Source organism: Podarcis vaucheri, assembly GCF_965113315.1.
Source record: "Podarcis vaucheri genome assembly, chromosome: 1".
In the NCBI taxonomy this organism is placed as follows: Eukaryota; Metazoa; Chordata; class Lepidosauria; order Squamata; family Lacertidae; genus Podarcis; species Podarcis vaucheri.
The window spans coordinates 15,936,030-16,063,596 of NC_138759.1; the positions used below are offsets into that span (position 1 = coordinate 15,936,030).

Genomic DNA, 127,567 nt, shown 5'->3' on the forward strand with positions numbered 1-127,567 from the left:
ATTGTTCCCCCTGGAAATCACTACTGTAAATACCAAGCCGCCACTGTGCGCCTCCTCTAAAAAATTAAAATGCATTGTCTCTTTCTCCCAAGAGACTTGCATAGATGAGGCTAGCCACACCTGGAATTACGGTAATTTGCCTCTAAGGCTGGGCTAGTCGTGGAGGCTAGGGCAGCAATTGTTGAATCGACTGAGGCATAAGCTATCCAGCCTGTCACTAGAGGGCACTCAAAGGTTTCTATTCCATCTTCCTCCATTCATTCTTAAATTAACTACGATGCTATATACGTGCATTATTTGGAGTCGCAAGGAAGGTTCTTTCAGAACTGTTCTATTTGGAACAGAGAAGTGGTGACAAAGGCAATACGTGTGTGCAATACAGAGGAACTTGAATGGAAGGAAATCGGTGTACAAACCACAGTTTTGGTCTCGCCAGGATCAGCTCTTTACGAAAGACGCTGCCCAAAAATGGGAACATTGCGTCAGGAGAGGCTATGAAGGTGTTGCACTGGGGTTTGGAAGCCATGATGGGCTGGAGGAGGGCCAATGAATTGAGACCGGATCTGGATAAGATGAAAGTGCTGTGGGCAGCTGGTTCCTGAATTATGTGTATGACCTGCACATTTCCTGAAGGAACAGGTTCGTTGGGGGTACTCTTGGGTCCTATCTTGCCACTGGAGTCTCAGTGCTTTTTAATTATTATTATTTCATCCCATGTGAAGGTGCTTGTTAGCGTCAGTGCTATGTGCTCTGTTGACTTCATGCCTGGACTACTGTAGTGCATTCTTCATGGGGCTGCCCTTGAAGACAGTCTGGAGGATTTGTTTAGTGCAGAATGCGGGCGCCAGGATAGCAAGTGAAGCAGCCTGAAGGGACCATGCATTGCTGGCTCTAGAAAAGCACCGCACTGAGCTACCAGGCCCAATTTAGAGAGGCAGTGTGGTGTAATGGTTAGAGTGTTGGAATAGGACCTGGGAGACCAAGGTTTGAATCCCCCTACTCAGTCATGAATCTCCCTGCTTATTTAACTTATATGCAGAATTCATCATGTGAAAGGCTGAGCTGGTTGAATCCCAAGACGGAATTAAGATTGCCAGAAGAAATATCAACAACCTCAGATATGCAGATGACACAACCTTGATGGCAGAAAGTGAGGAGGAATTAAAGAACCTTTTAGTGAGGGTGAAAGAGGAGAGCGCAAAATATGGTTTGAAGCTCACCATCAAAAAAGCGAAGATCATGGCCACTGGTCCCATCACCTCCTGGCAAATAGAAGGGGAAGAAATGGAGGCAGTGAGAGATTTTACTTTGTGGGTTCCATGATCACTGCAGATGGTGACAGCAGCCACGAAATTAAAAGACGCCTGCTCTTGGGAGAAAAGCAATGACAAACCTAGACAGCATCTTAAAAAGCTGAGACATCACCTTGCCAACAAAGGTCCGTTTAGTAAACGCTATGGTTTTCCCAGTAGTGATGTATGGAAGTGAGAGCTGGACCATAAAGAAGGCTGATCGCCAGAGAATTGATGCTTTGAATTATGGTGCTGGAGGAGACTCTTGAGAGTCCCATGGACTGCAAGAAGATCAAATCAGCCCCGAGTGCTCACTGGAAGGACAGATCCTGAAGCTGAGGCTCCAATACTTTGGCCACCTCATGAGAAGGGAAGACTCCCTGGAAAAGACCCTGATGCTGGGAAAGATTGAGGGCACTAGGAGAAGGGGATGACAGAGGACAAGATGGTTGGACAGTGTTCTCGAAGCTACCAGCATGAGTTTGACCAAACTGCAGGAGGCAGTGGAAGACAGGAGTGCCTTGCATGCTCTGGTCGATGGGGTCATGGAGAGTCGGACACGACTAAACAACTAAACAACAACAAATGCCAGACCGTGGTTTAATAGAATTACAGTGGTACCTCAGGTTAAGAACTTAATTCATTCTGGAGGTCTCTTCTTAACCTGAAACTGTTCTTAACCTGAGGCTAATGGGGCCTCCTGCTCCCGCCACGCCGCCGTTTCTGTTTTCATCCTGAAGCAAAGTTCTTAACCCAAGGTACTATTTCTGTAACCTGAAGCGTCTGTAACCCAAGGTACCACTGTATAGAATTTAGAGTTGGAAGGGATCCCAAGGGTCATCTAATCCAATCCCCTGCAGTGCAGGAATAATAGCTGAGTATTGCCTACTCTGTCTGGGGTTTCAGACAGGGGACATTCCCAGCGAGACCTGGAGATGCCAGAAATTGAACTCAGGACCTTCCAATGTAAAAAAGATGTCCTACCACTTAAGGCAGCTCCACACAAAGTGCAATGGTGGTGAGTACAAAGGGCCTGAATGACTCTGGCAAGATCTGATTTTGTCAGGAAAGGTCATGGCTGGTGAACTATGGATTTACAAGGGGTTGGACAAATTCATGGAGGGCGAGGCTATCGATGGCAAGTAGCCACCATGGCCATGCTCTGCCTCCATGTTCGGAGGCAGTGATGCTTCGGAGTGCTGGTTGATGGAAACCACAGAGAATGCTCCTGCGCCTGGGTCCTGCTGGAGGGTTTCCTGCAGACATCTGGGTGGCCACTGTGGGAACGGGATGCTGGATAAAGTGGGTTATTGGCCTGATCCAGCACCCTTTCTTATGTTCTAACCAGCCAAAGTTGGAAAAAGGCACCCATCCCCACTGATTCCAAGAATGCTAGATGAAGAAGTACCCTCACACTGGAACTGTGCATTGCTATTCCAGTGTCATGAACAAACAAGTTTTCCTTCCAAGAATGTTTGGATCTCTCTGGTAGCTGGTTGAGTTATTTGGAATTACAGTGGTACCTCAGGTTAAGTGCTTAATTCGTTCCAGAAGTCCGTACTTAACCTGAAACTGTTCTTAACCTGAAGCACCACTTTAGCTAATGGGGCCTCCTGCTGCCGCCGTGCTGTCAGAGCCCGATTTCTGTTCTCATTCTGAAGCAAAGTTCTTAACCTGAAGCACTATTTCTGGGTTAGCGGAGTCTGTAACCTGAAGCGTATGTAACCCGAGGTACCACTGTATCTTATAGGTTTAACTAGACTTTTGCTTCTTCTGCTGGTTTTGTGAATCCCTTTCTACACACACACACACACACTGCTGTTGTTTTTATATTTTATCTTGCAACAAGTTGTAAGCGTTTCAGGGACCAAAAGGTGAGTCATCTAATTGATCTGTTTTTGCCACCTGAAAGCCCCGGCCAGAGTCCCCATTGTGCTAGGTACTGTACATGAATAGCGCTGAGGTCACTTCCCGAAAAGCCTTGTGGCCGCTGCAGAGAGACAACAGATGGACAGAACAAAGAGCCCGGAGGACCACAAGGTAGTAGCAAGGCAATTATGATTAGCTTAGTAAGCCTCTCTCCCCACACGCCAGCTGCCCGGCCATTGTCACTAATTGGTACTGGTATTTATCGAATTAGCTCCTTCAATGTCATCATGAAACGTTAACGAGCACCTTCAGAGGGGATGAAATAATAATAATTAAAATATCCTGATTATTTCCCTTAGATCGCATCAGATTGCATTATTTACAATTGTCCCGCTGGCTTAAGTCTGCATACTAGCAGGCATCACCCTACTGCAAAATGGTACATCTCCGACCTCTCTCTTTTCACACCCTTCAACTCCGCCCCCCTACGAATTAGCCTTATAATATGCACTCAGCGAAAGATGCCTGAAGTGCTCCGGAAACTAGCTGGCACTTGAAAGAGCATATAAAAGATGTTCTCCCTTCTCTGTCTAGGGAATGTATGCTCCTTCTCACCATGATCTCCCTCCCTCCACTCACAAAACAATATTTGGGAATTGCCTTTTGCCTCTTCTTTGCTGGTTGCTTACAGAGCTGGACCAAAATTCTGAGCATCACAAATCTGTGTTAGGAAGGGCTCCCATCTCTCTCCATTCAATCCATTTAGCATTCGCATCGTGAAAGAGAGCAGCTCATGTCTCATATCCAGAGGAGGGACATGGGAACAGGCTTGGAAACTTGTGAAATTCTCCAGTCTTTTCTGAATTGTTGCCAATAACCAGTAATATAACCAGAGATACAAAGGTGACACCCTTTTGTCTGGAAAATTATGGATGGCGAAACTATTTCCAGCACTGTTTGGGGTTAAAAATGAGTAGGGTAAAGACTTGTTGCTAATTTGTGGGTGGGATTCAATCGCACACTGGCAAATTCACCTCCTGCAGTTGGGGATTGGGTGCTGCCATGCAATGAACCTGCAATTAGACTGTTGTTGTTGTTGTTTAGTCGTTTAGCCGTGTCCGACTCTTCGTGACCCCATGGACCAGAGCACGCCAGGCACTCCTGTCTTCCACTGCCTCCCACAGTTTGGTCAAACTTATGTTGGTAGCTTCGAGAACCCCGTCCAACCATCTCATCCTCTGTCGTCCCCTTCTCCTTGTGCCCTCCATCTTTCCCAACATCAGGGTCTTTTCAGGGAGTCTTCTTTTCTCATGAGGTGCTCAGCTTCAGGATCTGTCCTTCCAGTGAGCACTCAGGGCTGATTTCCTTCAGAATGGATAGGTTTGATCTTCTTGCAGTCCAAGAGTCTCCTAGACTGTTAGCTGTAAGGAAAGTGATGGGGAGGCACTCAAAAGCAAAGCCCCCGCTGGCACCCCTCTCCTCTGCCACCAGTGGCAAAGTGGAGTTGGCATCAGTGCTGGTTTTGGGCAATATCTCATTGCAAATCTGCGAGATCATACCAGAAATTGGCAGTGATGCTGGAGCCACTTCTCTGCCAGTGGGGAGGTGACTGGGCGGGTGGCATAGACAGCAGAGGCATGGCAGGGCACACTTCCCACTTTGCCTCAAACAGCAAAATGGGATGTGACTGCCCTGGTAGCTGGGGTTATAACACTAGACAGACGTAGCAATTATTCAACAGGAAAGGAATAATAACACTACAAATGTAATAGTGGCACTGGACATTGGTAGGTTTTTTCTGTGCAATACCTTTAGAAGCCATCCAACTTGCTTTGCGGCTGCTCTGGTGTGAGCAAGCAGAAGGCAACTCTCTTATGGGAGCCTTGAACACACAGATGGTCCTTGGGAGGGAAGGCTTTGTTGCTGCCTTCTCTCCTTTCTTCCAGAGATTTATGGTTGCTCTTTCTTCTGTTTTCTTTCTTTCTTTCTTTCTTTCTTTCTTTCTTTCTTTCTTTCTTTCTTTCTTTCTCCTTAATCAGAAATAAAAGTCATCCAGCCGAAAAAAAGACACATCTTCATCTCAACCCAAATGGAAACCACAAGGCCAAGAAACTGCTAAGACTTACTGTTTAGATTTCATGTCTTTAAAGACATAAGACTGTTTTGCATGGAGACAGACACACGGGCCTAATTCAGACGTCACAATCAAACCATGACTAGGCAACTGGGAGCAGCCTGCAGACTCGTGTGGTACCCCTGACCTGCTCACACACAAATTTGCTCCTCCCTTTTCTCGTTTGCCTAAATATAAAAACAGTTCAGTTCGGTTCAATTCAGAAAGTTGTGATAGCCAAAGGACATGGCCAAACCATACAATGCAGGCAGTATAAAATATAAACCAGAACCTCTACTTGAACCAACAGAACCATGTACAATGGTACCTCAGGTTAAGTACTTAATTCGTTCTGGAGGTCCATACTTAACCTGAAACTGTTCTTAACCTGAAGCACCACTTTAGCTAATGGGGCCTCCTGCTGCTGCCGCGCCGCCAGAGCACGATTTCTGTTCTCATCCTGAAGCAAAGTTCTTAACCCGAGGTAATATTTCTGGGTTAGTGGAGCCTGTAACCTGAAGCGTATGTAACCCGAGGTACCACTGTATTGCAAATGAGACTGTAGATGGGGAGCCTCTACAACTACGCAGAGCACATTTCAATTTAGACCTCTGAATCTCCCTTAATATTTTGTCCAATTCCTTCTTCCTAACCTTTCTTGCCAACAGCGCAAAATGGGCCTCTTTAAGAGTCACAAAGGTGTTGCAAAGCATGCAATACTACATTCGTAGTCCTTGGACCTGCTCCCTTTCAATGCGAGGCACTGCCGCTTAGATGTTGTCAGAGTCTAGAAAAAGAAAGAAAAGAAAAAGGGGATTATTCCATGAAGCATATGGAGTGGCATGATACGTAATTAAAACACACTGATTTCATGAATTTTGGTGAACTGTCGGAACACAGTCCTACAGATATATACAGATATACATTATGGCTGTATATCTGTAGAAAAAAAATGAGACTTCTGAAACTTTCCGTCATTTAGCTCAGACACTGAGGTCCAGCTCCAAGGGTCAGATGCTTGCGCCCAAATCCTTCGCTTTCAAGACTCGCCTCCCTCGCAAAGATTGTTGTGAGGAAAAAATGGGGATTGGGGCCAGGGAGGCTGCCTTAGTTCCTTGGAAGAAAGGTGGGATACAGATCTGAGGAAGTAAATCAATGAGTTTGGCAGGCCTGTTCGAACGGACATGTCAAAACTGAGCTCATTTTCTTCCGGTGTGGGACAAACAATGCTATCCATTTACTCTTACATAACGCCATGAGTAAACACATCAAAGTCAGGCACATCTCGGTGCCTGTTACATTTCTGAGTATTTCCTTTAAATCCATAATGTGTTTTATGTGCCTTCAGCAACAATGGATGGGCTTATGCCAGTTCACAACAGGCAGCCAATTGAACAAGCAATTGAGGTTTTCATACAGTGTGTCCCACTGTGTGTGTGTGTGTGTGAGAGAGAGAGAGAGAGAGAGAGTTGGCCAAAGTGCAACGATTTATTTCCCACCACCTCCGACTCAGATGGGAGAACAACACCACAAAAAGCAGCCTTCTAAGTATGTTAGAACCTTTTTCCTGAGTCAAGCTTATCATTCGTATTAAAAGCTTATCTAGGATTGCTCTGTTACAATGACAAGCTTCAAGAGTGGAATGGAATATCGTACAGAGTGTGTCTTAATTTCATCAGCATGTTGACAGAACTTTCCAAAGGTGACATTATGTGCCTAGAGGCAGGGGAGTAGGAAGGGGGGTGGTGGAGGCAGACTGACCCAGGTGCCCTCACTGAGGGGGGTGACATTCGGCGCGCCGCCCGCCCACAACTACCAAGCCTACCCCGAGCCGTCGGGATGGGGGGGGGATCTGTGCCGCTTTGCCGGTGGCATTTCCCCCCTTCCCCCTTTGTTTTGACAGCTTGGGGGAGGCTTGGGAGTTGCGGGCAGGCGGCGTGCCAAATGTCCGCCATGGCCAGCTCCCTCCACCCCCATGGATGGCTCACTACACCCCCAGCTGCGGGGCGCACACACCGCTCCGGCAACTCGAGCGGCTATACCATGCCTGAGAGGGCACCCTCCGTGCCATGCCCCCCCTCAGGAGGGTGCCCACTCTGGGCACCGTGGGCATATGCTCTAGCGCTGCCTAGAGGTGAACATTCCCAAGAGAGCAGTCATAGGTAGAATGTCCACACATTGTTCTATGGCGTCTCTTCCATAATATCTTGCATCCCTCGCAGGTCCTGGAAGGATCCTTTTAAAAAGGACCCATACGCTCAGAGACTTTGTGCCTGTTCATTGGGGGAGATAGGAAGCCCAGAGAACTTGTTCTTTAGATGTCCCTTTTATGAAGAGGCACATAGTGAGACCATTGATCCCCTGCTGGTGAGGCTCACTGACCTCCCGGAAAAGCAAAAATATGACCTTTTCCTGTTAGCCAAAGATCATAAGATGACCCGGATGGTTGCCAGATTCTGTGTACAGATCTGTAGGCGCAGACCATCTCCCTACCCAAACTAGTTTGTTAAGAAAATCCCCATACTCGGTTCCATGGGTGACTCTGGGTCATCTCTCTGCAGTAGCTCATTTTAACGTTTTAAGTGTCTATACACTTATCGCATTTATAAATTTTAAATTTATTGATGTACATTGTTTTAAATAAAAAAATTCCTTCCAGACCAACTAAGTTAGTTCAAAGCTCATACCAAGAACTAACTTAGTTGGTCTTTAAGGTGCTACTGGAAGGAATTTTTTTATTTTGACTATGGCAGACCAACACGGCTACCTATCTGTAATTGTTTTAAATGTTTGTTTTCCTTCTGTGTTTGTACCCCCAAGTGTGTTTTATAAGCTGGTCTCTGACTGTAATAAATTATCTATCTATCTATCTATCTATCTATCTATATCTTGCATCCAAACATTTTGGACTTGTGGAAACTGGTGTCAGAATTTTGCTGTCAGAAGAAATGCACTTTGTTTATTCCAGTGCTATTTTTCTGGAAAAAGAGGTGCCAGAGCTAACCATGAACACCTCCTTCATTCTGTTAGAACAGGCCTCCAGATGTTTTGGGACTACAGTTCCCATCATCCCTGACCGGTGGTCCTGTTAGCTAGGGATGATGGGAGTTGTAGTCCCAAAACTTCTGGAGGGCCTAGTTTGGGGATGCTTGTCTTAGAATGACAATGGCGCCCACCTGAGAGGTGCAGTGAGGAGGAATTCCAGTGAGCTCTGGCTGGAAAAAAAATATTATTGGCTTATTTATTTGGAAGGTTTCCAACCATACCTTCAACATAAGGTCCCAGGGTGAGTTAAAAAAACATGAGCATAGTTATCAACACAATGGCCAAATTGTCCCAATAAAAAGAGAACAGTACAGATTCAACAAAAGAAGTGGGTCCCCACAAAACAAAATACCTTGGCTGTCAAAGAAGTGCACCCCAGTGAGTCAATGTGGCATAGTGGTTAGACCATGGGTAGTCAAACTAAGGCCCGGGGGCTGGATCCAGCCCAATCGCCTTCTAAATCCGGCCTGCGGACAGTCCAGGAATCAGCGTGTTTTTACATGAGTAGAATGTGTCCTTTTACAGTGGTACTTCGGGTTAAGTACTTAATTCGTTCTGGAGGTCTGTACTTAACCTGAAACTGTTCTTAACCTGAAGCAGCACTTTAGCTAATGGGGCCTCCTGCTGCCTCTGCGCTGCCGGAGCACAATTTCTGTTCTCATCCTGGAGCAAAGTTCTTAACCTGAAGCACTATTTCTGGGTTAGCAGAGTCTGTAACCTGAAGAGTATGTAACCTGAAGCGTATGTAAGCTGAGGTACCACTGTATTTAAAATGCATCTCTGGGTTATTTGTGGGGCAAAGGAATTCGTTCCTCCCTCCCAAAAAAAAATATAGTCTGGCCCCCCACAAGGTCTGAGGGACAGTGGACCGGCCCTCTGCTGAAAAAGTTTGCTGACCCCTGGTTAGACTGTCAGACCAGCACCTAGGAGACCAGAGCAATGAAGCTCACTGCGGCCAGTCGCTGCCCTGTACACCACCTTGAATCGAGAGACAGAGGCAGTATAAGTGCTCCTGCCATCCTTCTTCAGACTCTTGTCCCGGTCTCACCTTTCTAGACAGAACAAAACGCCCCTTTAAAAACCTGCATTTAATTGAACTTCTAGTCCAAGGGCTGATTAGAGTCTTGGTGCCTACGCCACAGCTGCCAAGTCGGGCAGGGCCATTCCAGAGAGGTGACAGCATGAGGTTTGTGATAAGGGGAGAAATGTTTAACATCTGTCGGGGAAGGGCTCAGTGGCAGAGCTCCTGCAGGAGGTCTCAGGTTCAATCTCCAGGTATAGCGGGAAAAGACCCCCTGCTTGAAGCCCTGGAAAGCTACTGAGCTAGATAAAGTTCTGACTCGGTGTAAGACAGCTTCCTAAAGGTGGTCAGGGTGGAGGTGTAGAACACATGTGGCCTTGGCTGAGTGCCTGAGTTAAAAACAAGGGCTGCTATTTCACCCTGGCAGGGGTGTCTTCCAGCCCTAATAGGAGAAGGAGGTGCTGAAGATTGAACATGGAACCTTCTGTCTGTAAATATGCTCTACCACTGAACCTCTCCCCATAAGACAGCTGTTGTAAGACAACTAGGTTCGTGACTGGGACTGGGCATATGGGACATATCTTGCAAGGACCAAAAGAACAGAAACCTGCCCTGTCTGTTTCTGGGCCCCATCTGAGGTGCTGGTGTTGACCAGGATACTTCAAGGATTGCCTCTGTTCACACAGTTGCCCAGGTATTAAGATTCTCCCAGTAGCTCCGTTAAGTTGCGAGTGAACGTATCAGACAACACAGCGATTCTCCAAACAGCTCTTGTTTATTCACAGGCCAGAACAGAACTGAACTGAAGGGTTCAGCCAACCTGCTTATATAGAGCTCCACTACAGAGCAACAGTAACAGCTTTCTGTAACTATCCAATCACTGAACATCACTTTCAATTTGCATATGTGGACCTGAGTGAAAACTATCTACAGTATCCCCCCTGCTGGCCCTGGTACATAACAAGCTCCTTGCATACCCTCCAACATTTCTCCAGTGAAAATAGGGACATCCTAAGGAACAGCGGGACATTCCAGGATCAAATCAAAAACTGGGATGGCTTCTGTAAATCCAGGACTGTCCATGGAAAGTAGGGACACAGGAAGGATATGTCTTGTGTTTTCCAAGGCAAGGTGTATGTATGTGTGATTTGGCACAAGACCTTTTATGTTGTGGCACCCAACATACGTCTGTGGAAGCTGTTGACTTTTATGGGCAAAGGAGATGGTGGATTTTATTTGTACACTGCTCCACCAGTCATGGTCACTCTTGGTCTTCTGGGCTGTGTGCCAGGGGGACACAAACCAGGGGGAGACAGGAAAGCTTGCAAGACTTGGAAGTCCTACTTGAGAGACACAGACTTATCTGGGATTACATCTATATGATTTACATGCTATATTGTGTTTTAAATATTCGGTTGGAAGCCGCCTAGAGTGGCTGGGGAAACCCAGCCAGATGGGCAGGGTATAAATTATTATTATTATTATTATTATTATTATTATTATTAAACAGGTATGAACAATTTCCCTCTTAGCATGAAGCAGTACTTACTTCAGGACCAAAATGCGGGAGAAATGTATGAGTCGTTCAATCTTATCAACTCACATGTTTCTTAATCAGTATTTTCTGGCTTTTGTGCTGTTACATGGCCTTCTCTTCAGTCTGGCAAATTACTGACACAGGAGTCATTTTTAGATAGGGGTGCTCTCAAACCGTTCATTCATATAGCACCATCAATGGGCACAACACTCGACGGAGTAGAAATGTGCAGGCCTCTGCCTCAAAGAGCTTACAATCTAACATTTGACCCAGCAGAAGAACGTTTGATAAGTTAATTTATGCCCACTTAGGTTTCGCTACAGTGTGGCATGAGAACTGTGTGTGCCAAAAGCTTCATGGAGAAGATGGGTCTTGAGGTGGGATTTGAGTGAAATGCACTTCGAAGGAAAACTTGGGATGGTACAGTCTCTCTGTGAGGAACTGACCATCTCCTTATTCAGAGCTGTACCCCCATTGTGTTAGTGAAACTTCGTCACTCCCACATTCAAAGCCATTCCACCAGGCTGCTGAGCAGAGGAAGAGAAGGTAAGCTCTGTTGAGAAACTAGCTTCTTTTAGCCCTCTCAGTTGTTCCCTACCTCCTAAGGCCGAACTGTTTCCACCCCAACTTGGGAGATCTGGGTGCTTGAGCTCGCTTTCACTTTTCCTTCTTTTAGATTGTCAGGCTAAGGGCAGGGACTCTCTTGCTTTTTATTGATCTATAAGGCACTCAGGAGAGCTCTTCTCGTCAAAATGCTTTCAATGAATGAATGAATGAACGAATGAATGATTTAAAGCCCTTCACTTAACCTACTGTGTAGAATGAGTATGTGCAAGGGGCTGCATCGACATGTTTCAGGGGTTAGGGAGTACAGTAGATCTGTATGCCTGCTCAGGCTGCTGCCCAGTTGCCCGCTGTTGGGGGGGGGGGGGCAATTCAAAATCCTTCCTGCTCTCCCTGTCATCTCCTTGGAAAGGACAGCTCTCCAAATAGAGTATGACTTCAAACGGAGGGCTTTCTTTTGCAGAGTAGGGATCTACAGCCACTCTAAGAATGCCTCTTTTAAGGCAATGCCAGTCAACCATAGTTTTCGAAAGTCTTGTATTGACAGCTTGGGACTAGATTACCTGAAGGATCACTGCCTTCCACATAGACCTACCTGGACCCTGAAATCATCTTTAGGAGTCCTTCTCTGGGTGTCCCCACTGAGATGCCTTTTGAGCTGGGGCACCCGAGTTATGCAGAGACTGATCTGGCACCTTCCTCATTCTCTTTCTGGCATCAGGCCACACTTCTGATATCCGTGCAATTTTACTGTACATAATTTTAGTGATGCGGTGCATCTTAATTTGCTACAACTGATCCTTTTATTATTCTTTTCATTGTTTTTTTTTTCATATCACATATAAAAAGAGCACACACCCTGTTTTTATATCGGTTCATTGATTTTCAAATTGATTGTGGGTGGTTACAGTGTTTTAGTGTTCTACTGTTGTAGTCCATTCAGAGAACACTGTTATTGGGGGATCACAAGTGAATGAATAAATAAAAACAAACATCAATTCTTAAAGAGGTCTGCTGCTGCTGCCTTGAATCACCTTTCTGCTGGCTGAAAGGTTTTTAATTGACTCATCAAACCGCTTGAAGTGGCCCTGGGTCTCCCCATGGCAGGTTTTATTCAGGAGGAGCTCCAGAGAATGACAAGTTTGGGCATTTGCCAAGGCCCCCTTAATAATGCTCCTGTTCCTATTCTGCACAGAGAACCCAAGCTCCGACCTAAGAGAGAATTATTGGTTTGCATGCCCTCTCTCTTTCAGATTAAGGGGGCTCCCTGAGAGTGCCAAAGACTGCCCTCCAATCCTGGAACCAACATTACAGGTATTTCTGAGTTCCAGGAATGATTGTCTTGAATTCACCCCAGCCTCTCCACAGCATGAGCTATCCCAACATTTTGAGAATCGGTACTCTTCTATCTCCTTATTGGTTACTTCACATTTGTTGGTCCAAAACCCCTGATCTCTGGGTGGATTTTCCTGAAGCAGTGACACAGCCATTTCCTCTTGCCATCAAAATCTAACACAGGATATTCCTCTTGTGCTATCTACTCCATTTCTAGGAACAATGCCAAGAAACCTGGGCAAACATCTTGGCTTAGACTATCCCTCCAGTTTTACTTCACATAAATGTTTCATATTAAGGGCCATTTCAGGAAAAACACTGTAGGAGTCTCTTCATTTTCACTGGTTCAACAAAAGCAACAACTGAACATAATTTCATAGGACTGGAGCGAGGAAGAGAGGTCTGTATTTTTCCACCGAGACATCAGGCAGGAAAAAGGAACTGTTAAGGCATGTTTTCTTTCCTTCTAGTCAAGTCACTTTTATTTTTAGCATGTCCCTCAAGACAGACAACACCTACCCCAGGCCAGTACAACTTGTGACCCACCAGGTTGAATGCAGGCTGCAGAGAATCTCTTTATTTTCATCAGTCCCAGGCTAGTTGCAAAAGCAAAATAATATTATTGGGCTGCCCTATATGGTTGGTGACCTGTATTTGGCTTGGTGGGTAACACTATAGAGGCATGCCCTACCTAAAAAACTGGGTTGTTGTTGTTGTTGTCCCCATGGACCAGAGCACACCAGGCACTCCTGTCTTCCACTGCCTCCCACAGTTTGGTCAAGCTCATGCTGGTAGCTTCGAGAAAACTGGGTATCATTTTAAATTGTGCAGATTGTATGGGATGGAAACCCCAATACAGTAAAAACACTTAGGGGTCAGATTATGTGTCTGTGCTGCACCAGTAATAAAAGGTAGGGTGTATTATGTCACAACTGGGAACTTGTGGTCCTCCAGATGTTGGTGTACTCCCAACTCTCATCAGCTCCAGTCAGCATGTCCAAGGGTCATGATGGGAGCTGGTAGTCCACTAACCTCTGCATTACATTTTAGCATGCAGCCTATATGTAGCTCCAAGACAGTGATTTATTGATCTTACAGTAAGTGAAATAAATATTTTATGTGGAACACAGATACTATATTACTTTCAAGTAGCAAAGGACAAATATGCAATTTACCGGTATTATTTTGTTGGAACCACAGAAGTGTGTTGCGCTGGTGATGTGCGAAAGAAGAACTGTTGCTCTAGCTTTGTAAATCTAGAGTTGATAGTCACATTTTAAAACTGTATTTAAATATTTATTATTTGTTATGGCCTTTTGCCTTCGTTAAACTGTGTTCACAGCAGGAGCAGAGAAGTATTGGCCTTCCAAATGTTACTGAACTGCAGCTCTCATCAACCAGGACAAGCATGGCCAATGGCTAGGAATGATGGGAGTTCTGGCAACATCTGGAGGGCTCAAGGTTCCCCACAGCTGCTCTAGAGCTCAGAGAATCTGCTACAGGGACAATCCGTATTCTACTTTGGCCATTATAGCAACAATAGGGAATGCAGAAAATAGATTTGCTCCTGCTTTTCCTATGTAACCTTAATCTGGGTCCCAGGAAGCACGGGGCTCCTGTGGAGAATTCCAGATTACGATAATTCTGGCACCAATCTTTTCCCCACATACATTTATTCAAATTCAAACTACAGCCATAGGCGCCGACTCCATGGGGCCCGAGGGGGCTCGAGCCCCCTCAAAAAATTTTTTGGGGGGGCTCAGCCCCCCCAATAATCTCGGGCGCCCTTCCAGCAGAGCGCCGCCGCCGTCCCCCGCCTCCTCCCCACCTGCTCCCTCGCCAGCCAGCCAGCCAGCCGCGCGCCCTAGCCAGAGAGCCCCGGCCGTCCCCCGCGAGATTAGGGAATCCCCGGGGGTGGGGGCTCCTGCCTCGCTGCTTCGCAGCACCACCGCCACTGCCAAGGCACTGCCGGGGGGAATTTCCTTCCTCCTGGTGGTTTCAGCCCCCGCGAGAACAGGGTAATCCCGACTGGCCACACCTCCCAGCCAGCCAATCGGCCGGCTGGGGGGCGTGGCTTGCCCTATTTAGGGCCGGAGCCACTTTATTTGCATATTCATGAGCTTATTTATTATTCACGGGCCCCCCCAATATTTTTTATAAGTCCGCGTCCCTGACTACAGCAGTACCTCAGAAGTCGAATGGAATCTGTTACAGAAGTCTGTTCGACTTCCAAAATGTTCAGAAACCAACGCAGAGCTTCCGATTGGCTGCAGAAAGCTCCTGCAGTCAATTGGAAGCTGCAGAAGCCCCGTTGAATATTCGGGTTCCAAAGAACATTCGCAAACCGGAACACTCACTTCCGGGTTTGCAGCATTTGGGAGCCAAAACATTCAAGTCGCAGGGCATTCGGGATCCAAGGTAGCTGTATACCTTATTCCCTGGGAATTGGGGGGGGCATGCTCAAATAGTTCAAGGCGTACTCTTTTCACTAAGGAAAGTCACAATGAATGATCAACGTAGTGCTTGTGAGCTTTGGATTGCCACTGTGAGAATAGGACTAGCTGGGCCACTGGCCTGATGCAGAAGAGCTATTATGTCCTTATGGGTGGTATTTCATAGAATCATAGAATTGTGGACTCGGGACCCTGAGGGTCAACTAGTCTAACCCCTTGCAATGCAGGAATTTCACTCTCAAGACTTTTTAGGACCCCACACCCCCGCAAGAGCTACAAACGTCCCCCTGCCCCCGGAATCCTTTTTGGGAAACAATGGATGCTACAGTGGTATCTAGAGTGCTCTAAATGTGCAGTGGGACACGGGTGGAGCTGTGGGTTAAACCAAAGAGCCTAGGACTTGCCGATCAGAAGGTCGGTGGTTCGAATCCCCACGATGGGGTGAGCTCCCATTGCTCGGTCCCTGCTCTTGCCAACCTAGCAGTTTGCAAGCACGTCAAAGTGCAAGTAGATAAATAGGTACCGCTCCGGCAGGAAGGTAAACGGTATTTCCGTGCGCTGCTCTGGTTCACCAGAAGCGGCTTAGTCATGCTGGCCACATGACCCAGAAGCTATACAACAGCTCCCTTGGCCAATAAAGCGAGATGAGAGCCGCAACCCTAGAGTCGGTCACGACTGGACCTAATGGTCAGGGGTCCCTTTACCTTTAAATGTGCAGTGTGGATATGAATGACATTTAAACCAGGTAGAAAAATTCTACACATGCTTGCTCTGATGTTAATCTCCCTGTGTGGATCTGGGTTTGCAGCCCGAGTCTCTGAGCGTACTGCAAGATCCCATCCTACCCTACAAAGGCAGAGTTCACCCCAAGTTGAGGAAAGAAAAGAAAACAGCTCACCACACACAACTGTGTGACAGACAGATATTCAGCAGGGGGAAAGTGATCTGTCTGTGCTGGGAGAGGCTGCTGCTCCCACCCCGTCAAAATTTCCACCATTGATGTAGCTGTTCCAAGTCACAGGGAGTGGGAGAAAGGTGAAAAACAACAACCTTAAACCACTGTATTGTTTCCATAAAATAGCAGCCTCTTTCCCCTGATACAAATCGGCATAACCCTGCCTATCAATACCAAGCAGATGCCTTCTCTGCACTGTTTTCAGCGCTTGCTAAAAACATCCTTGTTCAAACAAGCCAACCTAGATGCTTAGGAAACCGAGGAGATTTTAATCTTAGTATTTCCAAGCAGGGCTCTAAACTTCTTTTGATTTTTAATGTTTTATCTTTCCGTAAACTGCTGTGCGATGGTTTGTATTTTTTAACAAATCAAACAGCGTATGAATTTCACAAAACAGATAAATAACGCCCTTGAAGCGCTTAAAACCCTTGAACGGTCCTTCAGACTAATTTTCATACTGCATTTTATGTCAGAGGCGTAGCTTGTTTTTAACGAAACTTAATACTGTATTTTTATATGGTTGAAGCCCGCTCTGGGACTTTGCAGTGAAGGGCAGGTAAGAAATAATAAGCAGCAGCAGCAGCAGCAGCAGCAGCTATGACCAGTGGCGTAGCGTGGGTTGTCAGCACCCGGGGCAAGGCAAGCAATTTGCGCCCCCTAATCCGTGGATTTGCGCCCCCTAACCCCCAGATGTTGCGCCCAGTGCAGCCCGCCCCCCTGCACCCCCCCCCACGCTACGCCACTGGCTATGACTCGGCGGCTCCCTTCTCCCCGGGCAACGGCTTCCAACGGTTGCGCAAGCGGCCAACCTGAGGGAAGCTTCCTCGGGACGACACAGCCCCGCCCCCCGCCCGGCCACGCCCCTCGCCCTCCTTTCCCGTTGCCCGGATGGCCACAGCCAACGCATCGCCATCCCAGGCGCGCGTGCGCACGGGCGCGCCAGGGAGGGGTGTGTGAATGTGTGTGTGTGTGAGAGAGAGGCTGCCGGCGTTAGTGGCAGCTCCCTCAGACCGTTGGGAAGGGACCACTGGTTCGGCGGCGGCCTGTGTGGCGACGACCGCAATCCCCCCCCTCCCCGCCCGGCTTCTTCTCCACACATCCACACACGCACCGCCTCCTCCTCCTCCTCCTCTTCCTCGGTTGCCAGGCGAAGCGAGAGGGCGGGTCCGAAGGGGGAGGGACCGGCCCATGGACCAGCCGGGCCTGGAGCCGAGCCCGGAGGAGCTGCCGCCGCCGCCGCCGAGGAAGGCCTGTGGAAATGCGGGCGTAGCGCGGAGGCGCAGCGGCCGTCGCCAGCGCTTCAGCCGGGCCCGGGGCGCCGGGTCTCTCGCCGGAGAGCGCTGAGGGAGGAACTAGCCGGATGCTGCCGCCGCCGCCGCCGCTGCCCAGAGCCTGAGGCGGCGCCTCTTCTTTCCTTTCCTCCCTCTTCCTCGGTCGCCCTCCTCTCTCTCGTCTTTCTCCCCCTGCCTCGCTCCTCTCTCGCTCCCTCAGCCTCGCGGCCTCTCCCTCCTTCCCGCCTGGTGGGCTCGGCCAGCCGCTCCGCTCAGCAGCAGCGGCCGCCGCCGCCACCATGTCGGCCAAGGTGCGGCTGAAGAAGCTGGAGCAGCTGCTGCTGGACGGGCCGCGGCGCAACGAGAGCGTCCTGAGCGTCGAGGCGCTGCTGGACCTCCTGGTCGGCCTCTACACCGAGTGCAGCCGGGACTCGCCGCTCCGCAGGGACAGGCTCGTCTCCGACTTCCTCGAGTGGGGTGAGAGCCGGGGACGCGAGGGGGAACGAGGGGTGGGGGCGCTGTCTTGGGGAGGGATCGCCAGGGCTTGCTCTCGAGGAGCCACGGCGAGGCTCGGGCCCTCAATCTGCTGTTAGGAGCGAAGAAATACGAGGAAATCTCTGGTGGGGGGCGCAGGGGGGGTTGCGGTGGGGGCTGGGTGGCCCGCCGCACATTTGCTTACGGGAGCTTTCGGCGGAGGGGCAGGTAGCCCCAGACCCACGCAGATGACTTTGTGCAGACCTGTCAGCTGAGGGTTGGGCCCAGGTCTGTTTGGAGAGGACGGGATAGTTTCGGGGCGGGGGGAGGGTAAGGAAGAGAGCAAAGTTTTAAGGAGAGGCGAGTTTTGATCATACCTGGTTGGGAGTTGGAGAATGCTTCCGGGTGCTCGGGGGTGGTTTTTCTTAGGGAGCGGATTGGGAGAGGGATCTGACAGCGATGTGAAGGGACAATGGGCATGGTGCAACAACAGGGCCTGCATGGTGGTTGCATGAAGGAAGTGTTGGCCGGGATTGAGCAGGGAGAGCTGCTGCTGCTCTTGCAGGGCCTAGCCTAGCCCCAGACACAGGTATTGGTGTGGAGGGCGGCATCATAGCCTGTTGATGATTGTTCCATTAGGAGACTCTGGGAATGGTGACAACAATGAGGGTGAGGGAATGAGTGTTTAGTGGCGCTTGGCAAGCAGAGGACACATCAAATTATAAAGCATGGCATACATAAAGGAAGCGAAAGCTGAGGTGGTATCCAGATTTGGAGTATGTGTGGGGATACTTCCAGATTATTCAGCATAAAATCTTACACATGGGGCTAGGAGCAGCTAAGGGATAAATGGCACCTCTTGGGCTTGCAGTGGGAAATGGGATACAATATTATTAAGGAGATGATGAGTAGCACAAACATAGGTTAGAGTGAGCCTTGAAATAAGAGGGATCAGTCAGTGAGCTGTCTGGCAATGGGTTTTGTCAGCCTATGAATTTGCTGGTGATGGGGTGAGGAAGTTGGGTGGGGTAGGAAGAGCATTGACTCATGAATAGAAGTAGCAAGGATATGGAAGAAAGATAATGATGCAGATGCAAGATCAGGAACAGGAACTTTGCTGGGGTGTGGAGGGCTGGAGTTGTATAGCGGAATTTTTCGAGATATTGAACAATAATGCGTGCTCCAGGTAGAAGCAAGGACTGGCCAAGATCATGGTCAAGGAGGGTCTTTTGAGGAGAATGTTACGTGGTTTGTGAAAATGCATGCTGGTGGCAGTTTGGATAAATATTGTATTGGAAATAATTGATGCTATTACTTAGCAGAAGCAGCTCCCAGCAAGGAAGTACTACTGTTCTGTAGGAGTACAGAAATACAGGCAGAAATATATATATATATATATATATATATATATATATATATATGTGGTTCTAAGAAGAAGATTTTCACCTACTGGCCGATAAAGTGGTAGAGTGAGGGAACCTGATTCTATCATAGCAGAGTTGGATGCCATATTGGGAGAGTAAATTCAGGATTAGTCTTCATACTGGTAATCTAGATGAATGATTATCTCCCTTTCCCCAGTTTGGGGGGGAAAAGCCCTCTTGACTGTTGGTTACAGTAAGAAATGCTTTTCCAAATTGGGGAGCAGGAGGATAGCATTTGCCAGCATTCTGGATTGGGAGTTAAGCTGTTGTAGCTAATGGACCTCTTGATATACAGCAGTAGTTTTCAACTTTTCCAGATGTGGGACCCACCTTTCAGTCAAACTGTGCATTTTCTTACCATACTTGTCATATTTGCATGGTGGAAGTGTTCCTGTTGCAGTCCACCTTAAATCAGATCACAATCCGGTAGTGGGCCCCTACCCATCAGTTGAAGGCAAGTCACTTAAAGGTTGAGATCGAACTTTTTGGAGCACAACTTGATGGACTGGATTTCATAGTTGTTGCATTACTAAGTAATTGGTTTACTTAGGAGTTTTGAAACGATGTGGGCCTAACTGTGTGTAGACTGGTTGTCTGCAGTTTTGGGCTGCAAGTTGATCTGGAAGCTACACGTCACAAATTCTCCAAGTGGGAAGAGAGTCCACGAATTATGGTGGTCATGTGGTAACTGACCAAGTGATTTCTTTTGTCAGCTGACCTGCCTGGAAGCAATAATGAGCCTGCCTATCAGCAAGGATTAGACAGGAGGGGGGGAGATGAAATTCATAAACCCCCTTCTTGGGAAATTCCAGGATATGGTACTGAGGGGGATGCCAGTTCAGAAGTACAGCACATACAGCTGAGGTGCTGCTGAGAAAACGTATAGATGTTATGGAGAGAAAAAAAGCTTTTGTTTATACACGCTTTCAGATGAGCTCTTCTGTGTTTTGACACTGTTGTTGCGCTGATACTGTATGTTATTTAACACTAGTTAAAGTGTTTTGCACTAAAAGAATAAAAAAAGAAGATAAATAAAACTGTACGTAGAAAACACAGCAGTGAAATATCCTCGGCTTGGTGCCAGGCTAAGCTTAGCCTGAAATGTCAAGTTAATCCCATGACCTTTCTTAGCCTGTTCTACCTGGAATGGGTGGAGGGAGAGGAAAGGAGAAGCAGGCACTCAAGTTCCACTGTTTCAACAGTATTTCACATCCTATTCTGTCAGATTTGTTAGGGATATGTTTGTGAGTAAATGTTCAATGCACTAAGTCAGTTTTGCGCAATCCTCATGGTATTTTTTGCTAACTTTATTTTAATTTTTTAAATTTTCTACAGAATACACAATAATTGTGTTTTGTGATCATAGTTTTAAGCATGATGACAGTGAAAAGTGTGCAGCAATTAAACAGACTGAAGCAGGAAAAAAGGACCAAGAATTTATTTTTTTAAGTTACTTTGTAAAAATAATAATAGAAATACAAATCAGCATACTGTTTTTAAATTCTGAATGTTACATTTTCTTGATTCTGAAAGTACTTTGTCTGCTTCTAGATAGGTCCAAAGGAAACTGGAAATGGTTTCAGAATTTGTTTTTGACCAAGATTTATTGCTAAGGACAACTAAATTTCATTCAGTAAAAAGTTGTCAGGTGGGGAACCAACATTTAAGAGTATTAACGCTCCATTTTGCTTCTTTCAAAAATGATTCCTTTTCTCCCAAATGGTTGTTGTTGTTTTGCTTGGTTTTTGTTGGAAGACTTCTTTTAAAAAGTGTCAGAACTTCCCTAGAAAGAGCTTCATGTAATTTTGGAGAAGTATTTCTTGCTCAGTCTTAGTGCTCTAAAATGTGAACAGCTGGCTCTCAATTTCTGTAGGGACCATTGCTCTTTGTTATACATTAACCAACTAAGAGGATTCACTTCCTGGAGTCATCTGTATTGGCGTCAATAATTGCCAACTGAATAATTAAACACTGTCCAGCATCTGCTTTGGAAGCCCACCACATTGATTGCTTGTTTTGTGGCGGAAATATGGTGCACCTCCATCATGAGTTCTGTGTATTTGTGTAAACCAGTTGATGTGGATAAATTGCTGTAATATAGTTTCATGAAGGGAAAAGTGTTCTTGCATGTGCAGGTCATTTTTGTGTACTGGTTGACAGAGGAAATTGACCTGCATATTTCTGGAAGTGAACACCTTTATATTCTGATACCAGTGCAGTAGCTTCCATGTCATCATTGTATGACTGATGAATGTTTTTAAAAAGTAGAAATGATTTACAGCTACTATTTTAAAAGCAGTTACTACAATTCAAAAAGAAGTAACTTAGTGAAAGAAAAGTTAGCTAACTGATTTTATTTTATATATGACTTGTTACATCCTAAAGGCTCTGGGATAGTGACATAGGTTAATCAAGAAAATGAATTACACTGATTAAACTCCCATCTTGCCCTACACACATCCTATTCTTGGCCACAAAAAGTATATATGAGTGTGAAAATTAATAAGACTTGCATTCTGCTGTGTTTATGTTTGGCACTCCCTTCAGTCAACTGGTGAAATATTGTCAACTGATTGCACACTTTACTGAAATCCAATGCTGTTTTGTAAAGCGCCCAAAAATTCCTAGCCTGATAAGAGGCCAACGGCCTGTGTTTCCCTGCTGGCTGGAGAGTAGAGGAAACCCTCTTTCCACATCAGCATGGAAATGCAGGATGCTGCCTTCTTAGCAGGCAGCTCTTTTTTAAAGTATTCTACAAAACAGGTTGGTCAAGGAGGGACTGGGCTCAGGGATGGGCTTTCCCCACAACTAGCATGGAAACTGAGCCTGACTAGTGGTGGAGAAATGCAAAGAATCTTCCCTCCTTTGCCAGTCCACTCACTTGTCTGTATGGAATTTCTAGTTACTTGTGACTACCAGGCTACTGTTTAAATACAAGGCTGGTTAAATAGCCCATTAAACCAAGAATACTATTCTGTCAGTACATCTTAATTTTTTGTTTGTTTGATCGTGTCAGCAAAGAGAGGAGAGTTCTTTGTCTTCTAACCTGCAGCAGTCTGGGGCAGATCTAGCAGCATAACAAAGCTTCTACTTGCCTCCTGCTATTCCCGCAGTAATCTCTGAACAGAAGCATAAGGGCTGCCTAGGACCACCCATGACTCCATCTTCCTTGCTGCAGGAACCATGGAGCTCCCTTTTTTATAGACTATCTGCACTGTAAAGTTCCTTGTGAAGCATTTAGAAAGGCTGCAGTTATTGAAAGAATTGGAAGTATTCATTTGTTTTATTTGTATGCCGCTTTTCCACACACAAAAATCATGTTCTAGTGTGTAGTTAATTAACACTGTCCTGAACTCTTGCATCGGTGCAACATCCTGATTCAATTCTGATGTGGGCAGTGACCCATATTGTGACCCTTAGCACCGATTTCTACCCACATTTGCCTTGTTTAGCAGACTATAGCATCAGAGTGAAAGTAGTTTTTTTAAAGTAATTGAAATGCATGTGTGAACCACCATCTGGTGCTATACAGGATAACTGGATGTGTTTAAAGCCCATTACAAAAAAGTACATTTCAAACCATTATCCTAATACCTAAACAGAAATTTCTGTTAAAGGCCCAAGTTATTTCTGTGACTTGCCATCTCCCATTAGGCTACTAGTGCTTATAAGGAAACAACAAGGAAATTCCTAGTTGTTGGACATCCTGAAATTTGTCAACACTCTGCTATGCAACTATTAGTGACAGGCCACAAACCCTTAGCAAAGCTCTTTGGTCTTTTTAGAAGAAATACCTTATTGATAACCTATTACTTCACCTATTACCGTATTTTTCGCCCCATAAGACGCACCGGCCCATAAGACGCACCTAGATTTTTTGGGGGGAAATAAAGGAAAAAAATTTTATTTCCCCCCCAGGTGTGCTGCGCTACACCAGGAGCTTGGGGCGTGCGGAGCTCAGCACGCCCCAAGCTTCTGCGTGCAGGCAAGGTCTCCGCTAGCGTGGGAGAGCCGGGCGCCTCTCCCAGGGCTAGCGGACCCCTGCGCTAATCCAGAAGCTTGGGGCAAGCTGAGGTCAGCGCGCCCCAAGCTTCTGCGTGCCGGCAAGCAGTCCGCTAGCCCTGGGAGAGCCGCGGGGCTCTCCCAGGGCTAGCGGATCGCTGCGCTATACCAGGAGCTTGGGGTGTGCTGAGCTCAGCGCGCCCCAAGCTTCTAGGTGCGCGCAAGCAGTCCGCTGCCGCCCCAAGCCTGGCGCACCCGGCAGGAGGTCCCACCGGGTGCGCGAGGCTTGGGGCGGCAGCGGACTGCTTGCGCGCACCTAGAAGCTAGCAGTCCGCTGCCGCCCCAAGCCTCGCGCACCCGGTGGGACCTCCTGCCGGGTGCGCCAGGCTTGCAGACACTCGCCCGAAGCAGGGGGAGCCCTCCCGAGGGCTCCCCGTGCTTCGGGCGACAGGCTGCCGCCCCAAGCCTCGCGCACCCGGTGGGACCTCCTGCCGGGTGCGCCAGGCTTGCAGACACTCGCCCGAAGCAGGGGGAGCCCTCCCGAGGGCTCCCCGTGCTTCGGGCGACAGGCTGCCGCCCCAAGCCTCGTGCACCCGGTGGGACCTCCTGCCGAGCGCGCGAGGCTTGCAGGCATTCGCCCCATAAGACGCACCCCGATTTCCTCTTCATTTTTGGAGAGGAAAAAGTGCGTCTTATGGGGCGAAAAATACGGTAAATGGTACATATAGTTTTAGTTTCACTCTGGCAGAGTTAGCAAATAGTTGAACATTAATTCAGATGGTTGATGCCAGCGACCAAGATACTTCAAATAGTGAAGCGCTATAGCTTAGTGGAAGAGTTACATACTTTGCATTTAGAAGATTTCAGTTCCAGTCCTTGGTATGCTACAACTGAAGGGTTATCAGGATTGGGAATTATTCCTGCCTCAGACCTTGGAGAGCTGCTGCCAGTTGGACTAGTCAATATTGGACTAAATGAATGGTCTGATTCAATACTGGACAACTTCGTATGTTCAGGTGTATGACTAGCAACAGCTATTTTTATTAGTTCAGAGAAGCAGAATGTAGATATCAATTGTTGCTCTGAATTTGTTAGTTGAGGTTAGAATTGCTTTTGTAGTTTCATGAAAATCTGCTCTGGGAGATTGGGACAGGGGCCCTCTGGAATAGCGTGGGAGGTGGCTGCAAGGGAAAAAAGGAAACTGGCAAAAATTATTCCCTCCCCTACTGCCAGCTGGAGCCTTTTCTGTGTTGGAGTCCCTTATGTGAATGGAAGGCACCTTTACTTTTGCAGAAAGGTAGCTTGGGTTCCAAGCCAGTGCATATTGGAACAGGTGGTAGCACTCAAAAAAAAGATGAGTAAACTGGTGCTTGGTTTTATAAACTATTACATGATTTGAGTGTGTATTATTTTCATGTTGAAGATTTGAGTAGCCTCTACATGCACACAGAACTCTGAGCTCTTCTGTGTAAGTTAAAATATAGAGCATGAAGTGCTTTGGGGAAGGACAGTCCCTAAGCACAGTTTGATTCTACGTTCTTACTCTGCAAGGGTTGACTCGAAGGTATGAAAATGTTTCATTTTCCCATCTGAGTGTATTGGAGCATGGAAGTTGAGGTGGGGTGGAATGGCATACACATGAATGGGGATGGCAGAAGGACAGAAAATAGTTTGATGAGATGGGTTATCTGCACTTTCATTATTTGGAGGACACAGTTAAGTGTAGCATCATTATTTAACATCTGTCCAGCACAGAAAGTTCAACTGCTATTTAAGCCATTTAAGAGAATTTGGAAATCTACAGCAACATATCTGTTTAGTACTTGAAGATTTCTTGTTTGAAACTCCGACCCACAGAAAACAAGAAAAGACAAAGTATGTTGGGGTTTTATAGATGTCGTATACATTGGCCTGTTTAGATGCTGCATTCTGATTGTCCAAACCATGATTTGGAAGATTGGGAGTACCCTACGTGCCTTCCTGCTCCATCGTTTTCCTCCTTCCCCCTCACAATACAGTTCATTTGCACACAGTGCTAAACAAGACCATGGCATAGTATGAGGGTTCAGTGTGAGGACAGCATGGCTGCTGTGCTTCTCTCCCTGTCTTCCTTTTGCTGTGATTCAAGCCATGGTTTGTCACTTGGCATTTTGTCTACTCCCGGGCTTATAGTTGGACTTTCTCTGGACAAACCATGAAGTGTAAACCTAAGAACAAAGCTTGTTTGCAGCTGATTGCTTGTCTGGAGTGAGACAGACCATAAGCCTGTGTTTGGATGAACTGCTAAGCCAAATTGTAGCTGAACACACAGCTGTGCAACAGGAGATAGCAACAGAAGCAGCAGCAGGACTGGAAGAGGAGCAAAGTGATCATGATCTCCTGTTTTTGAGCTTGCATGTTCACAGTAAGTCATAGTTCCGCTTCACTTTTTGTGAAGCTCAGATTTTTCTCCTTCATTTCCTCTAACTGAGGCTTGTTGTGATGTCCAAATGAGATTATGGTTAGTGCTAACCGTCAAACCATAGCTTGCAAGCTCATTTCATGCCATAGTTTCAAATTATGGTCTGGAGGCTTATGTTAATAGTAGTTTTTTAAAAAAGGTAGCAATTTGAGGCCATTTTGGCTTGCTTTCCTACATAAAATGTACTCAGAAATGGCAAACCAAAATAATCTATTGTTTCTAGGAATATTATTATAAAACACACCCAATTTAAAAATGGTATGAACAGAAACAAAGCTAACTTTTAAAGCACTTGGAACAGGTAAAAATAGAAAACTTGCACATCAAATGTCTGTCTAAATAAAGAAGCTTTCACAGCCCACCTGAAACTGGGAAGAGAGGAGCCCTATAAGAGTTCTCCAGGAAGAGTTGTGGTGCCATCACTGAGAAGGTCCTGTCCTCAGTTTTGTCCAGTTCATGGGATAGAGAGCAGGCCATCTTTAAGATTTAGGTAGGTTGGTTCAGATAGGTGAAGGCAGTTCTTGGGGGTAAACTTATTCTGGATCATGAAGTGGGTTAAAAAATGAGTATCAGCACTTTAGATTGAGCTCTGAATAGTATAAGTAACTGTGGACACAGAGTCATCACACTATAATCTGATTGTTGAGCATGACCCAGGATTTTGGCAGCTGTGTTTTATGCAAGTTGTTGTTACTGATCTAGGCAGCCATAGGTAGAAAGCACTGCAGTAGTCCAGTCTGTTTACAACTAAGAGTATGAGTTACAGAGTCCAGGTCCATTTATTTCAAGTAATTCTCAGTAATTTGCTTGAAACAGAAAGTATAAGTACATAGCTATAAAAGATTCAACCATCAACATGCAACATAAACATATAAACAAAGCTTACATAATAGTTGGTGTAAAATGAGGCTGGGGCTGTCATTTCCAGCTTACACCATCTTATGGTGGTTCTCTCACTTACAGCACTTATGCTTGGATGACTGGGGTGATCGTAATGCATAGCAATATATGGAAAATATTAGGGGATGATTAGCTGCTTGTGCTTAAAATGGTGCCCCTTCAGAGTTTGTGCGGCCCCACAAACCTCTGTGTGTGACAGAGCTCCTCAGACATGTCTGCTCTAGTCACTGTTAGAGTCCGACAGTGGCTGTTTGCGGAAACGCCTCCAACAAAGAAGTTCCTTAACGGAAACACGTCTCCTGGACTCACGACGTGACAGCTTCCGACGAAGCATGGGTCTCCCTGCAATTGCTTCTGACACCTCCCCACTATTTTCACTGGACGTGTCTCTCACCCCTTTCTCCCCCCTGCTTCCTGCCTGCGCTGCTGCATCTCTCTCAGTATCCCTGAGATCCTCCTCCAGAGACCCCGCGCTCCCCCTGCTGGTCCCTGCTTTGGCTGTTGAGTCTCTCCCAGTCTCTGGGAGCCCTATCACCTCCTTTCCCTCTGAGGTCAGTTCCCTGACATCCACCTCCCCTCCAGGGCCCCCTTCCCCCCCGCCCCCTCCCTCTCCTCTGGGCGGTGAGGAGCTGAAACCCCGAAACGAATCCTCTTCATCTTCCGACGTCTCGAACATCTCCCTCCATCGGTCTTTGTTCCGACTCGCTGAATCCTCCTCCACCTCGGAATCAGAGAACCCCTCCAACTCCTCTTCTTCGTCTGTGGTGGCGAAGTATTCCCTCCGGAACCTCGCCACTGGCTGGGGTTTTCGAGGGAATCTCTGATGAAAAGTTTCAATTAGAACCTCGTCATCTACATCCTCTGCCCTGACCCAGGTGTTTTCCGACTCCGGTTCCCCTTCCCACATTACCAAATACTCTACTTGCTCTCCTTTCCACCTGGAATCTAGGATCTCCGCTGCATGGTAGCTGTGTTCTTTTTCCTCCATCGCTGGTCCCCTATTGACCCTCCCCTCTCTGTCCCCTATATACGGTGACAGCAACGATCTGTGGAACACTGGGTGCAACTTCATGTGGTTCGGTAACCGGAGTCTGAAAGCCACTGGGTTGACCTGTTGCGTGACTTCAAATGGGCCCAGTCTTTTGGGTCTTAACTTCTTACAACCTCCTTTAAATGGTAAGCCTTGGGTGGACAGCCACACCTGGTCTCCCACCCTAAGGCTTTCCCCTTCCCTTCTGGTTTTGTCTGCCTGCCTCTTATATTCCTCCTTCGCCCGGTTTAAATTAAGTTGGAGTTGGCGATGGATCGCTTCCATTTCTTCAACGAACTGTTCTGCTGCTGGAACGCTCCAGTTCTCCCCCTCCCCCCCTGGGAAGGCTCGGGGATGACACCCGTGATTGGCCAAAAAAGGGTTCATTCCCGTGGACACGTTCTCTGCATTGTTGTAAGCAAATTCTGCCAACGCCAGCTTCTCCACCCAATCATTCTCTCTGTCATTAACATAACACCTCAAATATTGCTGGAGGACACCATTAGCTCTTTCCGCCTGCCCGTTGGTTTCTGGATGACGGGCAGTAGAGAAATTAACCTCTACATGCAGTAAGCTCATGAGCTTCCTCCAGAACCTGGAAGTAAATTGTTTCCCTCGGGTTTGTCTCCCTCCCTCCTAAGACTCCTGAGTTTGTCCTGGGCGTATACATCCTGCCCCGTTCCCTCTACCAGTTCCCTTTGCCCCACCAATGCCGCCCCACACACCCAGCGGTCCTCGGGAATGACATGGGTCTCTTCGGGTACACCCTCTCCCTCCAAATATTCAGGTTTGCGTGAGAGAGCGTCCGCCCTAACGTTCTCCGGGCCTGGTACGTAACAAATCTCAAAGTTAAATTTGGAGAACTCCTGGGCCCATCTCAACTGCCGTTGGTTGAGCACTCGCGCAGTTCTCCAATACTCTAGATTCTTATGGTCCGTGCACACTTGCACCTTCTGTTGTGCACCAATTAGTAGGTGCCTCCATCTCCGGAAGGCCTCATAAATTGCAAGAAGTTCCCGGTCGTACACCGTGTAGTTCCTCTCAGACTTGTTCAGCTTCCGCGAAAAGAAGGCACACGGTCGCCACTCCGACCCCTCCTTCCCCGGCTGCAGAAGAAGCACCGCCCCTATGGCTCGGTCCGACGCGTCTGTTTCGACCCTCAGCTTTTTTTGTAAATCCACATGTAGAAGTTGTTCGCCAGAGGCGAAGGCCCTTTTCAGTTCCTCAAACGCTCGCTCCGCCTCCCCCGTCCAAACAAACTTCTTTTTGCTGCTGAGACAGTCCGTGATGGGCGCCGTCAGGTGGGCGAAGTTGCGGATGAACTTACGATAAAAGTTTCCAAACCCTAGGAACCTCTGCACATCCTTCTTGGTCTTGGGTGTTTTCCATTCCAGCACCGCTTGAACCTTGCCGGGATCCATGGCCAACCCTTTGTCTGACAAGCGGTACCCCAGGAATTCCACCTCCTTGGTATGAAACTGACACTTCTCCAGTTTCACCCACAGTCGGTTGGCTTGCAGCCTGCTCAACACTTCTCTGACGTCTCTCACATGTTGCTCCTCATTCTCCGAATACACCAACACGTCATCTAAGAAGGCCACGCAATTCTTGTAGAGCAAAGGCCCCAGTACGTGGTTCATGAAAGCTTGAAAACACGCGGAGCCGGTTTGTAATCCAAAAGGCATAACTAAGTATTCAAATGCCCCCAAAGGGGTGAACATGGTGGTCTTCCATTCATCCCCTTTCCTTATACGTATCAGGTTGTACGCCCCCCTTAGGTCCAGCTTTGTAAAAATCTTTCCCTTCCGCACCCTGGTCAAAATATCATCAATCCTGGGCATAGGAAAAGCCGCCGGCTCTGTCACTGCATTTAAGGCCCGAAAGTCACATACCAGCCTCGGCTTGTCCGTGTTTTTTTTGTCCACAAAAAACACTGGGCTACCCCCCGCTGCCTTGGACTCTCTGATGAAGCCCCTCTTCAGGTTCTTGTCAATGAACGCTCGCAACTCCTGCATTTCCCTGTCTGACATGGCATACAACTTGCCTACAGGAAGCTGTGCTCCAGGGAGTAAATTGATCTGGCAATCAAAGGGTCTATGCGGAGGTAGTTGGTCAGCTTCCTTCTCGCTGAACACGTCGCTGAGATCAGCATACTGTGGTGGCACCTTCCCCTTCTCCACTACTTCAGTCCCTGCCAGGGTGGCTTGGGCCCCTGCTGACCCCTTTTCCCCCCTGCAGTGTTCTAAGCAATGTGCGGAACCGAAGGAAACCACTCTTTGATGCCAGCCCACCAGCGAATCATGTAGGGCTAGCCAGCTCATTCCCAAAATAATGGGAGCACCTCCCAAGGTGGCCACATTAAACGCTATCAGTTCTGTGTGCCTTGCCACCCTCATTATCATTGGGATGGTCTGCAAGCTGACTCCTCCTCCCAACAGTTCCCTGCCATCGATCGTGGTCACCTGCAGGGGGTTGCTTAAAGGGATAGTCTGTATCTGGTGTTCAGCAGCAAACTCCTTGCTCATAAAATTGCAGGAGCTGCCTGAGTCCAACAGTGCCTTTATTTTTAGGGGGTGTCCATTTTGCAGCTCTAGCGACACTTCAATCACTAGAGCCGGTCGAGGAGCTTCTGGCACTGGCACTTGGGGAAGGGGCACTTTCACTGCTCTTTGGCCTGGCTGCAGTGCCCTGATGGCAACCAGGCGTTGGCTTTTACCTGCTCCGTTTCTCCCTGCTCTTCCCCCTCAACAGCCCCCACCATTCCTTGCCATTCCTTCCTCTGGGGGCAGACTCTGGCAAAGTGGCCTGGCTGTTGGCAGAGATAGCATTTCCGGGCTCCCTTTCCCTCCTTCTTCGCCCCCTCACTGGGCTTTGAAACTGCGCGCGCGCGGGCTGTTCCGATTTCCATCGGCTCTGCCGGCGGGAAAGCTGGCTCAGGAATGTCTGGAATGCGTAACTCCTTCCAACGTTCCCCTCTCCCTTCCCGCCTCTCCAAGGCTCTTGCCTCCTGGCGCGCTCCAATGGTCAGCGCAGATTTGGTCAGCTGATCCATAGACACCGCCCTGGGGCTCCTGGCCAGCTCGTCTTTCACAGCTGAAGAAAGACCTTCTTCAAATAGCATCTGAATGGGTGCTGCCGATAAATCCCACCCCAATCTGTGAATCAGCATGGTAAATTCAGTCCAGTACTCACGGACAGATCTGCTTCCCTGCTTGCAAGCCATTAACTGTCTGCGCACCGCCCCTTCCTCAACGTCGCTGGAAAACATGATATCCATTGCACGAAAAAATTTCATAGTGTCCTTTAGGATATCGTTGTGCGTTGCCATCAGGGGTCGAACCCAGTCTCGCGCGCCCTTCTCAAGATGCCCAATTACAAAAGCAACTCGAGATTCCTCATCAGGGAACTCATCAAACTGGACATTCAGGGCATATTGCATTTCAGTCCTAAAGGCATGGTAATCCTTGGGGTCCCCCCCAAACTTCTGCACCAATCCTGGTACCTTTCTGGGGAACTGAGTGGTTCTCCCCTTCTTGTCTGCATCTTGAGCCCTCCTCTCCTCGAGCCTCGCCGTCTGCAGCGCCAGTTGGACCTCCAATGCTCGGCATCTTTCTTCCAAGCTTGGATCAGCTCCTCCGGCTCCGGCTGGGTCGCTCATGATGCTTTCTCCTGCACAGGCAGCGTACAGAGACTGTCGGACTGCTATTAGGGGATGATTAGCTGCTTGTGCTTAAAATGGTGCCCCTTCAGAGTTTGTGCGGCCCCACAAACCTCTGTGTGTGACAGAGCTCCTCAGACATGTCTGCTCTAGTCACTGTTAGAGTCCGACAGTGGCTGTTTGCGGAAACGCCTCCAACAAAGAAGTTCCTTAACGGAAACACGTCTCCTGGACTCACGACGTGACAGCTTCCGACGAAGCATGGGTCTCCCTGCAATTGCTTCTGACACCTCCCCACTATTTTCACTGGACGTGTCTCTCACCCCTTTCTCCCCCCTGCTTCCTGCCTGCGCTGCTGCATCTCTCTCAGTATCCCTGAGATCCTCCTCCAGAGACCCCGCGCTCCCCCTGCTGGTCCCTGCTTTGGCTGTTGAGTCTCTCCCAGTCTCTGGGAGCCCTATCACCTCCTTTCCCTCTGAGGTCAGTTCCCTGACAGAAAATTTTATTAATTTTATTAATTAAATTTATATACCACCTTTATCTTCAAAGGATTTCAAGGTGGTGTACATGATTCTCCTCCTTCCCATTTCATCCTCACAACAACCCTGTGTGATAGGTTAAGCTTAGAAATGGTGACTGACTCAAGGTCACCCAGTGAACTTCATGGCTGGGTAGGGATTGAAACCCTGCAGGACAAGAGGAGGGTGACCTTGGGCCCCAGCTTCTCCATAGCTATTGACAACATAGACCATGGACTGGGAATTGGAGGCATGGTGCTACAGTGGTTCCAGTCCTATTTACATGGCCAAGTTCAGACAGTGCCATTGGGAAAGTGCTTTTGGGTCCTCTGTCGGTTTTGCTATGGGATTCGGAAGAGCACTATTTTATCTCCAGTGCAATGTAATATCTTTTTGAAACTCCTGGAGGCAGTCATTAGGAGATTTGGGGCAAAGTGCCATCAGTATTTCCCGTGACTGAGAAATTACCTTTTTACTTAATATGTTGGACGATACTTATTTACATGCATCAATGTAGTTATTATCTTCACATAATTATTCAAACTTTATGTCATAAGTTGCTGAGACAATTTTGATGGTGGTATATAAATGTGAACAAAATGCTAAAATCATCATCATCATTTTATTTTCAAGCTACATTAGAAATGGTTGCTTCCATGTCTTGTGGAAATCTATCATTCTTGTAATAGGAACCAGTGAAAGCACAGCAGCACATAACCATGGTAGATTTAGCTGGTGTTGTCCATAAGGAAGGAAATCCCTAGACTAAAGTAGTGAGAAAGGGAGACTATTAAGAGCATCTTAAACTAATGCCTGATAAAGCTCAGAATACCAATCACATAACTTTGATATCATTATACATTTAATTTTAAATCATATGTTAAAGTTCTAATTATAAATATTTGTGTTGGATTTTTACATAAAACATAATCATGATTATTATTATTACTATTATTATTATTTCTATACTGCCCTTCATCCAAAGATCATGGGGTGGTTTACAATATAAAAACAAAAAATATATACAAACCATAAGAACAAACAAAAATAATGCCCACCTGTATTATTATTTATTAAATTTCAGTTCTGAAGTTTGCAAAACTCTTTTCCAATGAAATGTTTTATGGTGATTCATACATTGGATCCTGCTGGAAGGTTCAGCACAAGCAATAGGAAGTCACACAGAGTGTAGTTAAACTATAGAATTTACTACTACAAGATGTACAGTGGTGCCTCGCAAGACGAAATTAATTCGTTCCACGAGTCTTTTCGTCTTGCGATGTTTTTCGTCTTGCGAAGCACGGTCTGTTGCAACTGCGCCTCTTCAAGCGGCTTTAAGAAAAAAGCGAACAAACTCACAAGACGTTTTCGTCTTGCGAAGCAAGCCCATAGGGAAAATCGTCTAGCGAAGCAACGCAAAAACCGAAAAACCCTTTCGTCTAGCGAGTTTTCCGTCTTGTGAGGCATTCGTCTAGCGGGGCACCACTGTAGTGATGGTCACCAGCTTGGATGCCTTTAAAAGCCGATGGAAACATGCAGCTGCAAAATCCTTTCTTGTGGAAACTTACTGTTAGTCTATATTTTACATTTATTTTTTATTTTATTGCTCTGATATTTGCAAAATGGGTGTGTGGGTGATTTCAGATGGGTGAGCTGTTTATAAAGGAACATTTCTCCTCTGATTGCAAGAGACTTTCAACAGTGAAGTGTTAAAATGTATAAACAGTTAAATAAGAAGTAGGTCACACAATGAGAATAAACAGATGATTGAACACTATTTTTTCTTCTTCTGATATGATTAAATTATCACAAGCAAGAGCACATGATCAAATGTCTTATATCTGATTAATGTCAATTTTTTATGTACAGTGAGGTTATTCCTATAATGAAGTGCTGCTTCAAAATATACTGGGAGTATATTAATAAAATTACACATACACACTGGAGTGCACAGAATATCCTTTCAGCAAATGAAAATAACTGAGAATGGTGAAGGGAGTCTGCTTGTAAATTTGTTCTTCTTCCCACTCCCATATGGTTTTGGTGAGCCCCCCAACTCTCTGTAGCAGCTTTACAGGGGCATGAGGTTGTGGGGAGGAACTGATGAAAATACTTCCCCTTACGCTTTCAGGAGGATTGTCCCACTCATGGAACTCTGGATCTTAACCACCATCAATAAAGTAGAACTTAGATTTTTCTCTGTGTATAGGCAAAGGTTGAGTTATATGTCAAAAGACTAGAAGTGTAAATAAAAGTATTTGCTTCATTTTTCCTTGTATTTTGCTAATTCCTCTTGGAAAATAGCAGTGATTACCGATTCTGTGAAGAAAGCAATGATACAGTTTGCTATAATGATCATGTTCAGATAGCTACACCTATTTCTTGCTAGCAACAGCTATAATTTAAAAAGGCATTTTCATACTGCTTAGTTAGATGTAATTCTTAGTTAGATGTAAAGCTCAGGATTACATTTAACTAAGAATTACGGTACCTTTGTGGTCGTGTGCCACATGGCCAGCTTAACATTTAAATTGCATACCCGGTTACTGTCTAGTGTGCTACACTGCAAATGCAGGTGAGGCAATCCAGTTTAAATGAGATGATAGGTACGTTGAATGTTGCACAAGTACATTTTCCCCTATGTAATAATTTTCATATATATTCATATGTGTTTTTTGTGAGTATGCCCTATCTCATGTTTCCGTTAGGCTTGAAAAACTGTTCCTTACATTTTCCCCCAAGAGTGTAAGGTGGTTATTCTGGAAGAAATAGGTCTTAGATCATTGAAAAATGACTCTTGATGGGTCACAAGAGCTTTTAAAAAAGAGTCTAGTTCAGATAGCAATATCTTGTACTGCAATACAGAAATAAAGGAGTAATGTACTCTCCTAGACAACGTGTTATAATTTAGAACTGATCAACTTATTTAAAATACAGACGTGTTTTAAGTGCCATTGTACTTGTTCTATTTTTACTGTGGAACTGGACATTTTTGAGGCAGCACAATAGTCTTAATGCCACGTTTGCCTTAATAAGTTTATTTATTTATTTATTTTACAGTTCATAGATGGGATGGGTGCAGCGTAACCTGTCATGCTGGAACTTGCTGGAGTGTTTGTTGCTGTGCCCTTCTTGTTCTTTCTTCTTTGTGTGCTTGGAGCAAGAGTATAAAACAGCAGCCAGCACCCTTCGTTTTCATTCTACTGTTCAGTTGGATCCAATTATTCAGCTTTATAATATCTTGACGTTGCTAAAAGTGCTTGGCTGCTCCTACATAAAAGAGTCTATCCATTTTGATGCCACTTTCAACATTTTGGATTTTTAAAATACAGTAGCTGTAAACCCACCCTCGGACCTTATAGTGAAGGGCAGTTGAGAAAATGAATTAATAATAATAATAATAATAATAAGAAGAAGAAGAAGAAGAAGTAATAATAACCGATCATTTGGTAGATTGCACACATTAAGTTTCTTTCTGGTTAGTTATTTTAGGACAGTGAACCTGTTTTTTAAGAATCTCTCCTGCTGCTTACATTCCAAAAAGTCAGTTCCATTTTTTAATACTGTAAATCTCCAAAATTGCATGCACTTTCACTCCGCAGGTGCCAGTGTTAAGTGCATAGGTGTGTTTAAGACTTGCAAAATATATGTTAAAATGAAAGCCCTGAGAAGAAATGCATTAGGTCTCTGGGGCTGCTGCAAAAATGCTCATCTGGTGAAGACTGAAGTGGGTGACAGCTGGTAGAAGATAATGGATTATTTCTTGGTTGGGGGAAGAGGAGTGGATGCATCCTCCCTCACAGCCTCTTGAAATCCTTGTGGATGGATACTCTTCCTGGTTTTTGAGTGAGAAAGATGAAGAATTGTACAATGTTCACTTTAAAGCTTCTTTACATATAAGGAATGTAGACACAATAATATATTCACTAGATCAGGCATGCCCACCTCTATAGAGACTGCAATCTACTCCCATTATAATAAAACTGGCAATGATCTACCATAGTTTTTTGGAGTTGTTGAGCAAGTGGAAATAGCACCGGCGGCGGGACGCCGAGATCGCTAAGGAGCAACCGGGCACACCACAACCAGTGTGGTGTAGTGGTTAAGAGCGGTAGTCTCGTAATCTGGGGAACCGGGTTCGCGTCCCCACTCCTCCACATGTGGCTGCTGGGTGACCTTGGGCCAGTCACACTTCTTTGAAGTCTCTCAGCCCCACTCATCTCACAGAGTGTTTCTTGTGGGGGAGGAAGGGAAAGGAGAATGTTAGCCGCTTTGAGACTCCTTAAAGGGAGTGAAAGGCGGGATATCAAATCAAAACTCCTCTTCTTCTTCTACTCCTGTGATCGACCTGCGGAACCATGGGGATCTACCTGTCATTCGTGTTTGGACATTGCTACACTAGATATAACAATTTGTAGAATAAATTGAATTAATTCTACTCTAATAATATATACTGTCTAGGAATAGTTTTTTTTGTCTACATTGAGCTGGGGTTGCTATATTTTAAAAAATGAAAATCCGGACACAAAAGATGTTGAGCAAAATTTCAAATAAATAAATATAACTTTTTATTGTATTTTTAGGAAATTTGGCAAAAAGCGACAAGACTTCCAATATGGACTGCCATACGCCCGGGTTTCCCCCGGACATTTTAACCAATTTTTGAAAATTTCGCCTGAATTCAATTTTTGCCAGACGAAACCTGTCTTTGTCCAGGGAATTCCAGATGTATGGCAGCCCTACATTGAGCCCTCTGTAACATACAGTGGTACCTCAGGTTAAGTACTTAATTCGTTCCGGAAGTCCGTACTTAACCTGAAATTGTTGTTAACCTGAAGCAGCACTTTAGCTAATGGGGCTTCCTGCTGCTGCCGCGCAGCTGGAGCACGATTTCTGTTCTCATCCTGAAGCAAAGTTCTTAACCTGAAGCATGATATTTCTGGGTTAGCGGAGTCTGTAACCTGAAGCGTATGTAACCTGAAGCGTATGTAACCCGAGGTACCACTGTACTATAATGCTGCAGATAGTGTTAATATACGGCGTTTGGAAATTTAGCTTCTTCTTGTCCTCTTATGAAAAGCTGAAACTGGTCAGTTTTTTAATGATAAATGTATAGCCAGCTTTCTAGGGATACACTTCCAAGAAATGTGTAATTGAAATAAGATGAGACCACTCAATAATCCAAAGCCCTTAGATTGGAAACTAGACAATATCATTACAATGGTGCCTCGCAAGACGAAATTAATGCGTTCTGCGAGTCTCTTTGTCTTGCGGTTTTTTCATCTTGCAAAGCATGGCTATTAGCGGCTTAGCGGCTATTAACGGCTTTAAGAAAAAGGAAACAAACTCGCAAGAACTTGCAAGACATTTCGTCTTGCGAAGCAAGCCCATAGGGAAATTCGTCTTGCGGAACGACTCAAAAAACGGAAAACTCTTTCGTCTTGCGAGGCATTCGTTCGTCTTGCGAGGTACCACTGTACTGGAACTGAGAGCATCAGATTTGTTGTGACACCTTTGGAGCATGTTTTTCATTGGGGAGAGGAATGAAATCTCATTTTAAGAAGACATGGCAACAAAGGGCATTTGGTTCTGGAAATTCCATGTGGACATTCTTTTCAATTGCCACCTGGGAGGCAGAAACTAAGAAAACTCATAATATATAAGTATTGCACAACCTGTGTGTTGCTATCAACTTAACACCTGGTTCCCCCCTTCCAAATGCAAAATAATCTTTTTTATGTACTTGTGAGTCCCTGCCCACAAGAAATGCTAGGAAGAGCTTGGTCAAACTAAAGTACTATTTGAATGGACAAGGGAGAAGCACTTATAATAATAATATAATAATAATTTATTATTTATACCCCGCCCATCTGGCTGGGCCTCCCCAGCCACTCTGGGCGGCTTCCATAAAAACCAAAAATACAACAACTTTGTACATGGACAGGAACATAGGAAGTTGTAAGCTGACTATTGGTCCTTCTTGCCGTTATTCTTTATGTTTTAGTCTGGAGTTTTTCCCTAGCCCTACTTGGAAATGCTAGAGGTCAAACCTGGGACCTTCTCCATGCAGAGAAATGATCTATCACTGAGCTGCACCCAAATGAGTATCTGTATCGCCGTAGGAAGGCAGGAAAGACTAGTTACCTAATCCACACATTTTTAGAGTAACTGAGCAGTAATCTTAAGCATTAGTTTCATGGCTCTCTTGCTGCATTTTCCTAAACCCAATTTAATGTGAGAAGTTTTCTGGAACATGCAGCTAGGAACTTAGGAATGGCTCAGCTATATTCAAGTTCTGTAGAGCTTTTCTAGGAATGATGTGTATACTAAGAACAAGTGTTAGGGCAAATCTGTGATGCTCTAAAGAGACTAGTGCACAAACAGACATGCAAATAATGTTGAATCCTACAAAGTCTTGCTGCCTTCTGATCATTGTGGAGAAGGAATTGTGGAAAACAAAAGAGGACAAGGGAAAATGTTGCTTCTCTCTTTCTCTGTGTATGTAAATTTGAAATAGATTAATCATGTAATTGTATCCCATTGCAATTCAATTAAAATCCAGCTGCATCCAGAACTTGTGAACTCTCATAATTTTGCTGGCTTAATCCCAGCTGCTAAAAACCTGCTGAAATAGAAAAGTCTCATAATGCTTCCTGAAAATATTTGAACTTTGGCAATGTTCCCAAAAGAGGTGTGTTACAGAATAGTCCCTGAATCCCCTTCTCTGTCCATTCGAAGGACTAGCGAAAACAGAATATTCTCCATTTGTTACCCATTGTTAAGAGATCAGGAGTATTCCTTACCTCTTTTGGCTTAACCATGGCTTGTTGCTAATCATGAATTCCCTCTTAACCAAGGTTTGCAGAACAGCTTCAGATAAGTTTTCCTTTCTTCTGATTTCACAAGCAACAACAGCAACAGTATTTCTAAGCTGGGTGGTAGATAGCTTCATCTTCTGATAATTTAGCAAGTCTTTCAGCCACTTTCTGTGGCTCTTGCACATTGTAGTGAAATGTGTTGGAGTTGCCATCACTTTTTCTTTTTAAATACAGTGCTTACTTGAGCCCTCATCAGGAGAAGGGCAACTTGTAGAGTAAATGCATGCATCACAGGGCCCTGTAAAGAGTTATGCTTAGCTCCACATTATTACTATTTTTAATTGCATTTTCACAAGAACCAAGACCCCTTAAGCAATTCTCAATAATTTGTTCAGGATATTTTCTGTTCAAAATGAACGTCATTGTCTTACGTTGTGAGTTCCCATTACAGTTCACTTTACAATAGAGAGCCTCTCTAGTTTGTGCCAGTTGTGGTTTTATTTTCTCATTGTTTCTGCTAGCCAGGAATAAAAACCAAATGTAAAAAGGTTGTCTTGTTTAGCTAATCCCCTTGTATATTTACTGTAATGTGTATTTTTTTTTAAAAAAAAATGGTGGATGGTCAGTACTTGATATTCTGAAACATCATTTGTATTCCATGAAATCTTTTTATTTCCGGTGCCTGACTCTCTCTGTTAATCCCACTGCTAAAAGGAGTTGCACTAGGTCCTTATGTTATACTTTAGCTGTTACATCATCAAGAATGCCAACACTGGAATAGGGAGAATTATTTCCTGAACAATCTCAGACAATCCTGCAAAGACTTGAACCTGAAAAATCAGTACATGTTCACAGATGTAGCAATATTCCCATAATGTTACATCTCTTCCAGCACATACGGCCTGGAGGACGTACTGTAATATGTTAGCTTCTGCAGGGTACTAATACAGGTTCAAAAAATTGCAAGGTGATTTATGAATGTAGGAGCAGAGTAAAAGCCTTTAACAGTTGTTAAGAATTGGGAAAGGGCGGTAACTCAGTTGTGCAGCATTTGACTTGTATGCAGAATGTCCCAGGTTGAATATCCTCTTGATTGAAACCCTGCAGAGCCACTGCCAGTCAGCGTCAACAATAATGAGCTGGTTGGGCCAATGGTCCAAGCTCAATATAAGGCAGTTTCCTATATTCCTGATGCTTGAGTCCGACAGATGGTGGAATGGAAAAGGATGCTCACAAACAAAGCAGGTTAATATCAGAAAACTACGGTGATTCCAAAGGATTGAGTGAAGGGTGTGAGATTGATTTGAAGATAGATATTGTCAAACTGAGGTGGGACAAATGGAACTATTAGAAGAAGATCCCACGTGGTTGTACAGTTAGTGATTTCATGATTTCCTGTCCTGCTTTTTCACTCAGTGGAGCAATTAAGAAGGCTAATGTTATCAAAAGAACATAAAATTACAATAATAAGGTTCAAATGCACAACAAAAGCACCAGCTATCAAACCAAAGCACCAGGGGGAGAAAAGATCACACAGATATGAGCTGAAAAGCACACACACAAAGATTGTACTTCTGAGTGAGATGAGACACAGGAGCTGACAGTCCTTTAGGTCAGAGGTTTTCAGCCTTTTTGAGTCGATGGCTCCCTTGACCATCTACATTCTTCGGCACCCTGTGGGGCTCAGGAGCCCACTTATGTCACCCCTTGCCTGCAAAGCTGGCAGCCTTTCAATCTTTTTCAAACGCCCTCCCTTGTAGAGTGTTCCCTCAGCCTCCTCTCCTCTCCCCTCTCCTTGGGAGTCCTCTGGGCCTCCTCCCCAAAGAAAGGTGCCTCCTCACACTGCCCCACAGGGGCCTGGGAGGCACCCCCTGGTCAGCCCCAGAGGCACCATTCGCCTGCAGAGCCTGTAGCCAGGGCTGCTGCAGCAAACAGCTGTGTAAGCCTTAGGGTGGCAGAGATACAAGAGGGCAGCAGAGGAGGGAGGGAAGGAAAGAGGGACAGAGGCCAATGTTGCCTGTGGTACCCCTGACCATCATTTAAGGTACTCCAGGGTGCCACGGCACGCTGGTTGAAAACCACTGATTTAGGTGCTCCCAGGCCTATTTTGTACCTGTTGCTTCTAGCAGAGTCTTTTGTATTATGGCTGTTGCCTTGTATGGTAGGGCAGCAATTTATACACATTTAACTTACGCACATTCAGCTTTATGTGCGTGGCAAAAAAAAAAACACGTAAAAAATTGGAAAGGGGGCCAGAGTTCCAGGAAAAATGACTTTGACAACCCCACTGGCATTGAGCCCAATGTATTTTGATTATATGCCATTTTGGCTTTAGGCGCAATCCCCAGAATGTAACCCCTACATAATTTGCCATCAATTTATTAATTGCCTTCTGCACAATTGTCTTAAGGCAATGTACAATAAAAACAGCAACATTTCTTAAGGGTAGGCTAGCATGAAAAGCCAGAGAGTGGTGGACAAACAAGCACGCTCAGAAAGGGACACCACCCTTGTAGAACTTGCAGTTTGCTAAACAAATAAGCAAAAAGTCTTGTAAAACTCTTTTTTTGGCCAACGTTCATCACAAATGTAAAAGTCCTCAATTGGAGTCTTTGGATAGCTTTCATCACTGCAAGCATTACAGCTAATAGCAGCAATGAGTGCCTCTCATGTGTCTTCATGGATTTTTGCCCAAGGCAGAGGTTTGACTTTCACAAACCTTTCAGTTAGAATTCTGTCTAAGGAAATGAAACAGGGTGTGGGACAGAGTTGAAGATGGCTGGTTGTATATTGCCATTTATTAAGAGAAAGTACAGTGAACAGAAAGGTGTGCCACACCTATGTGTTCTCTGATCATTGCTCTTTGGTAGTTATCTTTAGTAAGAAATAAGTTCTGTATAAATCTTTAGACTGTGTCCCAACAGTAAACACAAAACTGCTTTTACTTTCAGCAAGCGTTCTATAGAAAACTTCTCCTTTAAGGAGGATTATTCTCAAATCTCATTGACTTCTAGTTTCAGATTTATCATGCTGTGTTACTGACTTGTAAGCATAAAGTACCCACCTGTTCAGAAACTCAGTTATATTTATAGCACAGGACAGTGGTATTGTAATTCCCAACTACTATAGAAAATCTGTTTAGCAATTATTTAGTTCTTTCCCCTCTTTTACAAAAAGTAATCTTAATTTCGTTTCTAATTTAAAGTTACATTTCACAAAAAATACCAACATAAGAATTCCTCATCAGTTCAGTCCAGTAGGAATGTCAAATGCCTTATTATTATTATTATTATTATTATTATTATTATTATTATTATTATTATTATTTTATTATATTAAAAGACTATCAGTGAAGTGTTCTCAGATTTCATTAATTAGAGAAAAGAACTGTTCAATATTAGTCAAATGTCAGATCCTAGGCTTATTATTGTGCTGTCTCTGCCAAAGTACATGGAGACAAGCCTCCCACCCTGTCTTCCTGGGCGATTCAGGGCACTTGTGTGGTGAGTGTCACAGCCTGCACTGAGAGCTTGGTCTGGGGAGCTGTCTAAGTGGTGGCTGGAACTGATGCAGCAAGTTTTACTGGATGATGCGTCTGAAGGGACGTGAAACTCACCACAAGGATGCCACTCCTCATAGCAAACAGTGACATAGCAAAGAGTTGTGGCTGGAGACAACTGAGGGTTCATTTTGCTGTTTTCTCTCTCATCATGACAAGTGCAGAAACAGTATTCCACGTTCTTACAATATACCTTAAAGTGCAAAACCAAAAGCCTTAAAACAGCTGCTTTATTTATTTATTTAGGAGCATTTATACCCCACCTTTTAACTGAAGTTCTTGTAGCAGCTTACAATATCTCTAAAACACAATAAAATAAACAGTAATACAACAGTCAGGGCAAAGGTAAGTTCCCCATTCCTTTGTTTCAGCACATGCCATTCTGCAGCTGAATCTTCTGGCTGTTGAAGCAGCTATAAGCTTGCCCCATGTGACTTCTTCACTAGGTGGGTGCTCTTTATGTCCCTCACAGCCCCAGGCTTCATGGAGGTGCTATAGGTGTACACTATACAGGAGGTGCTGGGTGGAGCAAAGATGTTACATGCCTTCTTGCTGAACCCTAGTGCATAAATCAACATAAGGTTTGGTGTTTTGACATACACAGGAGCTTGAGCCTCCCTTGGCAGCTGTCTGTGCCTCTGTAGGGAGAGTTGCCTGCCCTACAGCTTTGAAAGCTACTAGTAATGAGTATAGATGTACTGTTTATCAGATAGGTTATTAAACTAAAGCAGGTTATGGCAAGTTATAACACAGTAGGTATATTGTCAGTGGCACGCTATGCCTCTGATACCCACAAAACACAATCAGTTTAAGGGTTTGGCAACCCGGATATAAAAAAATGAGTACTTTCCTCCTCCTATATGTGAATTAGAAAAGTCACTCTTAGCTCAGTTGTGGAGCTGCTTCTTTGAAACTGGGGCCTTCTGTGTTCAGTTGCTGGCATCTCCAGTTAAAAGGATCAGGTAGAGGGTTATAAGAGAAGCAGAAGTTACTGCTGCAGATCTGTATACACTGTAGTGCCCTAGGGTGGACAGAGAGTTTGGTCTGGTATAAGGCAAATTTCCTATGATCAGTTAAAAAACAACTGAAAATACTGTCCCCTCACACACAGTCTTGAGACAGCTGTGCTAACATTGGTGAGGGTTTCCTTAGTCTTGTTTGCAAATCTCTTTTAGTTCCTTTTCAAATAGTATTTTAAATTTATGAGGACTAGTTAATTCCTTAATTAGCATGAATGTGTCTATAGTTCACGCTGAAGATATTCTGAGGTCATTCAGTACAGTGATACCTCTAGTTATGAACTTAATTCATTCCAGAGGTCCGTTCTTAACCTGAAACTGTTCTTAACTAGAGGCGTGCTTTCTGTAATGGGGCCTCCTGCTGCTGCTACACCGCCGGCACACGATTTCCATTCTCATCCTGGGGCAAAGTTCTCAACTCAAGGTAACTCTTCCAGGTTAGCAGACTTTGTAACCTGAGGAGTTTGTAACTCGAGGTACCACTATAGTATCTATAATGCCGCATGGACAGCTCACATTGTCCTCTGTTGCTTATCTCTCGCTTTATTTTCAACTATTGTTGCAGTATTTTTTAAGCATGCATGTTGGTTGCTTGGATGTAAACTGATGCAGTGACAGATCCAGGAAATCCTGATTCAGTTTTCAAGTTGGTTACAAAGAGAGAGGTTTTTTTTTCTTTTCTTGGAAAGTAGACTCAGATTAAAGGTGTATATCTTTTGTTCTGATTTAGTTTCCATGATACTTCCTCATAGCATACGTTCTCTAATATGCTCTCATTTCACCCTTTCTGAAACCACAATAAAAGTTAAAATCTTCATAGAATATCAATGAGCCCTCTATAAATTATTTTAGGTTACAGCATCAACACTCAAATATTAATACTAGCTGAATGGTGAACTTGCATAATTTTGAGTACAAATGGTTCAACAATGTATGGTACGTCACTGCAATGTCATAGCTTACAGAAACGATATGATTGGAAGACAGACAAAGTTGGGAACAATTTGAGAAACTTTGTTCTCCTTTTATTAATTAATTTAAAAGTATTTAAAGCCTTTTCTGTGTTGTCAGTACAGATCAGTAACATACACACAGACACCCTACTCACACTGAGTGTGGGTGTGGAGAGGGAAAGTTAACATCTCTTCAGTGTGATAGGCTTGTTTGAATTTGTACCGTATGTAGCTGTTTCCAGGCCACTTAGTAACATTACAAATTTAACATCACTCTGTGTAAACAGCATGGTATTTCCTAATTAGAATATAAGTGTGCATTTCTGATGGTCTCATTTCATTTGCAGAAATGATCAGAAGGTTAGTTTACTTTTGCTTATTAGGAAAGGGTTTTTAAAAAAAATACTTAGAATAAAATTGAGAGAGAACATAATGGATACTTATAAAATGGTGTGGTGTAGAAAGTGAGGAGGGATAAATCACCCAGTCTTATCATGCAGTAACATGTGATAAATTGAACCCAGATTTGAGATTCTAAGGTTCTTAAAATGAGCATTGAACTGAACATGCTTTCATTGTAACTTGAGTTGACGATGGTTGTACACACCAAAAGAGAGGGAGGATACACATAATCTCATATCTTAGTCCCTTAAATCCTAATTTAGCTGTACTGTACTGCAAAACAGCACATGAGTGTCTCCTGCTGAAGCTGACGGGAAAATGTGAAAAAGATGTCAGTATGCCACTGATTAACTACATGCTGGCAGTTAAGAGCAGGGGTTGGCTATCACTGTTGCATATTAAGTCTAGGAGAAATGCCTTGGAAAATGATTTCTGCCCTAAATCATGATTTGCCTATAGTTTGATCTTATACATGCAGCAGTTTGAAATGGCAGAATCTTCAGGTTGTAGAATGAACTGTGCTACTTAAGGTAACCTTTTAAATCTACTTCCGCATCTCTTCATTTTTTTCTCTCCCTTCCCACCCCCCCCCCCGTAAGTAAATAAACTCATGAGGGGAAAATGTTTTAGCTCTGTTCCTGAGGAGTGAACTAGTTTTCTGTTTGCAGGGAGTCTTTCATGCCATGAAGTATTCGAAAATGTCTTCTGCTTGTACTCTGGAGTGGTGCAATTCATACCACCATTTCAAGAGCCTACCACCTCACTCTTCTATGCTGAATTAATTAGGATCTAGACTACATTAATTAGGAGGCAAGTTAGTGTCTGGAAAATACCACATGCGCAAGACTTTCAGGTTTGTGAGTCTGTGTGCAGATGGGGAAAGTATTAACTGCAATATCATGGAACAGGCTGTTGAAGCATGCCTTGCTGGGGAAGCAGCCAGACCCATGAAGACCTACCCAGCTATCTAATCTTGCATACTGTGGATGCTGCTGTTCCACATTCTTAAAAAAGAAAGCACACTAAAATATGATGTAAACAAGAGGCTTGGCCAGTGATCTGAAGTATTCTGAAGGGGTAACAGTAGAAATCAAAGCATAAAGCAGCATTCTGTTCTTTGATTGTTAAAGCAGAAAATATTTTCCCCTGAAATCTCTTGTAACTTTAGGTATTATTCCCAGTATTAATTAATTCCATGGCCTCAGTATCTGTTCAGCATTCTTATCAGCCTCCAGAGTCTTCTCTTACAGCAGTTTTCACAGTAAAAATCTTAATGTGTTCCTGCACTGGTTCCTAAATTCTTGCATATGTAGCTCTGGCTTGACTGCAAAACTCATTTTAAAAGTTATTTGCAAAGACTGCTCTCTGTCTCAAGATAGGTTGCATGTTGCACTAGGTTATGTTATTCCTGTGTACATTTAATTCAGTAGGAATGACTGTGCACTGCATATGAACAGTCCCTGAATCTGTGACCAACCTCTGAGGCCCTTCTCTGTCTGCTTCCTCCACAAGAGCTGAGGAGGGTACCAAGGAGAGAAAAGACCTTTTCTATGGTGGCTTCCCATTTGTGGAATGCTCTCCCCAGGGAGGCTTGCCTGACACCTTCATCACATATATTTAGGTGCCAGGAGATAACATTTCTATTCTCCCAAGCCTTTAACTAATTAAGCAATATATGGCTTTTTAAACTGCATTTGTGGAAGGGGTGATTGTTTTGTTTGTTGTTATGCATTTTTGTGTTTTTATACTGTAACCCTTCTGTGATCCTCGGATGAAGGTTGGTATATAAGTTTATATAGTAGTCAACATTATCATCTGTGCAATTACATTGATTCCAGTAGTGCCCTTCTGGCTCACAAGAGAGCCTGACCTTTTAAAATGGTGTTGCAATAATGTTTGGAGGCTCCACTAAGTTTTACCTCCATTCCAAAGCTTGAAGAACATGTTATCATACTTACTGTTTTTGGCTCAAAGGGGGTGGGGATAATTTGCCCTAGGACACTAGGTGTTTAAAAACCCACTCAAAGCTATGTTACCCGTCATTGTAAGAAGAGTAATTTTTTTCTGACTGTGAACCAGACCACAGTGATCTAGTTCAGCTGTACTGCTAAGCCATGGCTTAGCATTAATGAGAATGAGTCACAGCAGCCTTTGGTTCCTGCGCTTTCCTCTGCTCTTCTTGTCTGTATGGGTTGCAGCAGCGGAATTGGTCTGTGGGGCCCTTTTCATTCACCTAAATAAATGTGACTATGTCTGAAAATATGAGGGGAGCGCAGAGTGAGTTAGCTAATAACATGTGTTATCTTATCATGAGACTCCAGATCTTCTGGTGGGATGTTTTGTTTTGTTTTCAAAAAGGTGTCATACAAAGCTTTTGTCAATTGGCTTACTGAGAAGGAAAATCTGCACGTAATATTCTACCTAGTCAAAGCATTTAATAGAGTCTAAGGAGTTTAAATTAAACAGTGAGATAGATAAATTAAAATTATGAGCCTTAGAAATAAATGGCATGCACAGAGTACATCTGCCTCTCCAATAAGATATCTGTTTGTATTTAATAAGATGAGTCCACAGCAGTAACTTCATTTTGAAGTATAAATACATTGGATTTTATCCCTTGCCGGTCCAGCTTAGAGGAGACCCATGACTAATTTAGGCTCATCAATTTCAGTGGGCCTGTTCTGAGTTGGACTAGCACTGGCTACAACCACATATGATATATGGAATCACTGCTGACATCAGGTGATTGGCAGGTCAGCAACCCCACCCATCTGTCAAATTTGACCTGACGGGTAGGGTGATACTGATCTAGCAAGCTAGAAAAAGTTCGCCACCCCTGCTGTAGGCTATTAGGCCTGGGAGAGAAATATGCTCAGGCGGCAACAGTTGCTGGATCCTAGCATCTTCCTGTAATTTCTTAGTTGTCTGTATTGCAAATTTCTTGCCAAGTGCCATTGTGGTAAAAACAATGGGCTGTACTTAATGCATATGTTCAGTTGTCATAATAGTGGTGCTATTATTGCTTTTGAATTGAGAACTTTGACAGGACACTCAGAGAATGCTAGACCTGTTGGCTAAGCTGCTGACTTCTGTGCTACACCCAGGGATAGCTATTGCCTTATTTTTGACACTTCCCTTAGCACCTTATTTTTGTGTGTTTGTCTGAGGGAGTGAATGTATGCCTATTGGAACATACACTATCTGTAATAGGGGAAAGGGCATAAACCTATTCTTAAGCACAACTTGAAATGTTCTAAGTATATGCTTCATTCTATCTTTTATGTGACTGATGTAATGCTTTAAGGCAATTTTTCTGGACACTGATTTGACTAGTCTTTGTACAACACTGATCTGCAGCTAGTTTTTGTGAGAGATTAAAAGATAGTAGGTCAGGCTTGTTTCCCCCACTCCTCATGAACTCAACAAATTTCATTCCTAGAGCTCTCTGTTAGCAATCACTTCCTTAATACATCCTGCAGACAACTGGGGTGGGGGGCAAAGTGTTACTCTTCCAAGGTCTGGATTTGGCCCTGCAGCCTCTGTTGCTATTTCTAATGCAAGGTAACATTAGAAACAAAAATGCTGATTGAAACTGGCTAGTGTTAGCTTATAAAGAGCTGCATGAATGGTTACTTGCATCAGGTAAAGAAGATGTTCAGGTGGGGAACTTTTGTAAATTAGTGATAACATGCCATAGGTTTCGAATACCTGTATAGGTGAGATGGCATTCCAGTAACCTTTGTGGGATTACTTGCAAGGTTGGGCTATTATATAGACTTTAATTTGTGATTTTCTCTTTATTTTCAACAGCGAAACCATTTACTCAGCTGGTGAAAGAAATGCAGCTTCATCGAGATGACTTTGAAATCATAAAAGTAATTGGGAGAGGTGCATTTGGTGAGGTAAGATGCCATTGGAGCGCAGTTTTAGATACGTTGTCTATTGTAAGTTTTTGGTAAATACACTGCATGCTTTACTTTCAAACTGTTTCTCTTTTAACTATTTTTAGTTCGTTGGACTAAGTGAATTCTAAACCACAAAAGCTTATGGCACAATAAAATAGCTTGGTTTTAAGGTGCTTCAGGATCTTTATTGTATTTGCTAAATTAAACCAATTCCCCCACCCTTTTAGAATATTTAACTCTATAGCTGCCATAGCCTAGGGGTGAACAGTTCATACATATAGGACTGAATCCAGTTGGGTCCTTCATTTTGTAGAAGGGCTTTTGATCCAATGGAGGCCTCCACTAATGGAAGAGGAGAAAATACAGTTTTCGCTGATTTTCCTTGCAACCCTAAAAATTTGCTCCAGAGAGTTGATCCACTTGTGGATCAAAGATGCTTCCATGACACTATTAGTGAGGCAAAAAGTTTGTAGCGGCTAGTGATCTGAATTGTAAAAGTGCACAGGAAAAAATGTTAGCTTTTATTGATGGGGATATAGTGTGAAAAATGTAGAGAATTATTTGTTAATTATTTTCTATTGAGGCCTGATTTTGGAAATCACGTCTAAAGATAGTAGTTAAATTAGCAAAGTGACGGTAAAGAAACATAACGCATAATGTTTAGTCTTGAAGATAGCATTCTGTTAAATCCAAGGGAATGTATGCTTCCATGATAAATGGGAGTGGAATAAATGTTTTAAGAGCCTTCTAAGTCATATACAATACTGTGAGATTTATTTTGATAAAAGGGCTATCTCGGTGTCTGGGCAAGTACTTCTGCCTTCTCAGACAGCACTTAACTAATTGTACTGGATCCCGGGAGAATGTTGCATGCTGAAAAGAGTTCAGGATGTTCTTTGGATTCATCAGCAGAATCTGGCTGCAACTGCATAATCCCTTTAGGTTCTTCCTAGGCTTGTGTATGTGAACTGGGAGTTCTCATTTCCTACCCCCTTCCCAATAGCAACTCATTACAATGCACCAGAAGCTGGTTTTGAAGGTTGCTGGAGCTACCACTTGCTGGGGAAGCATGCGGAGCTGCTTCTGAACTAACAAGGGCATTGCTCGTGCAACTGGATCTCTTGCATTGATATTATATTTCCATGGGAGATTTAATCATTGACCTGCCTCAGCATCCTTGATTCTGGAAACACAAGCTGAACGGAAAGAGAATTGAAAATTGTATATCAGTGGTATTTCCAGTCCTAGACCCTAACTGGAAGTCTAGCCTTTGGTTAATAGCCTTCGTTTATTGCATGGTATTGGTTCCCTAAGAAATCAGGTCTTTAATTTATAAAGGGTCATTTTCAGTCCTTGGGAACACTTAGGAGGCTGCCTTATACTGAATCAGACTCACTAGTCCATCCAGCTCAGTCCTGTCTTTACTGATTGGTTCTTCAGGGTTTCAGACAGGGACCCTCTCCTCCCCAACCTGAAGAGGCTGGGGATTGAACCCGAGGCCCCTTGCATGCAAGACAGATGCTCTATCACTGAGCTACACTTCTACGCTTCTAGCAGTTTGTAGGAGAGACCATTATACTCTTCAGAGTATACTCTGCGTCAGTAGTCTAGGAATTTTTTTTTTTTTGATTCCCTCTATAGCATTTTGCAAACTTAGAACAGATTAGCTAACCTGCAGTGGCACTGTTCTAAATAAGCTATTACTATGTCTTTTAATTCAGATCATTACATTGTGTTTTTGTTAGATAAAAAGTTTACATAATCCTCAGAGTGGGAAGCTCAAGCCTTTGTTTAGAAACCATTGATTACAGCACTATTGAATTAATAAAAATGGCATTTTGGGTTGTGGAATGATGTTGCTTAATATGGTGTGGTTAAGCAGCATGCATGTTCTCCCATCCCAACAGTCATATTTGCTGTGATGATTCTATTGATGTTGCTTTGGTGTTCTCCACATCAAAGTGCAAAGGACAGGTGCATGTCTTGTAAATATGCAGGACTGTTAAAGGCCCAGGTGCATGCTCATTGCATGTTTAGGAAAAGGTATAGGTAATGATGTGCTGCTTTGTCTTCTGATTGGTCAACAAGGGAATGCTTTCTTTCTGCCATGTGGATGAAGAGTGGCTGTGTTTACCTAAATTTAGGTGCTATAGTGTTTTAGAATGGGCCCCTCTGGGTCATCTGTAGAAGGTGACATGTGTGGTGCTGTGTTTTGGAAAAGAGACTAGATAAAGGAGAAAATATTAAGAAGAGACCACAGTTACCTATACTATCAAGATATTTTATTTCTGCTTACAATTGCATGGTCTATTTTTATAATGCAGTATGTAGAATGTGTCCTGGAAAGAGGATTTTCTTCAAATTCATTTAAATAGGAACTCATCAATGAAGCAATCGGTCAGTTTTTTGCTCCTGATGTTGCTGTCTGTTCTAATTTGGTGGAGTTCCTGTATCCTATTTTAGAGCTTTACCAGCTCCTGGCTTGTATATGGTGTATGTGTTTGTCTATCACAGTGTTTCCCAAACGTTTTTGGGCAACGGCACACCTGTTTACTGAAAAAAAATCTCGCGGCACACCACCATTACAGCCCCGCCCCGTGACGTCAGCGCGCAGCGTCACGCCGGGAGGGACGCACGAAAGTGAAAGTTTTTTCCCTCCCCCTTGCCGGGGAACCTCCAAGCTTTGGGGGTGGGAGGAGGCAGCAGAGCGAGGGACTGAGGGACGGCGGCAACTGAGGCGGCGGCGGCTGTTGTGGTGGTGGCGGCGATAGCGGGCGGAGGAGGGGGCGGCGGCGGGGCTTGAGGAGCCGTCGCCGGGAGTTGCTGCTGCTGTTGTTGTTGCTGCTGCTGCCCGGACATGCCGGCCTCTTCCTCCTCCGCTGTCTCGCGCTCCTCCGTTTTGCACGCGCTGCCCCGCCGCTCGGCACCACCACCGCGGAGCCGCCCCCGGCTCGACGCGGATCCTCGCTGCTGCCTCAGTTGCCGCCGTCCCTCAGTCCCTCGCTCAGAATTCAGCTCGGAATTCAGCCTGAGGAAAACCCCAAGTCCCCACATTTCTAGTTTCCCGCGCCCTTTAAAGGGCGATACGAGCCCCACGGCAGGCAGGCAGGCAGAGCTGGGAAGGGGGTTTCCAGGGGACACGGCAGCTCCTCGAAAGGCTTCTCTCAGCTGCACTCAATCCGCCTCGGAGAGGATTTCCCCTCCGGTCCCATGCGTTCGTTTGGGGCATCGCTCCGGCTGCTCCCTCTCCCGCCGCGCAGGAGCGATGCCTCTCTCTGGCTCTCCCTCTGCGCAGGCTGAGGGAGGGAGGGAGGTGCGCTTGAGACCCGTCTCTGCCGGGAGACCAAACCCAGCGAGGCAGTCGCGCGGAGGCGCCCAGGCAGCGCTGCCAGCTGCGAGGAGGAGCGCCAGGCAGCAGCAGGAGGCGCGGCCTCTCCTCGCCGCCGCCGCCCCGCCTCTCGCCGCCCGACTTGCCCGCCTCCCTCCAGGCATCTCGCGGCACACGAGGCAACGTCTCACGGCACACTCGTGTGCCGCGGAACACCGGTTGGGAAACACTGGTCTATCATATAGCATTTGCAACAGAATATGTTCTTTTTCTCCTTGTGTTTTCTCTCAGTGGCTTCCGATTTGGGGAAAGGAACAGAGAAAAACATCCTGTTATTCTACATTTCTGTTGTTTCCATTAATTAATTAATTAATTGAGTGATTACCTATTTTATTATTATTGATGATAAGATTTTTAAAATAGCAGAACATTTAGTTTTGATTTACCTTCCCTAACCCGGGGCGGGGGGGGGACAGTTCTCCAACTGATCCCTCTCCTTGATTGGAAGAGGTTTTGCATTGTAACTCTGCACTTAAGTTCTGTCCACAAACCCAGGAAGATGGGTTTTCTTGCTGTACTTTAATCTTTAATCTGGAAAGCTGTCTTAACATCTATAATCCATGGAATCTTAAATAGTTTTAGTTTATTAGAAATTTATTCAGCCTGAGAAGTATTTTAAGGATTCCTCCAAATATAGTACATACAAGATAGATATATTCTGAAATGCAGTAGAACAGTAAAGCATGTTTGTGAAAATGCTCAGACCAGTTTTAGACTGTGCAAGTGCTAGTTTACATTATATAGCTTTTCCTAATTAAAAAACCTTGTTCAAAAAGGCTGAAGATTAATATGTATTAATATGATAAGCATTTAATGAAAAGGTTAGTGTACCCATGTTGGCTTTTTCAGTTGCTTAATGTCACACACCCCCAAGAAATATTCCAGAAGAATTCTTTATATAAATAAGCCACTGAGGCTAATTTTAGGTTTATTAGTGTTCATTATTTCATGGTAAAGGCAAACAAATTCATTATATTAAAACAAAGAATCATGCAGCAGCTCAAATACATAAGGTAGAATTCAGTGTAACAAAGGTCATTCCTTCAGTGAAAACATTTCTACTTGCCTGACAGAACAATTTCCTCCTTCATCTCTCTGCACACTATTCTGGGGCAGTGTTCGAAATTAGCAGGGCACCAGGTGCACTTTGCTCCTAAAGATTTTCCATTTGTGAGCACCTCAAAAAGTCTGGGTGCCATTTTTTTTTGCGTTTGGCTGACACTCAAGGATGAATGAAATATATGTGCTTTGAAGCCTTGAAGTATATGTTAAGGATAGATAATATGTTAAGGCGTTTAACAATATAGAGTAGAGTGTTTTGAAAACTCAAGTATGGTACCAGTATTTTTATTGTAAATGCAAAATTAAACATGTATTAACAATTTAGGCTACAAATATGATACTAAAAATGTATCACTTTTGTGAATTGCATATTAATCCATGCTTACTATAATAATAAATAAAAAGTGTTGTGCCCCCCCCCCGGCTACTAGACATTCTGTTTTGGTGCCCACCACCCAGGTCCCAGAAGCCATTTGGCTCCTAGCTTTTCTACTCCAGTTTCTGACACTGTTCTGGGGGTTCTCTTGACCCTCCAGAGTAGATTTGGGGGGAGTTGTGGCAGGACGCAACATTGCAATAGCAGAATTCCTTGAGCTGGCTTCTACTGATAGTTGAATCTGGTCCCTGTTTTATGCCATAAGAAAATGTTAAGTGTTTCAACGCTCAAAAGTTTGTTGCAGCAAAAGCAACAAACAGAATTACCCCCTCTTGTCAACTGTGTTAAACAATACAGCCTGATCTTCACATTAAAGCACAATGTTAAATTTACATCTGGTATTTGGGCTTGCTCCCATAAGTTCTAAACATTATTTTCTGGTACAGAGAGGATTTGGGGTTTTGGTTGTGTGGTGCAGTCATGGTTCCACTTCCTTAAAAGCCACAGCTGCTTTGTATTGATAAGTCCATTGTGTCACACAAAATGGACAGGGACATAGAGGGAAAAATGACTTCAGATCTATTTTTTCCCTATAGAATAAAGAGCAGAATGGTTCTTCCCTCCCCAAAAGAACTCTCATATATTTTGTGAGCAAATAAGGACACTTAGTAGCTGTGGTTTGCGCATTTTAGTCTAGACAGTGAATTTTATTCAAAGTACAGGCAGCAGCTTGGTTGTCAGTTTTAATGATTAATGACACGCATATGTGAAAAATAGTATATTTTTCAAAATACCAAGAAGCAGATTGGATTGAACAGGGAATCATATAAAGGGATAGCTGCCTGCATAGGTTATTTATCACTTCTGCAACAATACATTCCATGCCTAATATGAGCAAAAATCCAAGAGTTCAGTATAGTTAATCATTATTCCGTTTTCTCAGTATGAAGACAGATTTAAAAATGCTTTTGTGTTTTCTGGATTGCTTTTCAGTGGCCAGAAAACTGATAATGAACCATGCAGATCATGCCTTAAGTGCCCAATCACAGTGCAAAGGTGTAGTTCTTTCATGAATGAGATACTGATGAAAATTCCTCATGTAATCGAAGCAGTAATGACTGCCTGATCTAGTGCCCAGATTTAGACAGTGGCTATGGAAGATGTACTGCTACATTTGCTGTTGCTGCTGAAACAGGCATAGGGCATCCATCAATTTCTGTTTTGTTTTAACCTCTTGGGTCCTAAAACCTTATTGTGCATAACCCCTTATCCCAACCCCTTACAGTAACTTCTTCTCTTGTCTTCCTATGTTAGAATTGTGTGTGTTTGAGGAGGGATATAATCCCGCACTCATCAATTGGTTTATAGGCAATGATCTTAATAAAAAGGAGTTCTCATTCAGCTAGATTAATGCCACCTAACAAAGTATATGAGCTGTCTGAGGACAACTCGCAAATATGGGGGTTAGAGTTTGTATAACAGCTAAGTCATAGGACTGAATTAAGAATATACTACTGATCCACCACATGCACTAGTGCAAGCTAGTCAATAGAGTACACTCAGTTACAGACAGCCCCTGTTTACACAGGGGTTACACATACATCAGTGAAATCATGTATAATTGAAACCGTAGAAAAAGCCTGCAAGCACCCTATCTCACCCCCTTTAGTGATGTTTCATTGACACCCTTATGACGTTTCTGAGTTCAGCATGAAAAATGTATACACGTTCGCACACAAATGAAAGATATGTAAACGGGCTGCCTGTATAACATGACAGTATAACAGGAACAAAAGTTTTAAAAATGTAAAATAGAGAAACATTAAGACATTGAGGCTTAATCTGGCTTCAAGTCTGGCTTTGGAAAAGAGACAGCTTTGATGACCTACTCCAGAAACCAGACAGTAGGGAGTGTGCCTTTCTTGGTTTTGTTGGCTGTTAGTGCCTGTCATTGATAATGGCTTCCTTCAGCGTAGCCTGGCTGGGCTGGAACTTAACAGCACTGTTTTATGGTGCTTCCATTCTTTTCCGGAGAGGCTGTTCCAGAAAGTGGTGCTGGTGAACTTCTACTCCTTCCCTTGGCCTGAGGGATTCTTATGTCTTCCATGTTGTTTAATATCTATAGTGAACTGCTGGAAGAGTTTGAATGAAGATTTGGAATTGGGTTCCGCCATGCAGGCCAGACGGAGGTGCTCCTCAGTATTTTGGTGCTCCAGAGGAGTCCATGGGTCCTGCAAGGCAGCCTGGTTGCTTCAGCACCACAGAGAGCTCCGATGGAGCAAATCGCTCCAATGAGGACTAGAGGTCACCTATGATTGTTTGGGCCTCTGCCTCCAGTTTTCCTCTCCTGTGTTGTTGTTTTGTTTTGTTTTAAATCGGGGGGGGGGGTACTCAAGGGCACGCAGTACTGGCACACACACACTCTCTGCTTAAAACGTGTGACACTTAACTTTTACAGCTTCATGGTGAGTAGCGGCACCCATTTTTCTAGAAAAAAAAGCACCTCACCCTACTTGTTGAAAAACTTCAGATGCAAAGGTCCCTGCTCTGGTTCTATGGACTCTGGTGATATAGAATCCACACCAGCAGCCTTGAACTTAACATCCTCTGGTTCAGAGGTAATAATAATAATAATAATAATAATAATAATTATTATTATTATTATTATTATTATTATTATTATTATTATTATTTTATTATTTATTTATACCCCACCCATCTGGCTGGGTTTCCCCAGCCACCCTGGGCAGCTTCCAAAAAAATATTAAAATACTGTAATACATCAAAGGTTCTCTGATCACCACTGTTGGTCTCAACTACAGAGTTGAGTTCCTAAGTCCAGTGATCCTGATTTGGTGTCCTAGACTCTAGAATCATGGCATTCTAGTCAGTAGAGTTGCAGTGTTATATGAGGCAAGAAGCCAGGGTATAAACATTTGAATGAATAAATTTGCAAGGCTAGGGAGGGATAAAGGAATATAGTTGGAAACTTCTAAGTAGCTTTTTTATTATGAATCGTAGTGTTTGGATTTCAATGCATTTTGTTGTTTTCTATTGGCACACACAGTTGTGGCTTCTGTGTTTTAGAACTTAGCTCTGCAACCATGAAACCTAGATTTTAAAAAAGAAAACAGTCATATACCAGATAAGCAGTTGGTATTAGAAATTTCATAGAATAAGCAGCCCTGCTTATAATTGTATGTCAGCAGTAGTGGAAAGCTAAACTAATCCTACTTTCTACTGCTCTTTAGAACCTGCTAGTGCTTGCTTCACTGATTTCTAGAAAACGTGCAATTGTCAAGGTGCCAAGACTCATTACAGTGTTGATTCACTCCCACTTAGCTGCCCAGATTTTAAGATAGTGTGTGTGTTCTCTCCCAAAATTATCTTCGTTTAGTAGAAGTGATGATATTAGCCTAGGAATTAACATCATTGGGGGAGGGCTGCAGCTAGAGGCAGAGCTACCCTGAGTAGTAGAACATCTGTCTTGAATGCAGAAGGTCCCACATTCAATCCTCAGCATCTCCTGGTAGGCCTGGGGAGAGACTTCCTGTCTGAAATCCCAGAGGGCCACTGCCAGTCAGTGTAGACAGTACTGAGCTAGATGGACCAGTAGGTCTGACTCAGTATAAGGCAACTTCCTATGAATGATACATTAGCTGTAGCCAAAGGGTTCCGCCCAGCCCACCCACCAAAGTGTCTCTAAAATGCATTACATTGAAGAGCAGTCTCTTCTGTTTTTGTGACAGGACATCCACAGTTGTTTTTATTGAGCTATGGAATATAGGGAACGTCCACATTTCAGGTCAAATTTATTTGGCCTTCTAACCCAACGTAGTCTCTTGCATCACTTGCTTCCTGGTGCCTTTTAAGTAAAGCTGTTAGAGATGAGTGAAATATCCTTTAAGTCCTGGGTTAGTAACTAAGTTTTAATTGGAATAATATTTTGAGTAAAGCCAGAGGTGGAGAGCCAGCAATGCTGACTTTGCTGTGCAATCCAAGACAAAGGCAAAGAATTATTGAATCCCTTCTTTATCAGCATTATCTGTGACCAGAAAGGCTGACCAAAAGGCTGACCATTCCTTCTGAGACAAAGGCAAAGAAATCCTAGAAAGAAACCAAGGTGCTTAACATAAAACATGTTTCCTTGCATCCAAGGTCTATGCTTAGAGCCAGCTTTGAATCCGTGGGTCACAACTTGCTTTTCTCTTAATCTTTTGTCTGCATTGCTCATTTTAGAGGGGTGTATGTGATCACTTTTATTATAATTGAATTAATCTAGAATAACTTCTCTGTTCTTGTGCTCAAGTCAATAGCCTTAAAGAAAATTCGCAAGTACAATTTGCAAACATGGAGCTGGAGCTGGAAAAATCTTGGGCATTTAAAAACTGTATGCTGCCCTAGGATCTAGGAGTTTCCAGTGCTTTGCCAATCTGACACGTGCTGAAGAATGGGGACAGGTTCATAATCTCTACGGCTCTTTCAGCCACCTAAACTGTGTATGATAGAGTGATAAAGGTCGCAGATCCGTATTAGGAGTGTGCACCGTAAGCTTGGACAGATGTTTTCTATTGGTCTTGTAGTAAAATCATGTTGCTACCCAATACTCACATATAGGTCATTATGTGCATATCTTTCAAATACTTGTTTAATTTGCCCCCCTTCAAACTGGTGTCTAGGGTACTAGCTCTTGTTTTATGTGTGGTTACTCTGCATAAACTTCTTATTGACTAGAGGAGCAGTGTGAAATTTCCAACTGGTGGACCTAATTAGGTCCGGCAGGCTTCCCCATTTGGCCCCAAGGGAATTTTGGCTAAGCCATGCCCACCTGCCTTACACCTGAAGTCATATATAACATCAGAAGTGGTGCAGGTAAAGGTGTAGCTGAGCCAGAAGGAGGTGTGCAGGTACCTGCAATACCTTATGCAAATTGCTGTGTACCAGGCTTCACAAGCTACAATAACCAGGTGGTTTCTTAGGATCTAATGAGTAGTAAATCATCAGTGCTTCGTGAATTATGCCTTTGCCAGTGTGGTTTGATTTCAAACCGTGCATGCAGAAACACTTGTCAATATCAGGTGCTTTACAGCTGGCCCACAAAGGGTGGTGGAAATAATTACCTGACCTGCTGGCCAGATCCAGGCCCCCCCCCCCCCCCGCCTAGAGACATAGGGCTGGATCCAGTTGTGCTTTTCTGTTTGCAGAAGGGACTTTTATCCAACAGATGCTTCTGCTAATGCAGGGGAAGATGATTTTCATCAATTCCTTCTCACTATAGCAGCCCCCGTACCCTGAAAATCTATTCCATAAATTGGGAATCCTTCCAGAACCTGCTAGAAGTGGTTCAGGGGACAGCAGGGGGAAGTGGGAATTGACACACACAAAATCTCCCCCAATTATTTATTTATAAGAATTCTTCACACCCTTCACCATAAGATCCCAGGGCCTGCTCTCCAATATAATGTTTAGTTATTAAAACAAAGAGAACAATTACAATTATAAAAATAAGTAATGCCATTTCAACCAGAATGGTGTCTTCTGTTAGTGGACACTTCTACTAAATCAAAGACTCTTTCATGAATGGAAGGACAATAATATGCATCCCATAGTAAACAAATACTGCTGTTTTTGGTAAATAATGTGCAGACAGTGACCATTTTGTGTTGGGGTTCCATTCCTGACCACCACGTTTATCGTTGGAGTGTGTATAAGCATACCCTGCCCCATTACATCACATTGGTGATCGCGCCTGAAATGGTTGTCGCCTGTACAGTCCCCCGACATCTTCATATAAAAGGCTTCCGATTTATTTGTTCATAGGTATTTGGTGACACATGACCCACTGTTTACCCTTAGGATGTGCAGGTTTGCATGTGTATATTCCCCAGTGGTCCTTATTTAAATATGAAACTGATTATCAGTAGTATGTTGATCTCCCCCAAATTTACAGTAGGGTGTAATGTAAGATGACATTCATATTGTGATATACTTTCTTCATCAGAAAATGTATTTCATTTCAGAAGTTATCAATCCATTCAAAATTGCTAAAATGTCATTGACTTCATTTTTTATTTTTTTTTAAATCCAGGTTGCAGTTGTTAAATTGAAGTGCACGGAGCGCATTTATGCAATGAAAATTCTAAATAAATGGGAAATGCTTAAAAGGGCAGAGGTAAGTGCAGTATTTCCAATTCATAGATTTCTTTAAAAAAAAAAATGGCATTAAAGAAAATCACGGTGAACTTCAGCCAGATTAGAAAGAATTACTGCATGAGCATATAGGAGCTTGATTCCTCCCTGCAATCCCCCCCCCCCAAAGTGAGCTGCTTTAATGCAATCAAGTCTGACAGTCCCTTCGAGGCATCTGTTGTTCTCAGCAATACTGTGTATTCGTTTACCAGACAGTCTGCCCTAGTTTTTTTTACCATGAATTATATTGGCCAGATTTTTGTTTACTATAAAACCAAGTTAAAGGCTACATGGAGGCTTCAGATTTCAGTTGCTATGACATACAGAGCCACATGCTAAATGCATTATTCAAGACAAAGAATGTAAGTTTGTGCAATTTGAAAGTCAAGTCTTCAAGGAGGATAGTTAATTGAGGGAGGATTTTTTCAGTTCCTTAAAAAAGATCAGAATGTATTTGTGAAAGGAAAACACTGAAGCAGTGTTGGTCCCTTAATAAATGTAATACTTGGTTCAGAAATGTTATAAATTCCTTAATAGACCCTTTACATACCTTTAAAAAGACTGGGACACAATATGCTGAATAAAGCATCTTAGCATGCATCTTAGCAGTAGAATCAGTGAAGAATGCATTAGCAAAAAACTAAACAATGATAATTTATAACAAGACATATATGACATTTAGCAAGAACTCTCAGAAGTATAAAGGAAACTTGGTTGCAAAGTTCACATACAAGTCTAGTGCCTAGTTTTCATTGGACAGACATATATATGACTGGATGCTGCATTTCATTGTAGGGATACCATATCCAGTCTCTGGTACAATACAACCTTTATCAATCGTAAGAGTTTCATAGCTCTCCAGTTCTTTAGTTACCCCTTTATTTTTCATGTAAGTAGTCCTGGGAAATAGTTTCTATTCCGCACACATAGATATAGTCTTAGCTGCTGCTAGAAATCTGTCACTTCCCTGTTCCATGGCTTGTTCAGATGTTTGAAAGGAAAATGACACCATTTCCTTCCCTACTCTGTATGGCTTGGTTTTGCTATTTGTTGAACGGTGCTAGCTTCTTTTTCTTATTACTACTACTACTACTACTACTGTTGTTGTTGTTGCTGTTGTTGTTGTTGTTGTTGTTGTTATATTGTTATATTTATACCCAGCCACTCTGGGTGGCTTATAAATGGTTTTGCTGTGTCCATGTGCCCTCTGAGGGAAATAAATATAGAAATAAAAATTCTGGACTAGTTAAGAAGCTATATCAGACACATTGTATAAATTGGTCAGTTGGGAATGGTTAACGAGTTTGGTGATCAAAGGAATGTTTGACTTTGTAAAACAAAAATGTAACTTTTACACTGCAATTTTTTAATGATTTGGTGGTTTATAAATATTCATATAATAATATACTGAGCCTTTTGGACTTGTCTTGAAATGTTCTTTTGATATATTGTAAGTTGTAAATGGTTCCTTGCCATGAATATTGGTGTGTTGCAGAATTGGTGTAAACATGTGTTTGCACCTGTGTTTTCTGCAAAGATGTCAAATATTTAAAAGAACTCCCCTTTCCTTTTTCAGACTGCATGTTTCCGAGAAGAAAGAGACGTTTTGGTGAATGGAGACTGCCAGTGGATTACTACATTGCACTATGCCTTTCAGGATGAAAACTATTTGGTATGTGAAAGCTGCAATTCTTTAAAGGAATAGGGCATTGACTCCTAGTTTCTCAGTTGGGTACCTTTTTTAAACCTAGAGCATTATCTGCCTGCCTGCTGATGTCATTATTGTGGAAGAAAAACAGATTCCCAACATCATTCATATACACTTTATTTTCCTCTTTTGATATGTTGATTTGGCGTTAAACGTAATGAGCTAGAGTGAATTGAATTAGATGGATAATTGTTCATTAAATGCTTTTATTCTCTAGTTATTTACCTTGGCTCAGTTGCATTATGTGTTATTTTATACATAAGATCCCAAGGCTTCTGCTCAAATCCAGGGTGGCACGACTGATCTGAGGGCCAACTGTGGCTTTTAGAATGTTGAGTTACAGCTCTAAAATATTTCTGAGAAAAAACACAGAAAAACTCCAACTTTAGAGTGCAATCCTATGCATGCTTCTCCAGGAGCCAGTCTCACTTACTTAAAAGGGATTTATTCTTAATAAGTATGCCTAGGTTTGCAGTGCCATTGCATATGTTTGGAGGGCCCTGGAGGGCTTGGGCTCAGCAGAGGGCACCTGTACCGTCCAAGGGCTATTGCAGAGAAATTGCAGCAAAAAAATACCTTGCTTGTGTCTTTGAAGAGAGTTATTGAGGAACAGACATGCACAGACAAGGGAACTTTTATCCATATGAAATGGATGCAGTTCTTGTGAACCTTGGTCAAAGTTACTGTACGTAAATGATTAAGTAGCCAAATTTACTTTTATTTTCTTGACTTTTTTTACAGTTATGTTTTCCAAACCAAATTAACCCTTCTCACCTTTAGCGCAGTTTCTGCACTTAATTTTATTCTGTGTATCTTTTAATTTGAAGTATTGTTTTTTGAAAATCTTTCTTCGCTGATCATCCTGTGGTTTGGAGATAGGAAAGCACAGAGAAAATACTGCAATTTTTTTTTAAAAAAAAGTTTAAATAAAATCATTTAAATTCCAGAAAGCATTTTTGTCAGTATTGACCAAGAGTCCCAGAATTCTTACATGACAAGCAGTCAGTATCTTTGACTGCTGGCTGACCCATATTCTCAAGCTGTACTCTCTTGAGTTAACTGCCTGTCAAGAACTGATGATACCAAACTTCTGACCCAGCAGATTGTCTCCAAGGCATCATTTTACAAGTCTTAAGGACAACTCTATAACCATAGCTCTTGGAATCTATTTTCATAGCAAAATATTGCCACTCAGTTTTCTGTGTAAATGCTCTAAAATATTCCTGAAAGCTATTCAGTTACCTACAGTGAGTTAATAAATAGAACTTTCACTGGATGCAATTAAGTCAGGCACCTTCATTATAACTCAACTATTTGATCAATTTATTCAGCTACATTTGCATCCCACCTTTCATCTGTCACACTCAAGGTAGTGTAGGTTTCTAGAACTGACCAGACTTAGAGCTGATTAGCTTAATGTCAACTTCCTTCAGTTCTTGAGCTGGGACTATGCCACTCACACACACATTCCCGTATTTCACAGAAGCTTGCAGAAGAGAAATGTTTGATGGCTCGTGGCCACTTTAGCAACTGGCTGTATGAAAGCTTGAAATAGCTTAACTTTCCATCTTTCCTGTAACTGCATTACTTAATAATTTAAAAGCACATTTTAAATACATTTTGATATTTCTGTGTTTTATTTCCATGGCTCTGATTTGCTTTAACTTTTAATGCTGAATTTTAAATTGTTGCAACCCTCCCTACGACCTGCTGGTGAAGAGCCAGTAATAAATTGGATGGTAATATTTTAAAGACATCAGCCTCTTTGACTCCTCTTTTTGCAGACACATCTTTTGTGCTGTGGTTGTGCAGTTGCTGAATGTGATCAGTTGGATCGCGTTCTGCATTGATTTTCACCCATGTTGTTTATTTTGTTTTTGCATATTTTTTTCCAGTACTTAGTAATGGACTACTATGTGGGTGGTGATTTATTGACCTTACTTAGCAAGTTTGAAGACAAGCTTCCTGAAGATATGGCCCGGTTCTACATTGGGGAAATGGTGCTTGCTATACATTCCATTCATCAGCTACATTATGTGCACAGGTAAGGATTCTGTCTTGTTGGTTGTGAATAAATAAATAACATTGTGGAGGAAACCCTTACAACTTAGGGGTAAGCAATTTTCTTAAAACAGAAAACCCCCACCTCCAACCAAACATTTTATATATCTCTATACATTGTGGCTACAACAAGTCTGCTGATAAATATTTCTTATTTTGAGTGGTACAGTTTTGGCTTCATAAGCATTGACATGTTCACCTGAAGATTAGAAATAAATATAAGATTGATGTAGTAAGAACAGGAATAGCTATGATATCCCTCCTTTGGGGTGCTCTTTATTTCCTTCCTGTCTTCACAGTGATAGAAGAGTTAGCAACACTTCCAGACATATGTAGCAATGGTTCCACCACCAGTTCTGTTGTCGGTCATGTCTTTTTTGTCCCATGTTTTCAGCTTTCCAAAACATAGCTTTTATATTTAAACAGTCAAAATGTAATTCACCAACTTACTTTAAAAAATACACACCATCAAATTTTTAAATGCTGCAAGTCTTTCTCCAGGGGAGAGGATTTTGTGATAAGTTAATCCGTTCTGCGAGTCTCTTCGTCTTGCGGTTTTTTCGTCTTGCGAAGCACGGCTATTAGCGGCTTAGTGGCTATTAGCGGCTTAGCGGCTATTAACGGCTTAGCGGCTTAGTGGCTTTAAGAAAAAGGAAACAAACTCGCAAGATGTTTTGTCTTGCGAAGCAAGCCCATAGGGAAATTCGTCTTGCGGAACGACTCAAAAAACGGAAAACTCTTTCGTCTTGCGAGGTACCACTGTAGATGTTGGCCAATCTGTACTTTGTGCAGCTGCTACAACTCAGTAAAATGGATGTTCTGATCCTAAGAATTAGATTAGGTATGCCTGACTAGAACATGTTATATGCACTTCCAGATTGCAACTCTTTATATGAATTTCATGCACTTCTAAATAATATTTCTTTTCCCAATTAATAATAAGCAGAAAAATAAGCATATAACTAAGGTGAGCCTCACACTGAAGGATGACATTATGCGGAAGTATTTACAGTGTGCGCTTGGCACAAATAATCACAACTGCAAATTACACATATAAGAAAACGACCCCATTTAGTTAGGGGTGAACACCCAGAATGTTAAATTGTATGTAATACTAAGGAAGCTTGAATATGTGAAACAGAGGGGGATAGCTAGAGTGCTCTTAAGCTTTGATGGCTTTATTCTTGCAATAGCAAATAATAGCATTTGGAACACAATCAATGCAGAAAAAGACAGAAAGGAAAATTAACAGCATGGCATCAGAAATGTCAAACCTCTTAATGTGTATCAGTACATGATTAGTGAGCAAGGAAGCTCAAACTACAGATCAGCTAATATTTTGTATTAATAGAAACACCCACAGATTCTGAGGCCATGTGGCCATTTAAAAAATAATAATTTGGGGTTACAGCTGAAGAGTTGGAAGTTACCAAACTAATTTGGGGCATATATATAAAGAATATTCACTCCTCTGTATTTTGATGTCACAGCTTAAGCCTAACAATATTTACTGATAAATAAACTCCATGTTTGTATGCTTAATTACAGTCTAAGAGTATCAGAACAACTAATAGGGATTAATTGCAATCTGGGGCAATTACACAATTGTGTATTCTTCTGTCGTACTTGTCGGGATATGGAATTTCTTTTTGGGAAGTGGCTCAATGTACATTGGTATAACATGGCAGCCATCAAAAATCAAGTCTGCCATTTGTTAATTGCCCCCATTCTGAATTCTTTTATAAGACAGATTTCAACATGGCGGTCTGTTTGAGGCAATTGCAAACCCCCACCACCACCACCACTTGTGGGGATTTGAGAGACATAGGAAGTACATGCATTGCACAAAAGGCATTAAAGCATCCTGTTTTCCACAGTGGTCATCCATATGCTTATGAGCATCTTGCATCCCAGGGCTCATGTTGGGATGATTTAAAACACAGTTTAGTATACCACGAGGGCAACTTCCCACAGCAGGACATGAGGGCAACTATCTCTCTCCCATGGCTGTTTCCCAGCAACTGGTACTCAGAGGCACGCTGCCTCTGATCCTGGTATCATAACAGCCATCATGACTGATAGCCATTGATAGACTTATCCGCCATGAATTTGTCTAACCCTTTTTTAAAGTCACTTCTGGTCGTTGTGTTAGCATCTCTTTGTGATGAGCGTGCCATGACTTTGTCATTAAAGTATTTTTTATCTTGCAAAACATAACATGGCTTTTAATGACCTTTCTAAATTACTGCTACCTCAGGAAATCACTTGAGGACTTTGTCTGGGATTGAGCTAGCTAGAAAATTGGCATTTAAGTCAAGTTTTCTGAGTAAACAAATGTAAAATGCCATGGGGGAGGGGAATCTATAATGTGATGTATAACATAGCCGTCTAAAAACATTGTTACCTGCTTGATTTTATTTAATTTTACTAAAAAGAAACTTGTTTTTGCATGGTGGTTGTGAGGAAAGGCGGTGCCTGCGTGTTCAAGAAAAGCTTAAAAAAACAGAAGAATTCGTTTTTGACACTCTCCAATAGTTAATCACCTTCCTTCCTGTGGGAAGGAAATGGAAGGCAAAGGACACATTGTACATTTTTATTGTTGAACTGCTGTTAGCAATGCATGTTCCAGAAAAATCTTTGGTAAACAGAAGGCGAAACACTTGATCAGTGTTGCCTCAATATGATGGGAAAATGGAAAGTGACAATCCCCCCTCCCCCCCCCCATTAATTGCATTATCTCTTTAATTTGGAAGAAAAGTAAAGTAGTTTCATATTGGAAACTTATATAGTCATTTCTGCTCTGACCTTCCACCTCAGAAAACTATGAAAAGCAATTATCTTATGCATGGAATTATGATGTATGGGAAGCATACACCTAGTTTCTTAATCCAAATACAGAAAAGGCAATTTCTTTAATGTTGAGGATGTCTCAAAAGTAATCAGTAGTCTACATATTTGCATATTTAGTTAAATGTCATTAGCATATTTCCATGAAATTGGCAAGTTGGGTATATTTCCAACCAATGTGGGTTGGTGCATACCAATTTTTAAATGCCCAGTACTATCATAAAATTGGAGTGAGGTATATATAATTTTCATTTATAGCCAAATAAACAGAATGCTCTACTGGAGAAAATATATGGTTTATTTCTAAATTAGATTACTAACTGCTCAGTAAAGTTAGTGCTTTGACCTAATGTGCGTACTGTATGAAAATAATAATTTCTTTTCAAATCAGAGATATAAAACCTGACAATGTTTTATTGGATGTGAATGGCCATATACGCCTGGCAGACTTTGGATCGTGTTTGAAGATGAGTGAAGATGGCACTGTACGTATCAATAAAATGTTACGATTACTTATTTCAAATGGAACTTTGTGCATTTTTGTGACATAATTACTCCATGTTAACCTGTATATTTTTTGGGAAGATACAGTATGTAATAACTGAAAACCAAACTAGAGATTTTGGGGCAGGGGTTTGGGGAGATGCAGTAAGCTGGCCAAAATAGAAATTTTAGAACATCATGCTTCCAGGATATTTTTTGTAAGGGGTTCACTCAAAATGAAGATTTTAAGAACTTAACTCAGCAACATTGGCTTGGATCCCGGAATCTGCAAGCCTCCCTTAGACACCCACAAAGTGCCTTTGCCTGAACCCCATCCCACACTGTCCAGGAGAGTTCCTGATCCTCTAGACTTTCCGGGGTACATGGGGCTGCTGGGTGGAGTAGTAGATGGAATGGGAAAATCCCTTACTGCTTATGGTTCCCAGAATCCAATCCATTACGTTTCGTTACACAGGGATGCATAGCCCTCTCTCATGCTAGGATATAGTTAATTCAGTGTGTGTAGATGAATTAATCTTAAGACTTAGGTATTTATTTTACTTTTTGAAGGTGCAATCTTCAGTTGCAGTGGGCACACCTGATTATATTTCCCCTGAAATACTGCAAGCAATGGAGGATGGCATGGGGAAATACGGGCCTGAGTGCGACTGGTGGTCCCTGGGAGTCTGCATGTACGAAATGTTGTATGGTGAAACACCTTTCTATGCAGAGTCGCTGGTGGAAACCTACGGGAAGATTATGAATCATGAAGTAAGAGCTATTTAACTATGCATTCACTAAAATTCTCATTCGTCTTATGTACTAATTATATCTTGAACATATATAACATGTTTTTGGCTGCTTTGGGATTTTTGCAGTAGATAGATAGATAGTTCTAGTAAATACACAGGAGTAAACTATGCAAGTATGAGGTCTGTCTGCCCTTAATGTATGGAGTGCAAGTGGAATCAGTGTTTAATTTCTGAAGAACTTCTATTGTATCTTCTATAAGACCTTGTCCTTAATTCTGTGTGGGTATGGATGGGCAGTTCCTTCCCATGGAAAGGAAACCGTGTGTGCTCAAACATATTCTGGTGTGTAAATAATGGTTGGCTACCAAATTTAAGCACCGTTTGTGAACCCTAATTATTATTATTGTTCAAATTTCCACAACATTTTCAGTTGCATTCTGACTTACCAGAAGCCCGTTCAAAAACAGTCCCTTAGCTAGCCTTTTCTCATTGTAGAAGTCTGAAACATTGTCTCCCCACCCCGTTCTGTTTTCTTTAGGAGAGATTTCAGTTTCCATCCCATGTTAGTGATGTGTCTGAAGAAGCAAAAGACCTAATCCAGAGGCTTATTTGCAGTAGGGAACGTCGTCTGGGGCAGAACGGAATAGAAGACTTCAAGGCGCATGCATTTTTTGAAGGGCTAAATTGGGACAATATCCGAAATTTAGAAGCACCTTACATTCCAGAAGTTAGCAGTCCTTCGGACACATCAAACTTCGATGTAGATGACGATGTATTAAGAAACCCTGTGAGTGATTGTTTTCTTCTTAAAGGCAATAGTTTTCAAACTTGCTTCTTTGAACCAAACCTTTTCATCACTGACAGGACTCCTGTGTGTCCCAGGGGATTCTGGGGACAGTTCTAATGTGCACACCAGGTTAATGTTAATTCTCTTGGGCCTCATCTTTCCTCTGCATGAACTGAATGCAGTTGAGAACATATTCAATTCTTGCCAGTGGCTGTGTGTTCTCATGTGACTACAGTAGATCATCAGCAAGATTGAAAACTGATAGGCTTTCTCTTGGATGATAATTTGGTCTTTTTATTTTATTTTGATTGAATTATGATTTGATATGTTGAGTGTATGTTTTTTATTAGAAAATAAATAAAAAATGATTTAACAAACAAAAGAAAGAAAGGAAAACTGATAGGCTTTCAGAAAAGCTGGTCTGCCATTGTTGAACATTTCACTGATATTTCCTTGGTGCATAGTGAAAACACTGGCAGATAAAGTCCAGAGTGAAGTATTCCTACTTTAAATGAATAAATCTGAATACTTAATCTTCCTAAATAACATTTATATGACTATGGCCCTTTTTACATGAGATGGACAGTATACACGTGGATGAAATAGGGTTGTGGCTGTTCCCTGATCCTGAGGCGAGGGACAAAAAAGCCAACATGTCCTTCCAGATTCAACTTGGTTTTCATCCTGCATTCCTTTTTGTGCAGGAAATGATACCACCTGGTTCTCACACTGGCTTTTCTGGACTGCATTTACCGTTTGTTGGCTTTACCTACACAACTGAGAGGTAGGTGAAAAAAGTTCATGCATATGGGAAAGCACCACACTCAGATCTCGTCATTTGCTTTTCTCTTAACGTATTCAACTTCAGCTTAAAATGCTTGCCCTGCGTGTCTTGGGCTCCTCTGCTTTTTTGTTGCTTATGTTTTTTTTATATGAGCACCATCACTGGATATGGTGCTTTATAGAGTAATCCGAGCAGCGGAAGACAGGTCTTTGCCCCAGGGAGCTTGAAATCTACAATTCAGCAGTGAGGAAGGGGGCAAGGTAAAGGGTAAATTAAAGCAAATACACTTCCGCATATTTAAGCACAATTTAAATTGGGAACGAGGACAAAGGGAGTTGAGCAGTAAAATAGAGAGCGAGAGCGCTTTGTCAAGGTAATCACTTAAATGGTGCCCCAACCAGTAGTTCTAAACACAAAGAGACTCCATCATCTGCAGTCTCCAGCCTCAAGGTGAATTGAACATCACCATACTTCTTCCCTAGAAGTGAGCTTCAAGGCTGATCAGGGAATTAAACCAGGATTTCCCTGTCTGGGTTCTCTCCACTATACTACACTGGCTGTGATCATAGAAGGGCGATAGACTGGGTTTCCATGTGGTTCGAGTTGCAGAATATTTTTTAAAGCCAGTTTTTGTACCGAAAATAATGTTGAGGAGGTGGTTCTCTTGTGTATCAAAGGGTGTATGGAGTGGTGAAAGGCCTAGACAGACTGATATCATAGATGCACACGAGCTTATATGAGGTTCATTCAGATTAGCATTCTCCTTAGCCCGTTGCACTTTGATATGACTGGCGGTAGCTCTCCAGGTTTTGGGGCAAAGATCCTTTCAGCTGGAGATTCTCGGAGATCAACCTGATACTTTTTATTGAAAAGTGTTTGCTCTGAGCTGTGGTTCCTTCAGCTTTTAAGGCAGTCTACCTGCCATTCCTGGAAAATGTAGTGTGTCCATAGTCTTAAACTTAAGGGAGAATTGTCACAGCAGCAGCATTGTTCCATTTCCAGTCTCCCCTGAATTAAAAGTTGTTGCTGCTGCTGCTTCCTCCCCGATAAGCTAGCCTGTGCTGGCTGGAGTGAGAGAAAACAGATCACACAGCACATTGCTGCCATTTTACTTGGAGGCCAGCTAAGATATTACTGAAGCAAGGATCTCTGTTATATAATCTTCACAGTTGTTCCAAGGTTTCTGCTTCTGTTGAATTTCCAACAGGAAACTGCTACTTAGGGTTGAGCATAAACTGATTAAAATGTGTTCTCCAATGTATCTGGTTTCCAGTTGTTTTTCTGATAGAGGCTCACTAAAGAGTGTCATGCAGTCCAGTGGTATAACCAAAGATGAGGATGTGCAGCGAGACTTGGACAACAGCTTGCAAATAGAGGCATATGAAAGGAGAATACGAAGGTTGGAGCAGGAGAAGCTGGAGCTGAGCAGGAAGTTGCAAGGTACGCCCTCTCGCTTTCCTTTTATGTTGCTTTGCAATGGAGCAACACAATGTTTTTCAGGTTGGACTAAACAAATTGTTTTGCTTTGTTCTTTCGGTTCAATTTAAAGAATCTACCCAGGCTGTTCAGTCCCTTCATGGTTCTGCTCGCATAACAGCAAACACAAACCGGGATAAAGAAATAAAAAAGCTAAATGAGGAAATCGAGCGCTTGAAAAACAAAATAGCAGGTATGTGTCTGGCATGTTTTAATAGCTTTCTCTCTAGTTCTCAAAAAAAGAACAAAATAAGTCCAGTGGTAAAGCGCTAATCCTTATAGCAGCCTATTAGACGTGAGCCTCATTCTTTTTTACTTTTGGATCTTTAGCTCAAGTACCGAGATGGCTCAGTGTGGAAATGCATGAAATATTACATTATGATACAGCTTTGGAAAGTGTGGCAGGTGCAACCTTAAGCAGCATTTAGAGTTTTGAACAAAAGCTTATCTTTCTTCTAAAGCTTCCTTTACTTGATAGCAGATTATTCCCACTGGGGAACCAAGAATAAAAGGCAATTTGTACGGCTTCACTTAGATAATTCTTTTGACTTCTATCCTTTCTATAAAAATCCCAGGATATCCTCTTCTAATATTTTTCCCCAGAAAGGGGCAAGCTTTGAACTTTGTACAAGTGCCATTCATATGGAAAATTTTAAGCTGCAGTGCACAATATTTCGCTTATGATGTCTACATCTGCTATGAGGAAATGTGAGAAAGTGGCTGTTTGATGTGGTCCTGCATCCATTCACCATTCTGAGAACCCTCAGTTTTATAGGGTTATGCCTTTGTAACTGGTGACTTTTTGTTTGTTAATTAGGTACCCGTGGTATGCACCTGAAGTTTCTTTTTGTGAGACAGTAGGGTAACTAGAGTGGGGCAGTAGGAGAATAGGGACACAAAACAATCAAAGGTTATTGAATATATTCAACACCTTAAATTAATCTTAATTTATAAATAACGTTAAATTATAATTTACATATCATTTTGCTCAGAGGCTCAAGTAAGATTCACAGGCCAGGCTGATTGGCACCATTGTACAGGCAACTCCCCATTTATGCATCACCTCTTTGCGTGCAACCGTGTACACACACAGTGCCGGGAACCTGGAAGTGGAAGCTGGAAATGGGTAGCACTTCCTGTCTTGCAAGCAGACCCTCTCCAGAGCCTGTAGAGGACATTACCTTTGGGCTCCAGAGAGGGTCTTCTCGCAACCTGGAAGGTTGTTGAGCCAATCAGCTGATAGGCAGGGAAGCAACTGCTGCTGCGCTGCCCCACATATCAACTGTTAGACAGGGAGGTTGAGCAGCTCAACAAAGCCCTTCTTGCCCCTCTGGCTCGCGAGGAGACATTCCCTGGAGGTGGAAGAAATGGCTGCATACAATACTGAATCTCCTACCTGAAGTAGCTGCTTTTGAGTGGATAGGCTACATTGCAGTATTAGAAACTAAGGGGTGGCTGATGCTGACAAGTAAACACTCATCAGACTTGTAGCCTTGTTTCTCTCTCCCCCCCGTAGAGGCATTTCCTTTCCTTGCTCCCAGGAGGCACGTCTCAACTTTTTTTTTGCTGGTTTATAGTTAGCTGTGTTGAAGTAGCCATAGTTGTAAATTTGGGTGAAAATCTGATGGATGGAATTTGAGGGATCAACCATTTTCTGAACTGGGGGCAGGGGGGAGGGCTGACATTTTCCCACAGCTACCCACAGACAATAAACCTGAAAGTTTTGTCCACAGAACCAGCACCACTGTAATCTTCTATTTTACTTTGACTATTCAAAATCCAATTTTTCTTTAAAAAGGAAAAGAAAGGACCACAGTAATGCCATGTAACCAGCTTATATCTGTTCACAGGCGGCAGCTAAAATTGGGGAAGGAAAGTTAAGAGTTTCCAAAGGGGCAATCCAGTGGGGCTTCTGCTTCTGCCCAAACTGTCCACCCTCTTATGCTTGAGAAAATGAATTGTACTTTGAGTTTCTGAGACATTATTTTATATACCCACTCCCGCTTTTTTCCTTTAAGGTTTCTAGTCCTATGGAAAGCATGGAAACTTGAAAATATGTCAGCAATGATTGGAGACATCTCTTTGGTGGTAGGGAGGTTAAGGCTAAGTCGGACTAGAGTAGGCAGGGAGCTGTGATTACATTGTCTGAACTAGTTTCTTGTTCCTTTAAATGACCTGTACTGCTTATCTGACCCTCACCTTAATGTTTGCCCTTCCTCTTCTTTGCCCTTCCTCTTCTCTAGCTCTGCATGCACAAATGGGTTTTGAACGTGTGTGTCTCTTAAAAGCTACTTAAAAGTCACGTGACAAGCTGCTTTCAAAAGCGATGGGACTTTCAAGCGCAATTTGAGATATGATGGGGACTGTTGTTCAAGCAAAGCCACAGTGGTCTTATCTAAAATAGCTTTTTGGATCTCATTCCTTGAAAACATGAGTATTGAAAGCAGGTTCAGTATTGTTGAAAGAAGCAGATGGCAAGAATGCTTATGTTGCATAATTTATTCTGCCTTCAGAACTTGGAATTCTTTGGTACTGGGACTGAGGTAGAATTTGGATTTTATTTGTATTTGTCGGCACCGTGTACGTTGAGCTGTGATGATGGGACTTGGGGTTTTGCCAGTGTGTGTTATGTTAGAGAGAAGAATGAATGAGTTCGCTCTGAACTACCCAGTGTAAATTGTTCTTGGCAGAGAAGAATGCAGAACTGCTGCATATGCTAACTGAGCAAAAACACTATGGAATAATCCTCCCTTTTAAAATTTATAGACTCAAATAGGCTAGAGCGGCAACTGGAAGACGCGGTGACGCTGCGGCAGGAACATGAAGACTCCACCCACAAGTTAAGAGGACTTGAAAAGCAATGCAGGATATTTCGGCAAGAGAAAGAGGATCTCCATAAGGTATGAAGTATAGAACATTTTTCAGTCCCAACGAAATGGGTGTTGACTAGGGAGTGCAAGTAGAAAGGTGGTATTGCCAGCAATGTGGAACATTATTTGGAACTCTCACTATATAGAGAGTTGCTGTTTGTCATATTTGTATCCTGTCCTTCCTTCATGGAGCTCAGGACAGCATACATGCAATTATCCCATTTTACATCAACTTTGTAGTATAAGCTAGGCTCAGTAATAGTGACGTGTCCATGCTACCAAGCTTCATTGGAACAATCAGAAGCCAAATCCAGTTCTCCTCATCCATTAGACCACATGGGCTGTAGTAGGAACATAGGGGAAAGCAGCCTTTACACCACATTTGACCATTGGTCTCTCTAGATCAGTCTTGTCTTCAGTGACTGCCAGCTCCTCTCCCAGCTAGACTCCCAAGCCCTACCTGAAGATGCTGGATCTGGAAACATCTGCCACTGAGCTACAGCCCTCCCCCAAAACTGTTGGGCAGGGGCACAAGTTGAACTTGTTCAGGGGAAAACCAGTTACCAACTGCCACTCGGGAAGGCCCCCCCCCCATTGCAAATAGGGTACTTGGTGCAGTTGCTGTAGGTGCGTAGTTGTAGGGACTGCTGGATGCACACCAACAATGCAGTGAATGCACGTGTCCAGCTTATACCATTGTTTTCTTCCCACGTGAATCTCAGTATTACATTTGGATTCAGTGAGCATACAGTTGAATGTGTACCTTACACTAAGACATCACATGATACTTTGTGCTTGCTTGCTTACTCTTGGTTTCACATCAGCAAAGCCTGCATCGGATAATTCACCGTAATGCAAAAAACTGAACCACCTCTGGGTCCTTAAAAGATGGCAAGGATGTGATGTGTCAAAAAAGCACTGGAAGAAAATTAAGAAACAAAAACGAACTTGGGTTATGGAATTCATCTCCATCCAGAATTCCTTTTACAGTATTGAATTATGTGGGAAGATTTGGTGGTATGAAAACATAAAGCATTAGTTTCTTATATGTTGACTGCGGCAAGAATATTGTTTGCTAAGTCATGGAGATCAGCTAACACACATCCATTCTTTAATGGATGGAGAAACTTTGGGAATTTGCTGCTATGTCAGAATTAACCCACCATCTCAGATTTAGGCAACAAAAACAAAGGCATGATAGGTTTCAGATGAGATGGAATACTTTTGCTGAATACAGCAAAAATAAATGGTTGTGGTCAAGTGTAATGCCCAAGTATCCAAATAATGTTAGATGGAATTAGTAATTTTGTTTCTTTAGCAGGACAATATTTTTTTCTTCATAATACTAACATGCTGGCTTTGTTTAGGTTTGAAATACAGTTAACTTGCAGCTTGCACACATTTAACTTGTGTGATTGTAGTGTTAGGCGCTTGCAACTGCAATCACAGAAATTAAATGCACGTAAATTGAAGCTCTCCACCTTGCGTGGGGAGGAGGGGGCAAGACCCATTTGACGCACAAGCTTCTGAGAAGACAGGGATGCTCGCGTGGGGGCTGTTCCGGCTATACTGTATGGGATTTGGGCTTTACACACAATCCCCATAAGCCCTGTGTAAATTGTGAGTCGACTGTATTATAATGGAATATAAATGTTGATGTGTTGTATATGTAAAAGAATAACTTAAAGAAAAGGATTATAGAGGGGGAAAGATGAGAAAAAAGCTTCATAGGGCAGAATTTCTAAGCACTTTTGAGGGATTGACCAGTAGCACCTTTTCCACTGAGAATGTCCCTCAGAACTGATATGTTATTGTGTCAGTATCAGTCCCATTCTGTCCATATTGACTGTGCCAGACTGTATGCACAATGTTTAATAAAATAATAATAATAATAATAATAATAATAATAATAATAATAATAAGTTATTGTGTCAGTATCAGTCCCATTCTGTCCATATTGACTGTGCCAGACTGTATGCACAATGTTTAATATAATAATAATAATAATAATAATAATAATAATAATAATAATAGTAGTAGTACAATATAAAGCACAAATGGTTAGGGATTTTTTAAAAAAAGCAAAATAAAATAAAATTGAACCTAGCATTCCTCCCACCCCGGACATACACAGCAAAGGCTAGAGGCAACAAAAGAAAACTAAAGGGCTGATGGAAGTAGGCTGTGTATCAGGGCTCCCCAAGCTATTCACAGCCCCTTTTCCCTTTGAGGGAGGGTGGCATTGCTAAAGCGCTGCTCAGGTTTCTGGTGTCCTCTCTAGAGAAAAAGGGTAATCACTGGCAGTAATCAGCTCTTGTTCCCTGTGGTGTTTAACCCTTTTGTGTCCTTTGGCTCGTGGGAGTGACCGTCCTTCTGCCAGGGATTTCCACAGAAGCTTAAGCATCAGCTTATAACCTCCTTTTGCCCCTGGGACTGGCTCTGATCCCCACCACATGCAAGTGAACACCGCAAAGCAGAAGCACACACAGGGATAAAAAAATTTATCCTGATATTTATTTTTTCTTTCTTTTTAGAAGGTTGAGTACGATTGAGGAAAGGGAGTAGGGAAGAAGGGAGATGGAGAAAAGGCAAACAGAAAGAAGCAGAGATGACAAAAGAGGAAGAGAAGTAATGAGATGATGCTGGGAAGAGTGGTTGGAGAGATATGAGGAGAGACAGAAGAGGAAAGGGGGATGTATGAAAGAAGGGGAGGGAGAATAGAGGAAGGTGGGAGAAGGATGGAAGCATGCAATACATTGGGATATCAGAGTGGTGATATATAAATACTTCTGCTTATATACTGCCAAAATGCCTGTCATTATTTTGAGAGCAAGGATGGGGAGAGGTGGAGATGAGGACGTATATTGTCAAAATGTGATTTTGCAATAAGATTGAACTTCATGCTCAAGAGTGTCGATCTCTAAACACTTGTTTGGACCTTTCTTTTCACCAGCAACTCATTGAAGCATCTGAAAGATTAAAGGCACAGTCCAAAGAACTAAAGGACGCCCATCAACAAAGAAAGCTAGCAATGCAGGAATTCTCAGAGCTGAACGAGAGGATGGCAGACTTGCGCTCCCACAAGCAGAAACTATCTCGACAGCTCCGTGACAAAGAGGAAGAAGTGGAAGTGATCATGCAGAAAATTGACTCCATGAGACAGGAAATCCGTAAATCTGAGAAAGCGAGAAAAGAGGTAGCTCGACAGGGTACTTGAGGATAATGGATTTCAGCTGCTATTTTAGCTTGAAATAGTTACTGTGGCTGGGTTCCACACATACAAGCAGCTGGTTTATTTCTTCGTGCAGTCCTTCCACACCCCCTCTGGCCTGTGGGGTTGTGTGGAGAAACATAATGTGTGAGCCAGCTATTCCATGGATTCACTTTGCTAAAACTCCTGCTATATCACAGTAGCACATTCTGGACCATAATTTGAGCTTCCTGTTTTCATCTTACTCTCCCTCCTTCCCTTCGTCTGTCTGTAAAGGAGAGAAAGCAAGCAATGAAAGAACCAGAAGCACTAACTTTTTTCTGTCAATTATTATATTTATAGTTAAATGCCACAGTCATTCTTTCCTTATACTGAAGTTTCCTAGCTACCCAGATCTGTCTTGTTGATCTTGGATTCCATGTTTCCCCTTTTAAAGTAACTGGCTCTTAGTTGGCTACAAAATATTACAGTGCAGGCCGGCATGAGATGGTTAAGTTGCCATAGGCATGAGGATGGGTTATAAAGATGCATGTGTGTGTGTGTGTGTGTGTGTGTGTGTATTCCCTTGAAGTTTCTGAAAGTTGGTAGGATTGGGAATAAAAGGTAATATATCAACTTCCAAAACTGTTTTTATCTTCTACTACTCCTCTTCTGTGACCCTTGTCATCTAGATTGTAAACCTCAAGATGGGCATATGTCTCCTTTTCTGTTTTTTGTAGCTGCTCTAGTCATAAAAATAATAAGGGTTAAGCTATAGGGGTTTCAATAACCAGGCCTGTTTTCCTTCTTATAGCTAGAAGCCCAACTTGATGACGCAGCAGCAGAGGCATCAAAAGAGCGTAAGCTTCGAGAGCACAGTGAGAGTTTCTCTAAGCAGCTTGAAAATGAACTGGAGACCCTAAAGGTGACATTATTTGAAAAGCATCTCAGCCATATAAGAACAGCTTCACTTGACAAGGGATAGAAATCCAGATCTCCAGGGTGTCCCATGACAGCTGCAACTTATTCACTTCCGAAAAACATCTTGCCAGAATGTGCAAGGCCCGAGATTTAGTTCTTCAACGTATATTGGGCATTCCAACAAGATATTTTTGGATCTAGGCAGGATAGGTAGTAATCTCCCTGTCTCACAATTTTAATGTGAGAAGAAACCATTGACATTTCTCATCCCCACTACATGTTGACTACTTAATTTTATTCTTTTTTTGGTAGACCTTTAGATTGCCATACATGTTATGGGTTTTTCTTGGGAAGTTTGGAGTAGTGCAGGAAAAAACCTCACATAGCACATGTTAAGCTGCATGGGGGCTACCACTGCAGGCTGTTCTCATGTGTACCAGCTCAGAATTAGCCTCTTACAGAGCCCAGACAAGATTTTATTTGCTGTATCCTCTTAGACAGTCGCCCCACCTCCCAAAAAACCTAAATCTGTACCACAGTGAATAGATTTGCTTACATGATTCAGGGCCTCTGTTGTTTGACTTCTTTAGACTTTATCATTCTTAACAGTTCAGTCCCAGGAGTGCAAGGCAAGAGACAATATGTTCATTAAAACAGTAATTAAAGGGGGGGGGAAACACCATTTGAAAGTTGGCTTTCAGAATTATTATTATTATTATTATTATTATTATTATTATTATTATTATTATATTTTATTTATACCCTGCCCTCCCCGGCCAAAACCAGGCTCGGAGCAACTAACATCAAATATATGACACATTACCATAATATCAAGCAATCAATTAAAATACATCCTACATCCTAAAATCAAGTCAGAATCAAAGTGAAATCCAATCAGATGGCAGCCTGCAAAATAGGGATGGGGACCTTAAATGCTCACTAGAATATGTTCAGATTGGGACTCCTGCAAATGGCTGGTGCTGGAAAAAATAGTTTCAATAAATGGGGAACAGATAACTAAAATGATGTCTAAATAGCGGCCTGTGCTTCTTCAGGATGCAATTAATGTGTGTTTGTGTGTGCTCCATGGTTCTAAAGAAATTGGGAAGTCAGCATGATTATGAGACTAGAGTAAAACCTTTCCACTTTGACATGCTAGTCTTCTACATGAAGGCAAAATGAATGAAGCATGCAGTCCCCCTCCCGCTGCAGTCTGATGTGGACTGTTTTCTGCATGTTTCAGTCTGCTGTCCGTTCATGGCTTTCAGAGAGATTATGGTGAAGCAAATGAGATCTCTAAGCTATGCAGAGACAAATAAATATGCATGTGTTTATACTTCATGATCAACTCTTCTGGTATTAAAGAGATGAAATGTGTTTTATGTCACTTTGAACAAAACTAAAGTCTCTAATATTGAGTGTACTGTATTGTGCTGTTGTCTGTGTGGCTTTCCCCTCCTCTTGTGCAGATAAAGCAGGGAGGTCGTGCTGCTGGCGTGGCCATGCATGAGCATCAGCAGGAACTGGCCAAAATGAAGTCAGAGCTTGAGAAGAAAATCTTGTTTTACGAAGAGGAGCTGGTCAGGCGAGAAGCATCCCATGTCTTGGAAGTAAAAAATGTGAAAAAGGAGGTGCATGACTTAGAAAGCCATCAGCTAGCACTGCAGAAAGAGATCATGATGTTAAAAGATAAATTGGATAAGGCCAAACGGGAGAAGTAAGTTCTGTGTACAACTTGCTTTCTTGGAAACATTCCCCCCCCCCCCGGCAAAAAAAATGTCACTATACATAATGTGGCATCCAAAAACTAAATAAGATTTATGTACTCAACTCCATAAAAGGCAGCAATAGTTTCTTTGTTCTGTGAAATGGCATTTACATGATATTATTTCACGCTTGTAGGCACAGTGAGATGGAGGAAACAGTGGGAACTCTGAAAGAGAAATATGAGCGAGAGAGAACCATGCTCTTTGAAGATAACAAGAAAATAACAACTGAAAATGAGAAGGTAAATTGTCATAACCTGTGAAGGAGCACAGTTTTTCATCAGATACAACAGTAATCGCCCACGTGGCTTCCTCCAGATGCTATGGACTTCAGTTCCCATTAGCCCAGCATGCATGGCAAATGGTAAGGGATGATGGGATTTGTAGTTCAGCAACACCTGGAGGGGATGTTGGCTACCCCAAGATATCTTATGTTTTATTTCTATAATTCAAATATCATTTTAGAGTTCCCTGCCCTGCTCCTAATTCAAGAGAGGCTACAAATAATTTATTTTAAAAATACAGTTTTTTTAATTGTGTGTGAAATCTGACTATTCCATGTCAAATGTGAAAATCTGGGTGTTTAATCTCTGTTATCAAAACCGAAGAAACCTTCAGTGCTGCTTATACACATACTTTGCCACTTAACTGGGCTGGCTTAATTTGACTGTTTGGAAAACAAAATGTTGCAGGCGGTTTTACACATTTGCTGCAGGAGGTTCAAAGTTACATTAAATTACAGTTATGAAAACTTCTAATTTTCTCGTTGCAGCTTTGTTCCTTTGTGGATAAACTAACATCACAAAACAGGCAGCTAGAGGATGAGCTTCAGGATTTGGCAGCAAAGAAGGAATCTGTTGCCCACTGGGAAGCTCAAATTGCAGAAATTATTCAGTGGTATGTGCATTTTGAGGATCCTTTGAAAAATAAATTAGTGCTGTATTAGCAGAAGGAAGGCTCCCATAGAACGGAAATGTGTCATCTTGTAGATGATACACTTCAGAAATCACATGCAGCCACAAGTATTGATTGATACACACTGGCTCCCTCATTTTTATTACCCTTACAGGAACTTTATTAACCTTCTATGTCAACTGATATCACCAAAGTGAGAATGTCTAGATCATACATTAAAAGTTAATTTGTATTAAATGAAAAGGTTGCAGCCTGGCTGTTCATCAGTTCTTTGTTTCAGTTCTGTAATGGTTCAAGGGCTTGCTTGTGCGTAAGCCGGTGCTTATCTCCCCGGCTGGGTGCAAGCACCTGACTGGGTTGCCTAAGTGAACCTTTTCAGTCCGGACAGCCACTCACCCGTGGCTGACTCAATCGCTGGCAGAATCCGTCAGTGGGCGTTTCTTAAACTTCTTCCAGCAAAGAAGCTCCAGCCTAATCTCCTCCTACTCTAGCGGAGGACCCCTACTCTCCCCGCTGGTCCCTGGCAAGGAGTCATGGGACCGCCTTGCCGCTTCCCCCATCTGCCCCCCTTCTCCACTGGTGCTACGCTGAATCTCTTCCCCAGAAGATGGGCTGCTTCTCCCGATCCCTGGACGCTCTCTGGAATCCCTCTGGCTTTTGCTCTCTCCCTCCGGCACTGATGGCAGTTCCCTGACAAGTTCTTCTTTTTTAAAGTCAACTTTATGATTCCTGTGCCAGACTTATAAATGAGGCAGTGTAGATCCTTCAAAGATTTTTTTTTAAAATTCACATCATAACACAGACATGTAGGGGGAAGATTGAAACCATTATGCCACAGCCTTTATAATTCTCCTAACAACCACATATGCACAATCTCAACACAAATTACATTCTCCTTAAGGGTAGGGCACTCTTATCTGATGAAAAGAGCTCCTTCTGTTGAATCACAAAGAATCAGAGAGTTGTAGAGTTGGAAGGGACCACGAGGGTCATCTAGTCCATCCTCTGCAATGCAGGAATCTTTTGCCCAGTGTGGGACTTGAACCCATGTCTCTGAGATTGTCTCATACTCTACTGAGTCTCATGCTCTACCGACTGAGCTATCAAGTGGGCTAAGAATATCAAAGAAAACGGTTTCTCCCTTTGCTCCCAGACCAGCACTGCCTGTTAAGCAGCAATATCTCAGTTAGGCTCGTTCGTGGTTGTTGCAAATTGTTATTTTCTTATTGCTTTGGGCTGTTTACAGGTTCTTAATACATTCCTTGAACTAAAGGGGAAGCTCATTCCCTTTGGAGTGGTCTTCACATGACCCTGCCTGTCCATCAAGAGTAGCTCTCATCAAACAAGGTTGGCCCATTCTTAGTACCTCAGAGATGGGAATTCACAGGTCATCACAAACCCCAAATTTCCCCTGTCAATAAACTTTGCTGCTTAATTATCTCCACAGCAGGAGTGTTACAATAGGTCTACCTTGGGATGGTTGTAGGGAAAACTACCCTGGCTGTGTCTGCCGAGTTTAATCCTGAAAATTTTCATGCAAGAAAAGCAACATTTTATGGTTTGAACGCTGAGACTGGTGATAACGTGTTATTGAATGTGTGTGTGCCTGTGTCCTTTATCAATATAAAGGGGTGACTCTTTATGATTGTGCACTAGGGTGAGTGATGAAAAAGATGCCCGTGGCTATCTTCAAGCTTTAGCTTCTAAGATGACAGAAGAACTTGAATCTTTAAGAAGCTCCAGTCTGGGATCGAGGACTTTGGTAAGCATGAATATCTTAATTGGTTAACTGGAAAGCTTTACAATTTGAGGGGCCTCCAATTTTGTGTATCTTCAATGAATCCAGAAGTTCTTTTAAAAACGATTAAGGGTTTGTTTCCTCGTTCGCTCCAATTGCTAACCCCCTGCACCACACATTAGCCAACAATAGCGTCCCCTTCCCACCCCAGGCGACTACTACGATCGCCTTTCACCTTCTCAGCCCCATTTCTGAACCCCCTTCTATTCTGCAGCCCTTCTTTGCATCCATTTTAATCTTCAGTCCCATGTCCACACCTCCTCCCCCTCCTTCTGTGTAGTCTCCACCCTGCACACACTCCACCCCATGGTTAGTAAAGTAAAGGGTCCCTGACCATTAGGTCCAGTCATGGCCGACTCTGGGGTTGCGGCGCTCATCTCGCTTTATTGGCCAAGGGAGCTGGCGTACAGCTTCTGGGTCATGTGGCCAGCATGACTAAGCCGCTTCTGGCGAACCAGAGCAGCGCACGGAAACGCTGTTTACCTTCCCGCCAGAGAGGTACCTATTTATCTACTTGTAATTTTGAGGTGCTTTTGAACTGCTAGGTTGGCAGGAGCAGGGACCGAGCAACGGGAGCTCACCCCGTCGCGGGGATTCGGACCGCCGACCTTCTGATCAGCAAATCCTAGGCTCTGTGGTTTAACCCACAGCGCCACCCGCGTCCCTCCACCCCATGGTTACCACCTGCATATTCCTCATCCCCACACATTGCAACTACTAAGCGGCCTTTTCAGCTTCTACTCAATTATGAAGCAATGCTTTCATCTTCACCCCCATCCACACGTTTCCTACTTCATCCTTTTTTGCAACTCTCTTTGCACCCTCATTTTCACATTCACTCCCCTTTCCCCCTCCTCCTCCTTACTTTTCTCAACTCTCCCTTGTACACAGATCACTCCCATTTCCATGCCTCATCCTCTCTCCTACTCTGCAACTCCTTTTGTGCACATACCACATATGTTACTGAATCTTTGAGATGAATAGAATCTTAAGAGCAAGCCTGCCGCTTAGCTTGTTGAGTTAGAGATGGTTAAATTAAGTTGGTGGATGTCAGTATTTGCTTGTTAACAAAATATCTGTTCTAAATTAACTACACTGAATCTGGAACTTCATGTTGAAAGCAACACATGGTAGCAATAGTGAAATGCATTTTGTGAAGGTACTATGGAATATTTGAGGACTCCTAATCTTTTATCTCTGACACATGAGACAGCTAAGAAATGTTAGAGGGAGAAGCTTGAATACAGCGAGAACAGAGGACACTGAAAGGAAAGCAAGTGGTTGTTTTAAATAACTACAGAAGTTTGAGTAAAAGTGAGGGTGAGAGGAAAATGAGAGGAAAATGGTGATTTTAGACAACAGCAGAGGTTGGAGTAAAGCAGGGATGGAGGATACAGAAGCGTTGCCTTTTAAAAAAACAAACAGGGCAGTTTTAACAAGAAGAAATAGAAATGATGGATACAACACCAGAAAGCTAACACAACAGAGCTCCTTCATTTAAACATCTGTTGTTGCTCAAAAACTACTATTTTCCTCTCAGTTCTCTCCATCCCTGCTTTGCTCAAATGTCTGCCTTTACTTTAAACCACCACGTTCCCCTTCTCATCGTACCTCCCTTTTTGCTCCCACGTCATGGCAAATGTTGTTGTGCAACCTGCCTTTGATGTTGCTCCCCTATCCCATCCTGACTTCAAGCAAATCCAGAATTGTGATGCTGCACTACAGATCTTCCCATGGGGCTGCATGATGACATTGTTACATTTTTGTTATATATAGAGAAAAGGCAGACCATTCCTCCCCCCAAAGCCTCCCTCCCGCATTCTCCATAAGAACATAAAAAATTGCTTTGCTGGACCAGGCCAGTAGTCCTCAGCAGCCTACTAGCAGCTATAGCCCTTTCCTTTTGATATTCCACCAACAGCTGCTATTCAGTGTCACGTTACGTGGAGCCATCGTGACTAGTAGTCATTGATAAACTCACCTAAAAGCCAGCTGAGCTAGTGGTAGTCACCACATCTTGTGTCTCCAAGTTCCACAAATGACTCATATACCGTGTGAAGAACTGCTTCCTTTTTTCTGCACAGAATTTCCTGCCAATAAGTTTAATTGGCATTGTACTGCTTTGGGGGGGGGAGGGGCATTTCTCTTACTGATTTCCTAATGCCATACATAATTCTATAAATATATATCATGTTGCCCTTCCCCAGGTAACTTTGTTTTAAACTAACCTCCCCACAAACGCTATAGCCTTTCTTCATAGAAAAGGTGCCCCAGCCTCCTGATCATTCTAGTTGTTATTTTCTGTACTTTTTCCTGTGCTACAATATCCTTTTTGAGACTGGTGGCCATCTCAAAGAGAATCAATTTTGTGTTCCCTAATTCTAATGTATATTATTTGTGAATTGATTCTGGAACCAGTTACCATATTATTATTATTATTATTATTATTATTATTATTATTATTATTATTAAATTATTTGTACCCCACCAATCTGGCTGGGTTTCCCCAGCCACTCTGGGCGGCTTCCACAAAGACCAAAAATACATTAGGATGTCACACATTAAAAACTTCCCTGAACAGGGCTGCCTTAAGATGTCTTCTGAATGTCAGGTAGTTGTTTATCTCTTTGACATCTGATGGGAGGGAGTTCCACAGGGCGGGCGCCACTACCAAGAAGGCCCTGTGCCTGGTTCCCTGTAGCTTTGCTTCTCGCAATGAGGGAACCGCCAAAAGGCCCTCGGCGCTGGACCTCAGCATCCGGGCAGAACGATGGGGGTGGAGACGCTCCTTCAGGTATACTGGGCTGAGGCCGTTTAGGGCTTTGAAGGTCATCACCAACACTTTGAATTGTGCTTGGAAACGTACTGGGAGCCAATGTAGGTCTTTCAAGACTGGTGTTATGTGGTCTCGGCCGCCGCTCCCTGTCACCAGTCTAGCTGCCGCATTCTGGATTAGTTGTAGTTTCCAGGTCACCTTCAAAGGTAGCCCCACGTAGAGCGCATTGCAGTAGTCCAAGCAGGAGATAACTAGAGCCATATATTTGGCTTGTTTCAGTTCTCATTATAATTGAGATTCCCGCCCCCCCCTTGGGTATTTTTTTGAAAATTACTGGGCTCTTCTTCTATCTATCTTTCATTGTATTTACTTATTTAATGCAACCCAGTTTGGGCTACCTTTTTGAAGGAAGAGGAGTGTACAGAGTTTGAATCAATGAAAATGAAGAATCACATCATTCAGTGAATTCTAGAAGGCAGGAATAGGATGGTATCTAGCCTGGAACTTCGAAAAGTTCCAAATGAGGATGGAGCGTTGCCCTTGGCAATCAATAGCAAAAGGAAGCAGCCCTTCTCAGGAAATAGATTGGCTTAAACAGCTGGTGCCTTTGCCCATTCCCATCTCCCTTCTCAACATGCTGCTTGTTACAGCTGAACTGGCCCTAGGGAGAGGAATTGTTTCTCCTATTGGAAGCCAGGGAAAGGGTGAGTCCCAGAGCTAGTTTCCTTTCTCGTACAGTCTTTGGACAGTATCATTGTTTACTGCCTCAGTTGCTCTTTAGAGACTCTAATGTAACAGCCTAATCTGTATAAAAACATTAAAATATGAAAAAAAAGTCAAATGTAAGGCTAGAATGGGGAAATGGTGATTTTATCTGTTTACAAAGGATAGCAGATAGTTCCACAGTGAAATGGATTTTGGCAAATCATCAATCCAATAATTGCCTCTTTGAAGCACCTTTGAAGCAAATTTTTAAACTTTTCCTTGGCTTTGTTTGTTTCTGTATTTACATCCATCCTGCCAGGCCACCAGGGGCCCTCAAGGGCAATATTTTGGTCAATTCATTCTCTGGGGATTTTTTGGTCAGCTCTTGCTCTCAATGTAAAACTGCTTGGTTTGTGTTTCAGCTACATTTTCCAGCTGCATTCCACCCCCACCTCCCCAATTTTTAAGTTGGAATGCATTACAAATGTTGTTGTTCCCTGAATGCCGTCTTCCTTTTCAGATCTCATCTCCCCTCCACCCCTACCTCACTAACGATGATGAATACAAGTGAAGCTTTTTAATCGCTTTTAATATTTAAACACATGTGATAAATTCTTTAGCAGTATTAACCATTGCTTTTTGCAATAGGACCCACTCTGGAAAGTGAGACGTAGTCAGAAGTTGGATATGTCAGCAAGGTTGGAGCTGCAATCTGCTCTTGATGCCGAAATACGTGCCAAACAGCTGGTCCAGGAAGAGTTAAGGAAGGTTAAAGATGCCAACCTGTCCTTTGAAAGGTAATGTTTCAGATCATTGTTTAATTTTGCTTTTCTAATATAAAATATGGCATTCATGTAATTCTTTATGTAATTGACTTTTTGATGCATATTTCTGAAAGTACGTGTATGTGCCAGGGAGTCTAAGAACTCAAAATAAACAGCGCCAAGCCTCTGCCTTGCATTACAGTTTAAGCATAGCAGCCTAGATTAGCCCTCAACCAGCCTGGTTCCCTCCGGATGTTTTGGACCACCGGCCTCTGTCAGCCCCAGCCAGCTCAGTTTTGGCTAGGGGTGAGTTGTACAGTGGTGCCTCGCAAGACGAAAAGAATCCGTTCTGTGATTCTCTTCGTCTAGCGGTTTTTTCGTCTTGCGAAGCAAGCCCATTGAAGGATTAGCGGATTAGAGCTATTAGCGGCTTTTAGCGGCTTATCTGCTGATCGGATCAGCTGATAAGCGGCTTAGCGGCTTAGAAAAGGGGGGGAAGGAAAAAAAACCAGCAGGAACTCGCAAGACATTGTCGTCTTGCGAAGCAAGCCCATAGGAAATTCGTTTTGCAAAGCACCTCCAAAATGGAAAACTCTTTCATCTAGCGAGTTTTCCGTCTTGCGAGGCATTCGTCTTGCGGGGCACCACTGTAGTCCAAAATGTCTAGAAGGCACGAGGTTGGGGAAGGTTGACCTAGATCCAAAGAACAATGTAACTAGTTCCTTCCTGCCCAAGGGGAAAGCGAGGAACTCTTTCAAACTGGGGGAAGCTTTGAAAAGCAGTATGGGAAATGCCATTGGGGTTGTCGCTCTTGGAAACAACAGTAAAAAATAATCCCACTGACCGTACAAAGCCCCTTGGTGAATTTGCGTAACTTTTTGGATCCTGGCTAATGCCCTTAAGTCTGTTTGGAAAGCAAACTGCCAAGTTGTGGGTTCCTCCTTCTCCTTCTCCTCCTCCTCTCCCTGCTTTTCTTGCAGCACCTTTTTAAGCTTTAACTATAGGGATGTAAACCATTTTAATACCAGGGGTTGAAATGGGCAAGCATTAGTCTTGGTTAACATTTGTATGGTCATAACGCTTAGCCATGGCTTTTGGCTATTAGCATAAGGGCAGGGGGGAAGAATTGCACACAACACAAGCTGGGGGAAAGAAGCATGTAATTCTGTGGCCTGCTTTTCTTTTCTCAGTTGTAAGTCATGATGGGTGGATGGAGCGCAGAACCCATCCAGTCATATTTTCTACCCCCCCTCCCAATACACCTTTCACCTCCCCACACCTCCACACCATTTCCCATATCACTTCCATCAGCACCTGCACCACAATGGCTGCTTCTCTTTTAAGGGAAGAAGTAGCCCTGTTCCTAATTTCCTGTGTAGGAGGAAGACTCGGGATTGTGAGAGACGGAAGAAAAAGGTGGCCAAGCAAGCAGTCATTTCCTTCCTCATGATACCCTAGGTCAAATTCCAGCCAGGAAGCCAAGGCATTCTAGCCCTGCAGCCTGAGCCTAGAGCTCTTGCATTGGCTTTTGTCATAGTGCGGGGGGGGGAGGGGTTGGCTAGCTTGTCGTTGTTTTCAGCAAGCCCTGGGGCATCTCTGTTCCTGTTAGAGACTTGCAGCTGGCTTCCTCCAGCCAGCCAGCATGTGCAGGATTATGGGTCATGAATGTGTCATGTTGTTAGGAAGTGTCACGGTTTTGGCAAGCTTTTTTGAAGTTGGTTTTGTACATCCGATGCTTGGCTTCTCTTTCTGAAACTGGGCAGTGTAGCAACCTAGAGCTTGAGCAAATCCACATCCATTGTAGTCCCCCGAGGGCAAAGAAAAGTGTTTTGCTTTATTATGTTCCAAATGCTTCAAGGTTTCCATTTCACCATTTAGCAAACTAAAGGAATCTGAAACAAAAAATCAGGAACTCTTGGAAGAAGTTGAAGCTTTAAAGAAGAAGCTGGAGGAGAAATACAGGACAGATGCAGGTAATGTAGACACTAAATCCTGTTGAGGCCCTTGTCTTGCTGTAGAATGGACAGTAGATACTAGATTCAAGCAGTAGCCGTGATGGTCTGATGCAGTCGAAATAAATAAAAAAATTTAAAAATGTCCAGTAGCACATTAGAGACCAACTAAGTTTGTTCTGGGTATAAGCTTTTGTGTGCATGCACACTTCTTCAGCTACTCTGTCACTGTACATCTTCCTGGTACTCTGGGGACTCTGAAGCGATGAAAAAGGCCAGATGACAACTAGAACACAGGTGGCAGAAATAACTCTGAGGTCGACTGAGCACTGGTTATAATCATTCTTACCCAGTGTGGCTATGAGGACAGCAAACATACCTTGTGCCTCCATGGCATCCTCAAGTAGTCTCCCACTGGAACTGTACAGGGTGGTCTAACAGTTGTCCATAGAAGGATCACCACTGGATTCCTCAAAGGTCTGTTGTGCCATGTTTGCATGACACTTTGAGGCTAGAACTCAACTCACCTTGATGTCATGACTATGGCAGTTCCTAGTCAGGCCTCCAGTACAACATCTTGCCCTGTTTTGTTTGGTCAGTTTCAGATTATGAGGCCCCAAGGTGCTTTCAGCTATGCATCCAGCTAAGTGCCCTCTCAATCACTGTCCTTCATGACTAATCAAGTCAAGACAGCAGGGTATGTCTGGTTGGGTCTGGAGGTGATTTACATGCCTTTACACAAGGGGGTGGACTCCACTGCCCTTAAAGAGGCTTTGGTATGGCCATTCCTTTTTTTAAAAAAAAGGTCACCCCAATACCAGCAGTTTGTGACAGCTATCCACTAGTTGAAAATGCCCTGTTTGGGGGAAGGTGATCAAGATTCAGACATTCTTGGAAGATACACATTATCTAGACCCATTCCAGACAAGGTTCAGGCCTGGCTTTGGAATAGGCTTCCAGCAAACATCAGGCGTGGACCTACAGTATTGGCGTTAAAGCACCTGCTTAAAACGCAACTTTTCACCCAGGCTTTCCCAGAGGGGTGATCCAGCTATGCCGATGGTTTACTCTGAGTTACTAATTTGTAACAGCGGATGGCACTGTGGGTTAAACCACAGAGCCTAGGACCTGCCGATCGAAAGGGCGGCGGTTTGAATCCTCGCGGCGGGGTGAGCTCCCGTCGTTTGGTCCCAGCTCCTGCCTACCTAGCAGTTCAAAAGCACCCCTAAGTGCTAGTAGATAAATAGGGACCACTTTCCAGCGGGAAGGTAAACGGCGTTTCTGTGTGAGGCGCTGGTGCTGGCTCGCCAGATGCAGCTTAGTCACACTGGCCACGTGACCCAGAAGTGTCTTCAGACAGCGCCGGCTCCCGGCCTCTTGAGCTAGTTGAGCGCGCAACCCTAGAGTCGGTCACGACTGGCCCTGATGGGCAGGGGTACCTTTACCTTTTACTAATTTGTGGTGCATTTTGTAGTTGTTTTAGGAATGTAATTTTATTTAATACTGTTCACCACCATGATGATTGTTGCAATTTTTTTTAAAAAAAAGGAAAATAGCAGGATGATGACTAACTAATTGTGCTTTCTTTTTCCAGGTCTCAAACTTTCAGACTTCCAGGATTCTATTTTTGAATACTTCAATACATCACCTCTTGCTCACGATCTGACTTTCAGAGTGAGTATTAGCACCCTTAAACCTTTGCACAGGAAACATAGTGAGTTGGGATGTTAAAAAGGAGTGTGGAGCAAGAAGGATAGCCGGATCTATACTGATATATGACATAAAGTTATGAGTGAGAAGTGAGGTGGCTGTGTTTTTCTGATGATACCATCAGAATTGCAAAAAGGAATCCAAAGGAGGTCCAAAAGGATCTCCAAAAGGATGAACGGGGAGTAGAATGGCAAATGCAGTTCAACATCAGCAAGTGTAAAGTTAAGCACATTGGGGAGAAAAATCCTAATTCTGCATAGATGCCAATGGGATCTGGGCTAGTGTTTACTGGATAGTTCAGTGAAGATGTCAAGGCACCTGTGAAGAAAATGAATTCCATGTTAGGGATTGTTAGGGAAAGGATTGAAAATAAAACTGCCCGTGTCATAATGCCATTTCATCAATCAATGGTGTGACTGCACTTGAAATACTGTTAACAGTTCCGGTTGTCTCACCTTGAAAAGGATATTGCTAGACCTGGAGAAGGTTCAGAAGAGTGCAGCCACAATGACCAAGGGGCTGGTGTAACTCCCCTATAAGGAGTTACATTTGGGCCTTTTTAGTTTAGGGGGAAAGGCAAGTAAGTGGGGATATCATAGCAGTGTATGCAACAAAGTGGATACAGATAATTACATTCAAAAACTGGTTCATCTCTTTCTAACTCACTCACTTATTATATGATATTGAAGTAAGTAATAGCAGTTCATAAAGAAAAAGGACCCTGTCCCGCAAGCAATCTGAATTGTAAGCTCCTTGAGGCAGGGTTCCTCTCTTTTGCTTTTACTGTAAAGTGCCGTGTAAATTGGAAATTTACTTTTTGGTAGCTTAAAGTTAGAGCACAGTGTGGAAGAAGAGAAATGAGTGTTTTTTCTTCACTAACATAAACTTAAATATCCTATTCTGTGGTCCATATCTGTTTGGCTCCACTTACAGTATTAATATATACGTGCTTATTTAGCCTCTGTTCACCTCCCTTGAGCTGTATATTAAACCCACCTCCCATTAAGGCTAAGAAGAGGGAGAGCCCACCTGTATCCATTTTTCAGACCTCCCATATCTGTATATTCTCTCTCTCTCTCTCTCTCTCTCTCTCTGTGTGTGTGTGTGTGTGTGTGTGTGTTTCATCCCATACAGTAGTAGTTAGCTGTTGTTAGACTACAACTCCCATCAGTCCCAGCAACCTTGGCAATGGGCCGATATCATGGCAGTTGTATTCTAACAGCATTTGGAGGCCCACATGTTCCTCAGCTCCATTCATTTATTTCTCTCTCTGTTGGAAAGGGAATACATGACAGTGTTACTAAAAGACAGATGGGTTATAGAAAAATAAAATCACAAGAACATCCCCAAAGCTATGCTACTCCACTAAATTATCCAGCAGACCAAGCAGACTGCAAAACCTGTCAGTTACAGCTTGCCTGACAGGAAAAATAGGCCCTTTCTTCAGCTTTTAGGTGATGTGACTGAAGATTAGTAGCTAGACACTTGAAAAAATATATGTATTCTGTTCTTGATAAATTCACCTACTTAAACAAATGAGTTCTGTGTTTGTCAGAAACACATACTTGAGCACAGTTTATATTCAGTGTCCTTATCAATACTTAATGGGTTGCATATTTGTTTTATTGTATGGAAATTCATCTGTTGATTGGAATGAGATTGGAATGACCGTCACAAACAGATAAAAGAATGCTAACAATTGCCATGCTTGATCAGACCAAGTGATCATATAATTCATGCGTTGCAAGCCAAATGCTTAGGAAAGGTCACAAGATACAATAGTAATATAATAAATGCAGTGTAGAGTCATATTACAAATTCAGCACAATCATATTCACGGTGAAAAATGAAATCTTAATGAAAGTATTTTTAATTCTCTTCCACTCTGCATGTTTTATAGAACAAACTCCCAAGTCAGTAGAAATCAAGAGTGCTTAACCTGACATGACTAATTCTGTATGCCACTTTGCTTTCCTCGGGGGATGTATGACTTACTTGCAAGTGCCTAGTCATCTGCATCTGGAATTTCATAAAGCCCAGAGAGGATATGTGTCACAACCCAGCTCAGATAAAAACCTGTATGGAGTTTGGGTCTACAATTTCACATTCGATCACTGGAACTACAATTATATCTATTCTTGCGACTTCCTGGCTTTCCTTATTTCCTTTTCAAACTGCATGTTGGTTGCCAGGGGAAAGATAAATTGGCTGCAAGTCTTTGCAGAAAGTGGGCGCTGGTTTGTTGCTGTTGCAGAAGGATGTGCTGTGTGCTGCTCTCCACCCACACTGCAGCCTCTTTGAAAACAAACTAGAATGCAATCACAAGTTGTGCCAAACCTTAGCTGTTACCGACAACTGGGAAGTAGAAAGATCTTTGCTACGTTAGATCTAAAAGCCCTTTATAGTGAGGTGTTGAATTTTTTATGAAGATCAAATATCTGCCTTCATTATATACATCTGCAGGAAATGTTTATTATTGTATGTTGCACTTACTCTCGAGTTCCTTACCTCATTTGACCTCGCAATAGCGGCTGAGACAGATCAGTATATTCCAGTATTACAGATGGGAAAAGGAGGCTGAGTGCTAGGAACTTTCCCAAGGCCACTCACCGAGTCAGAGCTGCTATTTTCTCTGGCAACATTTTGTTGGTTGTATTCAATAGCAAACACTATTCAGATGTATTATGAGGAATATTTAATATTGGTAATGCACAGTTTGGGAGTATCAGGAAAATGTTGCCTTTGCAGTCTGCAAACTTTGCCAATTACTAACTTACCTAGTTAGTTTGCTAATAACCGGTCTGATGGTTTGTTGCTGGGTAAAAAGTGATCAATTTTATCCTCTCATATCTATTACAACAAGGACAATGTTTCTTCCTCGTCTTCATCTTCTCTGCTAGCCTTTTGGGAAGAAGTAAGTTCATGCTGATGGCTTTACCTCCCTAATCTGTAACCTCTATGTGTAAAATTGCCATCCTAAACTAGTGACCTTTTTTTTTTTTTAGTTTCCTTTATACATGCTTATTAAATTATACTGAAGATTAACCGACTAAATAGAAATAGCTTCATTTCCTAAGAGTTCTCTTGTAAACTGCTCATTTGAAGTTGCTGTGGCAATTACAATGTGTATTAAAGGTGATTTATGCTTTTTAAAGCAATTTGTATTGTGGACAGCAGAATAGTGACAGGGCCAAAACCTTTCCTGTTTCCATTGAAACTTGCTATAAGATGAACAGCACATGGACTCCACTGTAGCATACGTATTTTCTAAGACCTTTCTTTCTCTAACAGCATCTTATTAAACACTATTATTATTATTAAAGACTAGCTCTGTTATGTAAGATTTCAGAGCTCCAAAGTGCGGAATTTCATTTTGGTAACAATATTAGCATTTTTTAAAGGCCCATTATCTAAGAGTCAAAAAATGATTCTTCTAAATACACCTTAGCTCTGCACCTACTAATAGCTGTATTTTCCCATTTAAAATTTGAATGAAATTTTGTGTGTGTTACATCTTCTAGCTGCTGAACCGTGTTTTGTTTTTGTTAAGTGAATTACCTAACCCAGTTCTAAATCTTAAATGAGGAGGCCATATAGTTCAGCAAAACAAGGGTTATTTTTATAACATTTTCTATCCTTTATTTAGATGCAACATAACAGTGCATTTCTGCATTTTCCACCTAAGTCTTCAGTTTTGTTCTCCCCTCCCCACCAGAAATTTCATCTTTTAACTTTTTGTTTTAAAATACAGAAATCATTAGTACTATCTCCATATCTAATGCTCATTAAAGAGCCTTTAACAATAATGAACAAAGTAGATACTGTGTAAGTCTTATTTTATGGTGATTGGGTGGGTGCATACACGCACATACAGGAGACAAAAACACGCAAGCACAGTGAGTTCACACACCTGCTGTATGGAGGTAAGTCCTTGCCATGCAGATCTGATTATGTCTGTTCCTACAGGGAGTTAGAAGTAACCTTCAAAGGGTATTTGAAGGCCATGTATTAATACTTTACCTTAATCTCAGAATGAACTGATAACTTCACAATTTTGGGGTTTTCAGCATCAGCCAACTCCACTTATCTAATATAGCTGTGGCCTTTGTTGGTGGAGGGTTTCCTTTTAGAGTGTAGGTGTTAACTAGCTTGACATTACAGAGCTCAGCAGAATGCGCTACACAAAGCATTTTCTGAGCAGACAGGCTCTTGTGCCCCAGGTGAACTTGGTTTTGTTCTGCTACTCAGGGATCCGTTGCTGGAAGCTAACTTCCTTTACTATCTCCTCTCCTCCAACCCACTTTGCAGACAAATTCCGTTAGTGAGCAGGAGGCACAGGGTTCTAAAGCAGAGGTCTCGCCATCAACATCTGTTGTGACTGCAGAGCAGCAGCAGCAGCAAGAAGTAAGCCGCCGTTGTTTCATTAATCCAGATTAAAGCATTTTGGGGAGCCCTAAATTTACAAATGTATGTTTACAGCCATCAGTCCGCAAGAAAACATTTTCTTTCCTCGCAGCTTCTTTCTGTGTTGACTTGCGTCAATGTTTAAATGTACATGCTTTGTGAGCTCCCTTTTGTTTTGCTCCCCTTTCCCTGGGCCCCTGTGTATCGCTGAGCTCCATCTTCTTCCTTGTTTACCTTCTGCTGCTTGCTAGAGTGCAGGCTTTCCTATGAGTCTTTCTGATCTGCAAACCTGCTTCTAGTAAATTTGGAACAATGCTGCATTTTGTGATATCGGCTCTTACTCACCTTCAAAAAAGATACTCGAGTTGTTGCCAAACCAAATGCATATTGGATCCTGGAAGTCTTTAATTGCTCAACTGTAGTTTTTTGCAATTCAGGAACCAAATCGGCTTCAGAGGATGCCTGCTGCTCCTTCCCCCACCATTCAGTCCATTTCTCTAGCTGTACCAAAGGTAGGGGGCACTTGTTGACTTGTTTTGCTTAGAACTTTTTTTTTTTGGGGGGGGTGCAAATATGAAAATGATTATATCCCATTCATAAGCCATCTGTATGTTAATTTTGTCTGAGTTCGTCATTTTCATCTCTTAGGCTTATTTCAAATTGGTCCTGCATAGCTGTTTACAAAGCCTTATGCAGCCCATTTGCCAGGTGTAGCAACCCAACAGGTCTGCTGTCTCCTTGGGACTGTAAAAACAATAGGGTTGTTAAGCACGCAGCAAGCCAGTATGGGGCAGATCAGCTGTGTATGATTTTGTAGGCTGCAAGTTGTGCAGGCTTGTGCTATTAAACACTCCTGTGTGTGGTGTCCTTACTCATTGCTTTAGTTTTGTTGGGGTGCCGGAATAGATTTCCTTTAGGTTGCAGTTCTGGTCTGCTTGGTCTGCATATAGTTAAAATTTGCCATGATGCAAAACTTTATTCAATGCTAATCCACCACAGTATATTTTCTGTGTTCATTTAAAAATTGTTACACACCCGTCACCATGAAGAGTGGGTAGCAAATATGCCCCCCCCCCGAGAGAGAGCTTTCAGTGCTGAAAAACCAGTGAAAGAACCAATTTCAACACACTTGATCAGTGTACTAAGCAAAACCAAGGCTTAGTAAAAATATTGATCACTTCACTCTTGTCGTGGTCCTGCTGCTTCCACTCTACTCAGAGTTTCCCATAGGGCTTTTCACAGACATCTGGCTGGATGCTAAAGAACAGGTTGATGGACTAGATGGGCAATTAGCTTGACCTAGCAGTATTCTTATCACGTTCTTAGCTAAGTCGTGGTATGGCATAGAGTTGCATCTGAACATGGGCTTGTGGCTTGCCTCCCTCAGACAAACCATGAGCAGGAAGTCAAAGCACTCCTTGGCTGAAATCTAGAACAAGTCAAAGCAACCAGTAGCCTAGGTTCAGATGTAGCACTAAGCCAAGCCACTTATATAAGGGCAAACGTCTCTGCCCTCATATAGGTGGTGAGATCATCTCCCAGTGGCAGAGCAAGGGAGTCCCAGTCTCAGAACTGTGTGGCCCACTGCTTCTACCATGCAGCTAAGTGTAGGAATGAAAATAGTGTGATTTGTATAGAGAGCATATTTTTTAGCATTACTTCCTACAAGTATTATAGTTAACAAGAGAGAATTTGAACTGCTAGATCTCTACATATTTTAAACATTTTGCAAGTTGCATTGAGTATTATTTCAAAAAGATGCCCAAATAATAATAATAATAATCATCATCATCATCATCATCAGTACACAGTTCAGGAGTAATGGTTCCTGCTGAAATTCCATTGCAAGTAAATGAAGGCATAACCAGGGCCACCTCTTCAAATCAAAGTCCACTGAAGTGGGAACTTCTGCCACTGATACAATTTTACAATTACTTGTCATTTTATTAACCTTTTGAAAATGTTATTTACCCTGAATTTATATTCCAGCCTAAAGCTCATCAACTCAGTATCAAATCCTTTTCAAGCCCCACTCAGTGCAGCCACTGCACCTCCCTCATGGTGGGATTGATTAGACAGGGCTACGCTTGTGATGGTAAGTTGGCTTAAGTCTTCTAAGAACTCAGAGACTTAACAGCATAATTTTTACATCTTTATTGCAGCAGGACAGTTACCTGGAGGAAATGGTTATATGCCTCATTAAAGCAAAAGGCTGGGTGATCTAAAATAGAAGTTAAAAGCGACTGCAAAGGAGCTGAATGTGATTGTCATTTGCGCCATATTTGAAGGGTCAGCTGCAGAAACGGGTTATTTACGTTACTAATGTGAGCCCATGAAATTTTCAGGAAGGGCGAGGCATTAAGAGAGGATTGCAGGGGTTCCAATTCCATTTTGACCCATGGAGTTGAAGCTGTGTTATCAGTCACCTGTGTCAGCTGTTTTGATCAGAAAGCCTCATGATAGCAATACACTGTACTTGTATGATGCTGTGCTCCTTATTTTTAACTGAACTTTAGGTTTTATTGTGTAACAGCAAAGAACTTTGACAAGTTCACCTTTTCTTTCTTAGTGTGTTCATTTGCATGCCATGTTTCCTGCAAGGACAGCGCACCACAAGTCTGCCCTATACCTCCAGAGCAAGCCAAGAGACCCCTTGGGGTAGATGTTCAAAGAGGCATAGGAACAGCCTACAAAGGCTACGTCAAGGTAGGAAAATTATACAGGAGCAGAGGCAGGGAGAGAATTATGATTCTAACAGTAGTGTTAATTGAATCCCACCTATCTTTAAAAACACTACTGTGTTTTTACCCCAAAATCCAGTAGCTTGATTGGCATAGGTTATTAGGTACAAACTCAATTAATTCATTCAGTGCCACATTAAATAATAATCTTCAAGCATGGAAGTGTACAATAAAAAGTACAGTATATTGTGTAATTATTTCTTCACTGCATTTTGCTCAGGTGGGGTATAAAACCTGAAAGGAGGGCTTTGTTTGTTTAATCTGCACTTCACGTCGTAGATATATAATAATACATTTTATTCTTTACTGCTTTAAAAAGACATCACCTTTCTTTCAGGTTTCATACCCCACTTCAGCAAAATGCAGAAATTAGAAAAAAGGATTTGGTTTAGTTAAACAGGAAGCAAGGGTACCGAAAGAACACTGTGTACCAAAATCATCTGTGTATCTTGGTTCCTGTTGGTTTTGGTATGCTTTTGGTTCCTATTGCATCTCCTAAAATGTACTGTAATCGTGGTGCGCTCCATGAACTCGTGAGGCCCACCCTGCATCAAAGCTAGATGGAAAGTTGCACATGTAAATAGCTTTGACACTTAACTAAGCAGCAGACTAGTGTAAAAAATAACTGTTGCTTTTCAGAGACGCACAAGTATATATGAGAAAAGAATCTGTGTGTGTTTGATATCACATAAGATGGGGCATTAGAATTGCAAGCTGAAAAGTCCAACTGAAAATACAAACTTTATGCAGAAGCTAAAGGGAAGAAAACACAAAATCTTGCCTTGTGTCATTTTAGCGTACTGCTTCTTTATAGCAGCAGTAGCTGGAAGGCATTTGATTATCTTAGTATATTACAAAAATATTTTTCCTTTGGCGTACGGCTTAGTATCTTCTGCACTAGTATCTGACATGCTAGAAGGGGCAAACTGCGTAAGAGGATCTTCCCTAGAATTGTGCCGAAAACCCATTCTCTCTCCATCCATCTTCCCAAATTATGATAAAGCCCCAAGGCTTTGTTTACAATTTATAGTAATCCCCTTAGTGCTAATCTTTATATTAGTGAGCACAGCAGGTGATTTGATAAAAAGTTCTGGAAACTGGCAGCTGGATTGCCACAGACTGAAAGTTGTGAAAGAATTCTGGGTGAGAGAGGTTTGTTTCTAGCCAAACTTTAAATGGGAGAGATAATAAATGTTCTCATCATCTTACGCTCTTTGATATTTTCCAGTTGCAAGGCTGAAGTGCACACATCCTGAAGTTAATTTTGTAAAAGGGGAACGTTTTGTAAAAGAGGAATGTTTAAAAAAATCTGTCTTCCCTGGAGTTTCTTTATCTATCTATATTTCCAGACACACTAGCATTTCCATGCTTGAATTCACATATGACTATGCATGCCGTTTGGTTTCTTATAGCTCCATGATCCATAGCACTCCAGAGTTCATCATGGAGGTCATAGGTCCTTCAATAAGCGCATCATGTTTATAGCATAATGCTCAGTACATTTGCACATGCATCTAAGCTCATGGAACTCATATTCTGTACAAGAAATTGTAGCACTATAATAAAAAATTATAGCACCAAAAATTTGTAGCACTAAAAATCAGAGTCAAATGTCGCATGGAAATGTGCTCAAGGGTCCCGCTTCTGCTTTATCTGCTAAGGTATGAATGATGTGTGTGTGTGCATTTGTTTATTTACAGGTTCCAAAGCCAACAGGAGTTAAGAAAGGATGGCAGCGGGCCTATGCAGTTGTCTGTGACTGTAAACTATTCCTCTATGATGTACCTGAGGGAAAATCCACCCAGCCGGGAGTGGTTGCAAGTCAGGTCCTAGATCTCAGGTTTGTAGTCATTTTGGTGATAAACCCCATCTCCCCCCCCCCACCCTTTGCATGGTAAATTTATGCTGGATTTTTTTGGGATACAATTAAAGCAATCAGAAATTGTCATACAACCCCTTAATTTTCATCAAAATAGTGTACTGTGCTTTGTTATTTCAGGGAACGATTTGACAAAATGGCCATGTTGATCTACAAAACAATGTTAGAGTGAGCCTTGCATTTGCACATGTTGTTACTGTGTTCGTCTGTTCCTTCACCTGCTCTCCCTGCTAAAACCTAATGGTTTACCTTGTTGCTATAACTAGCTTATCTGTACCCAGGGTCTGCCTGAACTGCACAACCAAGAATTAACACCAGTTCATGTGTTAACGTCCTAGGGAAAGGAGGCCGACAGCTTTTGCTTTAGCTGTGCTTTTAAATAGGTGTAAAATCCAACGCCAATGACTTGAATTATTTGGTTTCTTACCAGAGATGAAGATTTTTGCGTGAGCTCTGTCCTAGCATCGGATGTTATACATGCAACCCGCAAAGATATTCCTTGCATATTCAGGGTATGTTCAAATACGGTTTTTATTTTACTGCCACTTCTTATTCTCATACCTTGCTTCAGTGAATGACAGATAAATAGTTGTATTGTCTGTCTCTAGTATAAATCTCAGTTTTAAAACATCCAGTTAACATGTAGGTGAAGGGACACTTCTTGAAGATTAATCGGTTCGCTGTAACTGATCTGTGAAGGACAGGCTGTGTGTTTACAATTCAGTTTTTATATGAATAATTTGTGCTTTCAGATACTAAAATTAAGTGCTCGTATCTGGCCAAAATAAAATTGGGACGCTGCTGAAATATATTAAGGTGGTTTATGCTGGAGGTGGGCACCTGCAGCGCCCTGCCCTAATTTCATATGAATGAAGGAGCACCAAGGGAGATGAAGAGAGTGGGAGGAGGAAAAAGGGGAGGGGTGGGAATGCTGAAATTAATGAAGCCATGGGAGGAAAGAGAATCCCTTTGAAAACAAGCATTTCAGACTTCTAGCAAAAGATACATGTTCCTTCCCCGGCAACCTTCTGGAAGAGGGGAGAGAAAAAGGGTGTCCCTGCTCATATTGGGCTCTGGCCATGTCAACACCAGTATGTGGTCCCCAACATTACCCCTGAGGGAATGCAGAAAAAGATTTCCCACCCCTGGTTTGCACAACTCTACCATACACGTGCATTAGACTAGGCTGTTGTCCTTGTCTAATAAATTAGCAGGGTGCATTGCCTAGTAGCAGGTAGGCGTCTAAACTAGCTGTCTCTTCCTTGCAATTGTAATTTTTGACAACTGGCATATAAGGGCCATCTTTTTAAAGAGCAAATAAACAAAGAATTTTAAAAAGCGTATTAAAATGTAAAAAAGTAAGTTAGAGACACTAATCAAAACTATTCACAACATCTGGAGGACCAACAGTTCCCCATCTCTGCTGTATGGGACTGCATCTCTTGTCATTAACGATTCCTATACATTGATTGAATGGACCTATACCTACATATACCTCCCTAGCAACAACTAGTAATCTATCATAGGCACTACAGATGTTACCAACCTTTCTTTTGTTTGCTTTGGGTCATAACACATTTGGGACTTTCATACCTTTTCATAATAAGCATGTTAGGGGTAATGCAAGTTGAATGATCAATGCAAGTGGCCATCGTGCCGCCAGGCTTCATAATGCATCCACGAAGGAGGAATTGTGGACATTTCTTGATCAGTATCCATAATCTCCAGGAGGCCCCTTGGAAATGTGCCTATCTCAATAGCATTTTGTGCATTCTCCAGGCAATATTCATATGCATAGTGTCAAGAAACATGCCCTTTTTACTGTTTCTCATTCAGAAGTGTGCAGTCTGTTCCCCCAGCTTCTTTCGGCCCACTGCATAATGTTCTGTGGAGCACAACATACCAGCCAAGAAATAAAGAACGAGGCTCTAGACAAAGATTAACATTTTTCTCCCAGCTGTTTCCCCAGTCATATGAGCAAGCTGGTGTTATCATGTGGCAGCAGTGGGGCTGGCCAAGCCCCACCTCTGAAGCGATTTGCCTGCTCCCGCCACCATCTTTGGAGCAGCAGATGCAACTTTGCCACTGCCCCTCCCCAGCCAGGATTTGGATTGCATTGCCAAGAAATGACACTGGCCCCATTGAAAGTAAATTCTTGAGAATATTTCTAATGACCACAATTTAGATAGAAATGCAAGGTTGTGGGACAAGATAATGCACATCATCCCCCTAAGCGTGCATCATGCTGAAAGTAATGCAGTGTGGACAAACAACATCCACTTCCCGAAATACCGTAAATGTGAGAATTTAGCTCAGCATTAAAATGAATTCTGCAAAGATTGCCAAATCATTGTACTAAGGGAAATGTTAGGAAGACTGAGGGTTTCACGAAACAGGATTTTACACATAAGACTTGAAGAGGTACTGGAAGGGCTTGTGTGTATTGAAGCTGTCACTTTTACGAAGCCGTTGCGAGTGATGTATTTGCAACTTACTTTAGCCAATGTATTTCTCCGGCAATAGAGAGGCAGCAAATTTCACTTGAATATTTTCATCTTGCTTCCTCTTGCTGTCAAGGTGACAGCCTCTCTCTTAGGCTCGCCTTCAAAGACCTGCTCTCTGCTGATCCTAACAGAAAATGAGAACGAGAAGCGAAAGTGGGTTGGAATCCTAGAGGGGCTGCAATCTATTCTGCACAAAAATAAACTCAAAAACCAAGTTGTACATATTCCACAGGAAGCCTATGATAGCAGACTTCCTCTCATTAAAGCCAGTTTAGCTGCTACTATTATAGGTATGTTGAATATAACGAGACATTTGAATGTTTGCTGTTACAGCTGCAGATGGAGCTAATGTGTTGCCTGTGCTGCCATCCTTGTGCATTTTTCCTCATCTGCATATGTGCCCAGAGAAGCTTAGTAGTGTGAAATTTACTAATTGATTTTTAAAAGCTAATTATGATTAACTCTGTTTGCAGTAGGCATCTGCAGTGCTTGAATGAATCGTCTTATTCTTATGCCCATTGCTTTTTGGCTTAAGGAAAAACAGCTAGTTCATACACTAATGATGCCTTGAAATGCAATTGTGCATATTTTCCCTACAGGCCTTCTCATTTGGGGGTATTATTTATTTTCATATTTATAGCCTGCCTCTTGGACAATGGGCCTCAGGGCAGCTACCAAAATTATCACAATGGCACTACATAAAAAAAAAGTTTTGGAGCAATAAATAAGATCCAATATTAAGAGCAGCTTAAAACCATAGAGCATATAGCTGTAGCAATGTAAATTACCAGGCTGGTTAAAACAATAATCCTCTTCACCCTCTGAATGCTTGCTGGGATAAAAATTTCTTCCTTGCTTCAGAAATTGAAGATGAGACCAGCCTGGTAAAGGGGGAGGGCACTGCTACAGAAGAAAGCCTTCTGCCCACCAATCTAAATTAGAGAAGGAATTTAGAGTAGAACATCCTCTAGTGACCTCTGTGTCCATGGAGTCTGATACAGAAATGTTAGTTCCATTAGATAAACTGGCCACTGGAGATTTTAAAGGTTAGAATAATTTCTTTTCATTGGTGCCCAGAAATAAATTGGGGAGCCGGTACAGTTGTGAAGTCCCTCCAGCTCACTATCACTATCAAATGGGTCCCTTCCATTACAACAGCAGAAGCTCGCAATTTTCAAACCTGTTTATATTAATAGTGGTTTCCTCCCCCTTCTCCCCACTACCATTAGATCGAGATAGAATAGCAATTGGTGCTGAAGAAGGCCTCTATGTTGTAGACGTGACCCGTGATGGTAAGTGAAGTTCTTTCTACAATCAGCTTTTTTTATTATTATTATTGAACCCCATCACTTAAAAGTTCCGTTTTAAAGTTGGTTACACAGCAGTCCATCCTATACAGAAAACTTGTTTATCTGACAAAAGCTGGACACTCTCAGTTGCCTTTTTGGCGGAAGAGAATCTCATTGGTCATCTTACCACTGAAGGCAGGTAAGGACTGTTTGTAGTTCCCCATAGACACCTTAGAAGTCCCTTTCAGTGCATTTCCAAACTCCATAAATGCAAAGGCGCTCCTGCAGTACTAAGCATTCACATGCCCCTGGCAGTTGACACCCTAGAAGAATGATCATCCAAGGATTCCCCATACAGTTTGCACAGATGAGCTTTCGGCTATGAAAGAGGGGCCAGAAAAGGTATCTACTATTTTGCCTCTTTCTGCACACTTCCATGCTCATGCTATCATTGAAACCAAAATATGCAGGAGCATAATACAGTTTAAGAATGCAGGGTTTCATTGCACACGAAGCAAAAGTTTTAAAAGTTTGCAGACCTGCTTTATTGCTACATATTATAGCAAATAGAGCACACACACATATCACCGGTGAAAGGGGAATGAAGTGGTGGTGATAAAGACTTTAATGGAGGCTTGCACCATGCCCATCAACACCTACCAGCTATATATTGTGACCTGCCAGGTATTGCTCTCACACACCATTTTTGTAATCTCAGGCAGGCAGCAAAACCAGAAGATTTATTGAGCCCTTTGTGAAACCATAGATGTCAGCCGTATGATGTTGTTTTTGTGAGTCACAAGTTGTCCAGGCCATCTCTGCTGAGTTCACCCAGCATTGATTGCTGGTGCCATGGAGTAAACATGACTTTTGAAAGCATGTTAAATGTCAGTGAAATTTGCGGGCTGTTTGCTCCATGTACACTCTTGATAGACTTGAGTAATTGGAAACAGGTACAATTTTCTCTGGGTTACAGGAATAATGATTCTTTTTTCTCACTTGGCTGTCTGAAGGCAGTGGTGATTTTCAGACAAATATTTCTCCTCTCATGCTCTCATTTATTACAGTAGAAGTGAAAAATCTTTATGGCTTGTCAACAAGCTTTCAGAAAACTATCTATCTCAAATGAATAACTAGTCTGTAGACATCAGTATCTATTCTTCCCTGGTTAGAGGCTATTTTATTTTATTTTATTTTATTTTATTTTAATTTTAGGGGTACATCTTGTGGCCATATTCTGCATGTCAATGTGACTCTCCTTATTCTAACAGTCTCATTAAATACTAGAATTAATTAGTGAGAGTGTGTTTATGTATGCACCTTGCATGCCCCTGAGGAAAATAATTGTATGATGCACCATGTTTTCTGGCAAAGTAACGAATAGCAAAGTATAAACTCTATCACATTTTTCTCTCTACCAAAGAAAAGTAGAATACTTTCCTGAGCCTCACTCAAGAAAACCGTTCTGGCTTCTCTGCATGTGATTAAACTGAACAATAGCAGTGTCATGCTGCTGCTGCAATGGAATTGTATAGGTTTGCTTCTGTTATCAAGGAAGTGAGTTGTACAAAAAACAGAACCAGCAGAATGAAATTTATGGCAGTATTTATAACGCTAGACAGAGAGAGTAAGAAAAACCAGAAAGTTACCTTTTAGCTCAGTCACTGTGAAGAAGTGGCTATAATTTTGTTAGTTGTTAACAAAGGAAGATTTTATCAGCCCTTCTTGACTGATAAAAACTAACAGGGAGGGGACAGTTGGCTGGGCCGGGGAGGTGATTAATGCCTCCCTGCGGGTGGGTGGTCCCTCCTGCTTAAAGGCAGCAGTGATAAAACTGCTCTTCAAGAAACCCCTCATGGATCTGGAAAATTTAAGTAACTACCAGCTAGTTGCCAATCTCCCCTTCTTGGGCAGAGTTATTGATCAGATGGTTGCAGTTCCTGACCCAACTGTACTGACTGCTGATTACTTTTTGGACCCAATTCAAAGTGCTGGTTTTGACCTATAAAGCTGTAAATGGCTCAGGACCTCAATACCTCAAGGACCACCTCTCCCCCTATGAACTGACCCAGATTCTGCAATCATAATCTGGGGCCTTTATTTGTGTGCCTCCTCCACAAGGGGTCTGGAGGGTGGCAACGCAAGAACAGGCCTTTTCTTCAGTGGCTCCCCATTTAGGGAATGTTCTTCCCAATGTTTGCATTACTAGAATATATGTTCAGAATGGTACAAAGAGTTCAGACCTAAATTGCTGCATTTAGCTTTCATGGGATTCACTGACATTCACATTGCATCTGGCCAGTTTTAGTATTTCATATATTGTAATTGCAGAATATTTTATTTGAAGTAAAGCTCAGTGTAATGGTGAACTCCATCTTATCTTTCAGTCTTCACTTTTTCTGCACTCAATGTGTATGCCTGCTGTCAGACCCCTCCAACTAGGTCAAAGAATTGTTTTTTCCTCTAATGCTGCATCATCCTCACCTATCTTAGCATTTCCCAATATCTTTCTTCCCCGTTCCATTTGTTCATTAATAATGAAAAACCTTTTCTTTATAAAAAATGAGTTATTAATAGAATAATAACTTATGTGTGTTGACCTTTAAAATATAATGTAAAGTGCACTTGGCGTTTCCCTGGATATAAGAAAATAGGAAGGTTTTGTCTGTTGGCGCTGGGTACCTTAAAAATATGTTCACTCTACATCAGGGATGATTGATTGGAAGGCCACTAACTAATTTATGGTGGACAGCATAGTACTATGTTACCTACAAAAATACTGGATTGAATGAGCTAATCCAGAAAGGGAAATATAGGACCATTTGACACAGTTTAGTTATACCTTATTGATAAAAGATAAGAGTATGTACCTCCTGCTTTGTATGTTTAAAACATACCAGTGGTCCATGGAAATTGCATTTTTTTTTTGAGAGGTCAAAATATTTTTTCTCTGTAATATTGCAATATTGGTGTACAGTTTTAAGGGAAAGTTGAGAGTGGGACTGGGTCAAAACTATGTCTTCCTACCATCAGCCTCCCATAACCCGTGGCCCTCCAAAAGTTGAGGACTAGAACACCCATCATCACTATCCATTGGCCATGCTACATGGATCTGGTGAGTGTTGTAGACCACAACATCCAGAGGGCATCAGATTGAGGAAGGCTGCTATCACTATGGAAATATGCATATATCCTAAGTAATTACATTGCTGACACTTAAAATGGCTCAGCCTGTCTGCACTCCTATCACTTACTCACATTGACCTGTTGTTTTCACAGTGATCGTCCGAGCTGCTGACTGCAAGAAGGTCTACCAGATAGAGCTGGCTCCCAAAGAGAAAATCATTATCCTTATCTGTGGACGGAATCATCACGTTCACTTGTATCCCTGGTCCTCTCTGGATGGATCTGAAGGCAGTCTTGATGTTAAGCTTCCTGAAACTAAAGGCTGCCAGTTCATTACAGCTGGGACACTGAAGAAGAGCTCTTCAACAAGTTTGTTTGTGGCAGTCAAACGGCAGGTTCTGTGCTATGAAATTCATAGGACTAAACCTTTCCATAAAAAGTTCAGTGAAATCCAGGCACCTGGCAGCATACAGTGGATGGCAGTGTTCAAAGACAGGCTTTGTGTTGGCTACCCATCTGGTTTCTCTCTGTTGAACATCCAGGGTGATGGGCAATCTATAAACCTGGTAAATTCCAATGACCCATCGCTTGCATTCCTCTCACAACAGCCTCTTGACGCCCTTTGTGCTGTGGAGCTCAGCAATGAGGAATACCTGCTTTGCTTCAGCCTTTTGGGAGTGTACGTTGATGTGCAAGGTCGAAGGTCACGCATGCAAGAGCTAATGTGGCCTGCAACTCCTGCTGCCTGTAGTATGTATATGTTTTTTTTCCTGTTGCTGCTTCACTTGTCTGAAAAATAATCGGCAAATAACTGTTTTAACCATTATAGTTTTAAATCGTGCTATACCACCATTGTTTTTGATGGCGCTGATATGGACCTGTACATGTTGAATAGGGCTTTCAGTGCCTACTAATTATGACAGCTAAGTGAAGGCTGTATTGCTCTACATACCAGCTGCTAGGTGGCTGGGTGAGAGGAAACCTTCATTACCGGCCAGTTCCCAATCTCCTCTTCTTGGGCAAGATTCTTGAGCAGCTGTTCACAGACTAAATCCAGGTGCTCTTGGAGGAAACTTATTTTCTAGATTCATTTCAGTGGGGGTTTAGGCCTGGTTTTGGCGCAGAAATTGCTTTGGTAGCCTTTGGGATGACCTGTGTCAGAAGAGAGATGGGAAATGTGGCCCTGTTAATTCTCCTCGACCTCTCAGTGGCTTTTGATACCATAGCATGGCATCATTCTGGGGCAGCTGTCTGAGTTGAGGGGTGGATGGCACTGCTTTGTGGTCCTTCTTATATGGTCATTTCCAGAGGGTGATGCTTGGGAAGTGCTCCTCAGCCACGTGGAGCCTTCAATTTTATTCCCCTCCTGTTTGGCATCAAAATAAAACTTCTGAGTGGGGTCATCTGGAGTTTTGGAGTACATTGTCAGTAATATGTATGTTGTCTGTCTGTCTGTCTGTCTGTCTGTTTTTGGGTTGCTCTCGGCACGATAAAGTAACTAACAAATTTAATTATTAATTAATTCCGTAATAGCAATGTAAATTCCACCACTTTGCTTTACCTCATTTTTGTTAGTTTCGTAATGATAATTCTGCTTGCGAGCTTTTAGAGGTGGGTGAGTACAAAAGACAGGTTACCCTATACAGTGGTACCTTGGGTTACAAACACCTTGGGTTACAAACACTTTGGGTTACAGACTCCGCTAACCCGGAAGTAGTACCTCAGGTTAAGAACTTTACCCCAGGATGAGAATAGAAATCACGTGGCAGCAGCGGGAGGCCCCATTAGTTAATGTGGTACCTCAGGTTAAGAATGGTTGCAGGTTAAGAATGGACCTCCAGAATGAATTAAGTTTGTAACCAGAGGTACCACTGTATTAATCTTTAAAATACAGGAAGCTTCCATCTACTTTTCTTCACATCCACCTTGTAGATCATTTCCTTATATCAGAGTATAGCAATCAGACTTCATGATTTGACATGTTATAAAACACAAACAACCTTCAATATAAGTTGGTAATAATTGTGTTCCATTTGCACTGTCCAAGCTTCTCCTTGGTTTAGCTGCAAAGCCAATGACGAAAAGGGACAGGGCCAGATTCTGTGCTTCCAGTACATGGGCTTTAACAAGCTAGAGCAAAATGCTTTTCTGTGAGATGGGCAGTCGGAATAGGTGGTTGCTCTTAAGTTCTGACAATCAGACAAACTGCCTCTTGCCCTAGTAAAGGCTTAATTGTAAGATATGAGCCACCCCCTAAAACATGTACTTCTCATGTTGATAACCAGTAGTTTAGTTCAGTCAACTTCAAGCATAGTGTGTAAATGTGTACTCCCTAAAACATCTGACTGACCTTTTCAAATGTCTTGTTCTAAAAGGCAGATTGTTAACCCATCTTCTCCTAATCATGTGTGAATGTGTACCCTGTTGTGTTGATAGTGCTAGTGCACAGAGGGGGTACTCCCTGCCCTCCCACATTTTTGCAAACCTTTGTTAGCCTTGTCCACAGACCTTTTTTATGGCATGCTTAGTCCTGTCTGGGCTTGTTCTCTTGCAATTTGCTTGTCCTCCCAACTGCGATCTGTAGTGACCACTTCCAAGAAAGCGGAAATTATTCTGGGGGGGGGGGGGGAGAAACACTTGAAACATTGAAACGTTTAAGAAATGTCAGCAAAATCAAAGAGTGGCTTAGACTTGCCACATCTTTTCCTTTTTCTCCCTTAAAAAACAGCACCACCTGAGTCTTCTGTGCTTTAAGCAGCTGTATGGTAAACATAGCTGCAGCAGCTATACCTTTTCCAATAATGAAAAATACTTCAACTGGTGCACATCTCATTCATTCAACAATGTAAGGCACAGGAGCTTGTCCTTAACAAAAGTGCCATCCCTGCAGTAGCTGCTAGCTGTGATGGTTCCAGCTGGAGGCTTGGGTGGGGGGGTAGGAGAGCTGTTGCTATCAGGCGCTCCATTTTGAAAGACCATTGGTAAAGACCATTGCACATTGGAACTATGGGGGAGGGCTCTTTTTCACGAGGGACCCAACCACGCATTGGAAGAAATGGTCTGCTAAGTTTCCTCTGAATCACTTCTGAAAGGGGTTTTCTTGTATAGGAAACTTCCTATGACCATAGCACACCACACTTCCCTTTGGGAAAACCCCATAGCTTCTGGAGTTCACCTCATCCTCATTCAGCGACTGAGTGCAATGACCTTTCTATTCCCCTCACTACCAGGTGCAGCAGAAGAGATTATGCCACACTCCTCCTCCTCGCTTCTCTCCCCCCCTTTTCTTTCTTCCAGAGCAGTTGGAAATTCTGTTTAAACTTTCTAACATACCCAGAATGCCTTCTTCTGAGTAAGGTCCCCCTTGACCCTTCCTCGGAGCAAGGCATGGCAGAGGGGCTGAGGCGGAGAGCCCAGGGGAAGCCATTCCTCCTTCCCTTAGCTTGCCTCTTGGAAGTGACGGCCCTGCCCACGTCTTTCCTTCTTCCTCTGTATTTACGCAGATAATCTTGCCAGTGGAATAGGCATTTCTGCCTTGCTACTGTGTACAAAGACTTGTCAGTCTTGTTCTTCTTTGCAGGTGTCTTTTACACAGCAGAAAGCAAGTCAAATGCATCTCCTAGAAAGTGTGTCGTAGCCAGCTGGTGTTTGGAAACCATAAATCAAAACACCTACTCAGGCAAAGGACTGTATTTTCCCAAAAAGGCAGAAATGAAGGCGTGTAGCATAGCTACACCTCTAACTGATTTTTTTTACATATTTTTCTCATTCTAGATATGTTGCTAGACATATCTAGTACTGTGCCTTTAAAAGCACCTTCTGAAGCAATCTTGGCTTTCCTGTAGCCTTCCAGTCTCTCTCAGAAAAATAAGACTCTCCTCCCATCTTCAAAGAATTAACCCTTTGAAGGCATAGCTGGTAGATAGCAGGGTGGCTTGTTAGGCTGGACCAAGGAGAAATCTTCCAGCTTCCATTTTCTGTCTTTAAATGGGAAGGATGACCTGCCTTGCAGGCTGGTGGAGAAGGGGCTATTGGAAAGGACCCTGCAGATTTAAACTGCTGATGATCTATAATGAAATACTTGCAACAAAATTGCTTGCTCCAGAGAGGCCTGATCTACAACCTACTTCACAACCTTTTTTCTGTATGGTCTGTGGCAACAGAGGAAAGGCCTTTCACAGCACTGGTCCCCCAACTATGGTATATAGTATAGCCACATTGCTATCTTTTTTGTGCCCCCTTAAAAAAAATTGTCCACCTGCTCATTTTTTGTGCATTTTTTATTATTGTCATTGATGGTTTTATCTATTTTGTCATTGTATTTGTGTTGCAATATAACTGATGGCACACTGTGCTGAAAATCTATATAGAATGATGGGAGGTATAAAAAGGGTTTCAAATAGACAAATACCTAAATAGGAATCTGTCTAGGCTGTACCAATGCAGGATGGGAGGGGGAGGGTGTTCTCATGATGGAATGCTCCCTTTACAATAAATCTTTCCCACACGAAAAGCTAAATGTCAGGAAGAAGAGTTCTTAATATGCTGACTGCCAGAATCAATGCCTTTTCATTTACTTATATCAGCGAGAACTAGACCTGAGAGATGGCTTGAGAAACAGTAACAGTTCAAATAATGATGGTGCTCAGTTTTATCTCAGAAGTATGCAGCCATAACCAGCTTTCGTATTTTCTCTCTAGGCTGCAGTCCATTCTATTTAACGGTCTACAGTGAATACGGTGTTGATGTATTTAATGTCAGCACCATGGAATGGGTTCAGACTATCGGCTTAAGAAAGGTAAGTAGCTTGCCCGTACTGTAAAACACAGTGCCTTATTCGTTTCCTGCAAACATCTTGGCAGTGTGTTGAGGATGAATTTTAAGCTTCCCTTACTTTGTCTCCATAACAGATCAGACCCCTAAATGTGATGGGCACACTGAATCTCCTTAACTGTGAACCTCCTCGACTGATCTATTTCAAGAACAAGTTTTCAGGTTAGTGCGTTCGGTCGGGGTGGGACATACAAAGGAAAAGGGATAAAGAAGAGTGGTTGTAATGTGTTGGTGATGCAGGGAAGGCAAGTCGAGTCTGTGTAAAATTACAGCCATGTGTAAAAAATTACAGAGGCAGCCATGGGTGGCTAGCCTCCTTCGCCCCAAGGGCCACATTCAGCCTCGGCCTGCCCTCTAGGGGCTGCATGCAGGTAGTGGATGTGGTTAGCCCACACTCCCCACATGTGTGCATGCAGGGCACAACTCTGTAGATCAGATAAGAGAGAGCTGTAACCCTGCCTCACTCAGCAAAGACTCCACCTAATGCTTTGTAAATTCCTAGGTTCCTCTGCAAAAAGAGCTTAAGGATTCCATAAAGGTCTCCTGCATGAGTCTCCTTCACTGCAGCAGGGCTTGTACAGACCTTCTGCCTAACCCACCTCAGGGCTGTTCTGTTGTGAGGATATACTAAAGAGGGGAAGAACCCGTATAAACTGCATTATGTCTTGTTACAGCAGGAGCCGCCCTTAGCGTGCCGGAGACATCCGACAACAGCAAGAAGCAAATGCTTCGCACCAGAAGCAAGAGAAGATTTGTCTTTAAAGTCCCCGAAGAAGAAAGAATACAACAAAGAAGGTGTGGCTTTACTATTTCTGTTCTCTCTCTCTCTCTCTCTCTCTCTCTCTCTCTCACACACACACACACACACACACACACACACACACACACACCACAGTTGGTGGTAAAGGAGACTCTACTTATGCAAACCCATCATTTAATGTCTTTGTTGGTTTAGGGAGATGCTCCGAGACCCTGAACTCCGATCCAAAATGATTTCCAATCCGACCAATTTCAACCACGTGGCTCATATGGGACCAGGAGATGGGATGCAAGTGCTCATGGATCTCCCACTGGTAAAACTTCTTGTTCCTAGGGAAAGCAGATAGGCAGGCCTATGCTCAGCCACAACCTGCAAATCTTGGGAATGAGCTGGCAGAAGAACTTTATAGCTTGAGCAGAGCGGCTGTTCATTTTCTAAGGGGCAGCTGCAAAGTTTAATCAGGGCTAATATACGTCTTGGAAGGGATCAAGAGGAGGCCTTGGCCATGCCTGCTCTCTCCCCACTTTTCTTCAGCTCGCTTCACTGTAGGGGGATGCAAATGACAGGATAGTTATTCAGCTGTGGGATGTCTTCTAACCCTGGGAAATCAAACTCCCTTTTAAAAGGGGTTGTATCTCCTAGGAACCCCCCAGGTCTTTCCATAGTGAGAGGAGCAAGCATGCAAGCCCAACCCCTGCGACAAATCTTATCCAGGAGGGGAAGGGGAGGGGAGGCAGATGCCTGAGCAGGCTGTGTGAAAACTCTCTTTGAGAATGCCAGCACACGCACACGGCACTGAAAGTAAGCAGGCATCACTGCCAAGAGTGCAATAGTGTTTTCTAAATAACTATTCTCTCCTCCTTCCTTTTTCTTGTTTGTCTTGTCTAAAATAACAGAACGAATTTCCTTCCCCTTCACTCTCCCGACATTCTGCTCTGATATCACCTCCAACAGGCTTTGAGCACGTCTATCACATGAGCCCTATCTCTGCTGAAATCTTTCTCCAGAGTGACCATTCTTCCTCACTGCTTTCCTCCTCTTCCTGTCCCTCCTCTGCTTCTGTAGCAAGGGTAGGAGCAGCTCTTTAGGAACTGGATGGTGACGGTGGGCATTATGCCTCTCTGCCAACATTAAAGAAAAGTTGGGAGGGGGCACTAGCAGTTTGCAGGGAATTACTAACCTGTATATATATAAACTAGTGCTTGCTGCTCTGAATCCTACACTCGAGTTAGCAGGTTGTGCTAAACCCCTACACAGACTAGATTATGGTCCTTCCAACAGCAGGTGGCAAAGGGAAAGCTCGCTGGAGAATGCTTTGAAAGCAGTATTTACTGTTCCAGGTGTCAAATATACCATAGCTCAAAAACAATTTTCATATGTTTGTAATTGGAAAAAACCTTGAGGCATGATCTACAGTCAAACTCCATTCTTTTCTTTACACAGTCTGGTTTACTGGTGAGTTCTGTTATCCTGCCTCCAGCACTTGGAAGGAACTTAGACTGATGACTCAGTTTTGTTTCGCTTGCTTTTTGGGAGGCGGGAGGGGGGAAGGAGGGATAAATTGCCCCCTTGTCGGTTATTTGAATGATGTGCCTTTGTGTTAAATGGCCCTCTTTAGCAAGCGAAGCTTAGTTTGTAAAAAATACCACCATACAATAGCTCTGAAAGCAATATTCCTTCGGTGTTTTAAAAAAACTCTGCTAAATGTTTCACTGAAAAAGAAAATAACGTTGAAAGTGTCTTGTCTAATTGACTGTGGCTACATTTCTGCTGCAGAGTGTCTTACCTCCTTCACAAGATGAAAAGGCTTGTCCTCCCACGACCAACATTTCACGCCAAGTACCTCAGAGAAACAAAAGCTACATTTCGTGGCCATCTTCAGGTAACAGTAGAAATGGATCTATTTATAACCTGCAGTTTTGTAAACCTATCGGAGTGGAGAGTCTCAGACATATTTGCTTTACAGGTGGCAGTGACCTAGGAGCAGCTATGCCCTTGAGGAGTATGTCTGATCCAGACCAGGAGTTTGACAAAGAGGTGAGATCTATCTGTAGACACCCTTTGGTTTCCTCATATTGGTGCATAGCTCTCTATTCAGTCTGGAAAGAGCCTTCTACGTAAACAGCAGCTGTTTGGTTGTTTGTGTATATCTCAAGTGCCAGATCTCAGGTTTCATAGAGCTTCAGGAATCTTGATTCTAGAAGACTCCTTCACTACAAAATACTAGGGAGAAATGTTTTGAAAGCTCTGATTCCCAAGAAACACATGCTCAAACACTTTGTGGGTGTCTTGGCAACAGTTCATAACTGAGGATCCAAAATAGGTGATAAGCTTTAGAACAGTGTTTCCCAAACTTGGGTCTCCAGCTGTTTTTGGACTACAACTCCCATCATCCCTGGCTAGCAGAGGATGGGAACTGTAGTTCAAAAACAGCTGGAGACCCAAGTTTTGCAAGCCCTGCTTTAGAAGAACACAGCCTGGATTCCTTATCCGAGCACTCTTGCCAGCAAGTTGGTCTGCCACCTTGCATAAACTTTAGCAACGTTCCTGGAGTGTTAGAGAGGTTATCAAACAGTACCAACTGCATTTTTGAAATTGGTTCCTAATTCATCAAAACCCAGGAGCTGCCACGGCTGATTTTAATGACATGTACAAGGAATATAAGAGGTTGCCTTGTACTGACTGAGACCATTGGCTAATCTGCTCTATATCGCCTGCACTCATTGGCAGTAGCTCTCCAGGATTCAGTCAAGTTTTTCCAAGCCCTGCTTGGAGTTGCCAGGGATTGAACCTGGGACCTTCTGCATGCAAAGTGTGTGTTCTGCCCTTAGCTACAGCCCTTTCTAATCAAAGGAAAACAATTTTCCCAGTGGAGGATGTCTCTGAGACTGAAATCAGGAGCAAACATAGCCATGCACTGGTTTCCTAATTTGTGGGTTCGCACAAATGCTTTCCTTCCATCTCTTGCAAAATTATTTTTGCAGTTGTATCATAGAATGCTAATACAGCAGTCGCTGGATGGCTGGACCTTTTTAAGAAGCCTGCAGCTTTTAAATCTGTTCTTCTCCTTCTCCTCCTCCTCCGATACCCTCTAGCGCTGTTAGCAGTGGCAGTGACGAGGCTGTTTTATGAATATGTAGTGATTGTAGCCTCTTTGTTAGTGAAGGAGCCATTGGGGACTAAAGTAATGGCCAGTAATAAACAAAATTTAAGGTAGTATATTTCTGTCAGTTTTCAACTGTAGTCATGAAAGTGCTTTATAGTATTTATAAAATGCAGGGTACGCCACAAATGACATGCTCAAAGCAAAACAGACAGGTTGGAGCAGGAGCTGGCATCTTATGTTCCAGTTTGCCCATGGCAGAGGAGGCAGTCCAGTTGCATCAGGCTCTGAGGGTCATGTTTGCCATCTGCTTCCCTCACCCTCCTATTCCTTCCCACCTGTTCCTTCCATTAATGAAGGCGCTTCCAGTTTTGAGAGAGGTGGAATAAAAAATACCTTTAAATAAACAATAGTGCCTGGTGGTTGTCGTGGGGGGAAGAAGCATGTGTCGGGAAGGTGCATATGAAAGGGTGAAAGTGAGCTTCAAAGCATCCACTAAAAACTCCCCAAATATCTGTTGACCCTTGCCACTTTCCTACTGAATACTGCACTAGAGAGAACCGCACTTGTGGAAAGATCCAGCACCCTTTGGGCTGTGGGCTGTCACTGGTGTGTGGTGGTGGTTGTTTTTTAAAATTTCTGCCATCTGCACCTTGGGTCAGCATTCTGTTGATTTTGCCCCATGAGGACTGCAGAAACCACACGGCTGCAGACTCCATCCATGGCGACCCAAACAAGAGGCGAAGCTTGGCAGGGGGTTGGACTCGATGGCCCTTGTGGTCTATTCCAGCTCTATGATTCTTGCAGCTGTAGCCCAGCAGGTTGCCATAAGTGTCAGGTTTTGAGGTGGCATTTTCAGTTTATGCTTACAATAGTTAAGATCAGAGCATGTGAGCTATTGCCTGTATACCAACAGTGCGCTGTGAAACTCGGGGTCATTCTGCTTGGTGGCGCCTTGCCTTGTCACAGCTCTCCCTTAACAGATCTTGCCTAAATGATTGTCTGAAGTTGCTGTTTACACCCACAGCAAAACCTTGCTGATGGTATCTCTCAGTGATATCGCCTTTTAATCTGTTGGCTAAATATAAATTCTTCTTCCCCCAATTAAATGGGCTGGCGCAACAACAGTTCTGCTGTACTTTGCAAAGAGCTAACTGCATTCCAAAATGCTGGGAAAATGTCCAAGCAAATGGCTGAAGTGAAAAGGAAGGGCTACACCACAGAGCCATCAGCAACAAATCTAGAAAATAACGCTGGCTGGATAGGCGCAATTGACTGTCCAGTGAATTCCTCATTTTGGGCTGCCATTTGTGTCTTCCCTGACACCATTTGCAGTCAGAAACCTTCCGTTTCTTTTTTTTTCTTTTTTCTTTTTTTCTTTTCTTTTCTTTTTTGCTGTCAAGGACATAACATAAATAACCGGTGGACAAATTCATCTGCTGTTTTACATAACAGTCTTTGCCCCTGCTTTTCCAAGCTACTCACTACTCACAACTGAGTGATCCTTTCCCCTATCTAGGGTTTGTGGTGGTGGTGTGTTGCTGCTTTTAATGCAAAACAGCCATCCAAGGCTGCTGTCAGGAGCAGGAAGAGAGATGGGAGTGGATACACTGCCTTTAATACTGTCCAATCCTGCCCCACTCCTTTCCCACCTGTGGGGGTGAATTTATGCCCATTATGTTTTCTCCCTGTGGATGAAAGAGGTGCTGCTATGCCCCCCCCCCCGAGAGAGAGAGAGAGAGACTAATCCAAGTTCCCTAACAAGCTGAGGCCCAAACTATATTTGCTGCTTATCACATGCAAGGCTTGGACCCCGAGAGAAGTTCAAGCAACGGAAGGAAGGCTTCTCATCCTCTCCTCTCCTCTCCAGCAATCTCTGACCCTTGAGAAGCCTCTCCGGAAGCATCAGGGCACCATCCTGAACAACGTGGGATGGAGTTCTGGGGGAGAAAGAGACAGGAAACTTTCCGTCCATGAGCTTCCTTAATTTACGGTATTTTTCGCTCTATAAGACGCACTTTCCCCCTCCTAAGAAGTAAGGGGAAATGTGTGTGCGTCTTATGGAGCAAATGCAGGCTCCATGGCTTCAGCGAAAGCAACGCGAAGCCTCCAGAGCGCAGCCAGGAGAAGCCAGGAGAGCAAGAGGGGTCGGTGCGCACCGATCCCTCTTGTTCTCCTGGCTTCGCTTCGCTGGAGAGGTGCTGTGCAGCTTTCCCTCTCTGCGCAGCGCCCCTTCAGCGAAGCAGGAGGAGAAAAGGAAGGGGCTCCGTTTCTCCTGCCGCTTCGCTGAAGGGGCGCTGCGCAGAGAGGGAGAGAATATTTTTTTTCTTGTTCTCCCCCTCTAAAACTAGGTGCGTCTTATGGTTGGGTGCGTTTTACAGAGCGAAAAATACAGTAATTTGTCTTAGGCAGTGGCGTAGTGTGGGGGGTGCAGGGGGGACTGGCCGCACCGGGCGCAACATCTGGGGGTTAGGGTTAGGGGGTGCAAATCCACAGGTTAGGGGGCGCAAATCCACGGGTTAAAGGTAAAGGTAAAGGTACCCCTGCCCGAACGGGCCAGTCTTGACAGACTCTGGGGTTTGTGTGCCCATCTCACATCTATTGGCCGGGGGCCAGCGCTGTCCGGAGACACTTCCGGGTCACGTGGCCAGCGTGACAACGCTGCTCTGGCGAGCCAGAGCCGCACACGGAACGCCGTTTACCTTCCCGCTGGTAAGCGGTACCTATTTATCTACTTGCCCCCGGGGGTGCTTTCGAACTGCTAAATCCACGGGTTAGGGGGCGCAAATTACTTGCCTTGCCCCGGGCGCTGACAACCCACGCTATGCCACTGGTCTTAGGATCCAAGCCTGCCTCTTCAAGTGACTTTGCCTCAAACTTTTCTAAAGTAGGAAGGCTGCAGCATAAAGCACAGAAGGATCTATGGAGAGTGTTTGTGCTGAACACTCCTCACCCCGCCGTTTCTCTTTCCCTCCGCAGCCGCTTCCTAGGACACTTTTTCTCCCATTTTGGCTTCATGTTTATCAAGACAGCAGGCTGGATGCTCTTTGTGCAAGGACTTGGGAAACGATGAGCTCTGGCTTCTGACTGAAGACGGTTTAATGCATAGAAACCTACTAGGCAGCTGCTTGAACTAGAGATAAGCTAGTCTTAAAGCTCTCCTCAGGTTGGGTTGAGGGTCCCCTGCCCCCAAATCCAGAAACTCTGAGAATTTTCCCCCAAGACCATCTAAATGGCTCAGAAGATTTGCTCTCAGACAGCCCCTGGGAACACCACACTTCCTTGGCAGGGCCTTCCGCCGTAGGACTATGCTGAGAAGAAAGACAGGCTTTCTTTTCATCCTTCCTCCTCTTCCTGTCTCTCCCTTCCCTCTTATCACACTGTCAGCCAGTTGTCCACACTAATAGGTGCAATTTGGGCCCAGTTCTTTTGGGAGCTCTTGCTGCACTGCCTCTGTCTCCCATCAGAAGCATCCTAATGGTTTAAGGCACTTGACATGCAGTATTTTTCTTTTTCTTTTTCTTTTCCTTTTTTCCCCCCCAGCCTGACTCAGATTCTACCAAACACTCGACTCCTTCCAACAGCTCGAACCCAAGCGGGCCCCCAAGTCCCAACTCCCCACATAGGAATCAGCTGACGCTAGACGGGTTGGACCAGTCGACCTGCGATGCATAACACTACGGCTCCCCCCTCCCTCCCCAAATCCTGTTTGGGACCATTGGCACCAGGAGCAGCTACTCCACGGAGTATTCAAGAGCCGGAGGCCCGTCTCCAGCAACTGTGCCAAGACTTGATACGGAATTTCTAGTGTTGCACAAAAGTAAATTCTGTAGTTAGAGGTGTAGATTTGGGAGAATAAAAAAAAGAAGGCGCGAGTTCTTTATTACGACACGGATCAAGTTGTTACTGTTTTTTATGCAAAACTGTTTGTTCTTAACCCTATGGTGGATCAATTTCTGCACAGACGTGATATTAATGTGACATACACTACAGGCTTTTGGTAAACAGTCTTCATATTTAAGTTGGAAAGAAAATAGAGAAGAGTCGCTGGTAGTTTTTTTTTTACTACAGTGCGGTGTCAGGAATATTTTTCTATAGGATGATGTAATGTCTCGTTAACAGGAAATCCTTTTAGGGGGGGAAATGGTCCTTTTGAGTGGGAAGTAAAAAGCAGGCTATAAAAGCAGGCTAGTTGCATCCTTGGCTAAATATATTCTAAATATATTCTGGTTGTGTGTTTTTTCAAGTTTTAGGAGAATGATAGGAAGCTGTAGGGCCATTCCCAGCATCAGTAGAAATATGTCAGGAAGTTGAAAACCAAGGTTCTAGTTTGTGGCCTTTTAACTTATTTAGCCATTACATACATTCTCAGCTTTGTAAATGTCCTTCTCCCAACTTTTTAGTCATGTACATAAAACTATTGCCGGTAACATTTTATCCTTACCCTGCTTTTTTAGACCTCTTCAGTTCATCATTAGCCGGGGCAGGGCTTTAAAAAAAAGATGAAAAGAAAAAAAGACTGCTGTGAAACAGGTTTTACTTTGCTTTTCCTGCTACCACCTTCGCGGACATTCTTGTAATTCCTCTTTTTGTTTTGCTTTTGTTCCAGTGTTAAAGATACACTACATTAAGATAAAATAAAATAAAATACGCTAGGGAGCGTTCTCTTGGGATCGCTCCCTTGAAGGCTGCTTATGCAAAGGGATTGTGTAGTAGTACTTAAACCATCGGTCTATCTTGATTGGTAACCAAAGTGGAAACGTTGAAGGATGTGTATATGAGGGTGCCTCATCTTCTCCCCACCACCACCTTCCCCAGTTCATTGTATCCTCGCCTGCATGAAGACCCCATGATTTCTAATCAAAAGTATTGATCATGTAGAGAAAAAAGGAAAAATGCACAGCACACTCCTGTATATTTTGCTACGGCCCATGTGCAGCGGTGACATATTGCGTGTATATTTAATCTCATGCTTCCATGTATTATACATTTAGTAATTTTCCCTCTTCCCCACCTCCACCTCTCCACACCCCCTTCCCGGGGGGCGGGGGGAATTGTGATCATGTTTCATTTAAAAAAGCGTGTGTAATTAATTCTGTGGCTGACATATCCAGTTTGTCATTGTCACATTAGTGTGCCTTCTGTGCCAATTTGATGACAGTTGGATGTCAATTGTTTTTTTTTTAAAAAAATCTGGTTTCTATGGGCTAATGCTATACCAATGGCTAATACTCTTTCCTGAAACACTGTATAGGACATGCACTTATCCCTAGTTTTAAATCAAGTGGCTCTAGTCAACATTTAATCCTGTTACATTAAGTGTTTGACAATACTTGCTCTTTTCTCAGATTCTTGATCAATGAAGCTCAATTTGAGCTGGACACTACTGCTTTTGGGGTTTTCTGGTTTTTACACCTTTTTTTTTAAATGTAAGTCTGAAGTCTTTGTAATTATTGAATTGTGAGAACATTTTTGAACAATTTACTTGTCAATAAAGCAGAAGAGGAAGGTTTTAAAAAGTACCCGGAGCTCCTGTCTTCCTTCTCTGAACAAGCATGCATTGGCCTATCATACCTGCCTGGTTCGTTTGAAAGTCACCAGGACATGATTTGAAAGGGGAAGAACAACCCTGTGTTCTATGTTTCACCTTCAACCAACCAAATAAGCAACCTCAATACAAACAGCAACTCTTAAGTGGTCTTCTGAGGACGAGAAATGTATCAGCACCTGAAGTTGCTTCCTGCAGCTTGCCGCAGTCTTTCGGTTCCTTACTAGAGATTGCAGAAAGAGTGGTAATTGCTGCTGATGTTCTGTTGCTCTTTTCCGTTGGCCCAAGGGTCATCCAGTGGAGTTGAGGCCAGATCAGTGCAGCAGACAGCAGGCAGCTTGTCTTGGAAATAATAGCTAGATGAGAATGGTATTAATAGTCTTGATTAACCTTGTTGTTTTCCTCAGTGCAAATGGAAAGCTCTTTTCTTATTCTTTTTAGGCGGGAGGTGGGCATAATGGGGCATTGCCAGTATTACACACAAGCATTTTGACCAGGCCCCGGAAAAACATTTGTGTGGGATATTGTTCCCGAAATGCAGAAGCTTTTAAGGACTGTTGACACTCTCACACACAGCCCGACAAATTTGCTGCAATATCTTTTAAGTGGCTTAGAAAAATTAAGGTGGGAAAGGGGTGAGAACTTGGAATTAAATTCTGGTGTTAAATATTCTACATCAGGCATGTCCAACAGGTAGATCGTGATCTACCAGTAGATCACTGGACGTCTGCGGTAGATCACTGGTAGAACATTGGCTCCCCCCAAAGAAGCTGAGCAACTGTGGCTCCCCTAAAAAAAAGCTTAATGTTTTACCTCCTCCCTGAAAAAACTCAACAACGTTGACCCCAAACTCCCCAAAAGGGGGTAGATCACTGCCAGTTTTTAACTCTGAGAGTAGATTGCAGTCTCTTGGGAGTTGGCCACCCCTGTTCTACATCAATGAAGTGGATTCCAGTCCACAAAAGCTTGTGCTGCCAATAAACTTTTTGGTCTTTAAAGTGCCACAAGATTCTCCATTGGTTTTGCTGCAACAGACTAATGGCTGTCCCTCTAGAGGATGTAATTTAACAGTGCGGATTTGATAAAGCACAACTTGTTCCAGGTTGCACTGCAGACATAACAGCAATTGCATGTGGATCCACATGCATCCACTACTTAGACACAGAGAGTGACAGTGAAGAATATGTGCAAAGACAGGAAGTTTAAATTAAGCTGCCCTCTTCTATCCAGGGACAGCGCTTAGCTGAAAAGCTGTCAATTAATTTGCAGCATTTAGGGAGCAGGTGAGAGCTGCAGGCTGGACCTGAACCACAATATACTAATGCAAAGGCATCACTGAAATGAGGTATCCTAGCAAATAAATGCTAGTATACTTTGACCTCTTTTGCTGAATTTTCACTCGGATACAGCCAAGGCATAACTTCATAAACAGGCCAGGAGCTTTAACATGGACACCCAAGTGGCAGATCAAACTCGCTGCCACCAAATATTTGCTTCTCCAAATATTTTCATGCTAATGGCAAAGCTGGAGTAATTTGAGACTGATGTGGTTGCACAATTTCGCTTTATTTTAGACCCAGGATCTTCTAAAAGTCATTTAAGCTACATTCCTAAATATACTTTTCCTGGGAGTAAGATTTATTGAACACAGTGGGAATTGCTTCTGCGTGAATTTATTTTTATCATTGACAGATGTACACTTCCCATTCAGCAAAGTTATCCGGGAAGTAAACAATACATAGGATTGCACCTTAACAGATTATATTCATTCTCAGTAACTTTGCCATGCTGTAAAATGACTGAATAGCCGGAGCAGAACTTAAGTATGCCTTAAACCAAAGAAGTACATATTTACAAGAACACTTTAGCATAGAGGAATTAAATGATGAAACATATCTCTTGAAAACTTCCTACCCAGATGCAGATGACACCCAGCTCTACCTCTCCTTTAAATCAGAACCAGTGAAGGCGGTGAAGGTCCTGTGTGAGTGCCTGAAGGCGGTTGGAGGATGGATGGTGGCTAACAGATTGAGGTTGAATCCTGACAAGACAGAAGTACTGTTTTGGGGGGACAGGCAGGTGTGGGGGATTCCCTGGTCCTGAATGGGGTAACTGTGCCCCGGAAGGACCAGGTGCGCAGCCTGGGAGTCATTTTGGACTCACTGCTGTCCATGGAGGCGCAGGTTAATTCTGTGTCCAGGGCAGCTGTCTACCAGCTCCATCTGGTACGCAGGCTGAGACCCTACCTGCCCACGGACTGTCTCGCCAGAGTGGTGCATGCTCTAGTTATCTCCCGCTTGGACTACTGCAATGCGCTCTACGTGGGGCTACCTTTGAAGGTGACGCGGAAACTGCAATTAATCTAGAATGCGGCAGCTAGACTGGTGACTGGGAGTGGCCACCGGGACCACATAACACCGGTTCTGAGAGATCTGCATTGGTTCCCAGTACGTTTCGGAGCACAATTCAAAGTGTTGGTGCTGACCTTTAAAGCCCTAAACAGCCTCAGTCCAGTATACCTGAAGGAGCGTCTCCACCCCCATCGTTCAGCCCGGACACTGAGGTCCAACGCCAAGGGCCTTCTGGCAGTTCCCTCACTGCGAGAAGCAAAGCTACAGGGAACTAGGCAGAGGGCCTTCTCGGTAGTGGCGCCCGCCCTGTGGAATATTCACATTCCTTCAGATGTGAAGGAAATAAGCAGCTATCCTATCTTTAAAAGACATCTGAAGGCGCAGAAGTTTTCAGGGAAGTTTTTAATATTTAACGCTGTACTGTATTTAACACTTGATTGGGAGCCGCCCAGAGTGACTGGGGAAACTCAGCCAGATGGGCGGGGTATAAATAATAAATTATTATTATTATTATTATTATTATTATTATTATTATTATTATTATTACCCTTTTATCTTAGGCACAGATTGCAAAATTTGCCAGATCCCCAGCATTCCAGACCTACTTCCAGGAATAGTTGTCCCCACAGGCGAAAATCTAAGACAAAGCAGGTAGATTGGGAAATGTGTCTTACAATAAAACGCAACTGGAAAAATGAAAGGGACATTACTATTGTCCATGAGGTTTATGGTCATATGTACAACATCCTAGTGAAGGACCATGTCATAATTAAAGGCTTTTTCCTTCTTGAGAACATAAATTGAGTTTGCCATGGAGAAAGTATAAGCAGACAGTATACAGCTACTCAATTTGAACTGGTCTTCAAGAATTAGCATCAAAAGCCAGTATGTTAAAAGCTTGATTGGCTATTACTGTTGAAGTATAAACTCAGATGGTTAATAAACCTCTTATCTAAAAGTCTTTGTAAGAGTCCCAAGAGAGCTGAGAGTTAACTTAGGCCTCAAATTAGGGTTTCCAAGGGGAAAGACCTTCCCAATGCTCGATGGTGCAATTTGAAAACTAGGGCAAGCTCTGTATATACAGAACGCCAAAGGGAATATTTGAATGGGCTGTTGCTTTGCCTTTGGTTGAATTGAACCTTTAGTTTATGAGGAAAACCTTAGAGGTTGTGTCCTCCTCAGAATGGAAGATGGCAGGGAGCTAGCTTCAGGCACCAGGCCCATTGTTCAGGCCAAGTCTTCAGTATAAAGATGTCTGCAACCTTGGCTTGAAGGCTGGCAACATTAACCCTTCCGTGTGGGAATCTCTTGCAGGCAACTGCGGTGCCTGAAGACAGACAGACAGGTCATGCAACCACCGCAGTGACCAGAGGAGGAATGGCCACCGGGAGGATTGCAGAAAGTGGCCCCTAGGGCTCTTGTTACAAGCGATTGATGATGATGATGATGATGATGATGATGATGATAATTTACTGTTTATACCCCGCCCATCTGGCTGGGTTTCCCCAGCCACTCTGGGCGGCTTCCAACAAAGTATTAAAATACAGTGGTCTATTAAACATTAAAAGCTTCCCTAAACAGTTCTGCCTTCAGATGTCTTCTGAAAGTCTGGTAGTTATTTTTCTCTTTGACATCTGGTGGGAGGGCATTCCACAGGGGGGGTGCCACTACCAACAAGGCCCTCTGCCTGGTTCCCTGTAACTTGGCTTCTCGCAGTGAGGGAATTGCCAGAAGGCCCTTGGCGCTAGACCTCAGTGTCTGGGCAGAAAATTGGGGTGGAGATGCTTCTTCAGATATACTGGACTGAGGCTGTTTAGGGCTTTAAAGACCAGCACCAACACTTTGATAAGCTGCAGTTCACAGGGGTGGTATTCAACAAAATTTTGCTCAGAGGAAACCCACTCCAATTAATGGATTGAACTTCGTCATATTGATTTCAGTGGGTCTGTTCTAAGTAAAATCTTTCTGGGTGCCAACCACAGGCTCAACCAGAAGGGGGACCATGGAATAAAATAAACCTCCCACCAGCCCATCTCATTGCTATCTCCTGGTTCCCTATACATCACCCAGAGGCAAAACAGATTACCAAAGCAATTTTCCTCCTTGTGTCAGCACGCTCAGGACAATATCAATCACCGAAGGCTTGTTCCCTACACCCTGCGTACTTGGCATGGCAGCTGTGTAAACCAGCAAAGAAGCTATTCTGAGGTCAGTTTGGATCCAGAGAGCTACAGTATAAAAATGGATGAGATAAGCCATCTGCTGCACTCCTTGCAGTTCCGGCACCTCAGTCCTTTCCAACAATAATAACATGACCAGGCACTGCCTTTTCTGGCTGGGAGTGGGAAGTGATCAGAGGCAGGAAGCGAGGCTGGTACATAGGTGTGACAAAGGCATCCAAGGTTATCTTTTTCCACTGACAAGCTATGATTAATTTGGGTTTCTTTTTTTCCAAAGGCCTGAAAGGGTCAGCATCCGTTTGAAACGACATGATCCATACGCTGAAAAATATTGCTTCCCACTGCCCAAAAAAGTGAAACAGAAGGTCAACATTATGGGCATATGAAAATGAATGGGCAATGAAAATTATGGGCATATTTGTGCTACAAATGTAGTGCTTTTACATTCTATACAAAAGTATACTGACTTTGAAGCACACAGGACAGGGGTTAAGTGGAATTGGATAGCTCTTTTACCTGTGCCGGCACCCGTGGCACTTTTAGCAGTTTATGAATATTGGTGTCTCTATTTTATTTTATTTTCACTGCCCCTAATACACACACACACAGAGAGAGAATCCAGGGCTACACTGGGTCTCCCAGAGGGCATAAAGCAAGGGTCTTCAATCCTGCACCTCAGGCACCCATGGGTGACCGCTGGTACCTGCTATGGCACCCACAAAAGGTTTCAGCAAATATCCTCTTTAAAAATTCACAGTGCAGGTGAGACTGTGTACTCTGCCTGCTCGCTTCCCGTTTTCACTGGCTCCACCTCTCCTACACTGAACACATTGCAGGTGGCGCTGTGGTCTAAACCACTGAGTCTCTTGGGCTTGCCGATCAGAAGGTCAGCGGTTCGAATCCCCATGACGGGGTGAGCTCCCATTGCTCTGTCCCAGCTCCTGCCAACCTAGTAGTTCGAAAGCATACCAATGCGAGTAGATAAATAGGTACCGCTGTGGTGGGAAGGTAAACAGTGTTTCCATGCACTCTGGTTTCTGTCACGGTGTCCCGTTGAACCAGAAGTGGTTTAGTCATGCTGGCCACAAGAGCTGGAAAGCTGTCTGTGGACAAACGCTGGCTCCCTCGGCCTGAAAGTGAGATGAGTGCCAGGATTAGAGACAAACCCTCCCTTCCATTCTTAATAGAGAAGAGGCACCAAGAGCTTCTCCCTGTGAGTTAGTGGCAAGGATGGTTATCGGTGCAATTTCCCCACTGATATAAAGCCATTCTGGCACCATTTTGTGGCGCTACCTTTTTTTTAGATACACTGCCTATTTTTTGTGACTGGCACCCACAGCACTTTCTCAGAATCTTAAATGCGCCCAGTGGCCCAAAAGATTTGGTAGCAGAGCACCCAACGTATCCAATGTGATGGCTTGCTTTTCCCCCCACAGCACATTTCCAAACTTTTCACAGCACACAGTTTGGCAATCTCTGTGGTCTACCGAAGAATCAAAGGAACCTGGGTGGGTGGGTGATGACTGCAATGAGTGCATTAAAGGTAAAGCGACCCCTGACCATTAGGTCCAGTCGTGACTGACTCTGGGGTTGCGGCGCTCATCTCCCTTTATTGGCTGAGGGAGCCGGTGTACAGCTTCCTGGTCATGTGGCCAGCATGACTAAGGCGAACCAGAGCAGCACACACAAACGCCGTTTACCTTCCCGCCGGAGTGGTACCTATTTATCTACTTGCACTTTGACGTGCTTTCAATCTGCTAGGTGGGCAGGAGCAGGGACCAAGCAATGGGAGCTCACCCCGTCGCGTGGATTCGAACCGCCGACCTTCTGATCGGCAAGCCCCAGGCTCTGTGGTTTAACCCACAGCGCCACCCGCATCCCTGAGCGTATTATATGCCCCCAAATGGTGAGACGATGCAGTACCTACGAAAGAGGAGTGGCGGATGAAATGGATGGAATATGCTGAATCAGCAAGTTTAACTCGTCAAATTAAGAGAACGAGATGAGGCAGCCTTCAGGGAGGATTGGAAACCATAGATTTTTATTTTTTTAAAAAAAATTATTGTAAACATGCTAAAACGCTAGCCAGTTTGGAGTATGCTCAGCAGTTATTTTGAGAATAAGGTGGAGGAAAGAAGGAACAGAATAATCATTTGAGGAAACCACGGAAGGGAAGTTAATCACTAAGGGACACTGGACGCTGGAACTGATTGTATTGCGTTTCTGGGAAATTCATAAACAAAATGTTAAATGGAAAGGAATCGCCCGGGAGCTTTGCAGCCCAACTCTTTCTGCGAGAGAAATCAGTCCTCTGATGGAGGAAATGCCTCTTGCACCCCTTCCCATCCTTCCCTCTGGCCCTCACTCCCCTCCAAGACCAGCTTATCAGGGCATCCCACCATTCCCAGCAAGTTCACAGCAGCCAGCCCTGTCTCCCACATCTTTGAAAAGCCCCTGAGTGGGTGATGGGACGTGTCTTCCCTCAGGAAGGGAACAGAATGTGCTTTGTTAGCACGCTGACAGAATTGATCACCGCTTTAATTAAAGTCTTTTCAGTAAGTGACCTTAAGCTCTCGCCGCTGATGCTAATGCCTTGCGAAATCATCCTCGCTAGCCGAGGGAATCCTGACTCCCAAATACCAAACCGCTAACCTGCCTTGATAGGTGGCATAAATTTCACGCCGGCTGAAGCCCTCCTCCTCCTTGACATACCCTGCATTTTGCCATGTTATCCCTGGCACACGCTCTCCTTAGATCAAAACATCCCTCTGCGTGACTCACTCGATTTCGCGCTGGTATATTTGCACGAAGATGCCCTCACCCGCTGCACCCTCTTGGCTGAGAAATTGCGTTTCACCGCTGAGCTGGGCAACGGTCCCTATAATTATTGCTTTTTCTTTTCCTGGCCCCTTAGTCAGGGTTGTGCTCAGCAGACAGCTTTTCTTTCCTTTTCTCTCCCAAGCACTGATAAAGAGAGCCGAAACAGACTGA

The 127,567-nt window shown here is 43.3% G+C and overlaps 1 protein-coding gene across 6 annotated transcripts; it reads left to right on the forward strand.

Moving 5' to 3' along the window:
- The first annotated feature begins 17,162 nt into the window (after window positions 1-17,162).
- CDC42BPB (CDC42 binding protein kinase beta) lies at window positions 17,163-119,675 on the forward strand. 6 transcript variants are annotated; one of them, XM_082216458.1, is made up of 38 exons: window positions 17,163-17,932; window positions 48,484-48,575; window positions 59,493-59,576; window positions 61,170-61,265; window positions 63,197-63,345; window positions 66,601-66,694; window positions 67,263-67,463; window positions 67,983-68,231; window positions 68,936-69,015; window positions 70,289-70,455; window positions 70,565-70,684; window positions 73,258-73,391; window positions 76,315-76,557; window positions 77,366-77,476; window positions 78,942-79,189; window positions 79,375-79,480; window positions 80,011-80,135; window positions 81,810-81,915; window positions 86,081-86,229; window positions 88,075-88,169; window positions 89,743-89,822; window positions 92,722-92,772; window positions 94,167-94,262; window positions 94,700-94,774; window positions 96,252-96,357; window positions 96,832-96,968; window positions 98,704-98,843; window positions 99,313-99,394; window positions 101,460-101,676; window positions 102,616-102,678; window positions 105,955-106,551; window positions 110,502-110,599; window positions 110,712-110,796; window positions 111,309-111,429; window positions 111,590-111,707; window positions 113,171-113,276; window positions 113,361-113,431; window positions 118,041-119,675. In XM_082216458.1, exons 1-38 carry the CDS (start codon window positions 17,755-17,757, stop codon window positions 118,170-118,172), a joined length of 5,202 nt encoding a protein of 1,733 aa, XP_082072584.1. In that variant the 5' UTR covers window positions 17,163-17,754; the 3' UTR covers window positions 118,173-119,675. The 6 variants fall into 6 exon arrangements, with proteins under 6 accessions (XP_082072584.1, XP_082072585.1, XP_082072587.1 ...); XM_082216459.1 differs by having other exon boundaries at window positions 111,312-111,429; XM_082216461.1 differs by lacking the exon at window positions 94,700-94,774.
- The last annotated feature ends 7,892 nt before the right edge of the window (window positions 119,676-127,567 follow it).

Bases quoted from the DNA above. Each gene is read 5' to 3' on its own strand.
- CDC42BPB (XM_082216458.1), top strand. From the start codon at position 17,755: ATGTCGGCCAAGGTGCGGCTGAAGAAGCTGGAGCAGCTGCTGCTGGAC. The intron at 68,232-68,935 runs GTGAGTGATTGT...CTTTTTGTGCAG, and splicing joins ACGATGTATTAAGAAACCCT to GAAATGATACCACCTGGTTC. The intron at 73,392-76,314 runs GTATGAAGTATA...TCTTTTCACCAG, and splicing joins AGAAAGAGGATCTCCATAAG to CAACTCATTGAAGCATCTGA.